Raw genomic sequence first — 133268 nt, forward strand, 5'->3', positions numbered from 1 at the left:
CAAATATCATCTGGACGCAGTCCATGTTGGGAACGCAGCTGAAAAGGAGGTGCACTTGGTCTGAAGCTAAAATTTGGGTGAGAGCTCTGATTGGACGTTGGGGCCCCAGGATAAAAGTCTTTGTGAGGTTGGGCGTATGGGCGAGGATCAGTACGCCGTTTTTGTTCTAAATTTTGAATTTTCAAAGCCATTAGGTTAGTCTTAAGTTCTTTTCTTTTTTCCTTTTCCGCCTGCTGTTGTTCCCATAAATCGATACATGCCTGAACAATTTCAGTCATTTGTTTTCCTTTCCAGCCTAGAACCAACTGCTGTAATTTTTCTTGTAACTTCGGCTGTAAATTCTTTACATAGGTGGTAACAATCAACCCTCGCATGTTGTCTGCAGCAGGATCAATGCTGGTATGTCTTTGGATTGCTGCACAAAGTCGAGTTTGAAAATCTGCTGGATGCTCGTCAGGATTTTGTTTGCCAATTTCTACTTTTGTCCAATCTACATGAGTCTGAGCTACTCTGGTAATGGCGTTTAGCAAAGTAGCTCTAGCATTTTTCAAATTTTGCAGTCCTTGATTTTCTTCATAATTGTAATCATTTTGTGGCCAAAGGGTGCCATCCGGAATATTCCTAGTTTCTGCAATTCGGAGTCATTTTTGTTCTGGATTTAACAGACTATTTAAGAGCCAGTTTACATCAGACACAGTGGGACTGTAAATACTAAAGACCTGCTGCAATTTATCTCTAAAATCAGTAGGGCTTTCTCTGAGTTTTGGAAAGGTATTACAAAAGGTAGTGATATCACTAGCAGTCCAAGGGACATGAACTACAGTCCATTGGCCTCCTGGTATTTGAGGCGGGTATTGTCGCAATGGGCAGAGAACAGTTGACTTAAAATACTGCGGGTCTCCGAAGGTGGTCACAATCAATCTTCCTCCCTCTTGGGCATATAGGGTTATTACAGTCTGCCCATTTGAACCTCTTTGGATATTCTTCACCTTGTATAAGGGTCTTAATTCAGCCTTTAAATTTTTCTTAACTTCTCGCATACTAGGTAGGCCATCATCATCGGAGTCTAAATTAATTGAAGCTGGGGGAGAAAGCAGGCTTGCTGGTGGCTCTGTGGGTGAACAGCTAGCTGCAGCAGCAGGAGGAGCAGGGTTGACTATTTGGGCAGGAGGAGGAGGAACAGGACTAGGTACCTAGGAATCTAGTAGGTCTTCTGTATCTTCTTGGGTGCGGGTAAAGTTGGGCGCCGGCATAATAGGGTAAAGGTTTTTATATGTTGGAGGGCCATTTGGAGCTGGTGGAACACTAGGGTTTTTCTCTTTTATAGGAGGCTGAGCCAATTTTTCCTCCTTTAATGTAGCCAATTGCCTTTTTAATTTATCATTAGAGTCTCTGAGACTAGTCTCAATAGATTTTTGTTTTCTTTTTGAAGCTTCATTATCCCATAGGTACCAATATTTCATCTGCTTTGGCTTAGGTATCTCTAAGAATCCCCTCAGGTAATTTAATTTATCGGGATCAAAGGTTCCTTTATCAGGAAACTGTAACCCAGGGTTTTCATAGGTATAACCATTCCAAGCATGTGCCAATTTAACTAAGCGCTTTTGCTTCTTTGGACCCAATTTAGTTCCATACTCCTTACACATATACCCCAAAGGTGTTTTTGGGTCTGGGCAAGAGGATCTTTGATCCATTGCCAGGATAATATAACAGAACCAGGAGAGATTTACCTGAGACACAAGAGGAAGGGGAAACGGGTTCATCAGAGCGATGCCCGGTGCCAGAGACACAAAAGGATGCACAAACTGGAACACGAGCCCTTGCTTTCAAGATTGGCTCGCAAGCGGCCAACTTGGGGTGGCTGCCCATGAACCAGACACAAGGGAAGGACACAAGACAATCTCTCAAATATAAATCAGAGTTATCAGGACAGACCGTTAGAGGCCAGTAGCAAAGGGATAAACAGAGAAAAGTCTAGGCGTCCCCAGACAAAATCAGAACAGTCTACCTGTCAGGATCCCAAGTCAGTCAGATTCAAATCTTTAAGTCAGTTTCAAATAAAGTATCTTTCAGTCAGTCAGATAAAATAAACTAAGTCTTATACTTATAAAAGTAACGTAGGGAGCGCTTACCGCCGAGAAGACATTACTTGTCCAGACTAGGGAAAACTGAGACCCGTTAAGTGAGATTTTTTTAATTAGGATCTCTTATCTCTGAGTTTTGGTGCCACGGGTGTCAGTTGTATCACCAGACTGTTCAAGCTGCCAACCCGGTGTTCCGCCGCAATCGCACTGCTGACACCAGAAAACTGTAGGGGAAAACTTCGTCCCCGGGTTCGTTGAGCGGAGGCTCAGATGAACAGGCCAACTGAAGTTTTAAGACTTAGTTTAATAAAGAAAGCATTCCTGGTCAGCGTCATACACAAATTCAGAATTTTGCCATGAGGTCTGACTCTGAACATAGGCAGTGAGGGGGTAATATAGAAAATGTGACATCATAAGCATAGCAATAGTATAAACCAATCAACATTAGCCATGACGCAGACAAGTCTGCACATGTCTTCAACTTGTTACTGGAGAAAAAAAAAAAACTAGTTTAAACCAGTCTGTAACAGCAAGGTCATGACCTGGCTACATGACTCGCTCACAAACAAAATGGCAGACTGGAACCATTTTGTTTTTCCCCTTCACTTTCTTGCACAAGTAGGTGTATCACAAGTAGGTCCCGGGAGGTGATACTTCCGCTCTATGTTACATTGGTCAGGCCCCAGCTGGAGTACTGCATCCAGTTTTGGGCACTGCACTTCAGGAGGGATGTGGATGGCCTGGAGAGGGTTCAGATGAGGGCCACTTGTCTGGTTAAAGGTCTACAGAAAAAACCCTATGTGGACCGATTGGGAGACCTGAATCTCTTCAGCCTTTGCCAGATGAAGCTGAGAGGTGATCTTGTGGCTGCCTACAAACTCATCGGTGAGCGGGGCTGTGGCGGCCCAGTAAGGAGTGCTCCTGCATTGAGCCACCCACCTCCCTTCACCCCACCACCTTCCAGGCTCCGAGTGCCTCCCTGGGAGTGCGTCACGTCTGGCCAACCCCCTTCCTGGAGCACACCCGCTAGCCTGGGGTTTCTGCTGCCACCACCCAGAGCTCTGGACTTAATTCGGGCTCTGCGCACTCTGGGAAACACAGGCCTAGTAGCCCTCAAGGGGACCTGATTCACTTCAAGAAGTTGGGATGCTTCCCTCAGTCAGAAGCACAAGTAGTGGTCTCCCTTAGTCAGCCGAACCAAGGGGACCCAAGGCATAATCTAGACCCACTCCCAATAAGTCTCCCACCCTAGGAATAAAGGAGAACTTTATTGGTTACAGGGGTAGGGTTAGATTAGGGTACAGGGTAGAGCATTGACAGAGAAATCCCATTGAGCAAACTCCTGTGGCTGGGGTAGCCTTTGATCTCGCATCTGAGTTACAGCAAACTATATATCTTGGTGGAGCTCAGGTAGCTTACTCACGAGTGTGCAGGCCGGGAGCAGTCTGAGGCCCTCGGGGGCGCGCGGCGGGCTGTGGCCAGCAGCCCTGGCATGCGGGTTGGGGAATGCAGGCCGGCGGACTAGAATTAGGCACGGATGCATAGCGGTTGATTAAAGATTATTTTACTTACACCGTAGATGGTCACGGTGCAGGCAGGAAAACTTGCTTGAGTTGCAGTTACAAATAGGAAAGAAGAGTGGACAAGAGTTCTAACCTCGTGAACTCTAGCCCAATCCGGCTGAAGGCTCTAAAATCACGAACCCATTGACTCAACCGGAGAAAACAACTCGGAGAAGAGCTCTGGATACACACACACACGAAGTTTGCTAGGCTCCGTGGAATAAGTGCGCAGGGAAGGGGTTCATCGAGGGATCGCGCTCAGCGACGGGGAGAGACCAGAGGTTGATCAGACCCCTATAGCCTTCTTAAGGCACACGCTGGGTCCTGTGGAATCAGAAAAAATATATGCCTTAAACTTTGATTATTTTAGTTATAAGATGACATAACCGTTTTGTGGAGAATTGCTGGCTCTGTAGAGTAGAACAGATAAGGGCAAGTGTTTGTTCTTTGTAACTCTTCTGCAAATGCTTCGCTCACCGCGGCCTTGAAGGTAGAAAAAAAAAGTATGTACAAAGTAGATTTCCAGGTGCAAGAAGGAGGTTTGTGAACTAACCCTATCTCCCCCATAATTCCCATCCTGATAACAGCAAAGAAATAATGAAGTAATATTATAGCCGCTTTTCATGCTAATTTCACTATATGATCACGTGAGTTGTAAGCGACTGTTAAAAAGTATATAAGCCTCCTGATTTTGCTCTTGGGGGGGGACCCCTTCCAAGTGCTTGGGAAATCCATGTCACTTTGGAACTCCCCCTACAGCTGTAGTTTCTTTTGAATAAAAGCTTCTGCTGACCTGACCCAAAAGTACTCTGTGTGTGTTTCCACGACAATTCCTGGTGCCGTGACTCGGATCCAGAACACAGGCTGAGGAAGGAGGACCGCAGGCTACCCCCCCCCGAACCCTGAGGCGCCAAACTTGAGAGGTAAGAGACCTAATTCAAAATCTCTATTGGGGTTTCGGAGGAGGACTGCCTGTAGGCTCCCAACTTGGCCGTGGTAACTGGATCTGAACCTTGTTAAAACAGGTCAGTCTGAACCTTACTGCCGGCTAAAATTTTCTGTCTGGTAAAGGATCCCATTTTGTGTCTGGTAACGTACGTTTTAGGGAGAAACTGTTTGAGGCACCTTCATCCAACAGCACATCGGGCTTGTAGTTAATTAACTAAGGCGGTGTGGGGTAGGAGGTCTGGCTGACTGAATAAATGTGCATGTGTGTGTGTATTTAGAAATATGAGCCACTGACCAGGACTGAGACTACGGTTGGGCTCAGCCGCCCCAATTCTGCCTGACAGGGCAGTTTTGAAAGCAAGGGGGCCCAACTGGAACCTCGTGACCCAGTGGACAGGGCTTATTGAATGAATGTGTGTGTGTATTTAGAAATATGAGCCACTGACCAGGACTGAGACTACGGTTGGGTTCAGCCGCCCCAATTCTGCCTGACAGGGCAGTTTTGAAAGCAAGGGGACCCAACTGGAACCTCGTGACCCAGTGGACAGGGCGTCTGAGTGATTTTGTCTTTTCCAAACCCCTCGTCCCAGTAGCTTCTGCCGAAAGCAGGAGTGAAAGGATCCCTCTAGTGTTTCCCTCCCCATTTCCATTTTATGAGCCGGTGTCGGGTCAGAAGCCTTTTGTCTGGGCAGTGAAAAACTGCAAGGCAAGGCACTGAGCGGCCCGGACATCCTAAATAAGCCTCTCCTACATCTCCCTGTGTGACTGAATATGGGAACAAGTCAGTCTAAACAGGTTCCTGTCCCCCCTAAGGGGACTCCGGCGTACTTTATGTACACACACTATTCTCCCGAGACTTGCAAGTACCTGGATAAGTGGAACTGGTATACTAGGGATGATCCTGTGAAACATTTTCCACAGGAAGGAACATTTGATCAGGATAAAATAGTGCACTTGAGAGGGGCGTTAGAGTCCCGTGGATCCAAAACACCACAAAACCAGTGGGACGCGTTCTTTTATTGGTATGATGAAATGTCCAAAAGGCGGACAGAATCTCAAACTAGGAGCCTAAAAGACTCTCAAGAAAAATTAAAACAGCAGTTAAAAGCTGTTCGGGAGAAATTGGCTGCTCCCCCAAATTACACACTGGCCACCGCTCCAATGTATCCAGCATTGCCCGGGGCGCCCCCACCACCGGAGCCAGCAGAGGATATCCTTGACCTTTGTTCGAACCCGGCTCTCCTGGGACTCCCACATCAGCAACAACCGGTTCAACATCAGGCTGCAGCCCAGGCTAGTGACCCATTAGCTGAAGCTCCTTCAGTAAATCCATCCACGGAGCTTAATAGTCCGGACTCATCCACCATATCTGCCACTCAATCATCACCAGTGTGGCAATTTACTCCTGGGTCACAACCCACCACAGGTGTATTTAGAAGAATGGGAATAGGCATGGAAAGATCTCCCATCAATCTGAGATCCCGAACTGCACAAGTTTACCCCCTAAGACAAATGCCAGGCATTGGCAACGATGGACAAAATATAGTAACTGTGCATGCACCCTGGACTCCAGGTGATCTCTACAATTTAACTCAAAAGTTCCCAAAAATCAGGGAAGACCCAGAAAAATTTCAGGAAGAATTGCAGACTGTTATAAATTGTTATAATCCAACATGGGCTGACATTAATCAGCTCATGCGATCCATTTTGCCCAAGGAGACTATGCTACGTCTGTACGCTGCCTGTACTTGGCCAGATCAAAACCCAGGGATTGGCCAAGACTTTATTGACAAGAGAAATGCTTTGGTTCAGGCAGTTCTCACAATTTGCCCAAAAAAGGCAGACTGGACCAAAATAAATACCTGTAAACAAAACAAAAATGAACACCCCAGTGACTATTTAGAACGCCTCAAACAGGCATTTGAACGATACTCAGGAATGGATAACCCAGTCGGAAATGCTAAACAAGCAATAGTGGCAGCATTCGTCCAGGGACTTAACCCTAAAATTGCTGAGAAAATTCAAACAGTAATTATTGGCTGGGAAACTAAAGATTTGACCGAAGTCCTTGCTGCGGCTAACCATTTTCATAACAAATTGGAACGGTCTAAAGACAGTGCCGAGTTTAAGTTAATGGCCTTACAGATTTCTCAGTTGCAGGGTCCAGGTAGAGGAAGGGGACGAGGACGGGGAAGGGGAGGCCCGGGTAGATTCAGGGGAAGAGATAGATCCTTGAGCCCACAAAACCCAGGCTATGGGAACCAATGTCATTATTGCAAGCAAGAAGGACATTGGAAATCAGAATGCCCCAACCGCCCCGGCCAAGGACCCAGACCCCAGCCCCCACCTCCACTTCCTGTCAATTTTCCCAGTGTTGAATAGGACAGCCTGAGGGACAGTGACATCATTGCTCCTTTGCTTGCTACTGACCAATCTGGTCCGTTTGTTGAATGCCTTATTTCTGGTAAACCTGTCTCCTGTCTGGTCGACACCGGAGCGTCCCGCTCCACACTAAAGGCTGCTGAGTTTCCTTTTCTACCTTATTCTCCTGAAACTGTAAATGCTGTCGGTATAGGCGGACAACCTATCCCACATCCCGTCTCTGAACCTGTCTCCATCTCTATTGGCCCTTTGTCTGAAAATCATGCCTTTCTTCTTAGCCCCTGTGCACCTGTCAACCTTCTTGGTAAGGACTTGCTGTGTAAACTGGGATGCGTGATTTATTGTAGCCCAGATGGTGTTTACCTTGAGGTACCGGAACATAGGGAAACCGAGCTTGTGGCTTTGCTAACCCAGGAGTACTCTGATTCTGACACTTCCTTCTTGCAAGAGGAACTGTTGGCACGAGTACCTCCACAGCTGTGGTCCACCCATGCGAATGAAGTGGGGCACATGCTGAGTGCTGAACCAGTGCGTATCATCCTGAACCCTGCCAAGCCACTTCCTCGTGTCCCGCAGTACCCCATCTCAAAGGAAGCTGAGGAAGGGATCAAGCCTGTCGTTTCCTCACTCCTTGAGCAAGGGATTATTGTCCCAATACGCTCCCCTTGCAACACACCTATCCTACCTGTCAAAAAACCTGGTAAAGATACGTATCGCTTTGTGCAAGATCTTCGAGCTGTAAATGCCGCTGTGTTACCCGCTTTCCCCGTGGTCCCTAACCCTGCCACTATTCTTTCCTGTATCCCTTCAGATGCTACATATTTCACAGTAGTGGATCTTTGTTCTGCTTTTTTCTCTATCCCCGTTCATAAGGATAGCCAGTATCTGTTTGCATTTACTTATCAGGGATTTCAATATACCTGGACAAGACTCCCTCAGGGATATACAGAGTCCCCAACCCTGTTTTCCCAGATCCTAAAAAAAGATTTGGATCCTATCACGTTCAAAGGGGGGTCCACCCTTGTTCAGTACGTTGATGATCTATTGTTAGCCTCGCCCACTTTAGAGGCCTGTGAGCAAGATACTTTGACACTCCTCACAGCTTTAGCTCAGAAAGGCCACAAGGCCTCAAAATCTAAATTGCAGCTCTGCAAGTCTAAGGTACATTATTTAGGGCATGATATCTCAGCAGGAGAACGACACCTTTCCCCTAGTAGAGTTGAAGCTATCCTCAACATTCCCAAACCTATGACTAGAAAACAGATGAGGGGATTCTTAGGTGCAACGGGTTATTGTAGACAGTGGATCCTGGGTTATGCTGCTTTCGCAAAACCCTTGCAAGCATTCACTCATGATACCACCCCGGAACCCCTCCCTTGGACTCCTGAAGCCGAACAAGCATTTGTGGTCCTTAAGCAAGCCCTTACTCTTGCTCCTGCTCTTGGACTTCCTAATTATAAGAAACCCTTTACCTTGTTTTGTCATGAACGGGAAGGAATCGCTTTAGGAGTACTCACTCAGCTGCATGGTGAAAAGCATCGCCCAATTGCATATTACAGCTCTGCCCTTGATCCCGTAGCTGCGGGACTTCCTCCTTGCCTCTGTTCAGTTGCAGCTGCTGCCTTGTTGGTTGAAAAGGCAGATTCTCTAGTTTTGGGACACTCTTTAACCGTTGCAGTTCCACATGCTGTGATGGCCCTTCTGCTCAAGGGCAAAACTCAGCACATTTCCAATTCCCGTCTTACTAAATATGAGAAACTTCTACTGTCAGCTGCAAATGTAACCTTAAATCGCTGTTCAATTCTGAATCCTGCGTCACTTCTGCCTATTGCCTCTGATGGTGAGCCTCATGATTGCCTGTCTATCACAACTCAATTGTTAACCCCTCGAACTGACCTCAAGGACATTCCTATCCCGAACTCTGACCTTGTTTTGTTTGTTGATGGTTCCTGTCTTAGAAATGATGCAGGCAAATTAGTTGCGGGATATGCAGTATGCACTCAGTATGCTGTTTTGGAAGCCTATTCTTTACCCCAAGCTCGTTCTGCTCAAGTTGCTGAACTCATTGCTTTAACACGTGCTTGCATTCTTGCAAAAAATCAAACCACAACCATTTATACTGACTCTAAGTATGCTTTTGGTGTTGTTCATGATTTTGGACAAATCTGGAAACAAAGAGGGTTCCTCACTTCATCAGGGACCCAAATCAGTCATGGTTGTTATGTAAAAGCGCTCTTAGAAGCTGTTCAATTGCCTCTTGCTATTGCTATTGTTAAATGTAAAGCTCATGAGAAACCGTTTGATGATGTCACACGAGGAAATGATCTGGCAGACCGTTCTGCCAGAAATGCGGCCCTTTCTGGCCCACAGGCTCCTAACTCTGTTTTTGTTTGTTTTTCAGCAGACCAGTCTCCTTTGGCTAGCCTTTCAAGTCTGGCCCTTCTTCAAAATCAGGCCCCAAAAAAGGAAATAAATGACTGGCTGCGTGCAGGATGTTCACTGCACCCCGACTCTCTCTGGCGCTCCCCGGACGGCCGCCTGGTGGCGCCTAGAGAGCTTTTGCCACATCTTGCTCGTTTAACCCACTCTGTGGCCCATACGAGCAAAGGAGGAATGATTGCTACAGTACAAAGAAATTGGTTTGCCCCAAATTTTCCTTCCATGGCACAACAGTACTGTAGCTCCTGTCCCATCTGCTTAGCTCACAACATTGGGCAACGGGTAAAAACGACACCCGCAGCCCATCCCCCTCCATGGGGACCGTTTGTAAATCTGCAAATTGATTTTGTGCAGCTACCTAAGTGCTGTTCATATGAATACATTCTTGTTATTATTGATGTGTTCTCTGGATGGGTGGAAGCCTACCCATGCGTACGTGCTGATTCCATCACTGTAGCAAAGAAATTGCTCAAAGAATTCATCCCTAGATTTGGATTGCCTCTCACAATAGATAGTGACCGTGGCACCCATTTCACAGGACAGATAGTAAAAAACATCTGCCAAGCACTCAACATACAGCAACACCTACACTGTAGTTATCATCCACAGTCAAGTGGTGCTGTAGAACGTAAAAACTCTGATTTAAAAACGCGCATTTCGAAGATTTGTGCTGAAACAGGCCTCAAATGGCCTGATGCACTGCCCATTGCTCTTATGCACATTAGAAACACTGTTAACAGAAAACATGGCCTAACCCCTTATGAAATACTCATGGCACGACCCATGAGGATGCCAGCTACACCACCTGTTGCCCCTCACCAAACAGACCTACAATTAACTGATGAAACTGTACTAAATTATTGCAAGGCATTAATGAAGTATGCCAGGTCTGTTCATTCACAGGTCCAAGAAGCCTTACCTCAACCACCGGATGTTCCCTGTCACAACCTCGAACCAGGGGATTGGATCTACGTAAAGGTCTATCAACGGAAAAACGCACTTCAACCCAGATGGAAAGGACCTTTCCAGGTACTTCTGACCACTAATTCTGCTGTTCGTTGCCAAGGTCACCAAACGTGGACTCACGCCTCGCACTGCAAGAAGGTATCACCTCCATTGGACCCCGAAGCAGCTGTATTCCAACCAAGGTTGGGATCTTTCCCTGAGGCCAAGGACAAAGACCCTCAGGACCTCACTCAGGCAAGTGAGGAGCATCAGGGTGCAAGTGCTAGTAACCTCTCCCCTGCACCCAACACCTCAGCCCAGCCGGATTCATCAGTTGAAGAACGAAGATATCATCTTCGGCCTCGAAGAAAGTGAATGCTCCCATTCGGAAGATCACCACCTCGATCAAGACCAAGAGCCGACATTATCAGTCCTTTAGGTAACTTGAGCCCAGAGGACGAAGAAAGACTTTGGCTGCCATCCTGGGTTTGGCTGGTAGTGTTCTTTTTCTTACTGGTGCTGGTTATGTTTGTTGTTAAGATTCTTTGTCCCTCCTGTATCTAAAAATGGCACTGATATCCTTATATATCACACTTGGGTATCTCAGTATCACCCAAGGGGGGTGGGAGAAAAATTTGTATTTGCAGATCTCCCATGCGGTGGCTCAAGCTGGAAATAAAAGTGACTGCTGGATATGCTCTCACAGCCCAGCACACCTACACCAAGGAATCCCAATGATCGGAGTACCAATATCCCTCCAGCAATGGGGAACAATAAACGGCGGCTTCGTTAGACACTACTCGTTAGCTGCCCATCGATCCGCTCCTAAAGAATGGAGGGCCGCCCCTGCTAACTGGATAATCTCCCCAAGAGTAGAGGCGCCTTTCTGTTACAGATCCAACAACACCGGAGCTTATAATAAAGCCACACCTGTAGGACACTACCCTCATTGCCTAACTACTCTAGATTATAGCCCTAGTAGCACCAGTGGAATCCTGTTGGGTAACGTACCCTCTCTCAATTGTACAGGATTCATGGTCTACAACTTTTCTAAGGAACCTCATGTTGCTCTCATTGCAAACAGATCAGAATTTTACATTCACTCCAATTTTACTTCTTGTAATATATCTCGGTCCAGCAGAATAACAGCTGAACGTGGACCGTCCTATACGATGCATATCAATCGAAAGTGCCGGATAGGGCACAACAACTGCCGAGATTTGAGTACCCTTTCTGCCCCAGGCCTTTACTGGCTCTGCGGAAACAGGGCTCATAAAATCTTGCCCTGGAATTGGGTGGGGGCATGCACTCTTGGACGTGTTATCCCTGGTTTCGAAATGCATAGTGCAATATATCTGGAACAAGTAAAAAATTTCAACCATCACATGAAAAGGGCGGTTAACCCCTTAGCTACCAGAAACACAGGGTTCCATCGATTTGTGAGAACCTTCATACCGTGGCTTGGAGTAAGAGAATTGGAACTAGCCATAATTAACATTTCAGCCACAATGGAAGCTATGGGAAATGCCACTGCGGATGCAATTCAGGCTCTGCAAAAAGAGATCTCCCAGATCTCACAAGTAACTATACAACACCGCATAGCCCTAGATTACCTATTGGTATCCCAGGGAGGAGTATGTGCCTTAGTAAACTCCACCTGTTGTGTCTATGTCAATCAGGACATGCGAATCGAAACTGACATTCGCAAAATCCGAAATCAGTTAAGGGTCCTACATCAAGTGGCCTCAGAAAATACTGACTGGGGTCTAGAAGAAATGTGGTCTTGGCTAACCTCCTGGCTCCCAGATTTCGGGGCCCTTGGCAAGAAAATCCTGTATGGAATATTGTTTGTCTTGATAGTTCTGATAATGTTCTATGTCTTAATGCAACTGATCCTCTGCTGCGTGAAAGCCAGCAGGGGAAGCTTTAGCAAGGCAAGAAAACCCACAGCAGAGTCTAGAATAATGGTGTTACAAAAGTGTGAGCAGATTGAAAGAAAACATGAAAGGCTGCATGATGAAATAGAGGGGCTCATGAGAATGGAAATTTAAGGCTAAAGTGAGACTAAATAGTCTCAAAGGGGGGGGCTGTGGAATCAGAAAAAATATATGCCTTAAACTTTGATTATTTTAGTTATAAGATGACATAACCGCTTTGTGTAGAATTGCTGGCTCGGTACAGTAGAACAGATAAGGGCAAGTGTTTGTTCTTTGTAACTCTTCTGCAAATGCTTCGCTCACCGCGGCCTTGAAGGTAGAAAAAAAAAGTATGTACAAAGTAGATTTCCAGGTGCAAGAAGGAGGTTTGTGAACTAACCCTATCTCCCCCATAATTCCCATCCTGATAACAGCAAAGAAATAATGAAGTAATATTATAGCCGCTTTTCATGCTAATTTCACTATATGATCACGTGAGTTGTAAGCGACTGTTAAAAAGTATATAAGCCTCCTGATTTTGCTCTTGGGGGGGGACCCCTTCCAAGTGCTTGGGAAATCCATGTCACTTTGGAACTCCCCCTACAGCTGTAGTTTCTTTTGAATAAAAGCTTCTGCTGACCTGACCCAAAAGTACTCTGTGTGTGTTTCCACGACAGTCCGTTAGGCTCTGCAGCGCTTAGAGTTCTTCACGAGACGTGAAGTCCTCCTCCTCCACGAGATGGTTGTGGAGTCCTCCAACTTGGGTGGAAACCGCTCAAGCCTCTTATACGGCTAGCAAGCCAATCGCTAGCCACCACGTGGGAATAATTTAGAACTGGCCAATAGTGGGACACAAATTTGCATGCGGGTGGCGGGAACTCCTTTGCACCGTGCACTTCTCTTTGCAACCGAGAAATGCACCCTGCAAAGAAAGCTCCTCATGGTGGGAAATAATTTACCAGTGCCGAAGAGCACACACACAAAATCACACCCTTGGGTTGTGACAACGAGTATCATCCAGGGGCAGTTGGAGAATCCCTCTGGAGGCAGGCGGTTCCTTCATCATGACTATTGAGAGAGAGAGCAAGTTTCAGGTGGTACAGCTCTTCTTTGTTCCTGAGTATCCCTCAGGGCTGCTGCTCTCTTCCTCCCAGGCAGTCCTTAACTTGTGACCTCATTTACCTGGTCCAATGGAGGTCAGCACCTGTTGGCCATCAGCCAACCAATTTGAAATACATCACTAGTTGCCGGGCAGACTCTAGCACACCAGGAGGGAAGCCCCTTACCCAGGTATGTGATACTAGTCACACAGGCAGAGAGAGGTTCCCCCCTCCCTCAGGAATGTATCCAGCTTGGGTTACCTAAAGAGATAAGGTAAGGATGTGTCTCTCTGCTGGGTCCATCTTAATTAAAATTGTCACAGAGCTGAGTTTCTGGGAGGGAAACAAAGGTGGCTTTCTGCCATAGAGGCCAGCAAGAAATAGTGGATCCAATATTTTCCATGGCACCTATTGGGTTTACTACAAATAATGGCCACAAACTGGAAGACACAAAATTCAGATTGGACATCAGGAAAAAAGTCTTCACCGAGAGGGTTGTCAAAATATGGAATACGCTTCCAAGGGAGGTGGTGCTGTCCCCTTCCTTGGAGGTGTTTAAAAGCAGATTGGACACACACCTGGCTGGGGTCACCTGACCCAGCACTCATTCCTCCCCGGGGAAGGGGGTCGGACTCGATGATCTAATAGGTCCCTTCTGACCCTAACATCAACGAAACATCTATGAAACTATGAGAATCATGAGAAAATGACCTTCTGCCAATTGTCTTTTCCATGACAAAGCTCCACCAATATGTGTGTGGCACCCAGGTACAGGTCCAGGCAGACCACAAATCCCTGGCAGCGATTTCTGCCAAGCCCGTAGGACAGGCTCCGGCACGGCTCCACAGGATGCTGGTGCAGCTCCAAAAATATGACCTCTAGATTCACTGTACCAAAGGCAAAGACATGTTAGTGGCTGACATGCTTTCTAGAGCCACAACACACACTCCTCCTCCTGAACCTGATCTTTTCCACTCAGGAAAGGTGATTCACGGTCTGATGGAAATGGAGCCACTCAGTGAGCAGTGACTCCAGCTCTTACAGGAGCACGCGCAGCCTTGCAAGGACCTCCAAGCCCTTACAGAGCAGCATCTTAATGGATGGCCGAGCAGGCAAAAACGAGTCAAACCTGAACTAAAGCCCTACTGGCCTCTCAGAGACCAAATCCGAGTCAGAATGATTTGCTTAAGATTGGTCCAAATATAATAATTCTAAGTGGTGTGAGGACTCATATGTTAACATTGCTTCACCGGCCCCATCAAGGCATAGAAAGGTCAAAAGCGCGAGCTGAGCAAATCATGTATTGGGCTAAAATGAATGCCCGCATCGAGCAATGGATTGTGAGCTGTGCACCTTGTCACGAGCTCCAACCCAGGAATCAGAAAGAGCCTGGGATCTCACAGCAGACATTTTTGACCTATGGGGAGAGTTTTATTTGATCCTAGTCGACTATTACTCCAACTATCCTGAAGTTTTGCACCTGCCAGACAAACCAGCTGGCATAGTGGTAGGCAAAATAAAGTCTGTTTGCTCGTCATGGCTTAACTAAAGGAATTGTCTGTGATCACCTGCCATTTGCCAGTCACACGATGAAACAATTCGCCTCCGACTGGGGCAGAACCATCGTGCAACAGTCAGAGTCAGGCCAAACGCACAGTTCAGAACATCAAATCAAAGTTTCCAAAGACTTTGTAGGACGGCTCTGATCCATGTGGGGGGCTCCTGTAAGAGTGTAAGGAATGGGAGCTTTTTCTCTCTGACAGAAGCAGGGGTGGAGGGTTCAGAGGCCTTTGTAACTCTGCATTTGCAGATGGGGCAGGGCGCATGTGTTTGTGTGTGCACCTGGGTGTTACTGCTCTGTGTGTGTGCACGCAAGTGTGACTGGAGGGGTGTAGTGGGGCGGTGTGCATGTATGTAAGCTCTATATGTGTCACTGCTATGTACAGCACGGGGTATTGTCCACATTCTCCACTGGGACCAGGCCCAGCAGCGCTGGGCAGGGGAGGCCGCATCAGAGGTAGGTGCATGCTGACCCTTGCTCCGGCCGGCCTGTTCTTCCCGGGATCCTGTCATCCTGCTGTGCATAGAAAGGGGCTCGAGCCAAGCTGGGCCCTGTGTTCCCAGCCCCAGGCACTGCCCTGGTGTGCCCTGACCCCACAGGGCAGTGATCAGAGAGGGGCTGAGATCTGGCACCAGGGGCTACTGTTTAACCACGACCCCCTTGTCCAGGCTGCATTCACCCGCCAGCCAGGGCGGTCACTGCTTGGGCCACACGCACAAGGACGGACAATGCGCCCAAAGAGTTTAGGGGCTCAGGTCATCACGGGCTGGGAGCACCCCCAGGCCAGGCCAGGCCAAAGGCGCCCACAGCCCTCGCACTCAGCACCTTGCCCAGGGGCCCTCTGGTTGCCATGGCAAAAGAGCTGTTATGCCTGGTGACATCACAATGCCCAGCCTCGCTCTCAGGTACCGGCTCCTCCCAGTGCTCTCCTGCCCTTCGCCCACGCCACTCGCCCGTCCTCGTGCCCTTAGTTCCTGCGTTGTTTAGAGATAGGTCGTTAGTGCAGTGGTAGGTTTATTAGGTAGTTTGTGTTTTCATTAGGTAGTTTGTTAGCTTCTTAGGTGATTAGTTGGTTAGTTTCTTAGGTGATTAGTTTGTTATTTCATTAGGTAGTTAGTTTCTTAGTTTGATAGGTATTTAGTTTCATTAGTTAGTGTGTTATTTCTTTAGTTAGTTCTTAGTTGGTTCAATAGTTCCGTAGTTAGCTAGTAATTTCCTTTATTCATTAGTTAGATTCTTTGTTGTTTAGTTAGTTGATTAGGTTTTTAGATAGTTAGTTATTTAGGTAGCTGTTGTCCAGTTACATCTCCGGGTGTCAGATGCCAGCGCCGGTTGGGGCTGTGAGTGCCCTTTCTCACTCAGCCATGGGGGCAGCACTGGGGACATGGCGCGGGCCCGGTATGGGGACTTTTGGGAGATGTGGCAAGCTGTGAGCAGGGGCTCAGGCTGCGCCAGGGCCCAGCACTCGGCCCCGGGTGTCGTCCCTGCTCTCGGCAGTCCGGCTCCTCTTTCCCTCCAGCTCAGGGCTGTGTTTCTTTGCAAATGCTCCAGCGGGAGAACCTGCCCCTGATACAACAGCGCTCTAGCAACATGTTTGAGACCTGGGGACCGTGCACCCATGGGAGCGACGAGGGCTGGGCAGCGCGAGAGGCTACAGGGCTGTGTGGCCTCCCGTCCCGGCAGGGTTTGGCTTGCAGGCCAAGCCCACGCTGTCCCACCTCCAATCTGGACACCCCTGACCCGTGCCTCCTGCTCCATCTGTCACCCCCTGCTCTTCACCAGCAAGTTCCCTGGGGATGGGCAACAGGACCGTGCCCCATGGGCTCCTCATGCTGGGCCAGGTCCTGGCCCTGCAGCCCCTGCCCATGCCCCAGCCCTGGGAGTCTTCCCCCTGCCAATGGCCCTGCTGCCCTCTGCTCCCTTGCAAGGTGGGGCCCACAGGGGCTCTGGGATCCCCATCCTAAAAGTGGTGCTCAGTCCCACCCAGCCTGATGCTCAGCCCTCATGTCTCCTCAGCACCAGATGCCAGCTTGGGTGCAAAATAGGTTCTGCCCCCCATTAAAGGATCCCCACCTTCCCCTCCATTGGGGAGACCCTGCACCCGGTGAGTTTGGGTCCGGCATAAGCTGTGGAGGGACTTGGGCGCTTGCATGGGGAGTGGGTAAGGTCTCTGCATGAAGGCACCTCGCGCTCCCTCCTCACCTCCTTTCCCAGGGCACCGAGCTGATCCAGCCAGCAGACCCCTCCCCAGCCTTACTGCTTTGCATCCCCTTGCCCCCAGCACCCACCCCCTGCCAGGGGCATTTGCATCCCAGGGGACCTGCCACGTCCATGGGGTCTGTCCCCACCCTGCTCCCTGGAGGGACTCCCACCCGACCCCAATGGAGAAAGGCCCTGCCCTTGCAGCGCGCAGGACTCCTGGCAGGTGCCCCCACATGTTACATCGCAGAGGGGCTGGTTGCCCTGCTCCGTGGCTGATGTGTGGCCCCTTGTCTCCCCACAGGGCTGGGAGCTGTGCTGGGGGCAAGCGACGTGAGGGGCCAGACGTGGCCACCGCACCTCCCCGCTGCCGTGAGTCTTTCCCCTGCCTGGGGAGTGGGACGGGTGGGTCTGTGGGTGGGGGTCTCGCCACAGGTGCCCTGTGCCCCTCCCAGCCCCACGCAGCACACAGGACCCTGGGGACAGTCTCCGTCTCCTGCCAACTCCAGGGGCCCTCCAAGGAGAAGGGAGGGTGTTGGGGTCATCCCTCAATCACAGGGACAGTCCTTCTCCAGTCCAAGTGTCTGGGGGGACCTGGGACCTGGAGGTGGGAGGTGGGGACTCCCCTGGGACAGGGGGGAACAACCAAGCCCTGGGATCCCCAGGGCCCAGCTCTAGGAGCCCTTCCCGGCCCCGGGGCTCGGGAGGCCACCAGCCCTGCATCATGGGGAGATGGGACCTCACTGCCCAAGGGAGCCCATCGCCCCAGACGCGGTACAAGCGGTAGTTGAAATATTGGCCCTAGAAACTGAAACTGCCATAACCAGTCTGGGAAACGCTATAAAGATCATAGCCCGAAATCAAGATAATTTACGACTAATGGTTATGCAGAACCGATTAGCCCTTGACTATGTTTTAGCATCTGAAGGGGGTGCCTGTGCTGTAATAGGCCAAGAGTGTTGCACTTATGTAAATAGTACCTTTGACTTAGTAGAAAACCAAGTTAATAATGCGATGGTTCATGCTGCAAAAGCCGCTGAAGCAGCCTTCGTTCCCAAAGTTTCTTCAGTAGATTGGTTTGCTTGGTTAGATCCTAGGGGATTATTCAAAGGTCTGCTTGGGAAAATAATGTCTGCTTTGTGTATGGTTTTAATTTTAGGGTTAAGTTTGTATGTGATTGTGCAGCTAGTTTTATGTTGCACAAAGTTGTGTGTTAAAAAGGCTGAACAAACTATCTAAAGAAATGGTTAAAAACATGGTGTTAGAACTAAGAAATAATCAAATAAAGCAAGAGAAACTATGGACAGACCTGTGCCAAATAGAAATAGAGTGATCCTCCTTCGGAAGGATCAAATGGGTGAAATGAAGGGGAAAAACAAAATGGTTCCAGTCTGCCATTTTGTTTGTGAGCAAGTCATGTAGCCAGGTCATGACCTTGCTGTTACAGACTGGTTTAAACTAGTTTTTTTTTTTCTCCAGTAACAAGTTGAAGACATGTGCAGACTTGTCTGAGTGATGGCTAATGTTGATTGGTTTATACTGTTGCTATGCTTATGACGTCACGTTTTCTATATTACCGCCTCACTGCCTATGCTCAGAGTCAGACCTCATGGCAAAATTCTGAATTCGTGTATGACACTGACCAGGAATGCTTTCTTTATTAAACTAAGTCTTTAAATTTCAATCGGCTGGTTCATTTGAGCCTCCACCCAACGAACCAGGGGACGAAGTTTTCCCCTACACTGCCCAAGGGAGCCCATCGCCCCAGACGCACTTTCTTTCCCCAGGAGCTGAAAGGCCCCTGCGGGTACCGGCACCAGCAGGTGAGTGGGTTCCAGTGGGGCGGGGGGCTGTGAGGAGACCATGTGGGCTAGGTGATGGCTGCATGGCGGGGTGGACCAGAGGGACAATCCTGGGGTTGGGGGATGGAGGACAAAGGCAGGGACAGAGGGACAGATGGGGCAAGAGGTGGCTCCATCGCAGACAGATGGGCAGTGGCGTGAGGCCTCTCTAACCTGCACGGTCTCCTTTGCTGCAGCTGGAGCTGAAGGTGCTGCGGGCCCACCTGGCAGCCCAGGAACAGGACACAGAGGTACTCCTGTCCCGGTAGGTGTGGGGCTGGGAGGGACCGGGCTGTTCCCGGGGTGTGGCGCAGGGCTTGGGGCTGAACCCAGGGCCCGTCCCTGCTTCTGCGCGACTCTCTCTTTGGGGAAGGGCTGTTTTGTGGGACGGCGTCGTCAGTCTCCCTGAGCCCAAAAATGTGTTTTGTCACCACAGTGCTTGGCAAAGGGAAGAGGAGCTCCTGGTGAGTTTGGTGGGGCTGAGGCCGGCAGGGCCGTGGGGCAAGGGAGGGAGCAGGCTGAGGCTGAGCTTGGCCAGCTGGGTAAATCCAAGAGGATGTGAAAGCAGGGAACAGAGTCCTGGCACCTTGCATGTGGGGACAGGTGGGGCCTGGCTGGTGCCTCAGGCTGTGTCGCTGTTGGGTGCTGAGGCCTGATATGCTCGGTGCAGCCATGGGCATGATGTGATGGGCTGGGGCGATTCTGGTGCAGACTCAAGTGGAGGAGCTCAGGAGGGAGAATTGCGCCCTGGTGCTGGCCCTCCAGGGGCAGAGGAAGTAGGGCCATGACATGGAGGACCGCCCCATGGAGGTGAGCCTGCCCTGTATGCCCCTGCCCAGGGAGAGGGGGAGTGTGTGTGTGCCTGTGTGTGCCCAGGGAAGGCTGTGCCCCACTGTACCAGGCCTGCACTCGAGGGGCCGGGTGCTGCCCTGGCTCTGTGGGTGGAGGTCTTGTGTGTGCAGTGCTGGGCACCATGTGAGCCTTGCGGGTGTCACACTGTAGGACTGGTGGGGTGATAGGTCTGTGCTGCACCGACCTCCCCTGCTTCATGGATGGCTGTCCCCTGCCATAGCCACCCCCCATCCTCTGCCAGGGGCCAGCTCTGGGCCAGGGGCTTGCATTTTGTCCTCACTGCCGTATGCTTTCTCCTTTGCAACAGCCTCCCGTGGAGGGGACAGCGGAGGTGTGCTGCCCAGCCTGGGAGGCATAAGTGGGGCACAGAGAGGGGAGTGTGAGGTGCGGGGCCCTCATGGGTAACTCATGGGCGGTGGGGCAGGCTCTGCAGTGCTGCAAGTGGTGCTTCTCACATCTTGGGGGCTTGTTCCTTCCCGGGTGCTGGCGGGGATGAATTCAGTCTGGGATCCATTTCTGACCAGTTCCTTTCTGTGCAATCAGGAGCATTAGCACCCACCAGGACAAGGGGGCAGGGTCCCAAGTGCATGCTGGGACCCAGACCATCCTTCCCCCAAGACCAGAAGCCAGCACCCAGGCAGAGGGCCCCCACCTGGTGCACACCAGCACCCAAACCAGGGCCCTCTGCCTGGGTGATGTGGGTGCACAGAGGCTCGCTGTCCAAATCCAGGAGGACACAGGGAGAGGTATGGTGCTTTTCATGTTGTCAGGGTATGGGGGCACTGGGGGTGTCACACACAGTGTTTCCACTGCAGGGCAGGCTGGCGGGGCTGGGATCCAGGGTGTTTGCAGGTCGGGGAGGGCCTGTTGGTCTTGAATTCAGTCCATGACCCATCTCTGAGCAGTTGCTTCTTGTGCAATCAGGTGGAAACGCCCCTCCAAGATCATGGAGCAGGGGACACAGACCGCTCCTCTTCCCCCTACAATGGAGGCCAGCACCCAGGCAGAGGGCCCTAGACACGGGGACACCTCCACCCAGTGTAGGGCCCTCTGCCTGGTAGATGTGGGCTGTGACCCCCCGCCACACTTGTCAGTGAAGACAATTGAATTTCAAGGTCCAAAAAAACCGGGACAGCGTGAAAGGTACGATGCTTTCCCTAGTTTGTTTTGCCTTTTTTAAAAAATGTTTTCTGTTCCAAGACATATGAGCCAGATCCAAGAGTTAGTCCAGTTGTGTCTATGCAGATGGCAGGCAGGAACCAGGGCTAGGCGCAGGCAGCATAGGGAGGAAGGGAGATGGATGTGATAGGACGCCCAGGGCTGGTCCCTGGTGCGGAGGCAGTGATGGAGAGAGGGGAGGCCTGGGCATGGGGTGGCGGCAGTGGCCGGAGCCTGGTGGTTTGGGGTGAATGCGAGGTGACCAGTGTCTCTGCCTCCCACCCCCAGGCCTGACACTGTGGCGGAGGGGAGGAGGGGAAGGTCGGGGGCAGCCAGAAGCTGAGTGTCCCCCCTGCACCCCAGCCAGCCCCAGGCCTGAGGGGCTGCCCCTCCACCAGCCCACATGATGACCGGGTGCCCCCTGCCTCCAGGCCGCTCAGGATGACCTGTCCTGCCTCCGCCAGGGCCCTAGTGCCCCGGACAGACCGGCTATCTCCTGAGTTGGCCCCTCATTGCCCACCTCTGGGCCCTAAGGTTTGAGCTCAGCGCTATGGTCCAGGCCAGGCCTGCTGGGACAGAAACCCCGCTGAGCCACGTTCAGAGCCACATCCTGCTCCCTGCTGCGGAGATGCTCCTTTACCCCGTGGTTGTTCCCGGGGGTGAGCGGAGGAGCCGCACACTGAACTTTCCCTGACTCTGCCCTTCTCCCGCAGGTTCCAGCTCACCTGGCTGCTCCCCTGCTGCTTCACCCAACGGAGGTGAAGCCCTGCACTCCTCCCCTCCCCGCCCACCCCTGTTGTCCCCTCCCTACGTCCATCGTCCCCTGCCTGATCTGGGATGGGCCCAACTGGACTGGCTGACGTGTGGAAGAGAGACGTATTGGTTCTGTGACATGATTCTCTTCTCCTGCTGCCAAGAGGAACCCCTCTCCAGGAAACCTCTGCATTGCAGGGTCTGACCCAAGACTGGGAGGAGATGGCTGCTCTCCACAGTATGCTCTCCCTGCACAATAAGCAGGGCGAGGGACTGGAGTCTCCAGTAACTTGCATAGGTTGTCTCACTGCACCAGGGCAGCTTTGGCTTTCACAAGCAGCTTTGAAGGTCCAGTCATCAGTTGGGATGCCTCTGTCCCTGCAGATAGCCCTTGACATTCCGAGCGCTTTCGAAGCCAAGCCCCAAGTGTCTTCCATGGGAGAAAGATGCAAAATCGCCCCAAGCCTTCCAACAGATGAATGAGTCTGAAATGTGGTGTTGCACTTCCATGGTACTTGTAAGATCCTAGAAAGACCAGCAATGAACTGCAGCATACCACAAGTACCTGAAGACTGGGGTTGTGAAGGAAGCAAGAAAATGGCAGGTTTTGTGACATGCACAAGGGAGAACCCAGATGTGATTTACTTGCCTAGTGTGCTGGTGTGGGAAATATGCTAAGATGCATGCCAGCTGTGGGGTTCCCTCCTGGGGAGCTGCCTTTCCTTCAGGAACCTGTGCAAAACACCAGCCTGCCAAGAACAAGACTACCCAGCTAATCTGTCATCGTTACGGCGGTGCCAAACTCTGCCTGCAAATGCGTGCGAGTAGTTCCCGTCACTTGTCTCTAATTGTGATCTAGTCATCTTTCCCATTTATAGCTGTTTCCACTGTTTTCAGATGCCTGTTTTCTTGCTGGGCTTGCCAGTTTTTGGAGGATGGCCTGCAGCTTTAGACCATTTGTCTGATGGTGTTGTGACATAACATCAGTACATTAGGCCAAATTTAGTGCTGCTGTGCAAGACCACCATCACGTCCCAGGACAGGTGTGCCTGCGTGACATTCTTTGGCCCTGAAATCATTCTGCAGTTGGTAAAATCCTCAGGGCTGTTCAGAACAGGATGAGCAAGCCTCTGTTTTCATAATCCTTGTATGCTTCTGGCATCCCATGGGTACAGCCTGGAAGTCTGTAGAGCTCCTTAGCTCAAGTGTCTTCTCACAGTTACAATCCACCTCTATTTGTCTCTCACCTGAGATGCTAGTACTGTCCAGTAGAAAGATGATGTCATTATCCATAAGGGTCTGCCATAGTTTAAGTCACAAGTGCTAGCTGTACTATCAATTATTATCTGATCTGTACATGCTAGTTGTAGACATGGATGCGCCACATTACATCAGATATATTCTAACCCTATGTTTCTATTCAGCGATATGCCTTCATCTAATACTGCAATTTCTGTCAGGCCTTGTGAGCTGAGCAGTCACTTTTTGGGTGGGAGCCCAAGGATGCCTATATACTGTAGGAAGCAGTCTTGGTAATTCAGTCGGCGGCAGTCCTAGTAAGCAGGGTTGACCTAGGTTCCCTTCATGGTGCCAGGGGGCATTGAGCTGCTGTTGTGAATTGTGGAGCTGAGCTACCACCTGTGTGGCCATTAAAGAGCTTTTGCCGGTTTACGTGAGAGTAACCCCCATGCCATGGCCAGGCTCTGCTTTGGGTAACTACAGTCTGAAACCTGGGTCCCCCAGGAGTTTCAGTTTGATGCAACATCCTTTTTCCCTTATTGTCCCTTGTCGCTGAGCTTTGTATCATTGCAGTTGGCTGCATCCACAGGGGCAATGGTAGCTCGCCAGTAGGTGATGCGATTCATGTCTGAAGTTGGTGAGCCCATATCATCCTGAAAATGATTTGGGATGAACAACAGCTGTTTAATTGTAAAGCTCTGCCCAGTGCCCCGAGTTTTCAAGATGACTTCCTCTGGGATTCGTGCACAGAACCCACATCTCGCGTCAGAGACAAACTGCAGGCCTACAATGACACTGCCATGGAAGAGGTTTACCCTTTTGTGTTTTTCAGCTCAGTTATAAGTATAAAAAGATCCAGGCAAGCATTGTGTCCTTTTACCACAGATAACTGTCCCCTTAGTCAGGGAATGCGTCACACACTCAGCTGAAAAAAAAGAGTACTGTTTAAAATGATATCCAGTAGATTTGAATTAGAAAAATAGATTTGTACTAGAAAACCCAATAGATTTTTATTAGAAAAATGCACCCCAGAAAGTTAACTTGTTTTCCCTCTATTTTTATGCTTTTATGCCTTTGTTTATGTAAAGGGTCCTTGGCATAGGTGAAGGTTGCTGGCTTGAGAAGTTGGGGGCCAGGAGAGGCGGGCTGGTCAGCTGAGCAGCCACGTTTCACTTTTGGCTTGGAATGGTTTTTATTTGACAAGGCAAAAATATGCTGTCGCAGGGCACCTCGGTGCCTGCTCCTAGAGAGTGGAAACTGCCAGGGAGAGAGAGAGCGAGCCCTGGCAGGACATAACGAGCCCAGCTGTGGGTTGTCAGGGATAGAGCACCGCTGCGGGTTGCCGGGGCATCTAGGGAGGGCCAGCTGTCTGCAGGAGGCAGGGCCTGGTCCTTATAAAGCCCAGGGCTGAGGCCAGGCTGAGCAGCCGGAGGGGCAGGGGCAGGGGCAGGGGCAGGGGCAGGGGCAGGGGCAGGGGCAGGGGCAGGGGCTCGGGCTCGGGCTCGGGCTCGGGCTCCTGGAGCTAGGATGCGAGCATTACAGGAACCGCTCTAGCTGGGTGAAGGATGGCAGCCTGGAGAGGTTTGAGCACCATGGTTCTGCCAGGAGGCTTTGTGTTTGAGTTATAGCCAGGAGGCTCGAGTTTATGTTTGGCTTTGATATTACACCGGTGGTTTGGGTGAGGCTATAGTAGTAGGAGGAGGCTTCATAGGGACGCACAGGGGGTGGGACCCTGGCGCCAGTGAGGGCGCAGTATTCTAAGGGGGAACCCCAGTGGTATGGGAACCCCGGCACCAGTGAGGGCACAACTTGCAGGGTGCGTAGACCCCAGCCCCAGAGAGGGGCGGCTTTGAGAAGCCCCAGCACGGGCACGACAAGCCCCAGAGGGGGGGCAGTGTTATTAGGAAGCCCAATAGGGGCCCAGCGAGCCCTAGAGAGGGGGCAATATTATTAGGAAGCCCAGTGCGGGCGCAGGGAGCCTCTGAAGAAGGACTAGTGCGGCAATAAACCCCGGAGCAGGGTGGTGCGCTGCGGTTGCCCCCAGCGAGAGGGGGTAGTGGCGCGGTGAGCCCTGGGAGAAGGGGGTAGCAGTGCGGTGGGCCCGAGAGTCAGGGGGTGTTGCCGAGAAGTCCCCAGAGTGGGCGCAGAGAGCCCCAGACAGGGGGCTGTATTTTAGAAGTCCGAGTTCGGGCGACATTGCAGGGAAAGCCCCAGGAGGGGGCACTATTGTAAAGGCCCCAGACAGGGGGCAACACTATAGAGAAGGCCCCAGAAAGGGGCAACATTACAGGGAGGCCCCGAGTGGGCTCAGAGAGCCCAAGAGAGGGCAGTACAGCAGAGGAGGCCCCAGAGAGCGGGCGAGAGTACGTAGAGGAGGCCCGAGAGACAGGCAGTATATATAGAGAGAGACATACCAGCGTCTATCCCATCAGCGAGGCTTGGGGCGTGGTATTAGGGGTTGGTAGGAGCCACGCGTAGCCCATAAGGCTAGGGTGCCTGGACAGCACCCAGTATACACGGAGACCCCTGGTGGGTCCAGGAGAACGCAGGGACGGAGGTCCCAGCTAACCGTGCCTAGGAGATGTAAGGCAGCCTCCCAATATATACTGAACATGAAAGACGTGGTGGGCGAGAATAGAGGGTGCCCTTGGGCCAAATAGGCATGGAGAGGGGGCCTTAAGGAGACCACAGCCCTCCTGGAGGACCCCGCCGTGACATATGCGATGAATAAAATAAAGGCACATGTGGTGCTGTCGAGGGGATCTGATGGGGCAGTTGTTTTTATTTCAGTAGGCTGCAGTCCTGCCTCAGACCCTGCCCGTCATTGCCTCTCCAAGCTCCTGGGATAAGGGCAAAGTCAGTGAAGTGTATAGGAGTGCATCTTGGTCCCCCTAACCTCTATGGGAAATTTTCTTTTGACTCTGTAAAAACATGACCTTTGGGTTTGTCCTCAAACAAAATCAGTCCCTTCTCCAGTTCCTGCCCAGGATTGTCTCTGAACCCTCCTGCAGATAACCTGGGCCTTCCTGCGCTGTTGCATGTGAGGGCAGGCTGGGCAGCTTGCTGGGAAAACCTGCAAGGCCAGACACTGGGCACAGCACAGGTAAGTGAAGGAAGACCTGCTGTTCTGGATCAGCACATGAGAGCTCAGGTGGCTCTGCTTGTACGTGCTGGGCCGATATACCGCACATCCGGTCCTTCTCAGCTGGTTGATATGATCACTGCACATCTGCCATAATAAACTCCTGCAAGTGTTTGCAGCCATGTCATTTGCACCCGTGTCGTTTTATTGGCTGGTGGAGGGCCTGGGGGCAGAAACAGGTAATCTGGTGGCCACGCCAGACAAGAAAGCAGATATTTTCAACAGTTTCTTTGCCTCTGTTTTCCTGAACAGGGACCAGGATATCCCACCTACCAGATGTAGGGACAATCTTGGGGATAGCTTTATCAAGCCTTCAGTCAGTGCAGATGTAGTTAGGGATCTTCTGGAAGGGCTTAAATCTGCAGGTCCAGATGCCCTCCACCCAACGGTGTTGAGGGAGTTGTCATCGCGGAGCCTTTGGCCTGGCTGTTTGAGCATTCATGGTCATCTGGCCAGGTGCCGAGGGATTGGGAAATGGCTAATGTTGTCCTATTTTTAAGAAGGGGAGGAAGGAGGACCCAAGTAATTATAGGCCAGTAAGCCTCACCTTGGTGCTCGGGAAGCTCTTGGAGAGAATCATCAAGGAGCACATCTGTGGGGGCCAGCAGGGGAGATCATGCTCAGGGGCAATCAGCATGGCTTCACCAAAGGCAGGTCCTGCCAGACCAACCCTGATTGCCTTTTATGACCAAGTAACTAAATCCTTGGATGATGGTGTCATTGTGGACGTAGTCTTTCTGGACTTGAAGAAGGTCTTTGACACTCTCTCACCCCATTCTCATCTATAAATTAAGTGACTGTGCATTGATGCATGCACAGGTGGATGGGTAAAACATTGGCTGATGGGGCGCACCTAGAGAGTAGTGGTGGACGAGTTGTACTCAAACTGGTAGATGTGAGCAGTGGGGTACCCCAGGGCTTGGTCTTTGGGCCCGCACTGATGGGGTAATAAGTAAAGGGCCTATGTGGTTCTTACTTTCAGGAAGCAGAAGGAGGAACGGGGTAATTATAGGCTGGTTAGTCTCACCTCTCTCCTTGGCAAGACCTTTGAGAATATTGTTAAGAATCCCATTTGTGAGGGACCAGCAGGTAAAATAATGGTAAGGGGCAATCACCATGGGTTTATAGCAGGGAGATCCTGCCTGACTAGCCTGGTTTCATTTTATGACCAGGTCACAAAATGCTTGGCTGAAGGAAGAGAGGTAGATGTTATTTACTTAGATTTTAAAAAGGCCTTTGACACAGTGTCACAGCCAATTCTGATAAATAAACTAAACAGTTGCACTGTAGGTTATTACACAGTTCGGTGGGTAGAAAATTGGCTTATGGGACACCCCCAGAGAGCGGTGGTGGCCGGGTCAGTTTCTACCTGGAGAAATGTGGGCAACGGAGCCCCCAAGGCACTGTCCTGGGACCAGTACTGGGGCCCAGACCATCCTGCCCCCAAGACCAGAAGCCAGCATCCAGGCAGAGGGCCCCCACCTGGTGCACGCCAGCACCCAAACCAGGGCCCTCTGCCTGGGTGACGTGGGCACGCAGACAGAGGCTCGCCGCTGTCCAATTCCGGGAGGACACAGGGAGAGGTATGGTGCTTTTCATACTGTCAGTGTGTGGGGGAACTGGGGGTGTCGCACGCAGCGTTCCTGCTGCAGGACAGGCTGGCAGGGCTGGGAGCAGGGGTGCAGAGAGGCTGCTCCTGGCAGGGGAAACATCATGTATCTGGGTCCATGAAGGCAGTTTTCCTTAAGTGTTTCAGGGGGAAACTGTTCTTCTGGTGTGGTTTAGTACCTGCCAAGGTGTTGGGGCTTAAAGCCCACTTTATAGAAATGGGAGGCTCCTCCCTTGCATGCTTCTGCGGTCATATGGCTGAGGGCAGGCAAAACTTGGGGGCATCCAACCCCCAAGCCTCTGGGCTTGGGCCTGCACGTAGGATAACTGCCAAAAGACTTTGGAAATATCTGAAGCCCTTGGTGAGGGTGGAGGATGTTTGCCGGTGTAGGGCCACTAATGGGTCTGGGCTGACTCGCTGATCTGTACTTCATTTGGCTGATTTGGCTTGGAATATAAAAACATTCTTTAAAAAAGAAAGTGTGCCTCAAAGAATGCTAAAGCGGTTTTGTTGACATGGCCTTTTGCCACAGCTAGCCAGCGCTGCAATGGCTTTTCTCATGCTAAACGCTTCCTGCCATTTTTGTTGGGATCTTTCTGCTTTGTAAAGAAATGGACCATATCTACATCCTAAGTTAGGCCTAGGGCCAGGGAGCCAAGGTGCTGTGGAATTGTCCACATATAGACAGGCCCCCAACCAAAAATATTAAGACAACTGTGTCCTAGAGAAGGCAGGCAGCCTGAGTCTCATTTCCTCCCTTACTGTGTTCCCTGTATCATGGAGCCATGCAGGTGCTTTCCCTAGCCTTGGTGTAAGGCAGAGCAATATCCAAGCTATAGTAAGTGAATGAGCTGCTTCCAAAGGCTCCCCTAGACCCAGGACAGAAGGTCTTGCCTACAGCATAGGAGATTCAGTGGGAGCGTCTACACGTGCCTTTCGGGGGCAAAACTCCTGGGTGCATGTGTGCAAGCACATCCAGATGACAGCACACTGAGCCAAGTCACAGCAGCACTAGCTGGCAGGGCCAACCCGGCTCTGGGGCACCTGGCACTGGGCACCAGGGCCCTGACTCTACCCCTGCTGCCAGCCCCAGCCCTACCCCAAGCACTCATGTGTGAGCAGGGCCAGGAGGAGCAGGGCCCAGACCAGGGCGGTCATGGTGCACTGTTTCTGAGCACCCTAGTGTTGCACAAATGCTAGTTTCGTGCCCCTGGAGGCTTGTCCAATTTACCTCAAGGAGAGAGTCACACACTCAGGCTGGGTCCAACTCGAGTTTATTGTTTGCAAACAAGTTCGACAGAGGAGCTCAGCTGCTCAAAGCAAAGTCGACCCCGAGCCGTGCCCGAGGTTCCATTTTTATAGCTAACATGAACAATAGATTCCAGCGTGGCAATTTGTAATTGGTTACATTTTTCTGCAAAGTTTAGTACATGCGTAGTCCTAACACGGAACTGCGGCAAACAGGCCTGCCGCATGCGCAGTTCAAAGAGGAACTGCAGCAAAATTAATGCCTTTTAGTAACCTTGTATCTTGGTGTAACTCTAGGGCAATGAGCAAGTATGATGGTTGTAACATGAGTTATGTGCAGAGCAAGAGTTAATTTGTGTGTTCCAACAGGAGGCCTTGAGTCTTATCATAAGCGAGCGTTTAGCCAGACTGTTCCTTATTATGACACTGCTTTTCTACTGTAGGAAAAAAAGCAGTTCACAGTTTAACCATTAGACCTTGTGCAGTTTGCACAAAGGATCATGAAACATTTTTACCACACTAGGGCAGGATCGAACTAAGCAGGATCAAACTGGGATTTTCCTAGAGGGAGTGTGCCAGGGCCAGGCCAGGGGAGGCTGGGACAGGTGAGAGGGCACGTGTACCTATCTGTCCCTGGGCTTACCCTCCCTGTACCTGCTGGGGAAGCCTGGGCAAGTTCTTTTGGATTCGCCATCACGCTCCTTTGGATGTGAGCACAGTTTGTGGTATATGGCATGTACCTTCAAGGGGCAGCAATGGGACCACCCAGTCTCTCGCTGTGATGCCCTGCGGGTGCAGTTTGTGGTGGTGGGTAGTTGTAGTTCTCCCTACATGATGTAAGCATGTGAGTTGATGACTCCTGTTGCTAATCAAGACAAAGCTGTTTCCCACCCCACCAGTCTCTGCTGAATGGTTACTTGAGCAGGACCCCAAAGGCATGGAGGTCTGAGTGAGTCCCCCATCCCTGGGAGCCAATGGCATATAACAAACCACTGGGAATGAGTGGTCATTCCTTAAGAAGATGATCCTCCAAGCCCAAAGGGTGACAGCCCCAATGCGAATCAAAGGGGGCAAGAGTGCTCAAAAGCCCCCATGGCTCACCAAAGGCATTCAGGAGCATCTGAAAGCTAAAAAGGAGGGCTACACCCAGTGGAAGGGAGGGGCCATCACCAAGGAGGATTACACCTCCATTGCTCGATACTGTAGCGGGGCTGTTAGGAAGGCCAAGACGGAGACAGAACTAGCAAACCCAGATCAAAGATAAGAATTAGTCCTCTTTTAAATACATACTGGGTAGAAGACGGTACCAGGTAACGTGGGGCCCCTGCAGGACACGCTTGGCAATCTGGTGCTTGCACCAGATGATAAAGCTGACCTCTTTAACAAATTCTTTGCCTCCATTTCTCTGAGCAGGGACTGGGACATCCCCCCACTGGGATCCCGGGTGGACTCAGGAGAGGCACTGCCAGGCCTAGGGTCAGGGAGGACCAAGTTAGGGAATTTCTGGAGGGGCTGCACATGTTCAAAGCAGCAGGTCCAGAAGATCTCTGCCCCAGAGTGCTGAGGGAATTAGCAGGGGTCATTGCGGGAGCCCTGGCACAGCTTTACGAGCACTCGTGGTGCTCTGGCCAGGTGCCAGAGGATTGGAAAAGGGCCAATGTGGTCCCCATTTTCAAAAAAGGAAGGAAGGAGGACCCAGGAAACTAGAGGCCCATTAGTCTTACCTTGGTCCTCAGGACGCTCTTATCCAGGAGCACATCTGTGAGGGACCAGTAGGGGAGATTATGCTTAAGGGCAACCAACATGGGTTCATTACAGGTAGATGCTGTCAGACCAACCTGGTTGCCTTCTATGTCCAAGTCACAAAATCCTTGGACGCAGGTGTCATAGTGGACATAGTCTTTCTGGACTTTAGGAAGGCCTTCGACACTGACTCTCACCCCATTCTCATCCAAAAATTAAGCGACTGTGGCATTGATGCCTGCACAGTCAGGTGGGTCGCAAATTGGCTAGAGGGACCGCACCCAGAGAGTGGTGGAGGACGGGTCATTTTCAACCTGGAGGGACGTGGGCAGTGGGGTCCCCCAGGACTCGGTCCTCAGGCCCGCACTGTTCAACATCTTCATCAGCAACTTGGACAAGGGGGTGAAAAGCACCTTGTTCAAATTTGCAGAGGAGACCTGGGACCTGGAGCTGGGAGGTGGGGACTTACCTGAGACAGGTGGTAACAACCAACCGCTGGGATCCCCAGGGCCCAGCTCTAGGAGCCCTGCCTGGCCCCAGGGCTTGGGGGGCCGCCAGCCCTGCATCATGGGGAGATGGGAACTCACTGCACAGAGGTCTGAGTCAGTCCCCCATCCCGGGGACCCAGTGGCATAGAGCAAACACTATAAGGTGTCACAAGTGACTTGTCTCTTGGAGGAGTCATCAGCAGCCTGATTAAGGGGCTTAAGCTTGTCGTTCAAAGAGAAAAAATGGAGCATTTCAAACCTCCCCCAGATTTTTCCTTTGCTGGAAATCTTGGGGAGAATTGGAGGAGATGGGAACAGAAGCTTAGGTTACACCTTGCAGTCACAAAGGCTGAGGAAGAGGCAGAGGATTATAAAATTGCAGCCAGGCTTCACTGCATTGGGATAAAGTCCTAGGTATTTACGACAGTATACAGGGCGTGTTTGCAGACTCTAATAACAAAACCCTTCCAGAGGTGATGGCAGCATTCGAGAACTACTGCCAACCTGGGAAAAACCCTGTCTTTGAAAGGTAGCAGTTCTGGCAACTTAGGTACAATGGGATGTGGAAGGATAGATGATTTTGTTTCAGAGCTCAGAAGCAGAGCACAGCATTGTGAATTTGCACTTGCTGAGGATGTTACGTTGAGGGACTAAATTATCTTCAGCATAACTTCCTGCAAACTCAAAGAAAAGCTGCTGGAAACCCCTCCATCACCCTACCCCTGGCTGTGGATATCTGCAGAGCAAAGGCTCTCACAAGTGCTCAGGCCCGAGTTATGTCTGCAGAAGCAAGTGTGCACACAGTGGAGCAAAAGCCAAGCTGCCAGAGCACTTTGCAAAAATGAAGCAAGCCATCAGTGAAGTTTGCCGCACAGGTGCTGTTGTGTCTTCTTGTGTTTTTGTTGTACTGTCCCTTGAAGGCCAAAGCCCTGCTGTTCAGCACTGTAGGATTCAGTGACTTTGGGGCAGTTTTGCAGCTCTGGGGACTCCCTGCTCTCTGCCATGAGGAGCCAGAGGCTTTCTTGGTGCCTCTCCCTGCACGGGACTGGGCTGGGTCATGTCAGCGGCAGAGCAAGTATACGTTATGCATATATCTACTGAGGGCAATTGTTGGATCCATCTGGATATGATTCAAGATAGTTATCATAATAAATTACTATTAGTTCAACCCAGAAGTGTCCAGAGCATTGACGCTGAACTCACAACATAGCATCTGGCAATGAGCATGGGATCCTTTGCTGAAAAGGCCCCCCTAGATTGTGGGATGACGTTCTGAGACCAGGCTGTGTTTTGTGATGAGAGGGAAGTTTTCTTCTTCTTCTTCTTTTCTCCCTATTATGGCTGATGTTAATTAAAATGGTCACACTGGGGCCCGTACAATTGATGTGAGCAGCCAGCTCCTTGGGGCTGTCCAGCGGCAAGGCTATCCGATTACCTGGAAGCCAACGTACTGGAAAATCCAGCACAGAAGCGCACGATGCTCCGGAGAGTCTGCGGTGCCAAAATATTTGCCATTGTCCGTTCCCCCCCAGCACCTGCCTTACCAAACACTAAGTCTTATGCTGAACTAACTGCCCCACTAAAGGCCCATTTTTGCCCACGATCATCTGTTACCCTGCAGAGATTTCATTTATTAAATGGGACCAAAGGGCAAGCGAAGGCATAGCAGATCACATGGCTGAGCTCCACCCCCTTGCCGAATTTTGGGAGAGTGGGGGTCTCCTGGATGACTGCTTCATGACTGTCTTGTCTGTGGGGTTCAAGATAAAGCAATCCAACGTTTCCTGCTCAAATTTGACTTTGGCTACTGAACAAGAAAAAACCTTGGCAGCTGAAGCAGCATCCCATAATGTGAGAGAAATTGGCCAGGTGTTCTCCAGTCATGTCCGCTTCCTCCAAAAAGATCAAGAATCAGATCATCACCAGCAAAATCAGTGCATCATACCCTCACCAACTGCATCACGTAAGCAGATTAATCCACAGACATGTTTCAGTTGTGGCGGCCAACATAGACGAAGGGAGCCAGCATCAGGAAGACGGAGTATCGTGCCTGCAAGAAGAAGGGCCACGCAGAGAGGGTTTGCTGCTCGAGGGCCAGTTCCAGGAGACAAAAACACTGCGGCAAAAGTATTCACTGCAAAACCACTCACACATTAGACTTGTCCCCACTAAATGAATGGAAAGGCAAGCAAAATAGAAGTGGACTCGGGTTCAGGAGTATCCCTTATAGGTGAAAACACATTCTTCCAGTTGTTTCGACACCTCTCCCCAAGTTAATGAAACCTGAGCGTCACCTGCGTGACTGTAATGGAGAGAGCGTGGAAACGTTGGGGAGCTGCAGTGTCAATGCCCACTACGGATCTGTTCGACAGCATCTACCCGTCATTGTCAACAAGGGTTTAAAGGGGAAAAAGTAAATGGTTCCAGTCTGCCATTACCTGTAAGTGAGCAAGTCACGTAGCCAGGTCATGACCTTGTGGTCACAGACTAGTTCAAACCAGCCTCATCAGGCAGTCAACAAGTTATAGACATGTGCAAATGTACTTGTATCGTGGCCAGTGCTGATTGGTATATACTGTTGCTCAGCTTATGATGTAACGTTTCTTATACTAACCTGCTTTGTTCAATGTACAGGGTCAGACTCCTGCACAATTTTTGAAACTAGTGCATGACTCTGTCCAGAATGCATTCTTCAATACACTAAGTCTACAAGTTCATATTCGAATGGCCTGTTTCAGCCTCCGCCTAACGAACCAGGAAAAAATGCCCCCAACAGTGAGACAAAACAGCTGGTGCGTCTCCTTTTTCAGACAGGCGTTACTCGAGCTGGGCGGGGCTCTGGCAGGCTGTGGAGGGCAAGCCAGGTGGAAACTGAGGAGGCCTGGTCGGCGGGACAGGTCTTGGCGGTGAGTGGGGCCTCTGGGGAAAGCCAAGAGGGGAGTGTAAGGGCAGAAGCATTACGCCAAGCCGCAGCCCTGGTTTGGGGTGGAGTGGGGTGGGGTAGGGTGCGGTGAGCAGCACAGTGGGGCATGTGACCTGGTGGGCCCTGCACATGGCCTTCCTGGAGCTGGTGGATGTAGCGGGTGGTAGTTGGGGGAGAGAAGCGCAAGGCTGGCAGGTGCGAGTGCCAAAGAGACCAGGGCTCACCGGGAGGCAGGGCAGGGAGCAGAGGGCCGAGCGGGAGGGGACGGTGATGGTGGCAGGAGTGCTGGGTCCTGGGTGGGTGAGCCAGGTACTTTTGGGCGTGTGTTTTCCAAGGTGCGCAGAGCCAGAATTGAGTCCAGAGCCTTGGGTGGGTGGTGGCAGCGGGAAGCCCAGGCTAGCGGGTGTGCTGCAGGGAAGGGGTCGGCCGGACGTGAGGCACCCCAGGGAGGCACTCGGAGCCTGGAAGGTGGTCGGGCGCAGTGAGGAGGGCGGCTCAAGGCAGGAGCGCCCCCTACTGGCCCGCCACACGGCCTGGGGAGCCTGCGGCTGCCAGGCTCCGGGCCGGCTACATGGCAGGGGCTGGGCTTGATGGCCAGCAGCTGTGGCCTCCTTTGGGAGGGCACTGGCTGGCCTTGTGTGGGATGTGCGACCTGGCGGGCCCTGCACCTGGCCTTCCTGGGGCTGGTGCATGTGGCGGGTGGTAGTTGGGCGAGAGCAGCGCGAGGCTGGCAGGTGCGAGTGCCAAAGAGCCCAGGGCTCGCCGGGAGGCAGGGCAGGGAGCAGAGGGCCGAGCGGGAGGGGACGGTGATGGTGGCAGGAGTGCTGGGTCCCTGGTGGGTGAGCCAGGTGCTTTTGGGTGAGTGTTACCTGACGCTACAAAAGAAGGGGGCTGCGTTTCCTTCGGTAGCTCAGCTGGTAGAGCGGAGGACTGTAGAGGGTTGGGCAAGACATCCTTAGGTGGCTGGTTCGAGTCCGGCTCGAAGGAGCGCCTCCCTTTTGGGGCTTGTACAGGAAAGCTCTGCACCTGGGGGTGGCAGGGACAGCTTGTGTGCAAGGTGAGCACTGGAGAGTTGTGCAAGGGCACACCAAAAGGGCCTACTGCCTGCCTGGGAGGCGCTGCCCATGGCAAAAAGAACCTGTCTCTGGGAGCGCAAGTGGGTTAGGCGGCAGGGGTGGCCAGGAAGCAAAGAAGGGGCAGGCTGGAGTAGGCAGCGACAGCCAAAGGAAGACCTGAGAGCTGCCGAAACCCGGGATTGATCCAGGGACCTTTAGATCTTCAGTCTAACGCTCTCCCAACTGAGCTACTCCGGCTGGTAGAGGGGGAGTGGTGGCTCTGGCTGGGCCTATCTCCCCAGGCCCTGAGCCCAAGGTGGAAGGCTGGGCTTGGGGCTCTGGGCGTCTTGCTTGGCTCCCGGACCTGCGGTTGCTTGGCCAGCGCCCGTGCTTGACAAGGGAGGCCCAAGAAGTGGCACGGCGTGGGGAGCCTGCGGCTGCCAGGCTCCGGGCCGGCTACATGGCAGGGGCTGGGCTTGATGGCCAGCAGCTGTGGCCTCCTTTGGGAGGGCACTGGCTGGCCTTGTGTGGCCAGGGCTGGAGGCAATGCAGCCGTGCCAGGCAGGCGAGACCAAGCCTAGACCAAGCCAAACCCTGCCCAGGTCGGCTGCGGGCGAGACCCGTTTGGGGTGGGCAGCGAGCGCGTTCCCTGCGCGCTCAGGCCGTGGGACGCGGCAGCTGGTGCGTCTCCTTCTTCAGACAGGCGTCTCTGGAGCCGGGCTGGTGTCAGGCAGGCTGTCGAAGGCAAGGCATGTGGAACCTGTGGAGGCCTGACCCAGAGGGACAGGCGTGTGGTCTTGGCGGTGAGTGGGGCCTGCGGGGAAAGCCGAATGGGGAATGTAAGGGGAGAGGTAGGCGGCCCAGCCGCAGCCCTGGGTTGGGGTGGGGTGGGGTGGGCCGCCCAGTGGGATGTGCAACCTGGCGGGCCCTCGCCTGGCCTTCCTGGGGCTGGTGCATGTGGCGGGTGTTAGCTGGGCGAGAGCAGCGCCTGGCTGGCAGGTGCGAGTGCCAAAGAGCTCAGGGCTCACCGGGTGGCAGGGCAAGGAGCAGAGGGCCGAGCGGGAGGGGACGGTGATGGTGGCAGGAGTGCTGGGTCCTGGGTGGGTGAGCCAGGTACTTTTGGGCGTGTGTTACCTGATGCTGCAAGAGCGAGGGGGTGTTTTTCTTTCGGTAGCTCAGCTGGTAGAGCAGAGGACTGTAGAGCGTTGGGCAAGACATCCTTAGGTGGCTGATTCGAGTCCGGCTCGAAGGAAAGCTCTGCACCTGAGGGTGGCAGGGGCAGCTTGCGTGGAAGGTGAGCGCTGCTGAGTTGTGCAAGGGCACACCAAAAGGGCCTACTGCCTGCCTGGGAGGCGCTGCCCCTGCGAAAAAGTCTTCCTCTCTGCGAGCGCAAGGGGATTAGGCAGCAGGGGTGAGGCTGGCCCACGGGTGGCCAGGAAGCAAAGGGGGAGCAGGCTTGGGTAGCCAGCAGCAGCCAAAGGAAGACCCGAGGGCTGCCGAAGCCCGGGATCGATCCAGGGACCTTTAGATCTTCAGTCTAACGCTCTCCCAACTGAGCTACTCCGGCTGCCGGGGGGCCTGTGGTGGCTCTGGCTGGGCCTTCCTCCCCAGGCCCTGAGCCCAAGGTGGAAGGCTGGGCTTGGGGCTCTGGGCTGCAGGCGCCTGGGCCTCTTGCCTGGCTCCGGGACCTGCGGCTGCTTGGCCAGTGCCCGTGCTTGACAAGGGGAGCCAAGAAGTGGCAAGGCCTGTGGCACAATTGCCACCGTCTGTGTCCCTCTCCAGAAATCTGTCTCTGCCAGCGTGAGAGGCTGGTGTTGAATTCCTCAGGGCGGGGGATCACAAAAGCCTGGTGCCTCCGAAGAGGATTCTCTGGTCGGTGGGGAGGGGGAGGGAAAAAGCCCCTTCAGGGGCCCAGGTGACCCGTGATGCTTTGTAAGTTGGTTGGCTAGTGGCCAGCACTGGCAGCTTCGATTGGCCCGGGCTGCTGAGGTCAGAAAGGTTATTTAAAGGCCCGGTCCAGGAAGAAGGCAGCCATTAGCCATGCGGTCATCGAGATGCATCTGAAACTGGCAGAGGAGCTTCACCATCTGAAACTGGCTTTCTCCTCAAAGAGTGACCTGCCTCCAGAGCAAAACTGCAACCAGCTCTGGATGATGCGGGTGAGTAAGCTACTCGACATCCAACTAGATCCGTAGCTTACAGTAACTCAGATGCGTGATCAAAAGGCTACCTCAGCCGTGCTGGTTTGCTCTATGGGATTGATCCCTGTGATATTTCCATGACGCTGCTCTACCTTTTACCCTGTTTTCACCCTACCCCCTGTAATCAATAACGTTCTCCTTTGTGACCGGTGTGGGAGACTTATTGAGGGGTGGGTCTAAGTTATGCCGAGGTGGCCCCTTAGGTCTGTGGACTAAGGGACACTTTCCTATTAAGGCCCTGACTTGGGAAAGTGCCCCAAGTGCCTGTATTGGGTGTAGTGCCAAGTGGACGATCAGGCCTGTGTTTTCCAAGGTGCGCAGAGCCAGAATTGAGTCCAGAGCCTTGGGTGGGTGGTGGCAGCGGGAAGCCCAGGCTAGCGGGTGTGCTGCAGGGAAGGGGTCGGCCGGACGTGAGGCACCCCAGGGAGGCACTCGGAGCCTGGAAGGTGGTCGGGCGCAGTGAGGAGGGCGGCTCAAGGCAGGAGCGCCCCCTACTGGCCCGCCACACGGCCTGGGGAGCCTGCGGCTGCCAGGCTCCGGGCCGGCTACATGGCAGGGGCTGGGCTTGATGGCCAGCAGCTGTGGCCTCCTTTGGGAGGGCACTGGCTGGCCTTGTGTGGCCAGGGCTGGAGGCAATGCAGCCGTGCCAGGCAGGCGAGACCAAGCCTAGACGGCTAAGCCGAGCCAAACCCTGCCCAGGTCGGCTGCGGGCGAGACCCGTTTGGGGTGGGCAGCGAGCGCGTTCCCTGCGCGCTCAGGCCGTGGGACGCGGCAGCTGGTGCGTCTCCTTCTTCAGACAGGCGTCTCTGGAGCCGGGCTGGTGTCAGGCAGGCTGTCGAAGGCAAGGCATGTGGAACCTGTGGAGGCCTGACCCAGAGGGACAGGCGTGTGGTCTTGGCGGTGAGTGGGGCCTGCGGGGAAAGCCGAATGGGGAATGTAAGGGGAGAGGTAGGCGGCCCAGCCGCAGCCCTGGGTTGGGGTGGGGTGGGCCGCCCAGTGGGATGTGCAACCTGGCGGGCCCTCGCCTGGCCTTCCTGGGGCTGGTGCATGTGGCGGGTGTTAGCTGGGCGAGAGCAGCGCCTGGCTGGCAGGTGCGAGTGCCAAAGAGCTCAGGGCTCACCGGGTGGCAGGGCAAGGAGCAGAGGGCCGAGCGGGAGGGGACGGTGATGGTGGCAGGAGTGCTGGGTCCTGGGTGGGTGAGCCAGGTACTTTTGGGCGTGTGTTACCTGATGCTGCAAGAGCGAGGGGGTGTTTTTCTTTCGGTAGCTCAGCTGGTAGAGCAGAGGACTGTAGAGCGTTGGGCAAGACATCCTTAGGTGGCTGATTCGAGTCCGGCTCGAAGGAATGCCTCCCTTTTGGGGCTTGCATAGGAAAGCTCTGCACCTGAGGGTGGCAGGGGCAGCTTGCGTGGAAGGTGAGCGCTGCTGAGTTGTGCAAGGGCACACCAAAAGGGCCTACTGCCTGCCTGGGAGGCGCTGCCCCTGCGAAAAAGTCTTCCTCTCTGCGAGCGCAAGGGGATTAGGCAGCAGGGGTGAGGCTGGCCCACGGGTGGCCAGGAAGCAAAGGGGGAGCAGGCTTGGGTAGCCAGCAGCAGCCAAAGGAAGACCCGAGGGCTGCCGAAGCCCGGGATCGATCCAGGGACCTTTAGATCTTCAGTCTAACGCTCTCCCAACTGAGCTACTCCGGCTGCCGGGGGGCCTGTGGTGGCTCTGGCTGGGCCTTCCTCCCCAGGCCCTGAGCCCAAGGTGGAAGGCTGGGCTTGGGGCTCTGGGCTGCAGGCGCCTGGGCCTCTTGCCTGGCTCCGGGACCTGCGGCTGCTTGGCCAGTGCCCGTGCTTGACAAGGGGAGCCAAGAAGTGGCAAGGCCTGTGGCACAATTGCCACCGTCTGTGTCCCTCTCCAGAAATCTGTCTCTGCCAGCGTGAGAGGCTGGTGTTGAATTCCTCAGGGCGGGGGATCACAAAAGCCTGGTGCCTCCGAAGAGGATTCTCTGGTCGGTGGGGAGGGGGAGGGAAAAAGCCCCTTCAGGGGCCCAGGTGACCCGTGATGCTTTGTAAGTTGGTTGGCTAGTGGCCAGCACTGGCAGCTTCGATTGGCCCGGGCTGCTGAGGTCAGAAAGGTTATTTAAAGGCCCGGTCCAGGAAGAAGGCAGCCATTAGCCATGCGGTCATCGAGATGCATCTGAAACTGGCAGAGGAGCTTCACCATCTGAAACTGGCTTTCTCCTCAAAGAGTGACCTGCCTCCAGAGCAAAACTGCAACCAGCTCTGGATGATGCGGGTGAGTAAGCTACTCGACATCCAACTAGATCCGTAGCTTACAGTAACTCAGATGCGTGATCAAAAGGCTACCTCAGCCGTGCTGGTTTGCTCTATGGGATTGATCCCTGTGATATTTCCATGACGCTGCTCTACCTTTTACCCTGTTTTCACCCTACCCCCTGTAATCAATAACGTTCTCCTTTGTGACCGGTGTGGGAGACTTATTGAGGGGTGGGTCTAAGTTATGCCGAGGTGGCCCCTTAGGTCTGTGGACTAAGGGACACTTTCCTATTAAGGCCCTGACTTGGGAAAGTGCCCCAAGTGCCTGTATTGGGTGTAGTGCCAAGTGGACGATCAGGCCTGTGTTTTCCAAGGTGCGCAGAGCCAGAATTGAGTCCAGAGCCTTGGGTGGGTGGTGGCAGCGGGAAGCCCAGGCTAGCGGGTGTGCTGCAGGGAAGGGGTCGGCCGGACGTGAGGCACCCCAGGGAGGCACTCGGAGCCTGGAAGGTGGTCGGGCGCAGTGAGGAGGGCGGCTCAAGGCAGGAGCGCCCCCTACTGGCCCGCCACACGGCCTGGGGAGCCTGCGGCTGCCAGGCTCCGGGCCGGCTACATGGCAGGGGCTGGGCTTGATGGCCAGCAGCTGTGGCCTCCTTTGGGAGGGCACTGGCTGGCCTTGTGTGGGATGTGCGACCTGGCGGGCCCTGCACCTGGCCTTCCTGGGGCTGGTGCATGTGGCGGGTGGTAGTTGGGCGAGAGCAGCGCGAGGCTGGCAGGTGCGAGTGCCAAAGAGCCCAGGGCTCGCCGGGAGGCAGGGCAGGGAGCAGAGGGCCGAGCGGGAGGGGACGGTGATGGTGGCAGGAGTGCTGGGTCCCTGGTGGGTGAGCCAGGTGCTTTTGGGTGAGTGTTACCTGACGCTACAAAAGAAGGGGGCTGCGTTTCCTTCGGTAGCTCAGCTGGTAGAGCGGAGGACTGTAGAGGGTTGGGCAAGACATCCTTAGGTGGCTGGTTCGAGTCCGGCTCGAAGGAGCGCCTCCCTTTTGGGGCTTGTACAGGAAAGCTCTGCACCTGGGGGTGGCAGGGACAGCTTGTGTGCAAGGTGAGCACTGGAGAGTTGTGCAAGGGCACACCAAAAGGGCCTACTGCCTGCCTGGGAGGCGCTGCCCATGGCAAAAAGAACCTGTCTCTGGGAGCGCAAGTGGGTTAGGCGGCAGGGGTGGCCAGGAAGCAAAGAAGGGGCAGGCTGGAGTAGGCAGCGACAGCCAAAGGAAGACCTGAGAGCTGCCGAAACCCGGGATTGATCCAGGGACCTTTAGATCTTCAGTCTAACGCTCTCCCAACTGAGCTACTCCGGCTGGTAGAGGGGGAGTGGTGGCTCTGGCTGGGCCTATCTCCCCAGGCCCTGAGCCCAAGGTGGAAGGCTGGGCTTGGGGCTCTGGGCGTCTTGCTTGGCTCCCGGACCTGCGGTTGCTTGGCCAGCGCCCGTGCTTGACAAGGGAGGCCCAAGAAGTGGCACGGCGTGGGGAGCCTGCGGCTGCCAGGCTCCGGGCCGGCTACATGGCAGGGGCTGGGCTTGATGGCCAGCAGCTGTGGCCTCCTTTGGGAGGGCACTGGCTGGCCTTGTGTGGCCAGGGCTGGAGGCAATGCAGCCGTGCCAGGCAGGCGAGACCAAGCCTAGACGGCTAAGCCGAGCCAAACCCTGCCCAGGTCGGCTGCGGGCGAGACCCGTTTGGGGTGGGCAGCGAGCGCGTTCCCTGCGCGCTCAGGCCGTGGGACGCGGCAGCTGGTGCGTCTCCTTCTTCAGACAGGCGTCTCTGGAGCCGGGCTGGTGTCAGGCAGGCTGTCGAAGGCAAGGCATGTGGAACCTGTGGAGGCCTGACCCAGAGGGACAGGCGTGTGGTCTTGGCGGTGAGTGGGGCCTGCGGGGAAAGCCGAATGGGGAATGTAAGGGGAGAGGTAGGCGGCCCAGCCGCAGCCCTGGGTTGGGGTGGGGTGGGGTGGGCCGCCCAGTGGGATGTGCAACCTGGCGGGCCCTCGCCTGGCCTTCCTGGGGCTGGTGCATGTGGCGGGTGTTAGCTGGGCGAGAGCAGCGCCTGGCTGGCAGGTGCGAGTGCCAAAGAGCTCAGGGCTCACCGGGTGGCAGGGCAAGGAGCAGAGGGCCGAGCGGGAGGGGACGGTGATGGTGGCAGGAGTGCTGGGTCCTGGGTGGGTGAGCCAGGTACTTTTGGGCGTGTGTTACCTGATGCTGCAAGAGCGAGGGGGTGTTTTTCTTTCGGTAGCTCAGCTGGTAGAGCAGAGGACTGTAGAGCGTTGGGCAAGACATCCTTAGGTGGCTGATTCGAGTCCGGCTCGAAGGAATGCCTCCCTTTTGGGGCTTGCATAGGAAAGCTCTGCACCTGAGGGTGGCAGGGGCAGCTTGCGTGGAAGGTGAGCGCTGCTGAGTTGTGCAAGGGCACACCAAAAGGGCCTACTGCCTGCCTGGGAGGCGCTGCCCCTGCGAAAAAGTCTTCCTCTCTGCGAGCGCAAGGGGATTAGGCAGCAGGGGTGAGGCTGGCCCACGGGTGGCCAGGAAGCAAAGGGGGAGCAGGCTTGGGTAGCCAGCAGCAGCCAAAGGAAGACCCGAGGGCTGCCGAAGCCCGGGATCGATCCAGGGACCTTTAGATCTTCAGTCTAACGCTCTCCCAACTGAGCTACTCCGGCTGCCGGGGGGCCTGTGGTGGCTCTGGCTGGGCCTTCCTCCCCAGGCCCTGAGCCCAAGGTGGAAGGCTGGGCTTGGGGCTCTGGGCTGCAGGCGCCTGGGCCTCTTGCCTGGCTCCGGGACCTGCGGCTGCTTGGCCAGTGCCCGTGCTTGACAAGGGGAGCCAAGAAGTGGCAAGGCCTGTGGCACAATTGCCACCGTCTGTGTCCCTCTCCAGAAATCTGTCTCTGCCAGCGTGAGAGGCTGGTGTTGAATTCCTCAGGGCGGGGGATCACAAAAGCCTGGTGCCTCCGAAGAGGATTCTCTGGTCGGTGGGGAGGGGGAGGGAAAAAGCCCCTTCAGGGGCCCAGGTGACCCGTGATGCTTTGTAAGTTGGTTGGCTAGTGGCCAGCACTGGCAGCTTCGATTGGCCCGGGCTGCTGAGGTCAGAAAGGTTATTTAAAGGCCCGGTCCAGGAAGAAGGCAGCCATTAGCCATGCGGTCATCGAGATGCATCTGAAACTGGCAGAGGAGCTTCACCATCTGAAACTGGCTTTCTCCTCAAAGAGTGACCTGCCTCCAGAGCAAAACTGCAACCAGCTCTGGATGATGCGGGTGAGTAAGCTACTCGACATCCAACTAGATCCGTAGCTTACAGTAACTCAGATGCGTGATCAAAAGGCTACCTCAGCCGTGCTGGTTTGCTCTATGGGATTGATCCCTGTGATATTTCCATGACGCTGCTCTACCTTTTACCCTGTTTTCACCCTACCCCCTGTAATCAATAACGTTCTCCTTTGTGACCGGTGTGGGAGACTTATTGAGGGGTGGGTCTAAGTTATGCCGAGGTGGCCCCTTAGGTCTGTGGACTAAGGGACACTTTCCTATTAAGGCCCTGACTTGGGAAAGTGCCCCAAGTGCCTGTATTGGGTGTAGTGCCAAGTGGACGATCAGGCCTGTGTTTTCCAAGGTGCGCAGAGCCAGAATTGAGTCCAGAGCCTTGGGTGGGTGGTGGCAGCGGGAAGCCCAGGCTAGCGGGTGTGCTGCAGGGAAGGGGTCGGCCGGACGTGAGGCACCCCAGGGAGGCACTCGGAGCCTGGAAGGTGGTCGGGCGCAGTGAGGAGGGCGGCTCAAGGCAGGAGCGCCCCCTACTGGCCCGCCACACGGCCTGGGGAGCCTGCGGCTGCCAGGCTCCGGGCCGGCTACATGGCAGGGGCTGGGCTTGATGGCCAGCAGCTGTGGCCTCCTTTGGGAGGGCACTGGCTGGCCTTGTGTGGGATGTGCGACCTGGCGGGCCCTGCACCTGGCCTTCCTGGGGCTGGTGCATGTGGCGGGTGGTAGTTGGGCGAGAGCAGCGCGAGGCTGGCAGGTGCGAGTGCCAAAGAGCCCAGGGCTCGCCGGGAGGCAGGGCAGGGAGCAGAGGGCCGAGCGGGAGGGGACGGTGATGGTGGCAGGAGTGCTGGGTCCCTGGTGGGTGAGCCAGGTGCTTTTGGGTGAGTGTTACCTGACGCTACAAAAGAAGGGGGCTGCGTTTCCTTCGGTAGCTCAGCTGGTAGAGCGGAGGACTGTAGAGGGTTGGGCAAGACATCCTTAGGTGGCTGGTTCGAGTCCGGCTCGAAGGAGCGCCTCCCTTTTGGGGCTTGTACAGGAAAGCTCTGCACCTGGGGGTGGCAGGGACAGCTTGTGTGCAAGGTGAGCACTGGAGAGTTGTGCAAGGGCACACCAAAAGGGCCTACTGCCTGCCTGGGAGGCGCTGCCCATGGCAAAAAGAACCTGTCTCTGGGAGCGCAAGTGGGTTAGGCGGCAGGGGTGGCCAGGAAGCAAAGAAGGGGCAGGCTGGAGTAGGCAGCGACAGCCAAAGGAAGACCTGAGAGCTGCCGAAACCCGGGATTGATCCAGGGACCTTTAGATCTTCAGTCTAACGCTCTCCCAACTGAGCTACTCCGGCTGGTAGAGGGGGAGTGGTGGCTCTGGCTGGGCCTATCTCCCCAGGCCCTGAGCCCAAGGTGGAAGGCTGGGCTTGGGGCTCTGGGCGTCTTGCTTGGCTCCCGGACCTGCGGTTGCTTGGCCAGCGCCCGTGCTTGACAAGGGAGGCCCAAGAAGTGGCACGGCGTGGGGAGCCTGCGGCTGCCAGGCTCCGGGCCGGCTACATGGCAGGGGCTGGGCTTGATGGCCAGCAGCTGTGGCCTCCTTTGGGAGGGCACTGGCTGGCCTTGTGTGGCCAGGGCTGGAGGCAATGCAGCCGTGCCAGGCAGGCGAGACCAAGCCTAGACGGCTAAGCCGAGCCAAACCCTGCCCAGGTCGGCTGCGGGCGAGACCCGTTTGGGGTGGGCAGCGAGCGCGTTCCCTGCGCGCTCAGGCCGTGGGACGCGGCAGCTGGTGCGTCTCCTTCTTCAGACAGGCGTCTCTGGAGCCGGGCTGGTGTCAGGCAGGCTGTCGAAGGCAAGGCATGTGGAACCTGTGGAGGCCTGACCCAGAGGGACAGGCGTGTGGTCTTGGCGGTGAGTGGGGCCTGCGGGGAAAGCCGAATGGGGAATGTAAGGGGAGAGGTAGGCGGCCCAGCCGCAGCCCTGGGTTGGGGTGGGGTGGGGTGGGCCGCCCAGTGGGATGTGCAACCTGGCGGGCCCTCGCCTGGCCTTCCTGGGGCTGGTGCATGTGGCGGGTGTTAGCTGGGCGAGAGCAGCGCCTGGCTGGCAGGTGCGAGTGCCAAAGAGCTCAGGGCTCACCGGGTGGCAGGGCAAGGAGCAGAGGGCCGAGCGGGAGGGGACGGTGATGGTGGCAGGAGTGCTGGGTCCTGGGTGGGTGAGCCAGGTACTTTTGGGCGTGTGTTACCTGATGCTGCAAGAGCGAGGGGGTGTTTTTCTTTCGGTAGCTCAGCTGGTAGAGCAGAGGACTGTAGAGCGTTGGGCAAGACATCCTTAGGTGGCTGATTCGAGTCCGGCTCGAAGGAATGCCTCCCTTTTGGGGCTTGCATAGGAAAGCTCTGCACCTGAGGGTGGCAGGGGCAGCTTGCGTGGAAGGTGAGCGCTGCTGAGTTGTGCAAGGGCACACCAAAAGGGCCTACTGCCTGCCTGGGAGGCGCTGCCCCTGCGAAAAAGTCTTCCTCTCTGCGAGCGCAAGGGGATTAGGCAGCAGGGGTGAGGCTGGCCCACGGGTGGCCAGGAAGCAAAGGGGGAGCAGGCTTGGGTAGCCAGCAGCAGCCAAAGGAAGGCCCGAGGGCTGCCGAAGCCCGGGATCGATCCAGGGACCTTTAGATCTTCAGTCTAACGCTCTCCCAACTGAGCTACTCCGGCTGCCGGGGGGCCTGTGGTGGCTCTGGCTGGGCCTTCCTCCCCAGGCCCTGAGCCCAAGGTGGAAGGCTGGGCTTGGGGCTCTGGGCTGCAGGCGCCTGGGCCTCTTGCCTGGCTCCGGGACCTGCGGCTGCTTGGCCAGTGCCCGTGCTTGACAAGGGGAGCCAAGAAGTGGCAAGGCCTGTGGCACAATTGCCACCGTCTGTGTCCCTCTCCAGAAATCTGTCTCTGCCAGCGTGAGAGGCTGGTGTTGAATTCCTCAGGGCGGGGGATCACAAAAGCCTGGTGCCTCCGAAGAGGATTCTCTGGTCGGTGGGGAGGGGGAGGGAAAAAGCCCCTTCAGGGGCCCAGGTGACCCGTGATGCTTTGTAAGTTGGTTGGCTAGTGGCCAGCACTGGCAGCTTCGATTGGCCCGGGCTGCTGAGGTCAGAAAGGTTATTTAAAGGCCCGGTCCAGGAAGAAGGCAGCCATTAGCCATGCGGTCATCGAGATGCATCTGAAACTGGCAGAGGAGCTTCACCATCTGAAACTGGCTTTCTCCTCAAAGAGTGACCTGCCTCCAGAGCAAAACTGCAACCAGCTCTGGATGATGCGGGTGAGTAAGCTACTCGACATCCAACTAGATCCGTAGCTTACAGTAACTCAGATGCGTGATCAAAAGGCTACCTCAGCCGTGCTGGTTTGCTCTATGGGATTGATCCCTGTGATATTTCCATGACGCTGCTCTACCTTTTACCCTGTTTTCACCCTACCCCCTGTAATCAATAACGTTCTCCTTTGTGACCGGTGTGGGAGACTTATTGAGGGGTGGGTCTAAGTTATGCCGAGGTGGCCCCTTAGGTCTGTGGACTAAGGGACACTTTCCTATTAAGGCCCTGACTTGGGAAAGTGCCCCAAGTGCCTGTATTGGGTGTAGTGCCAAGTGGACGATCAGGCCTGTGTTTTCCAAGGTGCGCAGAGCCAGAATTGAGTCCAGAGCCTTGGGTGGGTGGTGGCAGCGGGAAGCCCAGGCTAGCGGGTGTGCTGCAGGGAAGGGGTCGGCCGGACGTGAGGCACCCCAGGGAGGCACTCGGAGCCTGGAAGGTGGTCGGGCGCAGTGAGGAGGGCGGCTCAAGGCAGGAGCGAACCTACTGGCCCGCCACACGGCCTGGGGAGCCTGCGGCTGCCAGGCTCCGGGCCGGCTACATGGCAGGGGCTGGGCTTGATGGCCAGCAGCTGTGGCCTCCTTTGGGAGGGCACTGGCTGGCCTTGTGTGGGATGTGCGACCTGGCGGGCCCTGCACCTGGCCTTCCTGGGGCTGGTGCATGTGGCGGGTGTTAGCTGGGCTAGAGCAGCGCCTGGCTGGCAGGTGCGAGTGCCAAAGAGCTCAGGGCTCACCGGGTGGCAGGGCAAGGAGCAGAGGGCCGAGCGGGAGGGGACGGTGATGGTGGCAGGAGTGCTGGGTCCTGGGTGGGTGAGCCAGGTACTTTTGGGCGTGTGTTACCTGATGCTGCAAGAGCGAGGGGGTGTTTTTCTTTCGGTAGCTCAGCTGGTAGAGCAGAGGACTGTAGAGCGTTGGGCAAGACATCCTTAGGTGGCTGATTCGAGTCCGGCTCGAAGGAATGCCTCCCTTTTGGGGCTTGCATAGGAAAGCTCTGCACCTGAGGGTGGCAGGGGCAGCTTGCGTGGAAGGTGAGCGCTGCTGAGTTGTGCAAGGGCACACCAAAAGGGCCTACTGCCTGCCTGGGAGGCGCTGCCCCTGCGAAAAAGTCTTCCTCTCTGCGAGCGCAAGGGGATTAGGCAGCAGGGGTGAGGCTGGCCCACGGGTGGCCAGGAAGCAAAGGGGGAGCAGGCTTGGGTAGCCAGCAGCAGCCAAAGGAAGACCCGAGGGCTGCCGAAGCCCGGGATCGATCCAGGGACCTTTAGATCTTCAGTCTAACGCTCTCCCAACTGAGCTACTCCGGCTGCCGGGGGTCCTGTGGTGGCTCTGGCTGGGCCTTCCTCCCCAGGCCCTGAGCCCAAGGTGGAAGGCTGGGCTTGGGGCTCTGGGCTGCAGGCGCCTGGGCCTCTTGCCTGGCTCCGGGACCTGCGGCTGCTTGGCCAGTGCCCGTGCTTGACAAGGGGAGCCAAGAAGTGGCAAGGCCTGTGGCACAATTGCCACCGTCTGTGTCCCTCTCCAGAAATCTGTCTCTGCCAGCGTGAGAGGCTGGTGTTGAATTCCTCAGGGCGGGGGATCACAAAAGCCTGGTGCCTCCGAAGAGGATTCTCTGGTCGGTGGGGAGGGGGAGGGAAAAAGCCCCTTCAGGGGCCCAGGTGACCCGTGATGCTTTGTAAGTTGGTTGGCTAGTGGCCAGCACTGGCAGCTTCGATTGGCCCGGGCTGCTGAGGTCAGAAAGGTTATTTAAAGGCCCGGTCCAGGAAGAAGGCAGCCATTAGCCATGCGGTCATCGAGATGCATCTGAAACTGGCAGAGGAGCTTCACCATCTGAAACTGGCTTTCTCCTCAAAGAGTGACCTGCCTCCAGAGCAAAACTGCAACCAGCTCTGGATGATGCGGGTGAGTAAGCTACTCGACATCCAACTAGATCCGTAGCTTACAGTAACTCAGATGCGTGATCAAAAGGCTACCTCAGCCGTGCTGGTTTGCTCTATGGGATTGATCCCTGTGATATTTCCATGACGCTGCTCTACCTTTTACCCTGTTTTCACCCTACCCCCTGTAATCAATAACGTTCTCCTTTGTGACCGGTGTGGGAGACTTATTGAGGGGTGGGTCTAAGTTATGCCGAGGTGGCCCCTTAGGTCTGTGGACTAAGGGACACTTTCCTATTAAGGCCCTGACTTGGGAAAGTGCCCCAAGTGCCTGTATTGGGTGTAGTGCCAAGTGGACGATCAGGCCTGTGTTTTCCAAGGTGCGCAGAGCCAGAATTGAGTCCAGAGCCTTGGGTGGGTGGTGGCAGCGGGAAGCCCAGGCTAGCGGGTGTGCTGCAGGGAAGGGGTCGGCCGGACGTGAGGCACCCCAGGGAGGCACTCGGAGCCTGGAAGGTGGTCGGGCGCAGTGAGGAGGGCGGCTCAAGGCAGGAGCGCCCCCTACTGGCCCGCCACACGGCCTGGGGAGCCTGCGGCTGCCAGGCTCCGGGCCGGCTACATGGCAGGGGCTGGGCTTGATGGCCAGCAGCTGTGGCCTCCTTTGGGAGGGCACTGGCTGGCCTTGTGTGGGATGTGCGACCTGGCGGGCCCTGCACCTGGCCTTCCTGGGGCTGGTGCATGTGGCGGGTGGTAGTTGGGCGAGAGCAGCGCGAGGCTGGCAGGTGCGAGTGCCAAAGAGCCCAGGGCTCGCCGGGAGGCAGGGCAGGGAGCAGAGGGCCGAGCGGGAGGGGACGGTGATGGTGGCAGGAGTGCTGGGTCCCTGGTGGGTGAGCCAGGTGCTTTTGGGTGAGTGTTACCTGACGCCCCAAAAGAAGGGGGCTGCGTTTCCTTCGGTAGCTCAGCTGGTAGAGCGGAGGACTGTAGAGGGTTGGGCAAGACATCCTTAGGTGGCTGGTTCGAGTCCGGCTCGAAGGAGCGCCTCCCTTTTGGGGCTTGTACAGGAAAGCTCTGCACCTGGGGGTGGCAGGGACAGCTTGTGTGCAAGGTGAGCACTGGAGAGTTGTGCAAGGGCACACCAAAAGGGCCTACTGCCTGCCTGGGAGGCGCTGCCCATGGCAAAAAGAACCTGTCTCTGGGAGCGCAAGTGGGTTAGGCGGCAGGGGTGAGGCTGGCCCACGGGTGGCCAGGAAGCAAAGAAGGGGCAGGCTGGAGTAGGCAGCGACAGCCAAAGGAAGACCTGAGAGCTGCCGAAACCCGGGATTGATCCAGGGACCTTTAGATCTTCAGTCTAACGCTCTCCCAACTGAGCTACTCCGGCTGGTGGAGGGGGAGTGGTGGCTCTGGCTGGGCCTATCTCCCCAGGCCCTGAGCCCAAGGTGGAAGGCTGGGCTTGGGGCTCTGGGCGTCTTGCTTGGCTCCCGGACCTGCGGTTGCTTGGCCAGCGCCCGTGCTTGACAAGGGAGGCCCAAGAAGTGGCACGGCGTGGGGAGCCTGCGGCTGCCAGGCTCCGGGCCGGCTACATGGCAGGGGCTGGGCTTGATGGCCAGCAGCTGTGGCCTCCTTTGGGAGGGCACTGGCTGGCCTTGTGTGGCCAGGGCTGGAGGCAATGCAGCCGTGCCAGGCAGGCGAGACCAAGCCTAGACGGCTAAGCCGAGCCAAACCCTGCCCAGGTCGGCTGCGGGCGAGACCCGTTTGGGGTGGGCAGCGAGCGCGTTCCCTGCGCGCTCAGGCCGTGGGACGCGGCAGCTGGTGCGTCTCCTTCTTCAGACAGGCGTCTCTGGAGCCGGGCTGGTGTCAGGCAGGCTGTCGAAGGCAAGGCATGTGGAACCTGTGGAGGCCTGACCCAGAGGGACAGGCGTGTGGTCTTGGCGGTGAGTGGGGCCTGCGGGGAAAGCCGAATGGGGAATGTAAGGGGAGAGGTAGGCGGCCCAGCCGCAGCCCTGGGTTGGGGTGGGGTGGGCCGCCCAGTGGGATGTGCAACCTGGCGGGCCCTCGCCTGGCCTTCCTGGGGCTGGTGCATGTGGCGGGTGTTAGCTGGGCGAGAGCAGCGCCTGGCTGGCAGGTGCGAGTGCCAAAGAGCTCAGGGCTCACCGGGTGGCAGGGCAAGGAGCAGAGGGCCGAGCGGGAGGGGACGGTGATGGTGGCAGGAGTGCTGGGTCCTGGGTGGGTGAGCCAGGTACTTTTGGGCGTGTGTTACCTGATGCTGCAAGAGCGAGGGGGTGTTTTTCTTTCGGTAGCTCAGCTGGTAGAGCAGAGGACTGTAGAGCGTTGGGCAAGACATCCTTAGGTGGCTGATTCGAGTCCGGCTCGAAGGAATGCCTCCCTTTTGGGGCTTGCATAGGAAAGCTCTGCACCTGAGGGTGGCAGGGGCAGCTTGCGTGGAAGGTGAGCGCTGCTGAGTTGTGCAAGGGCACACCAAAAGGGCCTACTGCCTGCCTGGGAGGCGCTGCCCCTGCGAAAAAGTCTTCCTCTCTGCGAGCGCAAGGGGATTAGGCAGCAGGGGTGAGGCTGGCCCACGGGTGGCCAGGAAGCAAAGGGGGAGCAGGCTTGGGTAGCCAGCAGCAGCCAAAGGAAGACCCGAGGGCTGCCGAAGCCCGGGATCGATCCAGGGACCTTTAGATCTTCAGTCTAACGCTCTCCCAACTGAGCTACTCCGGCTGCCGGGGGTCCTGTGGTGGCTCTGGCTGGGCCTTCCTCCCCAGGCCCTGAGCCCAAGGTGGAAGGCTGGGCTTGGGGCTCTGGGCTGCAGGCGCCTGGGCCTCTTGCCTGGCTCCGGGACCTGCGGCTGCTTGGCCAGTGCCCGTGCTTGACAAGGGGAGCCAAGAAGTGGCAAGGCCTGTGGCACAATTGCCACCGTCTGTGTCCCTCTCCAGAAATCTGTCTCTGCCAGCGTGAGAGGCTGGTGTTGAATTCCTCAGGGCGGGGGATCACAAAAGCCTGGTGCCTCCGAAGAGGATTCTCTGGTCGGTGGGGAGGGGGAGGGAAAAAGCCCCTTCAGGGGCCCAGGTGACCCGTGATGCTTTGTAAGTTGGTTGGCTAGTGGCCAGCACTGGCAGCTTCGATTGGCCCGGGCTGCTGAGGTCAGAAAGGTTATTTAAAGGCCCGGTCCAGGAAGAAGGCAGCCATTAGCCATGCGGTCATCGAGATGCATCTGAAACTGGCAGAGGAGCTTCACCATCTGAAACTGGCTTTCTCCTCAAAGAGTGACCTGCCTCCAGAGCAAAACTGCAACCAGCTCTGGATGATGCGGGTGAGTAAGCTACTCGACATCCAACTAGATCCGTAGCTTACAGTAACTCAGATGCGTGATCAAAAGGCTACCTCAGCCGTGCTGGTTTGCTCTATGGGATTGATCCCTGTGATATTTCCATGACGCTGCTCTACCTTTTACCCTGTTTTCACCCTACCCCCTGTAATCAATAACGTTCTCCTTTGTGACCGGTGTGGGAGACTTATTGAGGGGTGGGTCTAAGTTATGCCGAGGTGGCCCCTTAGGTCTGTGGACTAAGGGACACTTTCCTATTAAGGCCCTGACTTGGGAAAGTGCCCCAAGTGCCTGTATTGGGTGTAGTGCCAAGTGGACGATCAGGCCTGTGTTTTCCAAGGTGCGCAGAGCCAGAATTGAGTCCAGAGCCTTGGGTGGGTGGTGGCAGCGGGAAGCCCAGGCTAGCGGGTGTGCTGCAGGGAAGGGGTCGGCCGGACGTGAGGCACCCCAGGGAGGCACTCGGAGCCTGGAAGGTGGTCGGGCGCAGTGAGGAGGGCGGCTCAAGGCAGGAGCGCCCCCTACTGGCCCGCCACACGGCCTGGGGAGCCTGCGGCTGCCAGGCTCCGGGCCGGCTACATGGCAGGGGCTGGGCTTGATGGCCAGCAGCTGTGGCCTCCTTTGGGAGGGCACTGGCTGGCCTTGTGTGGGATGTGCGACCTGGCGGGCCCTGCACCTGGCCTTCCTGGGGCTGGTGCATGTGGCGGGTGGTAGTTGGGCGAGAGCAGCGCGAGGCTGGCAGGTGCGAGTGCCAAAGAGCCCAGGGCTCGCCGGGAGGCAGGGCAGGGAGCAGAGGGCCGAGCGGGAGGGGACGGTGATGGTGGCAGGAGTGCTGGGTCCCTGGTGGGTGAGCCAGGTGCTTTTGGGTGAGTGTTACCTGACGCCCCAAAAGAAGGGGGCTGCGTTTCCTTCGGTAGCTCAGCTGGTAGAGCGGAGGACTGTAGAGGGTTGGGCAAGACATCCTTAGGTGGCTGGTTCGAGTCCGGCTCGAAGGAGCGCCTCCCTTTTGGGGCTTGTACAGGAAAGCTCTGCACCTGGGGGTGGCAGGGACAGCTTGTGTGCAAGGTGAGCACTGGAGAGTTGTGCAAGGGCACACCAAAAGGGCCTACTGCCTGCCTGGGAGGCGCTGCCCATGGCAAAAAGAACCTGTCTCTGGGAGCGCAAGTGGGTTAGGCGGCAGGGGTGAGGCTGGCCCACGGGTGGCCAGGAAGCAAAGAAGGGGCAGGCTGGAGTAGGCAGCGACAGCCAAAGGAAGACCTGAGAGCTGCCGAAACCCGGGATTGATCCAGGGACCTTTAGATCTTCAGTCTAACGCTCTCCCAACTGAGCTACTCCGGCTGGTGGAGGGGGAGTGGTGGCTCTGGCTGGGCCTATCTCCCCAGGCCCTGAGCCCAAGGTGGAAGGCTGGGCTTGGGGCTCTGGGCGTCTTGCTTGGCTCCCGGACCTGCGGTTGCTTGGCCAGCGCCCGTGCTTGACAAGGGAGGCCCAAGAAGTGGCACGGCGTGGGGAGCCTGCGGCTGCCAGGCTCCGGGCCGGCTACATGGCAGGGGCTGGGCTTGATGGCCAGCAGCTGTGGCCTCCTTTGGGAGGGCACTGGCTGGCCTTGTGTGGCCAGGGCTGGAGGCAATGCAGCCGTGCCAGGCAGGCGAGACCAAGCCTAGACGGCTAAGCCGAGCCAAACCCTGCCCAGGTCGGCTGCGGGCGAGACCCGTTTGGGGTGGGCAGCGAGCGCGTTCCCTGCGCGCTCAGGCCGTGGGACGCGGCAGCTGGTGCGTCTCCTTCTTCAGACAGGCGTCTCTGGAGCCGGGCTGGTGTCAGGCAGGCTGTCGAAGGCAAGGCATGTGGAACCTGTGGAGGCCTGACCCAGAGGGACAGGCGTGTGGTCTTGGCGGTGAGTGGGGCCTGCGGGGAAAGCCGAATGGGGAATGTAAGGGGAGAGGTAGGCGGCCCAGCCGCAGCCCTGGGTTGGGGTGGGGTGGGCCGCCCAGTGGGATGTGCAACCTGGCGGGCCCTCGCCTGGCCTTCCTGGGGCTGGTGCATGTGGCGGGTGTTAGCTGGGCGAGAGCAGCGCCTGGCTGGCAGGTGCGAGTGCCAAAGAGCTCAGGGCTCACCGGGTGGCAGGGCAAGGAGCAGAGGGCCGAGCGGGAGGGGACGGTGATGGTGGCAGGAGTGCTGGGTCCTGGGTGGGTGAGCCAGGTACTTTTGGGCGTGTGTTACCTGATGCTGCAAGAGCGAGGGGGTGTTTTTCTTTCGGTAGCTCAGCTGGTAGAGCAGAGGACTGTAGAGCGTTGGGCAAGACATCCTTAGGTGGCTGATTCGAGTCCGGCTCGAAGGAATGCCTCCCTTTTGGGGCTTGCATAGGAAAGCTCTGCACCTGAGGGTGGCAGGGGCAGCTTGCGTGGAAGGTGAGCGCTGCTGAGTTGTGCAAGGGCACACCAAAAGGGCCTACTGCCTGCCTGGGAGGCGCTGCCCCTGCGAAAAAGTCTTCCTCTCTGCGAGCGCAAGGGGATTAGGCAGCAGGGGTGAGGCTGGCCCACGGGTGGCCAGGAAGCAAAGGGGGAGCAGGCTTGGGTAGCCAGCAGCAGCCAAAGGAAGACCCGAGGGCTGCCGAAGCCCGGGATCGATCCAGGGACCTTTAGATCTTCAGTCTAACGCTCTCCCAACTGAGCTACTCCGGCTGCCGGGGGGCCTGTGGTGGCTCTGGCTGGGCCTTCCTCCCCAGGCCCTGAGCCCAAGGTGGAAGGCTGGGCTTGGGGCTCTGGGCTGCAGGCGCCTGGGCCTCTTGCCTGGCTCCGGGACCTGCGGCTGCTTGGCCAGTGCCCGTGCTTGACAAGGGGAGCCAAGAAGTGGCAAGGCCTGTGGCACAATTGCCACCGTCTGTGTCCCTCTCCAGAAATCTGTCTCTGCCAGCGTGAGAGGCTGGTGTTGAATTCCTCAGGGCGGGGGATCACAAAAGCCTGGTGCCTCCGAAGAGGATTCTCTGGTCGGTGGGGAGGGGGAGGGAAAAAGCCCCTTCAGGGGCCCAGGTGACCCGTGATGCTTTGTAAGTTGGTTGGCTAGTGGCCAGCACTGGCAGCTTCGATTGGCCCGGGCTGCTGAGGTCAGAAAGGTTATTTAAAGGCCCGGTCCAGGAAGAAGGCAGCCATTAGCCATGCGGTCATCGAGATGCATCTGAAACTGGCAGAGGAGCTTCACCATCTGAAACTGGCTTTCTCCTCAAAGAGTGACCTGCCTCCAGAGCAAAACTGCAACCAGCTCTGGATGATGCGGGTGAGTAAGCTACTCGACATCCAACTAGATCCGTAGCTTACAGTAACTCAGATGCGTGATCAAAAGGCTACCTCAGCCGTGCTGGTTTGCTCTATGGGATTGATCCCTGTGATATTTCCATGACGCTGCTCTACCTTTTACCCTGTTTTCACCCTACCCCCTGTAATCAATAACGTTCTCCTTTGTGACCGGTGTGGGAGACTTATTGAGGGGTGGGTCTAAGTTATGCCGAGGTGGCCCCTTAGGTCTGTGGACTAAGGGACACTTTCCTATTAAGGCCCTGACTTGGGAAAGTGCCCCAAGTGCCTGTATTGGGTGTAGTGCCAAGTGGACGATCAGGCCTGTGTTTTCCAAGGTGCGCAGAGCCAGAATTGAGTCCAGAGCCTTGGGTGGGTGGTGGCAGCGGGAAGCCCAGGCTAGCGGGTGTGCTGCAGGGAAGGGGTCGGCCGGACGTGAGGCACCCCAGGGAGGCACTCGGAGCCTGGAAGGTGGTCGGGCGCAGTGAGGAGGGCGGCTCAAGGCAGGAGCGCCCCCTACTGGCCCGCCACACGGCCTGGGGAGCCTGCGGCTGCCAGGCTCCGGGCCGGCTACATGGCAGGGGCTGGGCTTGATGGCCAGCAGCTGTGGCCTCCTTTGGGAGGGCACTGGCTGGCCTTGTGTGGGATGTGCGACCTGGCGGGCCCTGCACCTGGCCTTCCTGGGGCTGGTGCATGTGGCGGGTGGTAGTTGGGCGAGAGCAGCGCGAGGCTGGCAGGTGCGAGTGCCAAAGAGCCCAGGGCTCGCCGGGAGGCAGGGCAGGGAGCAGAGGGCCGAGCGGGAGGGGACGGTGATGGTGGCAGGAGTGCTGGGTCCCTGGTGGGTGAGCCAGGTGCTTTTGGGTGAGTGTTACCTGACGCCCCAAAAGAAGGGGGCTGCGTTTCCTTCGGTAGCTCAGCTGGTAGAGCGGAGGACTGTAGAGGGTTGGGCAAGACATCCTTAGGTGGCTGGTTCGAGTCCGGCTCGAAGGAGCGCCTCCCTTTTGGGGCTTGTACAGGAAAGCTCTGCACCTGGGGGTGGCAGGGACAGCTTGTGTGCAAGGTGAGCACTGGAGAGTTGTGCAAGGGCACACCAAAAGGGCCTACTGCCTGCCTGGGAGGCGCTGCCCATGGCAAAAAGAACCTGTCTCTGGGAGCGCAAGTGGGTTAGGCGGCAGGGGTGAGGCTGGCCCACGGGTGGCCAGGAAGCAAAGAAGGGGCAGGCTGGAGTAGGCAGCGACAGCCAAAGGAAGACCTGAGAGCTGCCGAAACCCGGGATTGATCCAGGGACCTTTAGATCTTCAGTCTAACGCTCTCCCAACTGAGCTACTCCGGCTGGTGGAGGGGGAGTGGTGGCTCTGGCTGGGCCTATCTCCCCAGGCCCTGAGCCCAAGGTGGAAGGCTGGGCTTGGGGCTCTGGGCGTCTTGCTTGGCTCCCGGACCTGCGGTTGCTTGGCCAGCGCCCGTGCTTGACAAGGGAGGCCCAAGAAGTGGCACGGCGTGGGGAGCCTGCGGCTGCCAGGCTCCGGGCCGGCTACATGGCAGGGGCTGGGCTTGATGGCCAGCAGCTGTGGCCTCCTTTGGGAGGGCACTGGCTGGCCTTGTGTGGCCAGGGCTGGAGGCAATGCAGCCGTGCCAGGCAGGCGAGACCAAGCCTAGACGGCTAAGCCGAGCCAAACCCTGCCCAGGTCGGCTGCGGGCGAGACCCGTTTGGGGTGGGCAGCGAGCGCGTTCCCTGCGCGCTCAGGCCGTGGGACGCGGCAGCTGGTGCGTCTCCTTCTTCAGACAGGCGTCTCTGGAGCCGGGCTGGTGTCAGGCAGGCTGTCGAAGGCAAGGCATGTGGAACCTGTGGAGGCCTGACCCAGAGGGACAGGCGTGTGGTCTTGGCGGTGAGTGGGGCCTGCGGGGAAAGCCGAATGGGGAATGTAAGGGGAGAGGTAGGCGGCCCAGCCGCAGCCCTGGGTTGGGGTGGGGTGGGCCGCCCAGTGGGATGTGCAACCTGGCGGGCCCTCGCCTGGCCTTCCTGGGGCTGGTGCATGTGGCGGGTGTTAGCTGGGCGAGAGCAGCGCCTGGCTGGCAGGTGCGAGTGCCAAAGAGCTCAGGGCTCACCGGGTGGCAGGGCAAGGAGCAGAGGGCCGAGCGGGAGGGGACGGTGATGGTGGCAGGAGTGCTGGGTCCTGGGTGGGTGAGCCAGGTACTTTTGGGCGTGTGTTACCTGATGCTGCAAGAGCGAGGGGGTGTTTTTCTTTCGGTAGCTCAGCTGGTAGAGCAGAGGACTGTAGAGCGTTGGGCAAGACATCCTTAGGTGGCTGATTCGAGTCCGGCTCGAAGGAATGCCTCCCTTTTGGGGCTTGCATAGGAAAGCTCTGCACCTGAGGGTGGCAGGGGCAGCTTGCGTGGAAGGTGAGCGCTGCTGAGTTGTGCAAGGGCACACCAAAAGGGCCTACTGCCTGCCTGGGAGGCGCTGCCCCTGCGAAAAAGTCTTCCTCTCTGCGAGCGCAAGGGGATTAGGCAGCAGGGGTGAGGCTGGCCCACGGGTGGCCAGGAAGCAAAGGGGGAGCAGGCTTGGGTAGCCAGCAGCAGCCAAAGGAAGACCCGAGGGCTGCCGAAGCCCGGGATCGATCCAGGGACCTTTAGATCTTCAGTCTAACGCTCTCCCAACTGAGCTACTCCGGCTGCCGGGGGGCCTGTGGTGGCTCTGGCTGGGCCTTCCTCCCCAGGCCCTGAGCCCAAGGTGGAAGGCTGGGCTTGGGGCTCTGGGCTGCAGGCGCCTGGGCCTCTTGCCTGGCTCCGGGACCTGCGGCTGCTTGGCCAGTGCCCGTGCTTGACAAGGGGAGCCAAGAAGTGGCAAGGCCTGTGGCACAATTGCCACCGTCTGTGTCCCTCTCCAGAAATCTGTCTCTGCCAGCGTGAGAGGCTGGTGTTGAATTCCTCAGGGCGGGGGATCACAAAAGCCTGGTGCCTCCGAAGAGGATTCTCTGGTCGGTGGGGAGGGGGAGGGAAAAAGCCCCTTCAGGGGCCCAGGTGACCCGTGATGCTTTGTAAGTTGGTTGGCTAGTGGCCAGCACTGGCAGCTTCGATTGGCCCGGGCTGCTGAGGTCAGAAAGGTTATTTAAAGGCCCGGTCCAGGAAGAAGGCAGCCATTAGCCATGCGGTCATCGAGATGCATCTGAAACTGGCAGAGGAGCTTCACCATCTGAAACTGGCTTTCTCCTCAAAGAGTGACCTGCCTCCAGAGCAAAACTGCAACCAGCTCTGGATGATGCGGGTGAGTAAGCTACTCGACATCCAACTAGATCCGTAGCTTACAGTAACTCAGATGCGTGATCAAAAGGCTACCTCAGCCGTGCTGGTTTGCTCTATGGGATTGATCCCTGTGATATTTCCATGACGCTGCTCTACCTTTTACCCTGTTTTCACCCTACCCCCTGTAATCAATAACGTTCTCCTTTGTGACCGGTGTGGGAGACTTATTGAGGGGTGGGTCTAAGTTATGCCGAGGTGGCCCCTTAGGTCTGTGGACTAAGGGACACTTTCCTATTAAGGCCCTGACTTGGGAAAGTGCCCCAAGTGCCTGTATTGGGTGTAGTGCCAAGTGGACGATCAGGCCTGTGTTTTCCAAGGTGCGCAGAGCCAGAATTGAGTCCAGAGCCTTGGGTGGGTGGTGGCAGCGGGAAGCCCAGGCTAGCGGGTGTGCTGCAGGGAAGGGGTCGGCCGGACGTGAGGCACCCCAGGGAGGCACTCGGAGCCTGGAAGGTGGTCGGGCGCAGTGAGGAGGGCGGCTCAAGGCAGGAGCGCCCCCTACTGGCCCGCCACACGGCCTGGGGAGCCTGCGGCTGCCAGGCTCCGGGCCGGCTACATGGCAGGGGCTGGGCTTGATGGCCAGCAGCTGTGGCCTCCTTTGGGAGGGCACTGGCTGGCCTTGTGTGGGATGTGCGACCTGGCGGGCCCTGCACCTGGCCTTCCTGGGGCTGGTGCATGTGGCGGGTGGTAGTTGGGCGAGAGCAGCGCGAGGCTGGCAGGTGCGAGTGCCAAAGAGCCCAGGGCTCGCCGGGAGGCAGGGCAGGGAGCAGAGGGCCGAGCGGGAGGGGACGGTGATGGTGGCAGGAGTGCTGGGTCCCTGGTGGGTGAGCCAGGTGCTTTTGGGTGAGTGTTACCTGACGCCCCAAAAGAAGGGGGCTGCGTTTCCTTCGGTAGCTCAGCTGGTAGAGCGGAGGACTGTAGAGGGTTGGGCAAGACATCCTTAGGTGGCTGGTTCGAGTCCGGCTCGAAGGAGCGCCTCCCTTTTGGGGCTTGTACAGGAAAGCTCTGCACCTGGGGGTGGCAGGGACAGCTTGTGTGCAAGGTGAGCACTGGAGAGTTGTGCAAGGGCACACCAAAAGGGCCTACTGCCTGCCTGGGAGGCGCTGCCCATGGCAAAAAGAACCTGTCTCTGGGAGCGCAAGTGGGTTAGGCGGCAGGGGTGGCCAGGAAGCAAAGAAGGGGCAGGCTGGAGTAGGCAGCGACAGCCAAAGGAAGACCTGAGAGCTGCCGAAACCCGGGATTGATCCAGGGACCTTTAGATCTTCAGTCTAACGCTCTCCCAACTGAGCTACTCCGGCTGGTAGAGGGGGAGCGGTGGCTCTGGCTGGGCCTATCTCCCCAGGCCCTGAGCCCAAGGTGGAAGGCTGGGCTTGGGGCTCTGGGCGTCTTGCTTGGCTCCCGGACCTGCGGTTGCTTGGCCAGCGCCCGTGCTTGACAAGGGAGGCCCAAGAAGTGGCACGGCGTGGGGAGCCTGCGGCTGCCAGGCTCCGGGCCGGCTACATGGCAGGGGCTGGGCTTGATGGCCAGCAGCTGTGGCCTCCTTTGGGAGGGCACTGGCTGGCCTTGTGTGGCCAGGGCTGGAGGCAATGCAGCCGTGCCAGGCAGGCGAGACCAAGCCTAGACGGCTAAGCCGAGCCAAACCCTGCCCAGGTCGGCTGCGGGCGAGACCCGTTTGGGGTGGGCAGCGAGCGCGTTCCCTGCGCGCTCAGGCCGTGGGACGCGGCAGCTGGTGCGTCTCCTTCTTCAGACAGGCGTCTCTGGAGCCGGGCTGGTGTCAGGCAGGCTGTCGAAGGCAAGGCATGTGGAACCTGTGGAGGCCTGACCCAGAGGGACAGGCGTGTGGTCTTGGCGGTGAGTGGGGCCTGCGGGGAAAGCCGAATGGGGAATGTAAGGGGAGAGGTAGGCGGCCCAGCCGCAGCCCTGGGTTGGGGTGGGGTGGGGTGGGCCGCCCAGTGGGATGTGCAACCTGGCGGGCCCTCGCCTGGCCTTCCTGGGGCTGGTGCATGTGGCGGGTGTTAGCTGGGCGAGAGCAGCGCCTGGCTGGCAGGTGCGAGTGCCAAAGAGCTCAGGGCTCACCGGGTGGCAGGGCAAGGAGCAGAGGGCCGAGCGGGAGGGGACGGTGATGGTGGCAGGAGTGCTGGGTCCTGGGTGGGTGAGCCAGGTACTTTTGGGCGTGTGTTACCTGATGCTGCAAGAGCGAGGGGGTGTTTTTCTTTCGGTAGCTCAGCTGGTAGAGCAGAGGACTGTAGAGCGTTGGGCAAGACATCCTTAGGTGGCTGATTCGAGTCCGGCTCGAAGGAATGCCTCCCTTTTGGGGCTTGCATAGGAAAGCTCTGCACCTGAGGGTGGCAGGGGCAGCTTGCGTGGAAGGTGAGCGCTGCTGAGTTGTGCAAGGGCACACCAAAAGGGCCTACTGCCTGCCTGGGAGGCGCTGCCCCTGCGAAAAAGTCTTCCTCTCTGCGAGCGCAAGGGGATTAGGCAGCAGGGGTGAGGCTGGCCCACGGGTGGCCAGGAAGCAAAGGGGGAGCAGGCTTGGGTAGCCAGCAGCAGCCAAAGGAAGACCCGAGGGCTGCCGAAGCCCGGGATCGATCCAGGGACCTTTAGATCTTCAGTCTAACGCTCTCCCAACTGAGCTACTCCGGCTGCCGGGGGGCCTGTGGTGGCTCTGGCTGGGCCTTCCTCCCCAGGCCCTGAGCCCAAGGTGGAAGGCTGGGCTTGGGGCTCTGGGCTGCAGGCGCCTGGGCCTCTTGCCTGGCTCCGGGACCTGCGGCTGCTTGGCCAGTGCCCGTGCTTGACAAGGGGAGCCAAGAAGTGGCAAGGCCTGTGGCACAATTGCCACCGTCTGTGTCCCTCTCCAGAAATCTGTCTCTGCCAGCGTGAGAGGCTGGTGTTGAATTCCTCAGGGCGGGGGATCACAAAAGCCTGGTGCCTCCGAAGAGGATTCTCTGGTCGGTGGGGAGGGGGAGGGAAAAAGCCCCTTCAGGGGCCCAGGTGACCCGTGATGCTTTGTAAGTTGGTTGGCTAGTGGCCAGCACTGGCAGCTTCGATTGGCCCGGGCTGCTGAGGTCAGAAAGGTTATTTAAAGGCCCGGTCCAGGAAGAAGGCAGCCATTAGCCATGCGGTCATCGAGATGCATCTGAAACTGGCAGAGGAGCTTCACCATCTGAAACTGGCTTTCTCCTCAAAGAGTGACCTGCCTCCAGAGCAAAACTGCAACCAGCTCTGGATGATGCGGGTGAGTAAGCTACTCGACATCCAACTAGATCCGTAGCTTACAGTAACTCAGATGCGTGATCAAAAGGCTACCTCAGCCGTGCTGGTTTGCTCTATGGGATTGATCCCTGTGATATTTCCATGACGCTGCTCTACCTTTTACCCTGTTTTCACCCTACCCCCTGTAATCAATAACGTTCTCCTTTGTGACCGGTGTGGGAGACTTATTGAGGGGTGGGTCTAAGTTATGCCGAGGTGGCCCCTTAGGTCTGTGGACTAAGGGACACTTTCCTATTAAGGCCCTGACTTGGGAAAGTGCCCCAAGTGCCTGTATTGGGTGTAGTGCCAAGTGGACGATCAGGCCTGTGTTTTCCAAGGTGCGCAGAGCCAGAATTGAGTCCAGAGCCTTGGGTGGGTGGTGGCAGCGGGAAGCCCAGGCTAGCGGGTGTGCTGCAGGGAAGGGGTCGGCCGGACGTGAGGCACCCCAGGGAGGCACTCGGAGCCTGGAAGGTGGTCGGGCGCAGTGAGGAGGGCGGCTCAAGGCAGGAGCGCCCCCTACTGGCCCGCCACACGGCCTGGGGAGCCTGCGGCTGCCAGGCTCCGGGCCGGCTACATGGCAGGGGCTGGGCTTGATGGCCAGCAGCTGTGGCCTCCTTTGGGAGGGCACTGGCTGGCCTTGTGTGGGATGTGCGACCTGGCGGGCCCTGCACCTGGCCTTCCTGGGGCTGGTGCATGTGGCGGGTGGTAGTTGGGCGAGAGCAGCGCGAGGCTGGCAGGTGCGAGTGCCAAAGAGCCCAGGGCTCGCCGGGAGGCAGGGCAGGGAGCAGAGGGCCGAGCGGGAGGGGACGGTGATGGTGGCAGGAGTGCTGGGTCCCTGGTGGGTGAGCCAGGTGCTTTTGGGTGAGTGTTACCTGACGCTACAAAAGAAGGGGGCTGCGTTTCCTTCGGTAGCTCAGCTGGTAGAGCGGAGGACTGTAGAGGGTTGGGCAAGACATCCTTAGGTGGCTGGTTCGAGTCCGGCTCGAAGGAGCGCCTCCCTTTTGGGGCTTGTACAGGAAAGCTCTGCACCTGGGGGTGGCAGGGACAGCTTGTGTGCAAGGTGAGCACTGGAGAGTTGTGCAAGGGCACACCAAAAGGGCCTACTGCCTGCCTGGGAGGCGCTGCCCATGGCAAAAAGAACCTGTCTCTGGGAGCGCAAGTGGGTTAGGCGGCAGGGGTGGCCAGGAAGCAAAGAAGGGGCAGGCTGGAGTAGGCAGCGACAGCCAAAGGAAGACCTGAGAGCTGCCGAAACCCGGGATTGATCCAGGGACCTTTAGATCTTCAGTCTAACGCTCTCCCAACTGAGCTACTCCGGCTGGTAGAGGGGGAGTGGTGGCTCTGGCTGGGCCTATCTCCCCAGGCCCTGAGCCCAAGGTGGAAGGCTGGGCTTGGGGCTCTGGGCGTCTTGCTTGGCTCCCGGACCTGCGGTTGCTTGGCCAGCGCCCGTGCTTGACAAGGGAGGCCCAAGAAGTGGCACGGCGTGGGGAGCCTGCGGCTGCCAGGCTCCGGGCCGGCTACATGGCAGGGGCTGGGCTTGATGGCCAGCAGCTGTGGCCTCCTTTGGGAGGGCACTGGCTGGCCTTGTGTGGCCAGGGCTGGAGGCAATGCAGCCGTGCCAGGCAGGCGAGACCAAGCCTAGACGGCTAAGCCGAGCCAAACCCTGCCCAGGTCGGCTGCGGGCGAGACCCGTTTGGGGTGGGCAGCGAGCGCGTTCCCTGCGCGCTCAGGCCGTGGGACGCGGCAGCTGGTGCGTCTCCTTCTTCAGACAGGCGTCTCTGGAGCCGGGCTGGTGTCAGGCAGGCTGTCGAAGGCAAGGCATGTGGAACCTGTGGAGGCCTGACCCAGAGGGACAGGCGTGTGGTCTTGGCGGTGAGTGGGGCCTGCGGGGAAAGCCGAATGGGGAATGTAAGGGGAGAGGTAGGCGGCCCAGCCGCAGCCCTGGGTTGGGGTGGGGTGGGGTGGGCCGCCCAGTGGGATGTGCAACCTGGCGGGCCCTCGCCTGGCCTTCCTGGGGCTGGTGCATGTGGCGGGTGTTAGCTGGGCGAGAGCAGCGCCTGGCTGGCAGGTGCGAGTGCCAAAGAGCTCAGGGCTCACCGGGTGGCAGGGCAAGGAGCAGAGGGCCGAGCGGGAGGGGACGGTGATGGTGGCAGGAGTGCTGGGTCCTGGGTGGGTGAGCCAGGTACTTTTGGGCGTGTGTTACCTGATGCTGCAAGAGCGAGGGGGTGTTTTTCTTTCGGTAGCTCAGCTGGTAGAGCAGAGGACTGTAGAGCGTTGGGCAAGACATCCTTAGGTGGCTGATTCGAGTCCGGCTCGAAGGAATGCCTCCCTTTTGGGGCTTGCATAGGAAAGCTCTGCACCTGAGGGTGGCAGGGGCAGCTTGCGTGGAAGGTGAGCGCTGCTGAGTTGTGCAAGGGCACACCAAAAGGGCCTACTGCCTGCCTGGGAGGCGCTGCCCCTGCGAAAAAGTCTTCCTCTCTGCGAGCGCAAGGGGATTAGGCAGCAGGGGTGAGGCTGGCCCACGGGTGGCCAGGAAGCAAAGGGGGAGCAGGCTTGGGTAGCCAGCAGCAGCCAAAGGAAGACCCGAGGGCTGCCGAAGCCCGGGATCGATCCAGGGACCTTTAGATCTTCAGTCTAACGCTCTCCCAACTGAGCTACTCCGGCTGCCGGGGGGCCTGTGGTGGCTCTGGCTGGGCCTTCCTCCCCAGGCCCTGAGCCCAAGGTGGAAGGCTGGGCTTGGGGCTCTGGGCTGCAGGCGCCTGGGCCTCTTGCCTGGCTCCGGGACCTGCGGCTGCTTGGCCAGTGCCCGTGCTTGACAAGGGGAGCCAAGAAGTGGCAAGGCCTGTGGCACAATTGCCACCGTCTGTGTCCCTCTCCAGAAATCTGTCTCTGCCAGCGTGAGAGGCTGGTGTTGAATTCCTCAGGGCGGGGGATCACAAAAGCCTGGTGCCTCCGAAGAGGATTCTCTGGTCGGTGGGGAGGGGGAGGGAAAAAGCCCCTTCAGGGGCCCAGGTGACCCGTGATGCTTTGTAAGTTGGTTGGCTAGTGGCCAGCACTGGCAGCTTCGATTGGCCCGGGCTGCTGAGGTCAGAAAGGTTATTTAAAGGCCCGGTCCAGGAAGAAGGCAGCCATTAGCCATGCGGTCATCGAGATGCATCTGAAACTGGCAGAGGAGCTTCACCATCTGAAACTGGCTTTCTCCTCAAAGAGTGACCTGCCTCCAGAGCAAAACTGCAACCAGCTCTGGATGATGCGGGTGAGTAAGCTACTCGACATCCAACTAGATCCGTAGCTTACAGTAACTCAGATGCGTGATCAAAAGGCTACCTCAGCCGTGCTGGTTTGCTCTATGGGATTGATCCCTGTGATATTTCCATGACGCTGCTCTACCTTTTACCCTGTTTTCACCCTACCCCCTGTAATCAATAACGTTCTCCTTTGTGACCGGTGTGGGAGACTTATTGAGGGGTGGGTCTAAGTTATGCCGAGGTGGCCCCTTAGGTCTGTGGACTAAGGGACACTTTCCTATTAAGGCCCTGACTTGGGAAAGTGCCCCAAGTGCCTGTATTGGGTGTAGTGCCAAGTGGACGATCAGGCCTGTGTTTTCCAAGGTGCGCAGAGCCAGAATTGAGTCCAGAGCCTTGGGTGGGTGGTGGCAGCGGGAAGCCCAGGCTAGCGGGTGTGCTGCAGGGAAGGGGTCGGCCGGACGTGAGGCACCCCAGGGAGGCACTCGGAGCCTGGAAGGTGGTCGGGCGCAGTGAGGAGGGCGGCTCAAGGCAGGAGCGCCCCCTACTGGCCCGCCACACGGCCTGGGGAGCCTGCGGCTGCCAGGCTCCGGGCCGGCTACATGGCAGGGGCTGGGCTTGATGGCCAGCAGCTGTGGCCTCCTTTGGGAGGGCACTGGCTGGCCTTGTGTGGGATGTGCGACCTGGCGGGCCCTGCACCTGGCCTTCCTGGGGCTGGTGCATGTGGCGGGTGGTAGTTGGGCGAGAGCAGCGCGAGGCTGGCAGGTGCGAGTGCCAAAGAGCCCAGGGCTCGCCGGGAGGCAGGGCAGGGAGCAGAGGGCCGAGCGGGAGGGGACGGTGATGGTGGCAGGAGTGCTGGGTCCCTGGTGGGTGAGCCAGGTGCTTTTGGGTGAGTGTTACCTGACGCTACAAAAGAAGGGGGCTGCGTTTCCTTCGGTAGCTCAGCTGGTAGAGCGGAGGACTGTAGAGGGTTGGGCAAGACATCCTTAGGTGGCTGGTTCGAGTCCGGCTCGAAGGAGCGCCTCCCTTTTGGGGCTTGTACAGGAAAGCTCTGCACCTGGGGGTGGCAGGGACAGCTTGTGTGCAAGGTGAGCACTGGAGAGTTGTGCAAGGGCACACCAAAAGGGCCTACTGCCTGCCTGGGAGGCGCTGCCCATGGCAAAAAGAACCTGTCTCTGGGAGCGCAAGTGGGTTAGGCGGCAGGGGTGGCCAGGAAGCAAAGAAGGGGCAGGCTGGAGTAGGCAGCGACAGCCAAAGGAAGACCTGAGAGCTGCCGAAACCCGGGATTGATCCAGGGACCTTTAGATCTTCAGTCTAACGCTCTCCCAACTGAGCTACTCCGGCTGGTAGAGGGGGAGTGGTGGCTCTGGCTGGGCCTATCTCCCCAGGCCCTGAGCCCAAGGTGGAAGGCTGGGCTTGGGGCTCTGGGCGTCTTGCTTGGCTCCCGGACCTGCGGTTGCTTGGCCAGCGCCCGTGCTTGACAAGGGAGGCCCAAGAAGTGGCACGGCGTGGGGAGCCTGCGGCTGCCAGGCTCCGGGCCGGCTACATGGCAGGGGCTGGGCTTGATGGCCAGCAGCTGTGGCCTCCTTTGGGAGGGCACTGGCTGGCCTTGTGTGGCCAGGGCTGGAGGCAATGCAGCCGTGCCAGGCAGGCGAGACCAAGCCTAGACGGCTAAGCCGAGCCAAACCCTGCCCAGGTCGGCTGCGGGCGAGACCCGTTTGGGGTGGGCAGCGAGCGCGTTCCCTGCGCGCTCAGGCCGTGGGACGCGGCAGCTGGTGCGTCTCCTTCTTCAGACAGGCGTCTCTGGAGCCGGGCTGGTGTCAGGCAGGCTGTCGAAGGCAAGGCATGTGGAACCTGTGGAGGCCTGACCCAGAGGGACAGGCGTGTGGTCTTGGCGGTGAGTGGGGCCTGCGGGGAAAGCCGAATGGGGAATGTAAGGGGAGAGGTAGGCGGCCCAGCCGCAGCCCTGGGTTGGGGTGGGGTGGGGTGGGCCGCCCAGTGGGATGTGCAACCTGGCGGGCCCTCGCCTGGCCTTCCTGGGGCTGGTGCATGTGGCGGGTGTTAGCTGGGCGAGAGCAGCGCCTGGCTGGCAGGTGCGAGTGCCAAAGAGCTCAGGGCTCACCGGGTGGCAGGGCAAGGAGCAGAGGGCCGAGCGGGAGGGGACGGTGATGGTGGCAGGAGTGCTGGGTCCTGGGTGGGTGAGCCAGGTACTTTTGGGCGTGTGTTACCTGATGCTGCAAGAGCGAGGGGGTGTTTTTCTTTCGGTAGCTCAGCTGGTAGAGCAGAGGACTGTAGAGCGTTGGGCAAGACATCCTTAGGTGGCTGATTCGAGTCCGGCTCGAAGGAATGCCTCCCTTTTGGGGCTTGCATAGGAAAGCTCTGCACCTGAGGGTGGCAGGGGCAGCTTGCGTGGAAGGTGAGCGCTGCTGAGTTGTGCAAGGGCACACCAAAAGGGCCTACTGCCTGCCTGGGAGGCGCTGCCCCTGCGAAAAAGTCTTCCTCTCTGCGAGCGCAAGGGGATTAGGCAGCAGGGGTGAGGCTGGCCCACGGGTGGCCAGGAAGCAAAGGGGGAGCAGGCTTGGGTAGCCAGCAGCAGCCAAAGGAAGACCCGAGGGCTGCCGAAGCCCGGGATCGATCCAGGGACCTTTAGATCTTCAGTCTAACGCTCTCCCAACTGAGCTACTCCGGCTGCCGGGGGGCCTGTGGTGGCTCTGGCTGGGCCTTCCTCCCCAGGCCCTGAGCCCAAGGTGGAAGGCTGGGCTTGGGGCTCTGGGCTGCAGGCGCCTGGGCCTCTTGCCTGGCTCCGGGACCTGCGGCTGCTTGGCCAGTGCCCGTGCTTGACAAGGGGAGCCAAGAAGTGGCAAGGCCTGTGGCACAATTGCCACCGTCTGTGTCCCTCTCCAGAAATCTGTCTCTGCCAGCGTGAGAGGCTGGTGTTGAATTCCTCAGGGCGGGGGATCACAAAAGCCTGGTGCCTCCGAAGAGGATTCTCTGGTCGGTGGGGAGGGGGAGGGAAAAAGCCCCTTCAGGGGCCCAGGTGACCCGTGATGCTTTGTAAGTTGGTTGGCTAGTGGCCAGCACTGGCAGCTTCGATTGGCCCGGGCTGCTGAGGTCAGAAAGGTTATTTAAAGGCCCGGTCCAGGAAGAAGGCAGCCATTAGCCATGCGGTCATCGAGATGCATCTGAAACTGGCAGAGGAGCTTCACCATCTGAAACTGGCTTTCTCCTCAAAGAGTGACCTGCCTCCAGAGCAAAACTGCAACCAGCTCTGGATGATGCGGGTGAGTAAGCTACTCGACATCCAACTAGATCCGTAGCTTACAGTAACTCAGATGCGTGATCAAAAGGCTACCTCAGCCGTGCTGGTTTGCTCTATGGGATTGATCCCTGTGATATTTCCATGACGCTGCTCTACCTTTTACCCTGTTTTCACCCTACCCCCTGTAATCAATAACGTTCTCCTTTGTGACCGGTGTGGGAGACTTATTGAGGGGTGGGTCTAAGTTATGCCGAGGTGGCCCCTTAGGTCTGTGGACTAAGGGACACTTTCCTATTAAGGCCCTGACTTGGGAAAGTGCCCCAAGTGCCTGTATTGGGTGTAGTGCCAAGTGGACGATCAGGCCTGTGTTTTCCAAGGTGCGCAGAGCCAGAATTGAGTCCAGAGCCTTGGGTGGGTGGTGGCAGCGGGAAGCCCAGGCTAGCGGGTGTGCTGCAGGGAAGGGGTCGGCCGGACGTGAGGCACCCCAGGGAGGCACTCGGAGCCTGGAAGGTGGTCGGGCGCAGTGAGGAGGGCGGCTCAAGGCAGGAGCGCCCCCTACTGGCCCGCCACACGGCCTGGGGAGCCTGCGGCTGCCAGGCTCCGGGCCGGCTACATGGCAGGGGCTGGGCTTGATGGCCAGCAGCTGTGGCCTCCTTTGGGAGGGCACTGGCTGGCCTTGTGTGGGATGTGCGACCTGGCGGGCCCTGCACCTGGCCTTCCTGGGGCTGGTGCATGTGGCGGGTGGTAGTTGGGCGAGAGCAGCGCGAGGCTGGCAGGTGCGAGTGCCAAAGAGCCCAGGGCTCGCCGGGAGGCAGGGCAGGGAGCAGAGGGCCGAGCGGGAGGGGACGGTGATGGTGGCAGGAGTGCTGGGTCCCTGGTGGGTGAGCCAGGTGCTTTTGGGTGAGTGTTACCTGACGCTACAAAAGAAGGGGGCTGCGTTTCCTTCGGTAGCTCAGCTGGTAGAGCGGAGGACTGTAGAGGGTTGGGCAAGACATCCTTAGGTGGCTGGTTCGAGTCCGGCTCGAAGGAGCGCCTCCCTTTTGGGGCTTGTACAGGAAAGCTCTGCACCTGGGGGTGGCAGGGACAGCTTGTGTGCAAGGTGAGCACTGGAGAGTTGTGCAAGGGCACACCAAAAGGGCCTACTGCCTGCCTGGGAGGCGCTGCCCATGGCAAAAAGAACCTGTCTCTGGGAGCGCAAGTGGGTTAGGCGGCAGGGGTGGCCAGGAAGCAAAGAAGGGGCAGGCTGGAGTAGGCAGCGACAGCCAAAGGAAGACCTGAGAGCTGCCGAAACCCGGGATTGATCCAGGGACCTTTAGATCTTCAGTCTAACGCTCTCCCAACTGAGCTACTCCGGCTGGTAGAGGGGGAGTGGTGGCTCTGGCTGGGCCTATCTCCCCAGGCCCTGAGCCCAAGGTGGAAGGCTGGGCTTGGGGCTCTGGGCGTCTTGCTTGGCTCCCGGACCTGCGGTTGCTTGGCCAGCGCCCGTGCTTGACAAGGGAGGCCCAAGAAGTGGCACGGCGTGGGGAGCCTGCGGCTGCCAGGCTCCGGGCCGGCTACATGGCAGGGGCTGGGCTTGATGGCCAGCAGCTGTGGCCTCCTTTGGGAGGGCACTGGCTGGCCTTGTGTGGCCAGGGCTGGAGGCAATGCAGCCGTGCCAGGCAGGCGAGACCAAGCCTAGACGGCTAAGCCGAGCCAAACCCTGCCCAGGTCGGCTGCGGGCGAGACCCGTTTGGGGTGGGCAGCGAGCGCGTTCCCTGCGCGCTCAGGCCGTGGGACGCGGCAGCTGGTGCGTCTCCTTCTTCAGACAGGCGTCTCTGGAGCCGGGCTGGTGTCAGGCAGGCTGTCGAAGGCAAGGCATGTGGAACCTGTGGAGGCCTGACCCAGAGGGACAGGCGTGTGGTCTTGGCGGTGAGTGGGGCCTGCGGGGAAAGCCGAATGGGGAATGTAAGGGGAGAGGTAGGCGGCCCAGCCGCAGCCCTGGGTTGGGGTGGGGTGGGCCGCCCAGTGGGATGTGCAACCTGGCGGGCCCTCGCCTGGCCTTCCTGGGGCTGGTGCATGTGGCGGGTGTTAGCTGGGCGAGAGCAGCGCCTGGCTGGCAGGTGCGAGTGCCAAAGAGCTCAGGGCTCACCGGGTGGCAGGGCAAGGAGCAGAGGGCCGAGCGGGAGGGGACGGTGATGGTGGCAGGAGTGCTGGGTCCTGGGTGGGTGAGCCAGGTACTTTTGGGCGTGTGTTACCTGATGCTGCAAGAGCGAGGGGGTGTTTTTCTTTCGGTAGCTCAGCTGGTAGAGCAGAGGACTGTAGAGCGTTGGGCAAGACATCCTTAGGTGGCTGATTCGAGTCCGGCTCGAAGGAACGCCTCCCTTTTGGGGCTTGCATAGGAAAGCTCTGCACCTGAGGGTGGCAGGGGCAGCTTGCGTGGAAGGTGAGCGCTGCTGAGTTGTGCAAGGGCACACCAAAAGGGCCTACTGCCTGCCTGGGAGGCGCTGCCCCTGCGAAAAAGTCTTCCTCTCTGCGAGCGCAAGGGGATTAGGCAGCAGGGGTGAGGCTGGCCCACGGGTGGCCAGGAAGCAAAGGGGGAGCAGGCTTGGGTAGCCAGCAGCAGCCAAAGGAAGGCCCGAGGGCTGCCGAAGCCCGGGATCGATCCAGGGACCTTTAGATCTTCAGTCTAACGCTCTCCCAACTGAGCTACTCCGGCTGCCGGGGGGCCTGTGGTGGCTCTGGCTGGGCCTTCCTCCCCAGGCCCTGAGCCCAAGGTGGAAGGCTGGGCTTGGGGCTCTGGGCTGCAGGCGCCTGGGCCTCTTGCCTGGCTCCGGGACCTGCGGCTGCTTGGCCAGTGCCCGTGCTTGACAAGGGGAGCCAAGAAGTGGCAAGGCCTGTGGCACAATTGCCACCGTCTGTGTCCCTCTCCAGAAATCTGTCTCTGCCAGCGTGAGAGGCTGGTGTTGAATTCCTCAGGGCGGGGGATCACAAAAGCCTGGTGCCTCCGAAGAGGATTCTCTGGTCGGTGGGGAGGGGGAGGGAAAAAGCCCCTTCAGGGGCCCAGGTGACCCGTGATGCTTTGTAAGTTGGTTGGCTAGTGGCCAGCACTGGCAGCTTCGATTGGCCCGGGCTGCTGAGGTCAGAAAGGTTATTTAAAGGCCCGGTCCAGGAAGAAGGCAGCCATTAGCCATGCGGTCATCGAGATGCATCTGAAACTGGCAGAGGAGCTTCACCATCTGAAACTGGCTTTCTCCTCAAAGAGTGACCTGCCTCCAGAGCAAAACTGCAACCAGCTCTGGATGATGCGGGTGAGTAAGCTACTCGACATCCAACTAGATCCGTAGCTTACAGTAACTCAGATGCGTGATCAAAAGGCTACCTCAGCCGTGCTGGTTTGCTCTATGGGATTGATCCCTGTGATATTTCCATGACGCTGCTCTACCTTTTACCCTGTTTTCACCCTACCCCCTGTAATCAATAACGTTCTCCTTTGTGACCGGTGTGGGAGACTTATTGAGGGGTGGGTCTAAGTTATGCCGAGGTGGCCCCTTAGGTCTGTGGACTAAGGGACACTTTCCTATTAAGGCCCTGACTTGGGAAAGTGCCCCAAGTGCCTGTATTGGGTGTAGTGCCAAGTGGACGATCAGGCCTGTGTTTTCCAAGGTGCGCAGAGCCAGAATTGAGTCCAGAGCCTTGGGTGGGTGGTGGCAGCGGGAAGCCCAGGCTAGCGGGTGTGCTGCAGGGAAGGGGTCGGCCGGACGTGAGGCACCCCAGGGAGGCACTCGGAGCCTGGAAGGTGGTCGGGCGCAGTGAGGAGGGCGGCTCAAGGCAGGAGCGCCCCCTACTGGCCCGCCACACGGCCTGGGGAGCCTGCGGCTGCCAGGCTCCGGGCCGGCTACATGGCAGGGGCTGGGCTTGATGGCCAGCAGCTGTGGCCTCCTTTGGGAGGGCACTGGCTGGCCTTGTGTGGGATGTGCGACCTGGCGGGCCCTGCACCTGGCCTTCCTGGGGCTGGTGCATGTGGCGGGTGGTAGTTGGGCGAGAGCAGCGCGAGGCTGGCAGGTGCGAGTGCCAAAGAGCCCAGGGCTCGCCGGGAGGCAGGGCAGGGAGCAGAGGGCCGAGCGGGAGGGGACGGTGATGGTGGCAGGAGTGCTGGGTCCCTGGTGGGTGAGCCAGGTGCTTTTGGGTGAGTGTTACCTGACGCCCCAAAAGAAGGGGGCTGCGTTTCCTTCGGTAGCTCAGCTGGTAGAGCGGAGGACTGTAGAGGGTTGGGCAAGACATCCTTAGGTGGCTGGTTCGAGTCCGGCTCGAAGGAGCGCCTCCCTTTTGGGGCTTGTACAGGAAAGCTCTGCACCTGGGGGTGGCAGGGACAGCTTGTGTGCAAGGTGAGCACTGGAGAGTTGTGCAAGGGCACACCAAAAGGGCCTACTGCCTGCCTGGGAGGCGCTGCCCATGGCAAAAAGAACCTGTCTCTGGGAGCGCAAGTGGGTTAGGCGGCAGGGGTGGCCAGGAAGCAAAGAAGGGGCAGGCTGGAGTAGGCAGCGACAGCCAAAGGAAGACCTGAGAGCTGCCGAAACCCGGGATTGATCCAGGGACCTTTAGATCTTCAGTCTAACGCTCTCCCAACTGAGCTACTCCGGCTGGTAGAGGGGGAGCGGTGGCTCTGGCTGGGCCTATCTCCCCAGGCCCTGAGCCCAAGGTGGAAGGCTGGGCTTGGGGCTCTGGGCGTCTTGCTTGGCTCCCGGACCTGCGGTTGCTTGGCCAGCGCCCGTGCTTGACAAGGGAGGCCCAAGAAGTGGCACGGCGTGGGGAGCCTGCGGCTGCCAGGCTCCGGGCCGGCTACATGGCAGGGGCTGGGCTTGATGGCCAGCAGCTGTGGCCTCCTTTGGGAGGGCACTGGCTGGCCTTGTGTGGCCAGGGCTGGAGGCAATGCAGCCGTGCCAGGCAGGCGAGACCAAGCCTAGACGGCTAAGCCGAGCCAAACCCTGCCCAGGTCGGCTGCGGGCGAGACCCGTTTGGGGTGGGCAGCGAGCGCGTTCCCTGCGCGCTCAGGCCGTGGGACGCGGCAGCTGGTGCGTCTCCTTCTTCAGACAGGCGTCTCTGGAGCCGGGCTGGTGTCAGGCAGGCTGTCGAAGGCAAGGCATGTGGAACCTGTGGAGGCCTGACCCAGAGGGACAGGCGTGTGGTCTTGGCGGTGAGTGGGGCCTGCGGGGAAAGCCGAATGGGGAATGTAAGGGGAGAGGTAGGCGGCCCAGCCGCAGCCCTGGGTTGGGGTGGGGTGGGGTGGGCCGCCCAGTGGGATGTGCAACCTGGCGGGCCCTCGCCTGGCCTTCCTGGGGCTGGTGCATGTGGCGGGTGTTAGCTGGGCGAGAGCAGCGCCTGGCTGGCAGGTGCGAGTGCCAAAGAGCTCAGGGCTCACCGGGTGGCAGGGCAAGGAGCAGAGGGCCGAGCGGGAGGGGACGGTGATGGTGGCAGGAGTGCTGGGTCCTGGGTGGGTGAGCCAGGTACTTTTGGGCGTGTGTTACCTGATGCTGCAAGAGCGAGGGGGTGTTTTTCTTTCGGTAGCTCAGCTGGTAGAGCAGAGGACTGTAGAGCGTTGGGCAAGACATCCTTAGGTGGCTGATTCGAGTCCGGCTCGAAGGAATGCCTCCCTTTTGGGGCTTGCATAGGAAAGCTCTGCACCTGAGGGTGGCAGGGGCAGCTTGCGTGGAAGGTGAGCGCTGCTGAGTTGTGCAAGGGCACACCAAAAGGGCCTACTGCCTGCCTGGGAGGCGCTGCCCCTGCGAAAAAGTCTTCCTCTCTGCGAGCGCAAGGGGATTAGGCAGCAGGGGTGAGGCTGGCCCACGGGTGGCCAGGAAGCAAAGGGGGAGCAGGCTTGGGTAGCCAGCAGCAGCCAAAGGAAGATCCGAGGGCTGCCGAAGCCCGGGATCGATCCAGGGACCTTTAGATCTTCAGTCTAACGCTCTCCCAACTGAGCTACTCCGGCTGCCGGGGGGCCTGTGGTGGCTCTGGCTGGGCCTTCCTCCCCAGGCCCTGAGCCCAAGGTGGAAGGCTGGGCTTGGGGCTCTGGGCTGCAGGCGCCTGGGCCTCTTGCCTGGCTCCGGGACCTGCGGCTGCTTGGCCAGTGCCCGTGCTTGACAAGGGGAGCCAAGAAGTGGCAAGGCCTGTGGCACAATTGCCACCGTCTGTGTCCCTCTCCAGAAATCTGTCTCTGCCAGCGTGAGAGGCTGGTGTTGAATTCCTCAGGGCGGGGGATCACAAAAGCCTGGTGCCTCCGAAGAGGATTCTCTGGTCGGTGGGGAGGGGGAGGGAAAAAGCCCCTTCAGGGGCCCAGGTGACCCGTGATGCTTTGTAAGTTGGTTGGCTAGTGGCCAGCACTGGCAGCTTCGATTGGCCCGGGCTGCTGAGGTCAGAAAGGTTATTTAAAGGCCCGGTCCAGGAAGAAGGCAGCCATTAGCCATGCGGTCATCGAGATGCATCTGAAACTGGCAGAGGAGCTTCACCATCTGAAACTGGCTTTCTCCTCAAAGAGTGACCTGCCTCCAGAGCAAAACTGCAACCAGCTCTGGATGATGCGGGTGAGTAAGCTACTCGACATCCAACTAGATCCGTAGCTTACAGTAACTCAGATGCGTGATCAAAAGGCTACCTCAGCCGTGCTGGTTTGCTCTATGGGATTGATCCCTGTGATATTTCCATGACGCTGCTCTACCTTTTACCCTGTTTTCACCCTACCCCCTGTAATCAATAACGTTCTCCTTTGTGACCGGTGTGGGAGACTTATTGAGGGGTGGGTCTAAGTTATGCCGAGGTGGCCCCTTAGGTCTGTGGACTAAGGGACACTTTCCTATTAAGGCCCTGACTTGGGAAAGTGCCCCAAGTGCCTGTATTGGGTGTAGTGCCAAGTGGACGATCAGGCCTGTGTTTTCCAAGGTGCGCAGAGCCAGAATTGAGTCCAGAGCCTTGGGTGGGTGGTGGCAGCGGGAAGCCCAGGCTAGCGGGTGTGCTGCAGGGAAGGGGTCGGCCGGACGTGAGGCACCCCAGGGAGGCACTCGGAGCCTGGAAGGTGGTCGGGCGCAGTGAGGAGGGCGGCTCAAGGCAGGAGCGCCCCCTACTGGCCCGCCACACGGCCTGGGGAGCCTGCGGCTGCCAGGCTCCGGGCCGGCTACATGGCAGGGGCTGGGCTTGATGGCCAGCAGCTGTGGCCTCCTTTGGGAGGGCACTGGCTGGCCTTGTGTGGGATGTGCGACCTGGCGGGCCCTGCACCTGGCCTTCCTGGGGCTGGTGCATGTGGCGGGTGGTAGTTGGGCGAGAGCAGCGCGAGGCTGGCAGGTGCGAGTGCCAAAGAGCCCAGGGCTCGCCGGGAGGCAGGGCAGGGAGCAGAGGGCCGAGCGGGAGGGGACGGTGATGGTGGCAGGAGTGCTGGGTCCCTGGTGGGTGAGCCAGGTGCTTTTGGGTGAGTGTTACCTGACGCCCCAAAAGAAGGGGGCTGCGTTTCCTTCGGTAGCTCAGCTGGTAGAGCGGAGGACTGTAGAGGGTTGGGCAAGACATCCTTAGGTGGCTGGTTCGAGTCCGGCTCGAAGGAGCGCCTCCCTTTTGGGGCTTGTACAGGAAAGCTCTGCACCTGGGGGTGGCAGGGACAGCTTGTGTGCAAGGTGAGCACTGGAGAGTTGTGCAAGGGCACACCAAAAGGGCCTACTGCCTGCCTGGGAGGCGCTGCCCATGGCAAAAAGAACCTGTCTCTGGGAGCGCAAGTGGGTTAGGCGGCAGGGGTGGCCAGGAAGCAAAGAAGGGGCAGGCTGGAGTAGGCAGCGACAGCCAAAGGAAGACCTGAGAGCTGCCGAAACCCGGGATTGATCCAGGGACCTTTAGATCTTCAGTCTAACGCTCTCCCAACTGAGCTACTCCGGCTGGTAGAGGGGGAGCGGTGGCTCTGGCTGGGCCTATCTCCCCAGGCCCTGAGCCCAAGGTGGAAGGCTGGGCTTGGGGCTCTGGGCGTCTTGCTTGGCTCCCGGACCTGCGGTTGCTTGGCCAGCGCCCGTGCTTGACAAGGGAGGCCCAAGAAGTGGCACGGCGTGGGGAGCCTGCGGCTGCCAGGCTCCGGGCCGGCTACATGGCAGGGGCTGGGCTTGATGGCCAGCAGCTGTGGCCTCCTTTGGGAGGGCACTGGCTGGCCTTGTGTGGCCAGGGCTGGAGGCAATGCAGCCGTGCCAGGCAGGCGAGACCAAGCCTAGACGGCTAAGCCGAGCCAAACCCTGCCCAGGTCGGCTGCGGGCGAGACCCGTTTGGGGTGGGCAGCGAGCGCGTTCCCTGCGCGCTCAGGCCGTGGGACGCGGCAGCTGGTGCGTCTCCTTCTTCAGACAGGCGTCTCTGGAGCCGGGCTGGTGTCAGGCAGGCTGTCGAAGGCAAGGCATGTGGAACCTGTGGAGGCCTGACCCAGAGGGACAGGCGTGTGGTCTTGGCGGTGAGTGGGGCCTGCGGGGAAAGCCGAATGGGGAATGTAAGGGGAGAGGTAGGCGGCCCAGCCGCAGCCCTGGGTTGGGGTGGGGTGGGGTGGGCCGCCCAGTGGGATGTGCAACCTGGCGGGCCCTCGCCTGGCCTTCCTGGGGCTGGTGCATGTGGCGGGTGTTAGCTGGGCGAGAGCAGCGCCTGGCTGGCAGGTGCGAGTGCCAAAGAGCTCAGGGCTCACCGGGTGGCAGGGCAAGGAGCAGAGGGCCGAGCGGGAGGGGACGGTGATGGTGGCAGGAGTGCTGGGTCCTGGGTGGGTGAGCCAGGTACTTTTGGGCGTGTGTTACCTGATGCTGCAAGAGCGAGGGGGTGTTTTTCTTTCGGTAGCTCAGCTGGTAGAGCAGAGGACTGTAGAGCGTTGGGCAAGACATCCTTAGGTGGCTGATTCGAGTCCGGCTCGAAGGAATGCCTCCCTTTTGGGGCTTGCATAGGAAAGCTCTGCACCTGAGGGTGGCAGGGGCAGCTTGCGTGGAAGGTGAGCGCTGCTGAGTTGTGCAAGGGCACACCAAAAGGGCCTACTGCCTGCCTGGGAGGCGCTGCCCCTGCGAAAAAGTCTTCCTCTCTGCGAGCGCAAGGGGATTAGGCAGCAGGGGTGAGGCTGGCCCACGGGTGGCCAGGAAGCAAAGGGGGAGCAGGCTTGGGTAGCCAGCAGCAGCCAAAGGAAGATCCGAGGGCTGCCGAAGCCCGGGATCGATCCAGGGACCTTTAGATCTTCAGTCTAACGCTCTCCCAACTGAGCTACTCCGGCTGCCGGGGGGCCTGTGGTGGCTCTGGCTGGGCCTTCCTCCCCAGGCCCTGAGCCCAAGGTGGAAGGCTGGGCTTGGGGCTCTGGGCTGCAGGCGCCTGGGCCTCTTGCCTGGCTCCGGGACCTGCGGCTGCTTGGCCAGTGCCCGTGCTTGACAAGGGGAGCCAAGAAGTGGCAAGGCCTGTGGCACAATTGCCACCGTCTGTGTCCCTCTCCAGAAATCTGTCTCTGCCAGCGTGAGAGGCTGGTGTTGAATTCCTCAGGGCGGGGGATCACAAAAGCCTGGTGCCTCCGAAGAGGATTCTCTGGTCGGTGGGGAGGGGGAGGGAAAAAGCCCCTTCAGGGGCCCAGGTGACCCGTGATGCTTTGTAAGTTGGTTGGCTAGTGGCCAGCACTGGCAGCTTCGATTGGCCCGGGCTGCTGAGGTCAGAAAGGTTATTTAAAGGCCCGGTCCAGGAAGAAGGCAGCCATTAGCCATGCGGTCATCGAGATGCATCTGAAACTGGCAGAGGAGCTTCACCATCTGAAACTGGCTTTCTCCTCAAAGAGTGACCTGCCTCCAGAGCAAAACTGCAACCAGCTCTGGATGATGCGGGTGAGTAAGCTACTCGACATCCAACTAGATCCGTAGCTTACAGTAACTCAGATGCGTGATCAAAAGGCTACCTCAGCCGTGCTGGTTTGCTCTATGGGATTGATCCCTGTGATATTTCCATGACGCTGCTCTACCTTTTACCCTGTTTTCACCCTACCCCCTGTAATCAATAACGTTCTCCTTTGTGACCGGTGTGGGAGACTTATTGAGGGGTGGGTCTAAGTTATGCCGAGGTGGCCCCTTAGGTCTGTGGACTAAGGGACACTTTCCTATTAAGGCCCTGACTTGGGAAAGTGCCCCAAGTGCCTGTATTGGGTGTAGTGCCAAGTGGACGATCAGGCCTGTGTTTTCCAAGGTGCGCAGAGCCAGAATTGAGTCCAGAGCCTTGGGTGGGTGGTGGCAGCGGGAAGCCCAGGCTAGCGGGTGTGCTGCAGGGAAGGGGTCGGCCGGACGTGAGGCACCCCAGGGAGGCACTCGGAGCCTGGAAGGTGGTCGGGCGCAGTGAGGAGGGCGGCTCAAGGCAGGAGCGCCCCCTACTGGCCCGCCACACGGCCTGGGGAGCCTGCGGCTGCCAGGCTCCGGGCCGGCTACATGGCAGGGGCTGGGCTTGATGGCCAGCAGCTGTGGCCTCCTTTGGGAGGGCACTGGCTGGCCTTGTGTGGGATGTGCGACCTGGCGGGCCCTGCACCTGGCCTTCCTGGGGCTGGTGCATGTGGCGGGTGGTAGTTGGGCGAGAGCAGCGCGAGGCTGGCAGGTGCGAGTGCCAAAGAGCCCAGGGCTCGCCGGGAGGCAGGGCAGGGAGCAGAGGGCCGAGCGGGAGGGGACGGTGATGGTGGCAGGAGTGCTGGGTCCCTGGTGGGTGAGCCAGGTGCTTTTGGGTGAGTGTTACCTGACGCCCCAAAAGAAGGGGGCTGCGTTTCCTTCGGTAGCTCAGCTGGTAGAGCGGAGGACTGTAGAGGGTTGGGCAAGACATCCTTAGGTGGCTGGTTCGAGTCCGGCTCGAAGGAGCGCCTCCCTTTTGGGGCTTGTACAGGAAAGCTCTGCACCTGGGGGTGGCAGGGACAGCTTGTGTGCAAGGTGAGCACTGGAGAGTTGTGCAAGGGCACACCAAAAGGGCCTACTGCCTGCCTGGGAGGCGCTGCCCATGGCAAAAAGAACCTGTCTCTGGGAGCGCAAGTGGGTTAGGCGGCAGGGGTGGCCAGGAAGCAAAGAAGGGGCAGGCTGGAGTAGGCAGCGACAGCCAAAGGAAGACCTGAGAGCTGCCGAAACCCGGGATTGATCCAGGGACCTTTAGATCTTCAGTCTAACGCTCTCCCAACTGAGCTACTCCGGCTGGTAGAGGGGGAGCGGTGGCTCTGGCTGGGCCTATCTCCCCAGGCCCTGAGCCCAAGGTGGAAGGCTGGGCTTGGGGCTCTGGGCGTCTTGCTTGGCTCCCGGACCTGCGGTTGCTTGGCCAGCGCCCGTGCTTGACAAGGGAGGCCCAAGAAGTGGCACGGCGTGGGGAGCCTGCGGCTGCCAGGCTCCGGGCCGGCTACATGGCAGGGGCTGGGCTTGATGGCCAGCAGCTGTGGCCTCCTTTGGGAGGGCACTGGCTGGCCTTGTGTGGCCAGGGCTGGAGGCAATGCAGCCGTGCCAGGCAGGCGAGACCAAGCCTAGACGGCTAAGCCGAGCCAAACCCTGCCCAGGTCGGCTGCGGGCGAGACCCGTTTGGGGTGGGCAGCGAGCGCGTTCCCTGCGCGCTCAGGCCGTGGGACGCGGCAGCTGGTGCGTCTCCTTCTTCAGACAGGCGTCTCTGGAGCCGGGCTGGTGTCAGGCAGGCTGTCGAAGGCAAGGCATGTGGAACCTGTGGAGGCCTGACCCAGAGGGACAGGCGTGTGGTCTTGGCGGTGAGTGGGGCCTGCGGGGAAAGCCGAATGGGGAATGTAAGGGGAGAGGTAGGCGGCCCAGCCGCAGCCCTGGGTTGGGGTGGGGTGGGCCGCCCAGTGGGATGTGCAACCTGGCGGGCCCTCGCCTGGCCTTCCTGGGGCTGGTGCATGTGGCGGGTGTTAGCTGGGCGAGAGCAGCGCCTGGCTGGCAGGTGCGAGTGCCAAAGAGCTCAGGGCTCACCGGGTGGCAGGGCAAGGAGCAGAGGGCCGAGCGGGAGGGGACGGTGATGGTGGCAGGAGTGCTGGGTCCTGGGTGGGTGAGCCAGGTACTTTTGGGCGTGTGTTACCTGATGCTGCAAGAGCGAGGGGGTGTTTTTCTTTCGGTAGCTCAGCTGGTAGAGCAGAGGACTGTAGAGCGTTGGGCAAGACATCCTTAGGTGGCTGATTCGAGTCCGGCTCGAAGGAATGCCTCCCTTTTGGGGCTTGCATAGGAAAGCTCTGCACCTGAGGGTGGCAGGGGCAGCTTGCGTGGAAGGTGAGCGCTGCTGAGTTGTGCAAGGGCACACCAAAAGGGCCTACTGCCTGCCTGGGAGGCGCTGCCCCTGCGAAAAAGTCTTCCTCTCTGCGAGCGCAAGGGGATTAGGCAGCAGGGGTGAGGCTGGCCCACGGGTGGCCAGGAAGCAAAGGGGGAGCAGGCTTGGGTAGCCAGCAGCAGCCAAAGGAAGACCCGAGGGCTGCCGAAGCCCGGGATCGATCCAGGGACCTTTAGATCTTCAGTCTAACGCTCTCCCAACTGAGCTACTCCGGCTGCCGGGGGGCCTGTGGTGGCTCTGGCTGGGCCTTCCTCCCCAGGCCCTGAGCCCAAGGTGGAAGGCTGGGCTTGGGGCTCTGGGCTGCAGGCGCCTGGGCCTCTTGCCTGGCTCCGGGACCTGCGGCTGCTTGGCCAGTGCCCGTGCTTGACAAGGGGAGCCAAGAAGTGGCAAGGCCTGTGGCACAATTGCCACCGTCTGTGTCCCTCTCCAGAAATCTGTCTCTGCCAGCGTGAGAGGCTGGTGTTGAATTCCTCAGGGCGGGGGATCACAAAAGCCTGGTGCCTCCGAAGAGGATTCTCTGGTCGGTGGGGAGGGGGAGGGAAAAAGCCCCTTCAGGGGCCCAGGTGACCCGTGATGCTTTGTAAGTTGGTTGGCTAGTGGCCAGCACTGGCAGCTTCGATTGGCCCGGGCTGCTGAGGTCAGAAAGGTTATTTAAAGGCCCGGTCCAGGAAGAAGGCAGCCATTAGCCATGCGGTCATCGAGATGCATCTGAAACTGGCAGAGGAGCTTCACCATCTGAAACTGGCTTTCTCCTCAAAGAGTGACCTGCCTCCAGAGCAAAACTGCAACCAGCTCTGGATGATGCGGGTGAGTAAGCTACTCGACATCCAACTAGATCCGTAGCTTACAGTAACTCAGATGCGTGATCAAAAGGCTACCTCAGCCGTGCTGGTTTGCTCTATGGGATTGATCCCTGTGATATTTCCATGACGCTGCTCTACCTTTTACCCTGTTTTCACCCTACCCCCTGTAATCAATAACGTTCTCCTTTGTGACCGGTGTGGGAGACTTATTGAGGGGTGGGTCTAAGTTATGCCGAGGTGGCCCCTTAGGTCTGTGGACTAAGGGACACTTTCCTATTAAGGCCCTGACTTGGGAAAGTGCCCCAAGTGCCTGTATTGGGTGTAGTGCCAAGTGGACGATCAGGCCTGTGTTTTCCAAGGTGCGCAGAGCCAGAATTGAGTCCAGAGCCTTGGGTGGGTGGTGGCAGCGGGAAGCCCAGGCTAGCGGGTGTGCTGCAGGGAAGGGGTCGGCCGGACGTGAGGCACCCCAGGGAGGCACTCGGAGCCTGGAAGGTGGTCGGGCGCAGTGAGGAGGGCGGCTCAAGGCAGGAGCGCCCCCTACTGGCCCGCCACACGGCCTGGGGAGCCTGCGGCTGCCAGGCTCCGGGCCGGCTACATGGCAGGGGCTGGGCTTGATGGCCAGCAGCTGTGGCCTCCTTTGGGAGGGCACTGGCTGGCCTTGTGTGGGATGTGCGACCTGGCGGGCCCTGCACCTGGCCTTCCTGGGGCTGGTGCATGTGGCGGGTGGTAGTTGGGCGAGAGCAGCGCGAGGCTGGCAGGTGCGAGTGCCAAAGAGCCCAGGGCTCGCCGGGAGGCAGGGCAGGGAGCAGAGGGCCGAGCGGGAGGGGACGGTGATGGTGGCAGGAGTGCTGGGTCCCTGGTGGGTGAGCCAGGTGCTTTTGGGTGAGTGTTACCTGACGCCCCAAAAGAAGGGGGCTGCGTTTCCTTCGGTAGCTCAGCTGGTAGAGCGGAGGACTGTAGAGGGTTGGGCAAGACATCCTTAGGTGGCTGGTTCGAGTCCGGCTCGAAGGAGCGCCTCCCTTTTGGGGCTTGTACAGGAAAGCTCTGCACCTGGGGGTGGCAGGGACAGCTTGTGTGCAAGGTGAGCACTGGAGAGTTGTGCAAGGGCACACCAAAAGGGCCTACTGCCTGCCTGGGAGGCGCTGCCCATGGCAAAAAGAACCTGTCTCTGGGAGCGCAAGTGGGTTAGGCGGCAGGGGTGAGGCTGGCCCACGGGTGGCCAGGAAGCAAAGAAGGGGCAGGCTGGAGTAGGCAGCGACAGCCAAAGGAAGACCTGAGAGCTGCCGAAACCCGGGATTGATCCAGGGACCTTTAGATCTTCAGTCTAACGCTCTCCCAACTGAGCTACTCCGGCTGGTGGAGGGGGAGTGGTGGCTCTGGCTGGGCCTATCTCCCCAGGCCCTGAGCCCAAGGTGGAAGGCTGGGCTTGGGGCTCTGGGCGTCTTGCTTGGCTCCCGGACCTGCGGTTGCTTGGCCAGCGCCCGTGCTTGACAAGGGAGGCCCAAGAAGTGGCACGGCGTGGGGAGCCTGCGGCTGCCAGGCTCCGGGCCGGCTACATGGCAGGGGCTGGGCTTGATGGCCAGCAGCTGTGGCCTCCTTTGGGAGGGCACTGGCTGGCCTTGTGTGGCCAGGGCTGGAGGCAATGCAGCCGTGCCAGGCAGGCGAGACCAAGCCTAGACGGCTAAGCCGAGCCAAACCCTGCCCAGGTCGGCTGCGGGCGAGACCCGTTTGGGGTGGGCAGCGAGCGCGTTCCCTGCGCGCTCAGGCCGTGGGACGCGGCAGCTGGTGCGTCTCCTTCTTCAGACAGGCGTCTCTGGAGCCGGGCTGGTGTCAGGCAGGCTGTCGAAGGCAAGGCATGTGGAACCTGTGGAGGCCTGACCCAGAGGGACAGGCGTGTGGTCTTGGCGGTGAGTGGGGCCTGCGGGGAAAGCCGAATGGGGAATGTAAGGGGAGAGGTAGGCGGCCCAGCCGCAGCCCTGGGTTGGGGTGGGGTGGGCCGCCCAGTGGGATGTGCAACCTGGCGGGCCCTCGCCTGGCCTTCCTGGGGCTGGTGCATGTGGCGGGTGTTAGCTGGGCGAGAGCAGCGCCTGGCTGGCAGGTGCGAGTGCCAAAGAGCTCAGGGCTCACCGGGTGGCAGGGCAAGGAGCAGAGGGCCGAGCGGGAGGGGACGGTGATGGTGGCAGGAGTGCTGGGTCCTGGGTGGGTGAGCCAGGTACTTTTGGGCGTGTGTTACCTGATGCTGCAAGAGCGAGGGGGTGTTTTTCTTTCGGTAGCTCAGCTGGTAGAGCAGAGGACTGTAGAGCGTTGGGCAAGACATCCTTAGGTGGCTGATTCGAGTCCGGCTCGAAGGAATGCCTCCCTTTTGGGGCTTGCATAGGAAAGCTCTGCACCTGAGGGTGGCAGGGGCAGCTTGCGTGGAAGGTGAGCGCTGCTGAGTTGTGCAAGGGCACACCAAAAGGGCCTACTGCCTGCCTGGGAGGCGCTGCCCCTGCGAAAAAGTCTTCCTCTCTGCGAGCGCAAGGGGATTAGGCAGCAGGGGTGAGGCTGGCCCACGGGTGGCCAGGAAGCAAAGGGGGAGCAGGCTTGGGTAGCCAGCAGCAGCCAAAGGAAGACCCGAGGGCTGCCGAAGCCCGGGATCGATCCAGGGACCTTTAGATCTTCAGTCTAACGCTCTCCCAACTGAGCTACTCCGGCTGCCGGGGGGCCTGTGGTGGCTCTGGCTGGGCCTTCCTCCCCAGGCCCTGAGCCCAAGGTGGAAGGCTGGGCTTGGGGCTCTGGGCTGCAGGCGCCTGGGCCTCTTGCCTGGCTCCGGGACCTGCGGCTGCTTGGCCAGTGCCCGTGCTTGACAAGGGGAGCCAAGAAGTGGCAAGGCCTGTGGCACAATTGCCACCGTCTGTGTCCCTCTCCAGAAATCTGTCTCTGCCAGCGTGAGAGGCTGGTGTTGAATTCCTCAGGGCGGGGGATCACAAAAGCCTGGTGCCTCCGAAGAGGATTCTCTGGTCGGTGGGGAGGGGGAGGGAAAAAGCCCCTTCAGGGGCCCAGGTGACCCGTGATGCTTTGTAAGTTGGTTGGCTAGTGGCCAGCACTGGCAGCTTCGATTGGCCCGGGCTGCTGAGGTCAGAAAGGTTATTTAAAGGCCCGGTCCAGGAAGAAGGCAGCCATTAGCCATGCGGTCATCGAGATGCATCTGAAACTGGCAGAGGAGCTTCACCATCTGAAACTGGCTTTCTCCTCAAAGAGTGACCTGCCTCCAGAGCAAAACTGCAACCAGCTCTGGATGATGCGGGTGAGTAAGCTACTCGACATCCAACTAGATCCGTAGCTTACAGTAACTCAGATGCGTGATCAAAAGGCTACCTCAGCCGTGCTGGTTTGCTCTATGGGATTGATCCCTGTGATATTTCCATGACGCTGCTCTACCTTTTACCCTGTTTTCACCCTACCCCCTGTAATCAATAACGTTCTCCTTTGTGACCGGTGTGGGAGACTTATTGAGGGGTGGGTCTAAGTTATGCCGAGGTGGCCCCTTAGGTCTGTGGACTAAGGGACACTTTCCTATTAAGGCCCTGACTTGGGAAAGTGCCCCAAGTGCCTGTATTGGGTGTAGTGCCAAGTGGACGATCAGGCCTGTGTTTTCCAAGGTGCGCAGAGCCAGAATTGAGTCCAGAGCCTTGGGTGGGTGGTGGCAGCGGGAAGCCCAGGCTAGCGGGTGTGCTGCAGGGAAGGGGTCGGCCGGACGTGAGGCACCCCAGGGAGGCACTCGGAGCCTGGAAGGTGGTCGGGCGCAGTGAGGAGGGCGGCTCAAGGCAGGAGCGCCCCCTACTGGCCCGCCACACGGCCTGGGGAGCCTGCGGCTGCCAGACTCCAGGCCGGCTACATGGCAGGGGCTGGGCTTGATGGCCAGCAGCTGTGGCCTCCTTTGGGAGGGCACTGGCTGGCCTTGTGGCCAGGGCTGGAGGCAATGCAGCCGTGCCAGGCAGGCGAGACCAAGCCTAGACGGCTAAGCCGAGCCAAACCCTGCCGAGGTCGGCTGCGGGCGAGACCCGTTTGGGGTGGGCAGCGAGCGCGTTCCCTGCGCGCTCAGGCCGTGGGACGCGGCAGCTGGTGCGTCTCCTTCTTCAGACAGGCGTCTCTGGAGCCGGGCTGGTGTCAGGCAGGCTGTCGAAGTCAAGGCATGTGGAAACTGTGGAGGCCTGACCCAGAGGGACAGGCGTGTGGTCTTGGCGGTGTGTGGGGCCTGCGGGGAAAGCCAAATGGGGAATGTAAGGGGAGAGGTAGGCGGCCCAGCCGCAGCCCTGGGTTGGGGTGGGGTGGGATGGGCCGCCCAGTGGGATGTGCGACCTGTCGGGCCCTGCACCTGGCCTTCCTTGGGCTGGTGCATGTGGCGGGTGTTAGCTGGGCGAGAGCAGCGCCTGGCTGGCAGGTGCGAGTGCCAAAGAGCTCAGGGCTCACCGGGTGGCAGGGCAAGGAGCAGAGGGCCGAGCGGGAGGGGACGGTGATGGTGGCAGGAGTGCTGGGTCCTGGGTGGGTGAGCCAGGTACTTTTGGGCGTGTGTTAACTGAAGCTGCAAGAGTGGGTGGATGTTTTGCCTTTGGTAGCTCAGCTGGTAGAGCGGAGGTATCTGGTTGCTTTGGCTTTTGCTATGCGGATTGCTGGAGTCTGTGTGTCCTGGACCATGGGATTCCCCAAGGATCCAAATTTGGTGGTTGGGGAGTACTGGCAATAAACTGCATGGGACAAGGGGTATTGATCTCAAAGAACAGGAGGTCACAGTGATCGGGTATCAGACCCTTAAGGAAGCTTTCTCCTTTGGAATAATGGATGTCTGTGTCCCACAAAAAAACCAGTGGTAGAAAAAGAGAAAACTCTCATTGGCTCCTTCCCAGTGGGCAAGCTAGCATACTTGTATCCTCTCCTAAGGAGGAACTGTGGCCTTTGGCTTAATCTTCTCCCAAAAAATTAAGCTGCCGGAGAACTAACAGGGATTATGTGGAGAAGGAAGGGAACAAGCAGAGGCAGGAGATAAAGAAAAAATAGGCTGTCAGTGAGCTTTTGTTGGGTCTGATCAAGCCAGCAGGGCCAGATCAATTTAATCTCAGGACCCTGCAGGAATGGGCAGAGGAGATCTCGGGTTCCTTGGCAATGATCTTTATGAAGTTGGGGAAGTTTGGTCAGGGACCAGAGGAGTGGAAAAGAGGCAGTGTAGGTGAGGAATAAGATATGCTAGTACTTTCTCCTAGGCCATTATGAATTGTGTCTGTATAATTGTCCTGGCATAGCATCCCAGGGCAAGCCAGCCCTGCAGTCCTCCAGGCATCCCACAGTGTCCTGTTCCTGCCCCAGCCTCAGCCGCTCTTGTACTTGGGGTGGCCAGTCTAGCATGGGAGGAAGACATCTAATACCCCAAGCTAACAAGTCACAGGTGGCTTTCCCCACCTATTTATGGCCTACCCTGACAATTTCCCAGTCATGATGTGCTCACCAGCCACACCCTTGAAATCAGTATTGGAACTGAGTTGTGAAAGTGAGCCACTCCCAGGACATCCATCAGGGACATCAGAAACACAAGCCATGGCCCCATTATCCATGTTTACTGTTGTTTCCAAGTGGAGAAACAGCTGGAACCGAAAGGAGGTTTGGGGTGGGGGCGGCGGGGGGGTGCTCTGCAAAGCTGGAAGTGAGTGCTGACTGCTGAGTGACTGTTCATTGTTGATTGCTGTGTGATTGCTGCCTGGGCTTGAGTCAGCCCAGGCCTAGAAGGGTATGAAAGCAGACTCCCCAGGTGACCAGGGAGCTAGTGAACAGGGACTGCCAACAGGGGAGCAGTTTGCAGGCCAGTTCATAGGTAGTAGTACGCACCATGTAGGAGTAAATGGGAGCTTGGCAGAGACTTCAGTTAAGTGAATGAGGAGAGGGGTTACTACGGGGGGGGGGGGGGGGGGTGTGACACAGCCAAGGACCCTGCCCTGCTGCTGCCTCTGGCCCGGAGCTCCTGTGAGGCCTCCACCCAGACAGACCTCTTGGATGGGTTGGCAGTGCCCTAGCCCCCTGTCTGTGGGGGTTGCCTGGTAGGACCTCTGAGGCCTGGGGGGTAACATAGTGGGTGGGGGTCCCCTCACCTGTCCCACATGTGCCTGGATTGAGGCCATGGAGGGGCAGGTGAGGGAACTTAAGGCAGAGGTGAGCAGGCTGCGGGGGATCAAGGCTGCAGAGGATGAGATTGATGAATAATTTCATTCTCTGCAAGCAGGACCAAACACCTAACGCAGAGACATCACGGGAGAGTCGCAGGACAGCGAATTGGCTAGAGGGTCGTACCCAGAGAGTCGTAGTGGATGGGCTGGTATCGACCTGGAAAGGTGTGGGCAGTGGGGTCCTGCATGGCTCGGTCCTTGGACCGATACTCTTCAATGTCTTCATCAGCGACTTGGACGAGGGACTGAAGTGTACTCTGTCCAAGTTTGCGGATGACACAAAACTGTGGGGAGAAGTGGACACACTGGAAGACAGGGAACAACTACAAGCAGACCTGGACAGGTTGGACATATGGGCACAAAACAACAGAATGCAATTCAACAAGGAGAAATGCAAAGTGCTGCACCTAGGGAGGAAAAATGTCCAGCATACCTACTGCCTAGGAAATGACCTGCTTGGTGGCATGGAAGCGGAAAGGATCTTGGAGTCCCAGTGGACTCCAAGATGAACATGAATCGTCAGTGTGACGAAGTTATCAGAAAAGCTAATGGCACTTTATCGTGCATCAGCAGATGCATGACGAACAGAACCAAAGAGGTGATACTTCCCCTCTAGAGGGTGCTGGTCAGACCGCAGTTGGAATACTGCGTACAGTTTTGGGCGCCGCACTTCAAGAGGGATGTGGATAACCTGGAGAGGGTCCAAAGAAGGGCCACACGTATGGTTAAGGGCTTGCAGGCCAAGCCCTATGAGGAGAGACTAGGGCACCTGGACCTCTTCAGCCTCCGCAAGAGAAGGTTGAGAGGCGACCTTGTGGCTGCCTATAAGTTCATTATGGGGGCACAGAAGGGAATTGGTGAGGCTTTACTCACCAAGGCGCCCCTGGGGATTACAAGAAATAATGGCCACAAGCTAGCAGGGAGCAGATTTAGACTAGACATTGGGAAGAACTTCTTTACAGTTAGAGTGGCCAAAGTCTGGAATGGGCTCCCAAGGGAGGTGGTGCTCTCCCCTACCCTGGGGGTCTTCAAGAGGAGGTTAGATAGGCATCTAGCTGGGGTCATCTAGACCCAGCACTCTTTCCTGCCTATGCAGGGGGGTGGACTTGATGATCTATTGAGGTCCCTTCCGACCCTAACATCTATAACAGCTGAATGGAGGACGGTCACCTCCAGAGCTAGGCAGCGTGAGGCTGTGACTGTTTCCCCAGTGCAACTGGGGAACAGAAACAAGGCCCTGGCAGCACTGGAGGATGATGCAGCAGAGGAGCACAGGTGGTCTTCTCATCCATCCTTCCAGGTCAGCAGTCGCCATCAGCAGTAGGATGCCTGCATCAGGGAAGTCAAGTAGTATGAGGATGTCTCTCTCAACTTCCTGGTTCATGTCATAGTGCAGCCCCCCTATATTATGGACATCACCTGCATCATCCACTTTAATGGCACTGGTTCTTGTTTGGCTGTACACAGCTATCCCAACTCACCCCCACACAGACCCAAGAAATGGACCAAGCTGGAGCTCGTCCAAGTTGAAGACTCCTTGCCTCTCCTGGACATGGACAGCAACCATCCCCAGAAAGTAACATCCCAGATGCCACTAGTCAGCATCCCAGTGCTGGGAACTGTGCCCAGCAGTGGGAAGCGCTTCCCCCAGCCGGGCTCGGTTTCCCAGCACTGGGTCCCAAGCAGCAGAAGCAGCCTCCTGTGATCCAGCAGGCAAATTGGGGGCCCACCTGCACCCCCGGGAGGGCTGCGGGGCCTCTGCCAGACTCCTCCCAAGAGTGCAGGCCCCCGATCTGCCTGCTGGATCACAGGATGCTGCTCCTGCTTGTCAGCAGCTTGAGGTGCAGTTCCCTAGAAACCCCTGCACCTATGTCCTTGAAGCTTGGCAAGCTTCATGCCCTCAGAAGGGGCTACCATCCCTGCAAGTTTCATCAGAATCAGGCAAGAAATGACAAAGTTATAGGCCGTTTTGTGCTTCCTCATTATAGCCTATGGCAAAATGTCAAAACAGTGAAACCATTGCAAGGAAACAGAATGGAACAGTCCTTCTGAAATGAAATGAAACTCGAAACAAAACACTGTTCCATAGAAATGGAAGTTGAAGCAGAACGCTGCTGTTCTGCACAGCACTAACATGCATCACTACAGACTAACTAAATAAGAGCGGGGTGAGAGAGATCACATACAAGTCTGTTTTGCAGTCTTGGCAGTAGGAGCAGACTAGTAGTGGTAGGAACAGTAAGTTATGGTAACAATGGAACTGATGGGCATTCACTCCTAGTCACTCCCACCCAGCTGACCACCCAGTCAGTGCTTTCTGCCATGATGGGGAATCCCTGGGAATTCCCAGACACTGGACCATTATAAATAGGGATTCAGTTTTCTATTTGCCATGGAAAAATCTGGAAAAACACCTATTTTCTCATTTTGAGGAGAAACATGTGCATTTTCTTCTTTAAAGGAGCAAAACAGGAAATAGCAGGAGGAATGTGATCAAGCAAGGGGTGCTACATGTATGTGCTCATGCTCACATGCACATGGCAGCCAGCCAGCATGGAGAGCAGTTCCCACAGCTCCCCACAGGTAGGTTTGGGTATGGAAGGATTAATGCCCTTGCCATGAGGGAGGGAGGAATTTGGGCAGTCCTGGAGGCGCTGCCCAACCGGGTTGGTTTACATGGGGCCTGGGCCTTGGGGTGGAAATGCAGAGCCCCAGGACCCTGGGCAGGAAGTGGGACAGAGTTGCAGGTGGCAGCCTGACTCCCTCACCGCTGCACACGCCCCCAAGGGAAGGCATGGGGGGCACATGCTCCCCATATTTTTGCATGGAGTAGATATGAGTTGCCTGCTGTGGGCTCAGGGCTGCCCCACCAGGGGGCCTCCATGGGAGAGAAGGTGGGACCCAGCATGGTGGCAAGGCAGAGTGGGGTAGTGAGGCTCTGCTTCCACTGGGACTTCTGCACTGCCATAGCAAGGTGCCCCAGTCTGCCCAGCAGCAGTGGGGTGGCAGCATGGAGTTGTGCCCGCCGCTGCTGCGGGGCAAGCAGGAGGCGTCGGGCTCCAGACGGTGGCACTAAGCCTCCCTACCCAGCCCACTCTACCCTCCCATGCTGGGTCTTCCCCGCTGTACCACAGAGGCCCCCGGGGGAAGGCAGCAGAGTGGGGCACCAGAATGGCAGGGCTGCTCAGCACCACAAAGTGGGGGGACAGCCACAGCTGGACCCATGTCCGAGTGAGCAAAGGGGACAGGGTGAGCTCTGATTTTTCCATGGTAAAACCCCTCAAACGACCAAAACGCTGCCTTGCATCCATAGATGCTTCTCAAGCAAATCCCGGGACGTCATTCTCCCCTTGTACTCGGCCTTGGTGAGGCAGCAGCTGGAGCACTGTGTCCAGTTTTGGGCTCCACAACTCAAAAAGGATGTGGAAAAGCTTGAGAGAGTCCAGAGAAGAGCCACGCACATGATCAGAGGTCAGGGAAGCAGACCCTACGATGACAGGCTGAGAGCCATGGGGCTCTTTAGCATGGAAAAGCGCAGGCTCAGGGGTGATCTGATGGCCACCTAAAAGTTTATCAGGGGTGACCACCAGTATTTGGGGGAACATTTGTTCACCAGAGCTCCCCAAGCGATGACGACTAGGTCAAACGGTCATAAACTACTACAAGACTGTTTCAGGCTGGACATAAGGAAGAATTTCTTTACTGTCTGAGCCCCCAAAGTCTGGAACAGCCTGCCACCAGAGGTGGTTCAGGCGCCTACATTGAACACCTTGAAGAGCAAACTGGATGCTTATCTTGCTGGGATCCTATGACCCCAGCTGACTTCCTGCCCTTTGGGCAGGGGGCTGGACTTGATGATCTTCCAAGGTCCCTTCCAGCCCTAATGTCTATGAAATCTATGAAATTCAGTGCCAAAATGTAAAGGTACTTAGAATCTATTTCATTATAGTGGTTGAGGCACTGGTAGGCTTCCAAAGTCTGTATTTTATCATTCTGGATACTGATCATCGTGTCTAAAAAGGAGATGCTGGTGTTGGAGTATTCTAGAGAAAGTTGGATGGAGGGATGGTGATTGTTGAATTTCTGATGGAACTCAATCAGAGATTGTAGGTTTTCGGTCCAAATGATGAAGATGTCATCGATATATCTTAAGTATAGCAAGGGTTTGATGGGGCAGTTTTTGAGGAAGTCTTCTTCCAGGTGGCTCATAAAAAGGTTGGCATACTGTGGGGCCATTTTAGTGCCCCTTAGCTGTTCCCATCATCTGGAGGAAGTGTTGATTATTAAAAGTGAAATTGTTGTGTATGAGGATGAAGTGTATAAGGTCAGTAATATCTTTGGGTCTGTATTCTGAGTTGTAATCTTGTTCCTGTAGATATATAAGGCAGGCTTGGATGCCATCCTGGTGTGGGATGTTGGTATATAGGCTGGTAACGTCCATGGTGGCTAGGAGTGTGTTGCTGGGAAGGTAGCCTATGTTTTTAAGCTTCCGTAGAAAGTCTGCTATGGCCTTTTTCTCTGATAGAGAGAGGTTGTTGTGGTGGCGTGTGTTGCTGATTATTTCATTGTTCATTCTTTCCCTGAAGCAGTCAATGCAGCGGTCAAGGTTAGGGTTTCGTCCACTGTGAGGTGTCCAATCTGATGTTTTTTTGGACTTTTTGGCGTTGATCTTTTCCTGAATGTTGTCAGAGGTATATTTAAAATTGTAATTATGTCTATAAAACATTATGTTCAACTGAAACCTACATATATAGTGGTGTTTCATTGAAATCATGGAAAAACACAGATCTGGGGGAGTTTCATCAGAGAATTTGCAAATTTGAAACAGTTTGAGAAAACCAGGATCCCTGAATGAGGCATGCTGGAATTTGTGCTCTCACTGTCTACCTACTAATGGAGAAGCAGCAATGCTGTGGGACGATGCTTGGAAGAGTGATGTGTGTACACAATGGTGCCACAACTTATTTGATCCAGGACAAATACCAGGATAATCTGGACCACGTCAGATGCTACTTTTGTTCATGCCCTAGGTTTTTCCCAGGACAATGCTTTCCCTGCTCAGCCTTGGGTCCTTTCTTAATGACAGAGACCTTATTGACTAGGAGCTGAAGCCTTGTGGAGGTAACAGTTTGAGATTTCTCCATGGCAGGCACTTGATGTTCTGCTTCTTTCATACAACACCATAACCCCAACAGCTTTAAAAAGGAGATGTTTACTGGCAGAGCTGACCCTAGCGGGGTGCAGGGCCTGGGGTAAATCCAGTGCTGTAGCACTGCCCTGCATGCCCTGGACAGCACACAATCTTTAGCATGGGAGGGGGTTGAGTGGCTGGATGCGAAGCTGGCAGTGCGGGGAAATGGTGTGCGGTGGCGGCGCAGAGTGGGGCTAGGAGGGGCTGTGGCCACTCCACCCGGCTCTGTGGGGCCAGTGCAGGGCCTGGGATGGTTGCCCTGATTCCCCCTCCCACCCCCCAACCCCCCCGGGATGGCTCTGTTAACTGGTATAGTAAACTTCAGAGGCAGTACAGCAGGGTTCCCAGGTTCTTATAAACATAGAAAAGTAGAGAACGTGTAGTTCAACCCCTTGCTTGAACCAGGATCATCCCTATCTAAGCCATTTTAGGTAAGTCTTTTCCTAAACTATTCTTGAAGACTTAAGAAACAACCCTCACACACAACTGTCAGGCATAATCATTCTTTCACCTATCCTAGGGAAAGCGGAGGGCAAGGGTATTGTAAGTGTCTTGTTACTACGAGGACAGAAAGTAGTTTCTTAAACCATGTTTAAGTTATCCAAGGAAGAGGATCATTCCCCCGATACAGAAGAAGGCCAAACCCTCATATTCCATTCAATATGACCAAGGGCTAGAAGTCCTTTCTGATCCTAATTGTGATGATTGGTCTGACCCTGAGTACAGTAGCAAGAGTCTCAGAGCATCAACTTCAGCTCCAGAAGAAGCATCAGCACAACCAAGTCAAAACCCACAACCCAGGTTGTAGACAACACCCATTGCTTCTGAGGAAAGTGACATAAAAAATTAAGAAACTGACACCTGTAGCCGGACAAGAAAAAAAATCCTTCTTAACTCCATGTGGCAGCCAGAAACATGAGAAAACCAAACAAGTTCATTCTGCATTGCAACCTGCAGACTGCAACTACCCCCCCTGCCCCCCCAATATATCACACATCCAAACTCAGGAGTGGGCAAAATATGGCCCATGGACCAGATCCAACCTCCCAAGAGATGGTATCTGTTGCAGACACGTGCAGAGAATGGATCATGGGTCTTTCCCGGGACCTGGACCCCGGGCCCAGGCTGTCACCATCCTATGGCCCTGGCCCTGGCTCTGAATGCCCGACCTGCTCCCTAAGAAGGAGATTCCACAACATCACTAGGCAGTCTATTCCACTAGGAAGTATTTTCCTGATACACACTCTAAACCTAATTTGCTGCACTTTAAAGTCATGGCTACCTTCCCTACTCTCTGCACTGTGGGAGAAAGTTCTTCTCCCTCCTCTTTAGGGTAGCACTTCAAATATTTGAAGACTGTTATCATACCCCCACCTTACTCATCTTTTTCTGCAAGAAAAATATGCCCATTTCTTTCAACTTCTCCTCATCTAAGTTGCCTTCCTTTTATCATTTGTGTTGCTCACCTTTAGCCCATCTCTCATTTCTCCCCATCCCTTGTAAATTGAAGTGGCCAGATCTCAGGGTAATTTTGAACTACTCACAGAGCATTATGGTCAGAAGGCTCCAAATACTTTTAATGAATTACATGCTGGGGATTATTTTCCTGGTCTTAGAAGAAAATAACAAATATCTGAGTCTTCCCCTGGTAACTCAGCACTAACCCCATGCTCAGCTGAGCAGCGTTGAGACTCCCAAGGGATAGAGGTTTACAATTCTTACCCAGCCGTCCAAAGGACGGTGCTTCTCCATGGGAGGGATCGCTTTCAGAATGCCAGCTAAGTCACCGACTATGACCCACACTCAAAGCTGGAGAGCAGGCCCATAGGATCCATGCTGGCATTTGGATTCTGTGTCTCATCTCCTTGTTTTAACACCTATACAATGCATGTCAACACTTTTGGTTGACATGCATTGTATAGGACGGACCACGTTCGGCTGCTATCCAGCCAAACTCAGGATGGCAGCCAAAGTCTTTCTTCGTCCTCTGGGCTCAGGTTACCTAAAGGACTGAGAACGTTGGCTCTGGGTCTTGATCGAGGTGGTGATCTTCCGAATGGGAGCATTTACTTTCTCTGAGGCCGGAGATGATATCTTTGTTTTTTAACTGATGAATCCGGCTGGGCTGAGGTGTTGGGTTCAGGGGAGAGGTTACTAGCACTTGTACCCTGATGCTCCTCACTTGCCTGAGCGAGGTCCTGAGGGTCTTTGTCCCTGGCCTCAGGGAAAGGCCCCAACCTTGGTTGGAATTCAGCTGCTTTGGGGTCCAATGAAGGTGATACCTTCTTGCAGTGCGAGGCGTGAGTCCACGTGTGGTGACCTTGGCAACGAACAGCAGTATTAGTTGTCAGAAGTACCTGGAAAGGTCCCTTCCATCTGGGTTGAAGTGCGTTTTTCCGTTGATGGACCTTTAGATAGACCCAATCTCCTGGTTCGAGCTTCTGACAGGGAACATCTGGTGGTTGAGGTAAGGCTTTTTGGACCTGTGAATGAACTGACCTGGCATACTTCATTAATGCCTTGCAATAATTTAGTACAGTTTCATCAGTTAATTGTAGGTCTGTTTGATGTGGGGCAACAGGTGGTGTGGCTGGCATCCTCATGGGTCGTGCCATGAGTATTTCATAAGGGGTTAGGCCAAGTTTTCTGTTAAAAGTGTTTCTAATGTCCATAAGAGCAATGGGCAGGGCATCAGGCCATTTGAGGCCTGTTTCAGCACAAATTTTCGAAATGCGCATTTTTAAATCAGAGTTTTTATGTTCTATAGCACCACTTGATTGTGGATGATAACTACAGTGTAGGTGTTGCTGTATGTTGAGTGCTTGGCAGATGTTTTTTACTATCTGTCCTGTGAAATGGGTGCCTCGATCGCTATCTATTGTGAGGGGCAATCTAAATCTAGGGATTAATTCTTTGAGCAATTTCTTTGCTACAGTGATGGAATCAGCATGTACGCATGGATAGGCTTCTACCCATCCAGAGAACACATCAATAATAACAAGAATGTACTCATAAGAACAGCACTTAAGTAGCTGCACAAAATCAATTTGCAGATTTACAAATGTTCCCCATGGAGGGGGATGGGCTGCGGGTGTTGTTTTTACCCGTTGCCCAATGTTGGGAGCTAGACAGATGGGACAGGAGCTACAGTACTGTTGTGCCATGGAAGGAAAATTTGGGGCAAACCAATCTCTTTGTACTGTAGCAATCATTCCCCCTTTGCTCGTATGGGCCACAGAGTGGGTTAAACGAGCAAGATGTGGCAAAAGCTCTCTAGGCGCCACCAGGCGGCCGTCCGGGGAGCACCAGAGAGAGTCGGGGTACAGTGAACATCCTGCACGCAGCCAGTCATCCTTTCCTTTTTTTAGGGCCTGTTTTTGAAGAAGGGCCAGACTTGAAAGGCTAGCCAAAGGAGACTGGTCTGAAAAACAAACAAGACCAGAGTTAGGAGCCTGTGGGCCAGAAAGGGCCGCGTTTCTGGCAGAACGGTCTGCCAGATCATTTCCTCGTGTGACATCATCAAAGGGTTTCTCATGAGCTTTACATTTAACAATAGCAATAGCAAGAGGCAGTTGAACAGCTTCTAAGAGCGCTTTTACATAACAACCATGACTGATTTGGGTCCCTGATGAAGTGAGGAACCCTCTTTGTTTCCAGATTTGTCCAAAATCATGAACAACACCAAAAGCATACTTAGAGTCAGTATAAATGGTTGTGGTTTGATTTTTTGCAAGAATGCAAGTACGTGTTAAAGCAATGAGTTCAGCAACTTGAGCAGAACGAGCTTGGGGTAAAGAATAGGCTTCTAAAACAGCATACTCATTGCATACTGCATATCCCGCAACTAATTTGCCTGCATAATTTTTAAGACCAGAACCATCAACAAACAAAACAAGGTCAGAGTTTGGGATAGGCATGTCCTTGAGGTCAGTTCGAGGGGTTAAGAATTGAGTTGTGACAGACAGGCAATCATGAGGCTCACCATCATAGGCGATTGGCAGAAGTGAGGCAGGATTCAGAATTGAACAGCGATTTAAGGTTACATTTGCAGCTGACAGTAGAAGTTTTCATATTTAGTAAGACGGGAATTGGAAATGTGCTGAGTTTTTCCCTAAATAGTGTACTTTAGAATTACAGAGCTGCAGTTTAGATTTTGAGGCCTTGTGGCTTTTTATTTTTTTTTTTTTTGAGCTAAGGCTGTGAGGAGTGTCAAAGTATCTTGCTTACAGGCCTCTAAAGTGGGTGAGGCTAACAACAGATCATCAATATACTGAACAAGGGTGGACCCCACCTTTGAACATGATAGGATCCAAATCCTTCTTCAGGATCTGGGAAAACAGAGTGGGGGACTCTGTATATCCCTGAGGGAGTCTTGTCCAGGTATATTGAAATCCCTGATAAGTAAATGCAAACACATACTGGCTATCCTCATGAACGGGGATAGAGAAAAAGGAGAACAAAGGTCCACTACTGTGAAATATGTAGCATCTGAAGGGATACAGGAAAGAAAAGTGGTGGGGTTAGGGACCACGGGGAAAGCGGGTAAAACAGCAGCATTTACAGCTCGATGGTCTTGCACAAAGCGATTGTCATAACCCAAAGGTATGATTTTGTGTGTGCTTCGGCACTAGAATTATCCCCGTTAAATTACAGCTTCATTGCACGGTGGAGTTTTGCTGCATAGAGAACCCACGTGCAAGAGAAAAGTTCCCGCCAATTTGCAGCTCTATTTGCGGGGTGCATTTCTCAAGTTGCAAGAGAAATGCACGGTGCAAAGGAGTTCCCGCCACCCGTATGCAAGTTTGTTCCCCGCTATTGGCTAGTTCTAAAATTATTCCCACGTGGCGGCTAGCGATTGGCCCGCTAGCCGTATAAGAGGCTTGAGCGGTTTCCGCCTAAGCCGAGGAGGACTCCACACCGATCTCGTGGGGACTCTGGGTACACGGCAGGGCAATAGAAACCTTGTGTGAGATTCAGAGGAGTCTGGCGGCCTGATCCACCGCCCACCTCTTCCCGTCTTCGAACGATAAAATTTTATAAGACGTATCTACGAGTTTCCAATTCGGTGGCGCACTTGTCCAAGGCATCCGGAGCTCTGTTTACATGGAGCCTAGCAAACTCCACGTGATTTTTCGTTTCGTGTTGTCTGTAACCGCAACTCAAGCAAGTTTTCCAGCCTGCACCACGACCATCTCCGGTGTAAGTAAACAATCTTCAAATCTACCATTACGCGTCTGTGCCTAATTCTAGCTCGTCGCCCGTCCTCTCCAACCCGGCGTGCCCGGGCTGGTGGCCACAGCCCGCATGCAGCATGAAAAGGGCCCGGATCACAGCCGGCCCGCACAGCGATAAGTATCTTTACCAGGTTTCTTGACAGGTAGGATAGGTGTGTTACAAGGGGAGCATGTTGGGACAATAATCCCTTGCTCAAGGAGTGAGGAAACGACAGGCTTGATCCCTTCCTCAGCTTCCTTTGAGATGAGGTACTGTGGGACACGAGGAAGTGGCTTGGTAGGGTTCAGGGTGATACGCACTGGTTCAGCACTTAGCATGTGCCCCACTTCATTCGCATGGGTGGACCACAGCTGTGGAGGTACTCGTGCCAACAGTTCCTCTTGCAAGTAGGAAGTGTCAGGATCAGAGTACTCCTGGGTTAGCAAAGCCACAAGCTCGGTTTCCCTCTGTTCTGGTACCTCAAGGTAAACACCATCTGGGCTACAATAAATCACGCATCCCAGTTTACACAGCAAATCCTTTCCAAGAAGGTTGACAGGTGCACAAGGGCTAAGAAGGAAGGCATGATTTTCAGACAAAGGGCCAATAGAGATGGAGACAGGTTCAGAGATGGGATATGGGATAGGCTGTCTGCCTATACCGACAGCATTTACAGTTTCAGGGGAATGAGGTAGGAAAGGAAATTCAGTAGCCTTTAGCGTGGAGCGGGAAGCTTCGGTATCAACAAGACAGGAGACAGGTTTACCAGAAATAAGGCATTCAACAAAGGGACCAGATTGGTCAGTAGCAAGCAAAGGAGCAATGATGTCACTGTCCCTCAGGCTGTCCTATTCAACACTGGGAAAACTGACAGGAAGAGGAGGTGGGGGCTGGGGGCTGGGTCCTTGGCCGAGGTGGTTGGGGCATTCTGATTTCCAATGTGCTTCTTGCTTGCAATAATGACATTGGTTCCCATAGCCTGGGTTTTGTGGGCCCGAGGATCTGTCTCTTCCCCTGAATCTACTGGGGCCTCTCCTTCCCCGTCCTCATCCCCTTCCTCTACCTGGACCCTGCAATTGAGAAATCTGTAAGGCCATTAACTTAAACTCAGCATTGTCTTTGAACCGTTCCAATTTGTTATGAAAATGGTTAGCTGCAGCAAGGACTTCAGTCAAATCTTTAGTTTCCCAGCCAATAATTACTGTTTGAATTTTCTCAGCAATTTTAGGGTTAAGTCCCTGGACGAATGCTGCCACTATTGCTTGTTTAGCATTTTCGACCCGGTCATCCATTCCTGAATATCGTTCAAATGCCTGTTTGAGGAGTTCCAAATAGTCACTGGGGTGTTCATTTTTGTTTTGTTTACAGGTATTTATTTTGGTTCAGTCTGCCTTTTTTGGGCAAATTGTGAGAACTGCCCGAACCAAAGCATTTCTCTTGTCAATAAAGTCTTGGCCAGTCCCTGGGTTTTGATCTGGCCAAGTACTGGCAGCGTACAGACTCAGCATAGTTTCCTTGGGCAAAATGGATCGCATGAGCTGATTAATGTCAGCCCATGTTGGATTATAACAATTTATAACAGTCTGCAATTCTTCCTGAAATTTTTCTGGGTCTTCCCTGATTTGGGGGAATTTTTGAGTTAAATTGTAGAGATCACCTGGAGTCCAGGGTGCATGCACGGTTACTATATTTTGTCCATTGGTGCCAATGCCTGGCATTTGTCTTAGGGGGAGAATTTGTACATCCCGTGATCTAAGATTAATGGCAGATCTTTGCATGCCTATTCCCATTCTTCTAAATACACCTGTGGTGGGTTGTGACCCAGGAGTAAATTGCCACACTGGTGATGATTGAGTAGCAGGTATGGTGGATGAGTTCGGACTATTAAACTCCGTAGATGAGTTTACCAAAGGAGCTTCAGCTAATGGGTTACTAGCCTGGGCTGCAGCCTGATGTTGAACCGGTTGTTGCTGATGTGGGAGTTTCAGGAGAGCAGGGTTCGAACAAAAGTTAAGGATATTCTTTGCTGGCTTTGGCAGTGGGGGCACCCCGGGCAATGCTGGATACATTGGTGCGGTGGCCGGTGTGTAATTTGGGGGAGCAGCCAATTTTTCCCGAACAGCTTTTAACTGCTGTTTTAATTTTTTTTGAGAGTCTTTTAGACTTTCAGTTTGAGATTTTGTTCGCCTTTTGGACATCTCATCATACTAATAAAAGAACACGTCCCACTGGTTTTATGGTGTTTTGGATTCACGCCAGGTTTCAACCTTGGCCAGTTTGCTGCAGGGATTGATGTCCCTCACACAGCTTTATCCCACTCAAAACCCCAGAAAGCAGAGGGAGAGAACAGAGGTCTCAAGCCCTGAGACAGATTTTCTCTCGCTGTCCCTGAGGCTTGTCCTGCACATTGTTTCAGTTTGCTTCATCAGTGAAGAGCAGGGGTGCCCCCCCTGCCACCCCCCACCCATGGGTATTAGGCTTTCCTGGCTCCCAAATCAGCATTCAGACTTCAGCACCCCAGGAACAAGAAGAGAGATCAGGCCAAGTGGCCGCAACTTTAAATAACTTTTCTGACCTCATCCAGGGCCCCAGCCAGAAAGCAGCTTCATTGCACCACCGTTAATGCCGATCCAAGGCGGTCGGCCCTCCAGGACTTGGCCAGAGTCACTGAGCTGGGTTCTAAATAGAGCGGGTCAGAGCAGGTGCATAGGCACCCAGTGGGTGACACTCCCAAACAGCGAGGAGGCTTTTGTCGACAGGGTAAAGCTGTAGAGGTGGCTGGAATTGTTTCTAATGAATCCCCTTGGTTTAATGGCACAATCTCACCTGAGTTGATGGAGCAGAGATGGAGCCATTCCTGTGGGAGCAGGTTTTGGAAACTGCTTGACCAGTTACAACCCCCCTGAGGGAAACAGCCTGGGGAAGGTGTTGTGCCCACAGAGGCGTTCCCTAGGAAGGACTGACATCTGGCTGTGCCCGCTCTTTACTGCTGGCTTACTCCTTCTCTCCTTACAGAGCAAACAGAACCGACTGTCTCTGGCTTTGCTTCAGTTTATTATGTGTGATTTACTTGTGTTCTGTGTTTGACTGATGCTGAGTTTTGCTGGAGCCACAAAACCCTTGGAAGACTGTCTGACTACCTGGGTTTCCTTTTTTCAGACTCTGGCAAAACAAGAGCCTGCTTCCAAAGATGGCCAGGCCACTCCATCAACTCCTTCCCAGGTATCCCGGCCGCCCTTTCAGGCGACAGCTGCCTGCTGCTCTCACTTAGTCGGCAGAATCTCTTTCTGCCCGTGGGGACTCCTTGTCTCCAGGCGTAAGGAGAATCCATAGTGTGGCGAGCTCCCTTTTTAATTATGCCCCTCCTCCTTTCAGGGTGCGATGCACAGTCCCTTATTTGTGGGCATCATCTGATTTTTAGCCCCTACCTGGACTGTTCTCTTCCTTAGCATTTCGACTGGTCTTCTGGGAAAGTTGCCTGGAAAGGAAGCTGAGCAGCAGGTGTCTGGGGATGCGGAGACCTTGAACTAGAGGAGATGCTACTTCCTCTGAGGGAAATAATCCCATTTCTGTTCAGCTGTGAAGTGAAATCTCACCCCTGTGACCATGGCAAGTGTCTGAGGATTTGGTTTTTCAGGCAGTAGCCAAGGCAAGCTAAGAAGGCAACGAATGTTTTGCTTGAATGAGGCAGACAAGGTTCCTTGAGTGAATTTGATATCTTTTATTAGACCAACCCAAATAGTTGGAGAATAGTTATTAAGCAAGCTTTCAAGTTCAAAAACCCTTCGTCAGGCTAAGGAAGTTTCAGCAGTTGGTGTGTACTTGAAGCATTTCATTTGAATTTGGGGAGATGCATTTCAAAACAAATACATTCAGGTAAAGACTGAAGCAGAAATATAGTTTGCAGGTATAGTGTGAACCATCTCACTTCAAAAATACCAAAGGGAGGCTTTACTTCTGTTTTTTCCTTTTCCCCAGTTTCTTAGGCCATGCAAGTGGAGGATTTCGAAATGCCATCGCAAACTGCTTTGCTTAGCCCTAATAGGCACTGTTTGGCAACAAAGCTTAGTGCCAAGAAATCGGTCATGCCATCCTGCCTGTAACAGCCTTGATTTCACATGCACGTGACAATTAGCTCCATCTCCATGTGAAAGCATTGACTTGCAACTCTAGTAGTCTGAAATACAGACCCCTGCGCTGCCTTCTGCCCGAGTCCAGTCTCACACAGCTAACCCCCTCTCTCCACTCAGGGCCTGCCAATGGCACAGGAGACGAGCTCGGAGAGCAATTTGTTTGCTACCTTGTGGGCGTTTTGGATCAGCCCTGAGAGGGAGCCTGGCTGAGTCCCCCAAAACATCTGCTGAGGTAAGAGAAATGTTTAGGGAAAATACCACGTTACATTTTTCCAGAGAGAGCAGTGAGAGAAATGTGGGGCTTTTCCTACCTTCGCTGCCTCTCCTAAGAGGTGGACGGCTGGGACTGTTTTCCATGGGGCCCCAGGCAGCCGTGTCCAGGACCCCTGGGCTTCTGGTCAGTACGATTCACAGAAGAGAGACCACCACTGGCAAAACAGTTGCTTCGCAGAGTGCAGCTGAATTCACGTGGTAGTAGTGGAGACCTCCTCGGCTTGGGTATGGGAATAAGAAGGGCCCATCGCTGGCAGTGCTGGGCCCCAGGGCTGTGTGACCCTCTGCTGAGAGGCGGCCAGCCCTCCTCTCCTCTCCTCTCCTCTCCTCTCCTCTCCTCTCCTCTCCTCTCCTCTCCTCTCCTCTGTGTTCCCAACATTTTGCTCCTCCATTGTCAGACTGGATCTTTCTCCAGCTCATCTTCCTGGTCAGAGAATAAATCATCAGGTCAGAGGGAACGCCCTCGGCACCCGTTTCCTGTGTGGATCAATGGCGTGGCAGGAAGCCAGAGGCTCCTGTCACTTTAATGAGGGTGCAGCGGGCCAAGTGGGCTGTGTGCAGCTGCAGCAGGAGAGCACGTGCTGGCCATGGGGAAAAGGGGAAACCCCTGTGTGTGGCTGGTGAGCCACATGACCGGAAGGGGTGCGGCTTAGAGGTACATAAGCCCAGGGCCTGTGGCAAAAGGGGCAGTCTTGCCCTGCATGCTGGGGGGAAGGAGCTCCTGGGAGAGAGAGAGGCCTCATGGAACAGTGCCATGGACACCCGAGCTACCCAGGGGTGCTAGACAGAGCAGCTAAAGGAAGGGTGACCACCTGGCCTGGTTTGCCGAGACAGTCCCAGATTAAAGAGGTCAGCCTGGCTGGCTGAGAAGAATTATAATGGGTGCCTCGGGAATGCAGGGGTGCAGGGTAGGGAGTCAGAACAGCACTGAGTGGCACAACCCAGCTAGCAGGCAGCAGCCAGGAACGGCTGCCCACCTAAAAGCGACCCAGCCCCCTGCCAGCTTGTGAGAGTGCGGGAGGAGAGGTTTGGGGCAATGTCCCGGATGTCCATGATCTTGTTATGGTCAGCCTAGCTAAAGGGAGGTATGCCTTGTGGTGGGGCATTGACCCAGAGTGAGGGTAAAGTTTAGCTTGGGAAGCTGCTTGCTTATACTTGTGTTACACTGAAGTCTAAGACTGGAGGACTGGGTTGTGGCTATGGGGGTGCTATGGAAGTCACGGGGGCACCTGCGAGACACCCAGCATAGAGCTGTGCAGAGGGGAGAGACCTTAAAGGGCCTGAGCAGCATGAGAGCAGCCCAGCCTGGGTCAGGGACCCTGGGGGTGGGGATGCAAGGCAGCAGCTTTGCCAGGGCTAGGGCCAGGGGACCAAGCAGCTCAAGATGGTTGAGAGCAGGGCCAGGGGCCCAAGTAGCCCAAGATGGGCAAGACCAGGGTCAGGGGCCTAAGGGGGCTGAGAAGGGCAAGACGGGATTGAAGTCCAGAACCTGAAGTCTAAGGCCATGGACCTTGGCTGACGGAGCACAGCCAGAGAAAAGGGACCAAAGCCAGGAAGGCTGAAGCCCCAACAAAGATTTGAGGCCTGAGCGGTCCAAGTGTTGTGATGGAGCCAGGGACCCCCTGAAGTGATATGAAGTACCACCTGCAAGGCATGGGTATGGCTACAGGGACAGATGGAGCCACTTATGCCTCTCAGGAGATATAGTGGCTAAGGACAAGACTGGTAGCAGTTGGGCGCATGGAGCACTAGACAGCTGAGGACTGAGGCTTACTCTGGGTCTCAGGGGCAGCCTTCTGCAATACTATCAATCCACACAAGACATAACTGGTTTGAAATACCCTCTGTCCTACTCCTTTAATCCCATGCATCAGGTTAGTGACAAGGCCCAATCCATGGTTTTTCCTCAGGTGAGTGGGACGCAGCCCTGTGGCAAGGATTGCAGGGTCTAAACAGAAATGCTTTGTTTGTGAAGTTACAAAATGCAGCAATTGAGCACCCTGCAGGCTAAGTACCCCCACTTCAGGCTGGAAAGGTGCCATGAATACATCCCACGGCATCCAGCTAGCAGGTAGGAAAACACTTTGGAGTTAGGAGTTGTCCTTGTCCAAGGGCTCTGCTGAATCTGACTTGTAAGATCCCCTCAGAGCTATTCCCAGTGAAAGGGCACAGGGCTCTTCCTGCCTGGGGTGGCTGTGGCCTGGATCAGGAGCATCAGTAACCTTGAGGTGGTGGGAGACATACTTGAGGTACTGATAGCAGGTGCATGAGGTTTAGGAGGACCAGGAAGTGAAGGACTGGATGGAAATGCTCATTAGCAACAGTCAGCAGCTTTGACTACGTTTTACTTGAGAGCTGTCTCAGTGCTCACCCAGGCACATCCAGGGGCATTGCTAGGGGTGCCTGTCACTGGGAGTGGGGTTGTGGCTTGGGCATTGCATTGGTTTTAATCAAATGCTTCATCTTCTCCGTCACTGACATCATGTCACCATGTCTTTCACTGCAGATACTTAAGATGCTTCTGGGGGCTGTACCATGGCAGTACCCAAGCCCTCCCAGGAAAAGGATTTTGGACAGACGACCTCCTGGTGCCCTCCCGGTAAGACACAATAACAGTAGAACATCAACAGCTGCTTAGTGGCAGAGCCCAGGTTCGAGAGGACCTAGGGGCTTGGTGTGTGCCTCCTTTTTGCATCTTGGGAAATCTTTGCTGTCACGTTGGATACCTTTCTGTCTCAGTACTTTGAGATTGCAATGTCTCAAGGTCCAACTAGTAATATGATGTTCAAGGTGCATCTGGCAGCGTCCAGCAGGGCCAACCTGCTGCAGGGGAGGGTGGCAGGGTGGAACAGGTGCTTTGGCACCCTTCAAAAGTGAGCAGCTGTGGCAGCGGGAGACACCAGCACTGGTTAGTTCTTTTCATCCCCCACCCCAACCTGAAAGGGCTGGTGTGGTCCTAGCGTCTGCCCTCAGACTAGGCCTGTGTTGCTCCCCAGCCAGATCTCTTGGTACTTAGAAGCCGCACTGCTTCCAGCAAATGAGCCCTTTGCACGGATGTGCTGCTGTTCTGCTGCTGGGACAGCTGCTGCCTGAGCACCCAGTTTCCCCCCAGACACCATGTGTGCACGAGCCCTCTCTTGTGCTGAGAGAGGCAGGGCTGGGGCTCCCCTGCCGTGCTGAGGACCAGGGCTGAGCTCAAGTGCAGACCAAGGCAGAACCAGAAGATCACTTGGCCCTGGGCAGAATCTGCAAACTCAAGGGGTTTTCCTCAGGGAAAAGCTGAAGGCCTGGAGGTGGAGGGACCCCTTGTTTGATCAGCAACCACCTTAGCTGGTGGAAAGTACCTTTTGTTTATGGCCTTGATCTTTTCAGAGGGCATGAACCAAGGATGATGCCATGTCTGGGAAGAAGCCAGGGCAGGCAGAGGTGAGTTTTTCTCCCAGCTGTCCACTTGTGCCTTTGAACCCAGGCTAGGATCCCTTCAGGCCACTACCCATGGGGACACTTCACACTGCTTGAAGCTAGATTTCCAACAAGTGTCCCTAGCAGGCAGCACCTATCAGTGCTGTGGGAACGGAAACCCATGGGACCCATCCTGTCTCCCTAACAGGAGTTTCTGATTCTTGGGATGCTTACAGTATCCCAAGTATCAACTTCTAGCCAAATGGACAGGATGGACAGAGAGAGAAGGTGATGGAAATACAATGTGCCCTCCAATTCCCATATGACACCATGCCAGTGCTATCACTCACCCTGGCCCCACTGCCAGGGAAGCCAACCTTGTGATGCAAGATCAGACGTTTGGTACTGCTGGAAGCAGAGGTTTGTGCCCCGGCCTCCTCTAGACTCATGATGCAGGAACCTTTGTCCATGAATGTCCCTTTGCAGCTTTTGCCTTTCTCAGAGGTTCCCACTGAGATAATTCATGTTTTGTACAGACATGTAGAAAACCCCATTCTGCCTAGGAGCTATTGGCCAATGTCTCCAAGCCTGGAACCTGCAAGATCAGGTGGCAGAGCATGGCAGCCTTAATGGGTAGGTGAGACTGCCGAGCAACTGGGAGGCTTTTGTCAGCTGTTTATCATACAATTGGAACAGAAATCCTAAAGCTCCTGTGGAGATGTTCTTCATGCAGTAGCTCCTGTATTTTTCCACCTTTCCCAACTGCATCCCTTGGGAGTGGAAGTGCTGGGTTGGTGCACAGTCTTCTCTTGCCCGAGTCCTAACACAGCGGGCCTCCTGGGCACCTCTTGGACTTCACAGTTCTGCCAGTAACATCATGTTAAACTTTCCAGACAGGAAAAACTTGGAGTCCTGGTCAGCTTCGACCCACTGGGAAGGGGAGGATCCAGCATGTCTTGGAGTCATTGCAAAAGGTATCATGTCTGTTAGTGGTAACAGATTTTCCAGTTCTGCACTCCAGCAATGGCCCGTGTGGTAAGGATGTATCTGAAATTGCCCTTTCATGTGCTGGGCTGGAATATGTTTACATGTCATCTCAGCTTCAAGTGAGAATCCAAGTGAGAATCCAAGCTTCAAGTGAGAAACCCCTTCAAGCAAGGGAATTGAATTAGCTTGAGGCCACTCAGATTGTTCTTCCTCTTTATGAAGTCAGGGGAGACAGGCAGGTGAAGGTGTTATGTTTTGGGACATATGTGCCTTGAGGGTGTTATGGCTGGGGACCTTGACTGTGCTGTGCCAATGCTCCTGCTGGGACCAAAGCCAGAGGCTCCTGGCTAGAGGGTCTTACCCATCTGCCTAGGATCAGACCAACGCCACATTTGGGGTCAGGAAAGAATTTTACCCTGTGGTGAGATAGGTATGGTCTGTCGGGGTGCGGGGTTCTTTCCTCTGTAGTGGGGAGTGTGACTTGTATGCAAGATCTCTCAAGTGTATATTGATAACATTTCATAGAAGCAGGACGTTGGCTGCCATGGTTCTCCTGCTTCACCTGTGGCAGGTGAGGGTGTTACGTCTTGCGTCATGCCAGGGTTGAGGGCAGTCTGATGTAGAGTTTAGATGATGGATTGTATAGGATGGTTTGGATAGGGATGTTCCTCTCTCAGGCAGGGGCTGGACTGGCTGTGACCTCTGCTGGTCCCTTCTTCCAGCCCCACTTCTCTATGATTTTATGTTTTAAGTTGTTCACGTGAAGTTATTAGTGAATGTTTCTTTTTACTTTTGAGAACTGGTAGTCCATCGGAAATAATTTGTATTTTATTTCCAGATTCCAGGCAAGAACTGTGCAGCTTGGTGCAGCATCCGAAATCTGCTTTCTATGGTTGGTCTCCTCTTAAGTTTCCCAGTATCCCCTTACAGCAACTGCTTTGTGCAGCCTCTGGCCTGTACAGAGATTATCTCCAGAAGCGCATGCATTGGGGGCTTCCAAGCCCTGAAATTATTTACAGTGATGGGAACTTTGTGTAAAGCAGAAGTGGCTGCGCTCACACAAGATGGCTGAGTTTTGGAGGCAGCTCCATCACCTCTCCCCTCAGACATGTCTTGTGTTACTCACCAGAGATATCTCTTGACACCTAGGAGCCCCACAGCTGGGACTCCGAGGAAGTCTTCTAGGACACATCTTCTAGGGAAGGGGCCCTGGGCAGGAATTGAAAGCAGCAGTGAGAGGTTTAGGGGGTCTAACCCTGGAATAGGGACCGGGAACGAATAGCTGGATGGAAGTGAGGGTTAGCAACAGACAGCAGCTTTCACTGGCAGCAGTGCACTCACCCAGGCACAGCCATGGGCATTGCCGGGGGTGCCGCCCCGTTGGGATCAGGGTGTGGCCATGGCTTTGTATTGGTTTTAATCCCATGAGTTTTCTTCTCTCTCACTGATGCCATGTCACGATGCCTTTCACCGCAGCCACTAAAGATGATTCTACGGCTGTACTATGGCAGTTCCCACGCCTCTCTGGGAACACGGACTGTGACCCGCGACCCCCAGCTCTCTCCTGGTAAGATGCGAGAACAGTAGAGCCCCAGTGGCTGCTGGGTAGAGCTCAGTGGGGAGAGAGCCTAGGGTTTGGTGCCTGCCTCTTCTTGGCACCTTGGGCAAGCTTCCTCACTGCATGGGGGCATTGTTTGCCCTACCCCTGGGGACAGTTCCCACTGCTAGAGACTGGATTTCCAACATATGTCCCAGGCAGGCAGCAGGTGTCAGTGCTGTGGGAACCCCAGCACACTGTGGGGTCCACCCTGTCTCCTTGGTAGAAGTTTCTACTCTTGTGACTCAGCTGATGTTAGTCAGGACGAACTTCTAGGCAGCTGGGCAGGATGGATGGGTGAAGACAGCTCTGATGGGCTGGTGCCCTGTGGAACAGCAAGGCTGTGCTCAGAGTATTTGCTAAGGGTCTTGACAAGTGATTCTAGCTGTGTGGTGGTCTCTGCACACCCCTATACATCACCCTTTGTTTTTTCTCCCTCCTCTGCCACCTGGGAAGTTGCTGAAAGTTTCTCTGTTGCCTTTTTGTATTTCAGGACCTGGTCTGCAGGACATCAAGCATGAAGGAGTGGATGTGGGGGCTGTATGATGTAGGGCAGAAAATCAGCACCAGAAAGCTACTCCCTCTGTTCTACCCCTTCCCTCTCCAGCCCTCACCACCCTCCCTGCCTCTCCTTTCCCCCTATATATTATGTTAGGTTAGGCTAGGTTAAGTTATATTATATTGTTTTATTTCCTATTATATGGTATTGTGGTGAACTGCCTTGTAGTATATATTAGATGCTGGTTATTTGTGCGCCTCTGTGCTTCTTTAGACAGAAGCAGCTGTTTGTTGTAGCCTGCCCATAACATGCAACTGTGCTGACATCCATCTGGGACAACTGGGTACAAAGCAGCAGTTGTTCCATCCTGCTCCCTCTGTGTTGGGCTGTGCAGTGCATGTAGCTACACTGGACCAGCCTTGATTCCCTGTCCCACCCCAGTGCTGGTGCACAGCTCCTTCAGGCCTGGGCACATTCTGGAAGGCAGGAGGGGAAATACACTGGGAACAAGCAGACCAGAGGCACAGCCTGTGCATGGTCATGCAGTGCTCAGCCCTGCTGCCTGGGGCTGTGCCTGGGCTGCCCAGGGGGACTGCAGCGTGAGGGGAGCAGGAGGTGCTTAGCTTTTGGGGTAGTCAAGGCCGAAGTGAAACCTGGCTTTTCCTTCCAGTGAGTCCCCAGGAGCTGGGAAGCAGAGACGCGGTCTGTTCTGCTCTCAGCATCAAGAAAGGAAGCAGGGCCGAGTGACACAAGAGCTGTGCCTGGCTGGAGAGGCAGGAGGGGTTTAGCACAGTGGTGGATGAGGTGATGTGCTGAGTTTTCACAGAAGGGCTTTTGCTCCCCTGGTCTGTGACTTTCTCAGTCAAATAAGAGCCAGGAGCCGCTGGCAGCTCCGTGTGTGCAGGGGTAGCAGGGAGACACCAGGCTGCTGAGGAGACACGTTCTTTTGGGGGGAGGTTTGCGGCACCTGGCCCCGGTACTGCACAAGCTCCAACAGGAGACACAGTGCGCCTCTTCCCCACAGTCACGTCCCTCCCAGCACACAGATGCAGCCACTGCTGGGTGGGCGGCTGTGTTTACAGACCGGTCAGGCAGGACAGACAAGATATGGGGACACCCCACGCACAGATCCCCTAATGAGATGTACGTGGCCACCTGCAGTTTTAAATATGGATATTTCAAATGTTTGCATTTCTGGACCTGAGAACTGAACTGACTAAATCAGGGGGCTGAGTTCAAGCCAGGAGGTTCCTGCTCCCATTGCAGGTGATGTGGGGCTACCTTGTGCGATGTGTGGTGCATTAGCCCTTCTGTACCATCTCTTCCTTTAACCACTGCGATGCTGTGCGCCTCCTTAGGCACCTTGGGCATTTATCCACATATATTTGTCTGCTGTAATGGGCCAGAGATCCCGTGTGTTGGAGCAGACTCAATTAATCGAGTCTTCTCCGTACACGAGCTGATGTGTCTGGTGCTGCGTCGCCTGCATTCATATAAACAGTGAAATGTGCATCAGTGCTGAGAAAATGGCAGCGGTGTGGTTTTGAATTAAAACGTTTTTGATGTGTTTTACTTCGAAAGTGCACCACCACTGTTTTCTCAGCGCTGACATGCATTTCACTGTTTATACAAATGTATGTAATGCAGCACCGGGTGCTTTTAAAAGTGCCTGGCGCTGCAGCACAAACATATGTAAAAAGTGTCCCATGTCTGCTCGTAGCTCAGAACAAAGTTCCTGCCCCGTGAGCTGTGTGGGGCCCTCTCTCCGGGCTAGTCTGATCTCCTCAGCATTTCAGAGTCACACCATGTAACACCTCAGCCAGGGATTTCCTATTTTGCTGCTCAAGTGCGGCAGGAAACAGTGGAGCTGCCTGTGCACCAAGTGCTGCTCAGCAGCCCCGGTTACGACTCCTCCGTGGGGTTTCAACCTTGGCTCTCAGCAGTACAAGCAGAGGGCTCAGCTGTCCCACCGGTCAGAGCAAGACCGTTTGCTGTGGTCAGAGCAGGCTCCATCCTCCCTGGGATCCAGCCAGTTGAGCCAGCTTGGCCCACTACCCCACGCATGGGACAACACTGGGGAAGCACAGCCTCTTCACCCGGCACCTTGCAGGGTTTAGCCCCTCAGTCTTTCCTCACAGCTATGGTAGCTCTAACACAGCAGAGAAATGTCACCTGCATGTCAGAAGTGCTTTTGACACCTGGCACAGCCCAGGCTGCTCAGCCACACGTCACTGCCGCTGGCCTGTGGCACCAAGTGCAGGGCGGGAGGGAGCTGGTACCGTCTGCGCTGTGAAGCACTGGTCGTGTTGAAGAAGGGCTCAGGAGAGCAAACCAGTGCAGCCCAATGAGTTTGCTGCTGAGATCTCTAGGACCGCCCCCTCGGTAAGGCCTGGGGTCCTGCACAGCTCCCCTCAAAGGATGGCAACGGCCCCCGGGGGGGAAGGAGCGAGCACATCTCACAACCATCGTCCCTCACTTCAGACTCTGCTTGTTTCTCACCTCCGGAACCTGCCTTGAGTTGGCGCATTTCTGATCTAGGTCACATACAGCTGCACCCCGGGGGCAGACAGACTTCACTGGTGCGGGAACACCATCCCCTTGTCTGTGGATACCAGGAACTGGCTTTTGGGCTGGGACTAGATATGGAAATGCTTCTTGGGCCACCCCACGCCTTGCCTCTGTGGCACCAGAGGACTCTCCCGGACACCCCTGATCAGAGTTTAGCTTCGTGCCAGGCTGCTAACTGGCAGCCCCCCCATACCCACTGCACTAAGTATACAGGCTTGAGTAAGGAATTTCTTTTGGACTGCAGGTGGTCCCTGGATGGCAGCCGTGGGTGAGACTCCCTTCCCCAGTGACCTGGCTAGGCGGGAGCTCCCTAGGTTGGTTTTCCACTGACTGTGACTGTGATCCATTTTTAGTTACAATTGAAGGCTAATAGTTAAGGTTTTGCTCTGGGAGTACCACTGTTCCCCTTCTCCTTTGTAATAAACTTGTTCTAATTTAATGTTTGCTAGTGAGTGAGCAGGTTGCTTTAAATTTCAACACCCAGCTTTAAGTTACTTTACCAAGCTTCTGGGTGGCGGCTGGAGGTAAGTGTGAAAAGCTGTTGAAAAATCCCTAGGGGCCTCTATATACATGCTCTGGGGTGGATAGAGGGCCTGCTTTAAACAGAACGGCTCTGAGAGCCACTCTAATTAAGTTGGCTGCAGTGTTACATGTATTCAGCGTCCTGTGCTTCAAAATGGCGGCAGGGGCGCTTTAACAAAGCTTGTTAGAAGAGCTTTAGTTAAAGTGCTGGCGCTGCCATTTTAAAACACGGGGACAGTCAACTGAATACACGATGCAGAGGCTGCTGGAGTGCACTAATTAGCATGCTCCAGCAGACTGGCAGCAAACTCAGTTAATCGGGTCTGCTCTGACTATGCATCGGAGCGAGTTGCATCACATGTACTGGTGCCCTGTATTTGCATGCAGGCAGTCGTCCTACCATCCAGTGCCTGGTGGAACAGCAACATAAAGGTCTTAAGGGTTGGGTGTCAACTGGCAGGCGCACACTCAAAAAGCGAGGCAGGGACATGCCCAGATTTCTTCCGGAGGCTCCCTTGGTAGTGGGGACATGTTTTGGGATGATTTCATGAGGGTTTGGCCCCAGGATCCCAGCATAAGGGCAGCTCCTTATTGGTAGAAATGTAAATAGCACGTGGGGATGGAGAGTAAATTGGTGCCTGGCATGACCAAAGTGCTCTTTCTATCAGGCAAGACCCTGGTCAGCGGTGTCCGGGAGAGTCTTCCAGTGCCACGGAGGCATGGCAGGGGGTGGCCCAAAGAGGATTGCTTGTCATCGCAGCCCAAAACCCAGTTCCTTATTCAGGCCCATATACTTAGTACAATGTCTCGGGGGGCTGTCAGTTGGTAGCCTAGCACAGCCAAACTGGGTCTTGGGCCAGGCAGGACTCTGACCAGAGATGACCAGGAGAGTCCCCTGGTGCCACAAAGGCATGCTGTGAGGTGGCCCAAAATGGATTTCCAACCATTATTCCAGCCCAAGATCCAGTTCCTTACTCAAACACATGTAGTTAGTAGTGTGTGTGGGTTGGGGGGGCAGGGCCAAGCCACGCTTTGAGCCGTGCAAGACTCTGGTCAGAGATGTCCAGGAGTGTGCCCCAGTGCCAGAGACATGGTGTTGGGTGGGCCAAGAACCATTTCCGTCTCTAATCCCTGCCCAGAAACCAGTTCCTAATTCAAACCCATATATTTAGTACAGTGGCTATGGGTGTTGGGGGGTCAGTTGTAAGCCTGGCACAGCCAAACCGTGTTTTGGGCCGGGCAAGTCTCTGGTCAGAGAGGTCCAGGAGAGCTGACCTATGGCACAGAGGTATGCAATGGGGTGGCCCAAGAGGATTTCTAGCTGTAATCCCAGCCCAAATTCCAGTTCCTTATTCTGGTCCATATACTTAGCACAGTGGCTGGGATGCTGTCAGTTATTAGTCTGGCATGGCAAGGGCCTGGCTTCTCTAGTCAGAGATGTCCATCAGATTCTCCTGTGGCACAGAGCCATGGCGTGGGGTGGCCCAAAAAAGATTTCCAACCAGAAACCCAGCCAAAACTGGTTGCTTATTGGAGCCCATGTACTCAGTACAGTGGGCATGGGGGGACTGGTCATTTGGCACCCTGACGTGCATAAACCATGCTTTGGGCCAGGCAATACCCTGGCCAGAGATGTCCAGGAGAGTCCTACAGTGACAGAGAGACATGGCATGGGATGGCCCCAAAAGAATTGCCAATCATAATCTCAGCCCAAAAGCCAGGTCCTTATTGAAGCCATTGCCTTTAGTACAGTGGGCATGGGGACTGGCAGCCTGGCATGGCCAGACCATGCTTTGGGCTGGGTAGGACTGTGATCAGGATTTCTTGGGACAGTCCCCCAGTGGCATGAAGAGAAAATTTCGGGTGGCCCAAGATGCATTTTGCCCCATAATCCCATCCTCACCTGACCTTCATTTAGGGCTCTATGCTAGATGCAGGATACTGTTTTACATATTAATTAGTATATCTGCATAGCCAATAAAACTCTCTTTCTCTAGGATATGTAATTCATTAATAACAAGCTTTTTATTGGGTATAGATTAGGTGTGAAAAAGAAACTGGGAACAAGAAATAAGGAACTGAGAATAAACAACCAACTTCAGCCTCATCCACTACCCCACCATGTGCTCTCTGGGCAGAGCTGAAAAAAACTGAGGGAAGGTGGGGGTGGGAAGGAAAAAGAAGAGAATAATAATAATAGATTGAATCCAGAATAAACAGCCCCCAACATCAGGTGGGAAAGAGGCAGATTTTCTCAAAACAAGGGTTTCTGTTCTCTTGCACTCCCTGACTGCCAGCTGGAAGAAATCAAAGTCATCCACCCAGACGGTGGTGTCTTTTTGTCCCAGATGGAATCAGTGAAACTACAACCCGCTTACAACTGAAGTTAAAAATAAATGAAGATCCATCCTGCCAGCAACGCCAACTCAGGACAGAGGAGTGGGAGCCCACGTGCAACTTCACCCCGCCCTCCCCTCCAAACACCAGCCTTACCTAGATGTATTTTTTTTTAATGGAAAAAAAAGGATTCCCCCTGCAAAAAACTCTCCCCCAAACACAAGGGAGAAATTTATGACGGGCAAATTGTGGCGAGCAACCGAGATTGAGAGTTACCTGAAGAAAAGGGGAGGCGGAAAAAAAAAGGAAGTTGTTCATCTCCACTGAGTGTAGAAAACAAGCTGTCTTATAATAATAATAATAGAATAATAATAATAACAGTAATAATATATAACCAGCCACAATAAAAACGATTAGCTCATGCACAGGGAGGGTTTCTAGCCCTCATTCCCCTTTTTCAAAAGACGTGCGGATAGGCAGAAAAAACCTTTTGCGAGTTCAGATTTTAAAACCCATCTTATTGCAATAATAACCCCGCGCCGCGGGAATGAGAAACCATTAGACCAGCAAACGCTGATTAAAGTCAATCCCCGGCATCTGGGAAACGACAACGCACGAGGGACCGCACCGAGCATCCCGGGCGGGCGCAGGGGTGTCCCCACCTGGGCCAGGGAGGGGCCCGGCCCCGGGGCTGCTCCGTGCCGGCCGGGGGATGCGCAGCGCCAGGGACCGCGACGACACGGCAGGCGCGGAGCTCCGCGCTCTCCGCCTCGGGCGCCCGGGTCCATGGCCGCCCCGCCCCCGCTGGGCCAAGCTCCACCCCGCTCCACGGCCGCTCGCACACTAAGCCTGCGGGACATGAGCATGCGCAGGGTGCCCGGCGCCCAGGCCACGCCCCCCGGCGAGGGCGGGGGGCAAGGCCAGGGAAGAGACGAGCGGGTCCTCCTGCCATGGCAGCACCCATTGGAGGAGCGGCGCTGGACCCGGCGGGGGCCGATTGGCTGTGTTGGATGCCCGTCGCGGCTGAGAGCCTTTAAATAAGACCGTTGGCGTTCAGGCATGATTATGCGCCATGCGGGCACGGCGTGGGCGGGGGTGCTGGGCTGAGAAGCGGGTCCCGGCGTTTTGGGGGCTGAAGCACTGCGTTGCAAGGGCAGATACTGAAAGGAGGGTGCTTTCATAAATCACCTGCTAAAGATAATTAGTAAATTAAACTGCAGCAATGAGACAAAAGCTGCCAGGGGATTGAAATAGGATCAGGAGTCAGGACCTAAAGGTAGCAGGTCCCAAAATGACTGAAGCAAACCTTTGTACTTCAGTTGGATGCTGGGGCAGGGTGCACAGCGCCCTCGGGTGCTGCTTTTCAGGCTGCTGTGAGGTGCCAGACAACATTGCCCGTGTTAGCTGCGCAGCCATGACGTACAAGATGGGATTTCATAGAGGAGTTCAGGGAGTTGAAATCACTCTGAGCTCTTCGGGGTTTACTCGGTGCTTTGCAACAAGAGAGTTGTTTTATTTTTTTTTCCTCTAGTGAAAAGCAATGAATTTAGCATTTTTCTGGGTGGAAAATGGTTCATTGGTTTAGTTCACTGCTGTGGAAATCTCTAGGCTCTGGGGTGCACAAAGGCAACAACTGCTCAAGCTTAAGGCTTGCCAGATTTTAAGAGCTGTTGAAATGCTAGCTCCTGCCAAACATCTGGCGCCTCACCCTCTTCAAACTAAATGTAGAGTTCGTTGCCTAAGTGGGTAGGAAGTGAAGTATTGAGAAGAGCATGATCCAGAGCCAGCCTGGCCTGATGCAAGACGGCTGTGAAGCAACACTTCCAACAGCTGGGTGCTGCCAGTTCTGTTGTCTCGGCCCCAACATGTCAATATAGGCGCTAAAACATGCCTCCACTGGAGCTAACGGGGCGGGGAGCGGATATTGCCATTATACTGCACTTGTTATAGTCAAGATTTGCCCTTTGGTTCTCTGGGTTGAAAAGAGAACTTGATGGCTCTTAACCTTGTCACCCCAGCTTCTGGGTGCCAGTACACCGCAGTGGTATGGGGGGTGTTCTGTGTGCACTGCTCAGGGGAAAGCTGCATTTTAAGGGAATTAAATTACTATCTCTAATACTAGGCCTTGCTGTTAATGAACTTGAAGTCGCCACCATAAGGCGAATCATAGATAATACAGTACACTGAGAAGATTGATTTACATTTAAGCATTTGTTTTCAAAGTACAATTTGGAAGTTTTACCTGAACAAGACAGAGGTCAAAAATTCCCATTTTCCCCACAGGCCCAGCTGTTAAGGAATAAAGAGCAGCCAGGAGAAAAATGACATTGTGGGGCGGGGATGGGCAATGGAGACTGGCATTCTGGATAGTGGTATTCATGACCTAGAGAAGGCATCAGATGTCGAAAAGGGTATAGAACTTGATTCCGAACTGGGGGCTGCAGCAAACCTGAGTCGCAAGAAAAAACTAGAAATTTCAAATGGAAATCAGTAGTACTAAAAGCAGCTCTGTCCTGTCTGTGGTGATTGGTCTTTCTGAGTTCTTGGCAACAGAAGAATTGCTCATAATATTTTTACTTAAGTTAAAAAATGAGTGAAAACTAAAGAGCTGGCACCTTCTGGGGTGGGGGGCCCTTGAGTCTAATGAAGGGTGCTGTGGGTAAAGATTGAAGCCACTGGTTTAGAGAGAGGGGAGAGGCCAGGATGGTTCCTAGCCTTGCATTATCCAATGGAGGTGCTGTGAAACACTGATTGAAACCAGGGTTTGGGAATAATTAAGAACCCTGGCCCTTGCTTGCTCACTCAGATTGTGTTTGGAAATGTCTTTGGCAAGGTGTGAAGCTGCTTGCTTTGTCCGTGCGCTGTTCCAGTCTCATTGTGGCAGAGATTTCTTAGACGTAGAAGAGCTGCAAGCAATGATTTTGACTGGGAGTATAAATCTTGGGCCTTTATGGTAGGAATCATCAACCTTACGAGATCTCAGACTTTAAAGCAAATGATTCATTCTTCAAAGAAATGCACTGCTGCTAATTTTGGCCCTTGTAAATGTTACATCTCTCCTGTTACCACATCACAAAAATCGCCATTAAGCTAGCTATATCGCGTCTGTATAGCCACGTTACCTGCTGATTTTTTTTTTTTATTTAATTTTTTTTTATCATTTTAATTACTTTCTGTGTGGTAATTTTAAAATACCTCCATATTTTATTTTTAGCCCCTAAATTTCTTCCATGAGGGTTATTTTGATCCTTTTAAATGTGTAACCTGAATCTGATATGCCTGAAAACATGACTTTTTTTTTTCACTGCTTTGCAACTATTGCACTGCCAGGTGCCACTTGCGTTCACTTGAAAATCAATGGAAGTTCATTTAATTTGTCCTGCACTGATTTTTGTGGGCACCAGGCGCAAATCTTGGAAATTTTTACTGATTATTGCTTATATTAGATGAATGAAAATGAGATTTCCAAAAAACATGATATGTCTTCTCGTACGTATCTTGCTTCTGACTTCGCTTACCAGCCTCCGCTGCAATCTCCTTCTCACAGCAAGCCAGCTGCCCAGCCTCTTTCCACCTGGACCCCAAACTTTTTTTCCCCCTGTTTGTTTCTGCTAGGACTTGGAGGGGGAAGGAGGGGGGCGGGCACCTAGTTCTTCCTCAGTTCCAGCAAACACATGGAAGGCTGCATTGTATTAAAAAAAAAAAATGTAGTAACCTAAATTCATAGTTTCATAGCTATTAGGGTCAGAAGGGACCTATTAGATTATCGAGTCTGACCCCCTGCCCTGTGCAGGAAAGAGAATTGGGGTCAGATGACCACAGCAAAGTGTCTGTCCAATCTCCTTTTGAATATTTCCAAGGAAGGCGACAACACCACCTCTCTTGGAAGCCTATTCCATATTTTGGCGACCTCGTCCTAAAGGACTTTTTCCTGATGTCCAGCCTGAAATTGCTCTCTTTCAACTTGTGTCCATTGTTTCTAGTTACCCCGACCGTCACCCTGGTAAACATTGTATCCCCCACTTCCTGGTGACTTAAAAATTAACAAATATACCTTCATTTAAAAACATAATTTAATCTGTACCAAAAAAAAAAATTCGTTTTCTTTTTTCTTCTGTTGTCATACTCCACTGCCAGGTTTCACTTCTTCCAAAAAATTTTGAAATTTGTGTTGTACAATGTGTAGCGTCTCTGGTTGCTAAATATGAGAATCCAAGTACTTGGACTTTCTTATGAGAGTGCATAACTGTATTTAACAATTCTTTCTGTTATATACCTAAGGAATTAATCTGTATCCCCATTGATACCAGTCCTCATCCATCTGTGTTGCTGCATGTCTGCTGTCAGGCCTTTAAAGAGCTGTTGGGATCTGATTGAGCAGTTACCCCATTCCAAAAATTCAACTCCAAATTGCTGTACTTTTGCAAGTTACCCCACCATCCGCCAGTTTATCGCTGTCCTGGACTCTCCTTTGTCCCCAAAGCACAGGTGTCCGCAGCATTCCTACTGGTCCCGTGCTGGGAAGGTGGTTGTGCCGCAGCATGTACACAGCAGTGTGCACTACAATTTGGGGGGAGGTAAGGGGATTATCCATATTACCTATGGAGTGGGTAGGGAAGAACCCCAAGTGGCTGCCCATGCCTGACGTGAAGGTCGCTACACTGCGTAGCGCAAAGGCATCTTGCAGCTGCCTGTCTTCCTGCTGTGCCCCATAACAAATTTATGCAACAGTATGTAGCGTATTTCCCCTAATGCCTTTGTAAGGGCCTAATGGCTGGTGACCTACTTGAGACACTAGCCTTGATCATGCTGGTCCCAAGCTGGCTGTCACCAGCTTTGGGATTCATATTATCGGGTGCCTCCCTATATCACCCTGCCCAGCATCAAAAGCTTTTCACCCAGCCTCTTGTATGGAAAATAAAAAGACAGGACAACTTTTAAAGTCCTTTTGTGATACTTTAGTTCTATCAGAAATTTTAAAAAAGTTCTTAAAGTAGGTAGAGAGATTGCACTGTGACACCCAGGTTAGGTTCACAATCTGCTTTGCAAATACTGGTCTGGCAGCACATGAAGAAGGGAAGGAGAAGCACACCAATCCTGGGGAAGGTCATAGAAAACTAGTCAAGAGAACCTACTTCCCCATGAGATGCTCCCCTCCTGCACCCTCCCTGGGTCACATCAGCACCCTCCTCCTCCTCATCCCTGAAGCGCCTTGGGGCTCTCGTGGCTACATGAGGCACGGCTCGCCTTTGCAAGAGATTGGAGAGTCTTTTTGGATGGGCTACTCTGGATGCTTCTACCAGTACATGGGCATTCATGAAACACTGTTACAAACTCCTGTCTCAAGCTTTGATTCCTGCTCAAAATGAGATCAAGCTTCTGATTTTAATTCCTTAAAACTTTGTACCATGTAGTTATTAGTGGATTTCATAATCTCTAAATTGGCTTGGTCACTCTGCTTTAACACATTGAACACATCTTTCAATTTAGATGCAATTTCTGCGCTGGGCTTAGTAGCCATGTTTTCAGTCAGTAGCCGAAGAATTCTTTCTTTAGCTTCTCATTGATTTTTTTTTTTCAAAATCTTTTTATAATTAGGTTGATGTTGAGCATTAGCAACTGCTCTTGAAGATGGAGCGCCTGTTCATAGACAGCAAGAAAAATCTCATTAGTTCTTGACCATTTATAAAGAAAAGTGAGTCATTCTTAAATTACTTTAACAGGACTGCCACTTCAAGAACTACCACTGATAGCCTACTATCTCTCACCCAATCATCATCTTAAGTCTGTACCCCCAAAATATTTGTCCCAGCACCACAGCATGCACCCTGCTTTTCAGGGTGTGTGTTAAAGCAAGATCCACGCTCCCCACCCCACCCCTTGACAGCTGCGTGCCTGTCCCACAGCAAAAATCAGCTACTTCTGCAGGTGGCAGAAGCAGGCAGCCCCATCAGGCATGAGAGCCTGGAGCTCTGTTCCCCCTGGAAGTGGCTACAGTCCCACATGCACGTGCAGAGTGCCCAGGTGCAGCATCTGCCACAGGGAGTGGTACCGTGTTCTCCCTCTGCCCGTTCCCCCCCGCCCCCTGAATTATGAGTGTAAATCTGAAAAACCAAAAATCCCTAACAGTATTAATACCAGTACTGTTATTCACAAGTCACCCTTTGTGAAGATAGCAGGGTCTCTGTCTCGGGACTCTGCCGCTGTCTCCCTGACACAATACTTACTCTCTTTGGAACCTGATGAGTCCTGTGACACAAGGACGGTTGAGTCGGAGTCCCCTTCCTCATCATGAACAGGAGAGCTCTTTTGAGCCTCTGTTGAGCCTCCTGGGTGTCTGGTACCAAAAAGCATGGGTTGGGTTGAGTAGAGTAGAGGGGGAGCTCATTTCTGACTGCGTGCTGAAGAGGTCCCTTGAGCAGTCCCAAGCAAGGTTGTTGGTCTATGGCCGATTCTGTTCTGGAGGAGGAGGCTGATTGCGGTGGAACTTGAAAAGTAGCTGTGTCTTGACAAGTATTTTGGCGCCAGGGAGTTTCTGGTCCCTTGTGATGCATATCTCTTGTCCCAAACTCGGTTACACAAGCTTCTGAAGCATCTCTTTTAAGAATGATAGCTTGTTGTAAAATTGAATTGTTCTACATGAGGCACTGGGCCGAGAATTATTGCCTTTGATGTGATGGAAGGCATGTTTTAATGTCTTCATTTTATTGCAACACTGTTCCCAGTCGCATTTGATGCCAAGTTGCTCTACCTGTTCAGAATCAGAGATGTAAACAGGATTATTGCTGCGGTTCCCTGTTGTCACGACGCTCCCTTCACTCCAAATGTCAATGAGTGCCTCAACTTCTGCATAAGTCCAGCGTGGTCTCCGTCCTTGCGTAGAATCCATCACGTCTTCCAAAATTTGACTTTTGTTGCTCCCCTCCATGGCCAACAAAACGTTAAGCAGAGCAGATCATACACACTACAGCCTGCGCCTGCTAGGACCTGTTCTGGGACGTGGATCTTTTATGAAGAGATGCATAAAAGAAGTGTGACTTGTCCAATCTCTAGACATTTGAGGCAATTCTTCACTTTCGATAGTCTAGCCCAGCAGTTCTGAACCTTTTTCAGTCGACATTCCCCTTGGTCTCAGAGTGAGACTTCACTTCACTTCCCCCTTTTAATGGGAAGTTAATTTTTATGTTAAAATACCTGAAATTGTGTACTATAAAAACAGCAAGATACTCGTACAAAGACTTTTTCATTTTTAACAATTTTTATTTATTCCACGCACAGAAGAAGTTGTGCAAAAAACCACCACTTCATGTCAAATGCCAAAACTTATTAGTGCGAACACTGCTGCTGCTTACTATCAAGCAGCATTTTAATTCTAGGTGACGTTTTTGAGAGAGCCAGACACATGTCATGTTCAGCTTTCAGTTTGTTCCTCGCTTTGGTTTTTATTGTAAAAAGCACTGAAAATCCCGACTCGCAGAGAGAGGCTGTGACAAACGGAACTAGAACTTGCTTGCTTGGTCAGAACGGGATATGCCACCCCAAGTCTGCACCAGAATTGATCCAATTTCATTGATTCAAAATCAGCACGAAGTTTCTGATTATCGCGCAAATCAAGTAGCTCGTCTTTTGCCAGGTTGGCATCACTGATTTGTTCAAGAGAAATGGTAAAGGGGCTCCTTACCCAAATGTTAGCTACCTGAATAGTCGGGATAATTCCTTCAATGGTGACTTCCAGATTTCTGATGGGCATAATAATACTCTCACGATCTGTTGGTTCCACTGGATGCGCCTGATCTAAAGTAATTTCATCAAAGAGAAAAATTGGCCAAGTTACCGGAATTCACTCTTCTTCCCCAGAGAGCTAGCTTCTCTTGAAAGGATTTGACCTTTTCTTCGGCCTCCAAGACGGTCACTTCTCTACCTTGGAGTGAAATGTTCAACGAGTTTAGAATTCCCAACACATCTGCAAGGTATGCCAAAGAAACCATAAAGTTCGGATCTATGAAACACTGAAGCAGAATTGATCCCTTTTCACGCAGAAACATTTCAATTAAACCTCGAAGTTCAAAAACCCTAGTCAGCACTTGTCCTCTGGATAACCAGTGTACTTCTGTGTGAAGCAGAAGTACAGTGTATTCAGACCCAACCTCTTTGCACAGCGCTTTGAACACGCTGTGATTCAATGCCCTTGCTCGGATCAAGTTGACGGCCTGGACGACAACATCCCTCTTATTTGAAAGAAGTGTTGGAAGAGTCTTCGATGCCAAAGCATGTCGATGAAGAATGCAACGACTAGAGATCACATTTGGCTTCACATTTTTTGATGAGCAATGAAGCCTGACTTTTTCTTCAACGTAGCAGGAGCACCATCAGTACAAACAGCTCCTACAAGGTCCCAGGAAAGGCTGTTAGAATGGAAAAATTGATTCATCATAGCTATAATGTCTGCTGCCTTCGTTGTTTCTTTCAGTGGCTCACAAAAGAGAAATTCTTTGACGTAGTTCTCATGCGCATATTGAGCAAAAACAAGAAGTTGTGTGCAATTTGAGACATCAGTTAATTCATCCAACTGCAAACCAATTTTTGCCAGACTTTACTTGATTTGTTCCACTCCTTGTTTGTGTAAGTGTTCTGACATGTCCTTGATTCGGTTGTAAATGGTATTGTTTGACAATGGGATCTGTGCTGTTTTTAGTTTTGCATCTTTACCATACATCAGCTGGGCCATCTCCATGGCACACGGTTTCACCAGGGTCTTTGTGGTGGTATGTGGCGGCTCTTCATTGGCGATCCTTAATGCCATGTGATAACTTGCCTCCAGGGCTGGCTTCGTACTAGCTTGATTTTTAATAAAGCTTCTGGGTCTTCAGCTTTCTCAGGGTGAATAGCCTGAAGGTGCTCTTTAAGTTTAGATGGCTTCGTGTATCCATTACAAAGTGCCTTTTGAGCAATGGAAGCATTGTGGCTTTTGCAAACAATCTGTACCAAGCATAATGTAAAGCCATACTGCACATACAAATCCTGGTAACAATGCTTCTTTGACATGATAAATGGATGGGCAAAGCAAAAATTTGATCCTTGAAAAATAGTACAAAGTAAAAAAATAATTAAAATATACATCTTAGTTTGGTAATAATGTAAAATTGAACATAGGTACTTACCAAAATGAAAGGAAAAAGCAGATGTATACTGTTACTTGTGTGGAACTGCCACGTGTATAAAAAAAACTTGGCGTAAGAAACTCAAATGCAAACGCAACAACTTTGAACGCACAACTGTGTTCAAAGACTGACTACACGACTGAGTGATGGGTGTTTGGAGCGACGTTTCCATGTGAAGTTGAGGCATGGAGCAGGAGTAGGATATCTGGTTTCCACACGCATGTGTGTTTTACTTCAGTAAAACCCTGGCAATTTCAAATTTGTCAAGAGGTTTTTTAAGGCCTTTCAACCTGTGTTAGACAACGTATGAAATATATCTCGTACCCCTTGATGATGCTTCACATACCCCCCAGGGGTACATGTACCCGTTTCAGAACCGCTGAAGCAGGGACAGTTGGAAAGACCTGCTGGGTTCCCTCTGTTTTCCCTGGACCTGCTCACACATCTGTTCACACCAGGATTGCGGTGTGTGGCCATTTGCAGATTGCTGGCGAATGACTAGAAGAGCCCTCCTCCCATGTTCCCCCAGGGGTGAAGCCAATGTCCAAGTATGTTCTCCAGACCGCGCTGAATCCATGCTCTATGCCCATAACCCCCCCGCCCCCCGGACTGAATGGGAGAAGCCCATCTTCAGCCCCCCCACCCCCTTTCCATCCCTCCTGGTCCCACCCCCCCCCCCCATCACCCACTGCAGCCCCCATTGTGATGTCACTGGTGTTCACGGAGACAGAGGAACATAAGTTGCCCTGTGGCTGGCAGGGCTCAGTGTGGATGCAGCAGTGGTCAGAGGTGGCTACATCTGTGCTCGTGCTGTTCAGGGTATAGCGTTTTATCCGCAGCATCGAGATCCCTGCCGTGCCTCTGTGAGTGGAAGTGACCTTCTGGGCTTGGTGGTAAGGGTCACCCCTTCCCCTCCCCACCTCACTCCAGCTGCCAAATGATGGCATCAAGAGGAAATATTTTCTATCGGCTGCAGAAGATAGAAGATGGTGTCAGGAGGGTGGAATTTGAGTTGGCAAAAAGAAATGGGGATGGATAGGCTATGTGACAGCTTGCGGAGAGGAGGGAGTATGGAGATGGCCTGTTGAGAAGGGAAAGATGGCAGAAGAACTCGATGGGGGCAGAGTGGGGAGGAAGGACAGATGAGAAAGGAAAAGGAGGCCTCAGGACAGAGGATGGTGAGAACGAGCGGCCAGAGCTGGGGCTACGTGTGGGGAAGTTTCAGGGTCAGCAGGGACTTAAAGGCATCATCCAGTCCATTCATCCACTTGGAGGCAGGATCAGTGACATCTAGACTACCACAGACAGAGGTATCACCTGATCTTAAACCTCCCCACAGTGCAAGTGATTCAACAATCCTCCCTCTTCCAGTCTACACATATCCTTACACCTAGATAGTTCTTCCCAATTTCCAACTTCCTTTAAGATGGTTTGTTCTCATGCTTCTTGAAGGGCACAAAGAATCACGGTCTTCTTTAGAAATCCTTTTTTCACACCTTTAAAGGCTAGGAACGATTTTCCCCCTCCACCCTAGCCTGCTCTGGGGAGGAAATGTACCCCCGGGTTCAGAACCGCTGGTCTAGCCCAGTGCATTCAGAAGCATGCTCACACTACTATTATGCCGGAAATGCTTGAAAACCTTGGGTGATCATTTTTAGGTGAGAAACCGTGAAGCTGTCTGAGTGGCTCAATGCCACTCATTTCCTCTAGATATGTGGACCAAAACAAATCCTTTCTGTGCATCCTGGACATTGAAACTGAGGACTATATTTCAGTTCAGCGCTGTTGTTATTGCAAATAGAATGTGTGCGTGTGTGTGCGCTTGCGCCGCCCACCACACTGGCAGGCAGCACTTTGTTCAGACCCTCCACGTAGTCTTGGTCCCTTCATTTTTTTAGGGAAAACCCTTTTTTCTTTTATTCTTTTTTACCCAAGAAAACAAGCTAGAATGGGCATTCTTAAAGAAGCTGCACTATAGCAAGAGAGAGTAGCGAAAACCTGGCTGAAAAACCCTTTTTTTAATAATAAAAAAGGGGGGAAGGTGCATGGTGTGTGGAAGGACTATTCTTAGACGTGCAAAGCCTTAAAAAGATATTTTTAGATTTTGCATGAGGATGACCATTAAGTCATATTTTGATTACAGCAGAAAGTGCGCTATGCTAGATGCAAAGAAACATGAAAGCATGAATGTTGTAATGTTAAAGCCTGAAGCCTGTAGCTGTGGGGCCTTCAGGGATGGTGGGGGAACGACTGTTTTGCCCCAGCAGGGTAGAATACCACAGCCAACAAGCTGCCCAGCTTGAAATCCTACGTCAGTGGGACTGGCTGGTTTTATCAAGACTTTTGCAAAAAAACCATGGGTTTTCTCTAAAAAAGCCACCACATCGCAGGAAAGACTACGGGAGAGTGAGAGGGCAGGCTGGAGTATATGTGGATGTAGAGCAGGGATGGGCAAAATGTAGCCTGGGGGCTGGATGCGACCTGCCAGGCCATTCTACCTGGCCCGTGGGGCCCCTAAAAATTTAGAGAATTGGTATTAATCTGCCCTGGGCTGCCTGTCCTGTGGCCCTTGATGGCTTGCTGAAACTCAGTAAGTGGCCCTCTCCCCAAAGTGATTGCCTGCTCTGATGTAGAGTTTACAAGTAAGGTTTTAAAAATTGGGACTAAGTTAAAAAAAAAAAAATTAATGGGGCTACACAGACAAAGACAAAGAAAAAGGGTGGTGTGTGTGTGATGCCCTTGGTAGTGGAAAGCTGGCTGAAAAACTTATTTTTTTTGTGAAAAGAATAAATTATATCATGAAGTTTACTTTCAGCCAACACTTCAGATCTGCAGGTAGTCTTGGTCTTGACTTTTAGAACTTGTTTTTAACCCAAGAAAACAGGCTAGAATGGGTGTTCAAGAAGCAAGAGTGAGAGGAGGCATGCAGGCCACCACCAACCAGGGGTGCTGTGAGCGAGCCACCACTCATGTAGAAAGCATAATTACTTGGGATCATTATCTGCACAACATGAAAAGACAAAGAAAAGGAACATTATATTGCATTTTTACTGGAGACAGAAATGGCGCCAGGCAAGTGTCTGAGGCTTCTTTTCTTTTCTGCCTGCTGTGCACAGCGGGAGCAGCATATGAAACAGCATTTGGGAACTAGAAATAGGAGGAAGGGGGAAGTTAAGAACATAAGACTTTGTATTGTAAAACCACCATGCAGTCATTCCAGCCCTGAAATGGTTGTACTCCTCCTGTACGCAAGTGGGGGGCTGCCGGAAGCGAGAAGGCAGGGAGGATGTATCCCTCACCTCACCTCGAAACCTTGCCCTGCAACTGCAGGACTTCATGCTGTGGGATAGCTTACACCAAAATTCATGGCAATTAAACCCTGTTTACGTGAACATTTAAATAATCCAAGCCATGCTCCCTGAGGGCATAGCCAAGTGTCTTGCCTTTGCCTTGTTTGGGTGTCCTGGTTCAAGTGTTGCAAAAGCCCAGCAGCCAGCACTGCTGTTGAATTGTTCTTGAGGGGACAAAGATCCTGCTGGACTGAGTCCTATCTGCCTCAAAATTGTGCATACGCTGCACTGTGCCAGATATCAGCAGCAAGTGTTGAACTGGTGGAACTGGTTTGTACCACCAGGACAAGTGTCCCACCGGGCTGAGTCCCATTCTCTGTTCGTGGATACAGCTTATGCACCCCCTATCCCTGCTCTATGAATTTAAAGACCCTCAGGGGGCAGCTTCCACCTGCCAGCTGGCCTTTTTGTGGTGTCAAAAACAAAAACCCAGGCAGTCTGGTGCCGGCATGAAAAGCAACATGGGCTGCAAAAAAGCGTGCGAAAAGCACAGGCTCGAAACCCCAATAAAACAGAACTGTTCTCTGTGCTGGAGCTAGCTTTGTACAGTGGGTGTGTGGGAGATGTAATGCTTGTGTACACTGCAGCCCTAAAGTACCCCGCACCTAGCGCCTGGTGCAGAAAGTGTGCAGAAAAAGAGGCTGTTGCAACAAGCACCAAAAAAGTGAGGGGAAGTAGGGCAGAGCAGAAGGCGTTGAAAACAAAAGAGACACTTGCAATGTGGGTGAGTCTAAAAACGTGTCGCTGCTGGGGGAGGGAAGAAGGTAGAGCGTTTGTGCATTGGGGAACAACGAGAAGTTTGCAACCCCTTTTTAAGCTGCTTGCACACCGCCCCGCCCCCGGGGGGTCACAAGCCGCAGTTTGAGAACCCCTGTACTCATGTATTCACACAATACGATGCCTTTGTCTCTGTTCAGAAACTGTCTACAATGTGGCAGAGAGAGGCTTAAATTTTATACATACACTGCTAACAGATTCATAGATGTTAGGGTCAGAAGGGACCTCAATGGATCATCGAGTCCAACCCCCTGCATAGGCAGGAAAGAGTGCTGGGTTCAGATGACCCCAGCTAGATGCCCATCTAACCTCCTCTTGAAGACCCCCGGGGTAGGGGAGAGCACCACCTCCCTTGGGAGCCCGTTCCAGACCTTGGCCACTCGAACTGTGAAGAAGTTCTTCCTAATGTCCAGTCTAAATCTGCTCTCTGCTAGCTTGTGGCCATTATTTCTTGTAACCCCCGGGGGCGCCTTGGTGAATAAATCCTCACCAATTCCCTTCTGTGCCCCCGTGATGAACTTATAGGCAGCCACAAGGTCGCCTCTCAACCTTCTCCTGCGGAGGCTGAAAAGGTCCAGGTTCTCTAGTCTCTTCTCATAGGGCTTGGTCTGCAAGCCCTTAATCATACGAGTGGCCCTTCTCTGGACCCTTTCCAGGTTATCCGCATCCCTCTTGAAGTGTGGCGCCCAGAATTGCTCGCAGTACTCCAACTGCGGTCTGACCAGCGCCCAATATAGGGGAAGTATCACCTTGGTTCTGTTCGTCATGCATCTGCTGATGCACGATAAAGTGCCATTAGCTTTTCTGATGACTTTGTCACACTGCCGACTCATGTTCATCTTGGAGTCCACTAGGACTCCAAGATCCCTTTCCACTTCCTTTCCACCAAGCAGGTCATTTCCTAGGCAGTAGGTATGCTGGACATTTTTCCTCCCTAGGTGCAGCACTTTGCATTTCTCCTTGTTGAATTGCATTCTGTTGTTTTCTGCCCACTTGTCCAACCTGTCCAGGTCTGCTTGTAGTTGTTCCCTGCCCTCCTGTGTGTCCACTTCGCCCCACAGTTTTGTGTCATCCACAAACTTGGACAGAGTACACTTCAGTCCCTCGTCCAAGTCGCTGATGAAGACATTGAAGAGTATCGGTCCAAGGACCGAGCCCTGCGGGACCCCACTGCCCACACCCTTCCAGGTTGATACTGACCTGTCCACAATGACTCCCTGGGTACGATCCTCTAGACAATTCGCCACCCACTGGACTGTGTAGTCATCCAAGTCAGAGCCAGTATGTTCACCAGTATGGGGTGGGATACCGTATCGAAGGCCTTCCTGAAGTCTAAGTAAACGACGTCAACCCCTACTCCTGCGTCCAGGTGTCTTGTAACCTGGTCATAAAAAGAGACTAGATTAGTCAGGCATGATCTACCTGCTACGAACCCGTGCTGGTTTCCCCTCACCATAATTTTTCCTGCCGGGCTCTCGCAAATGGGAGCCTTGATAATTTTTTCAAAGACTTTGCGAAGGATGGAGGTGAGACTGACTGGCCTATAGTTTCTAGGGTCCTCCTTCCACCCCTTCTTGAAAATGGGGACCACACTGGCCCTTTTCCAGTTCTCCGGGACCTGGCCTGTGTGCCACGAGTGTTCAAATATTCCCGCCAGTGGCTGTGCAGTGACGTCAGCCAGTGCCTTCAGCACCCTCGGATGGAGTTCATCCGGGCCTGCTGATTTAAATGCATCCAGTTCCTCCAAGTGTCTCTGCACCATCTCAGGGTCTACGCTTGGTAGTCTGGCGCCCTGCTGCTGCCTCTCTACAACCCCAGTGAGAGCCTTGTCGTGCCCCTCACTTAGGAACACTGAGGCAAAGAACTCGTTGAGGAGTTCAGCCTTGTTCCTCCTGTCGGTCACCAATTGCTTATGCCCATCTAGTAGGGGTCCTATTCCACCCTGGGCCTTCCTTTTACTCCCTAAAAAACAATGTTTTGTTAACCTTAACTTGGGATGCCATCCTCAGCTCCATGGTAGCTTTGGCCCGTTTAACTGCCTCCCTACAATCGTGAGCAGAGAAGGTATACTCCTCTTTAGTAATCTCTCCCTGTTTCCACTTCTTATATGCCCCCCTTTTAGCCCGTAGACTGCTCTGGATTTCTCTGCTCAGCCAAGGAAGCCTCTTGGCCCCTTTCCCCCTTTTTCCCCGCATCAGAATCGTCTCCCTCTGTGCCCAAAGGATCATTTCCTTAAGGCACAACCACCCTTCCTGGGCTCCCATCTCTTCAAAACTCCTACTCTGCAGTGCGTCCTTGACTAAACGCCTGAGTTCATTGAAATCAGCTTTCCTAAAGTCTAGCACTTTCACCCTACTAGTTACCTTACCCACTCGACATCTTATGATGAATTCTATTGTTTGGTGATCACTGTCCCCCAGGTGACCACCGATCTGTAGGTCCCCTACCATGTCATCCCCTGTTGCCAATACCAGGTCCAGTAAGGCATTCCCCCTAGTGGGACCATGTACTTCCTGCGTCAGATGGAGGTCCTGTACACAGGATAGGAACCTGTGTGAACGGTGGGACTTTGCTGTCTGCGTCTCCCAGCAGATGTCTGGGTAGTTTAATCCCCCATGACTACTGCCTCCCTAGTTTTTATGGTCTCTGAGAGCTGCCTCAGGAGCCCCAAATCTAGTTCTTCCCCTTGGTGTGGGGGTCTGTAGCAGACCGCTACCACCAAATCCCTTTCTCCTTGATCTCCATGTAACCTAACCCACAATCCTTCTACTTTTTCCTTCTCCAATTCCATTTTGATAAGGATCGATGTATATCACTCATTGACATAGAGTGCAACCCCTCCCCCTCTCTTCCCCACCCTGTCCTTTCTGTACAGCTTATAACCCTCTGCGTACCGCCCAGTCGTGGGAAGAATCCCACCAGGTTTCTGTTAGCCCTACTAAGTCATAGGTGTTTTCTGCAAGCAGGAGCGCTAGTTCATCCTGCTTGTTCCCCATGCTCCTAGCATTATAGATTCATAGATTCATAGATGTTAGGGTCGGAACGGACCTCAATAGATCATCAAGTCCGACCCCCTGCATAAGCAGGAAAGAGTGCTGGGTCTAGATGACCCCAGCTAGATGCTCATCTAACCTCCTCTTGAAGACCCCCAGGGTAGGGGAGAGCACCACCTCCCTTGGGAGCCCGTTCCAGACCTTGGCCACTCGAACTGTGAAGAAGTTCTTCCTTATGTCCAGTCTAAATCTGCTCTCTACTAGCTTGTGGCCATTGTTTCTTGTAACCCCCGAGGGTGCCTTGGTGAATAAATCCCCACCAATTCCCTTCTGTGCCCCCGTGATGAACTTATAGGCAGCTACAAGGTCGCCTCTCAACCTTCTCTTGCGGAGGCTGAAAAGGTCCAGTTTCTCTAGTCTCTCCTCGTAGGGCTTGGTCTGCAGGCCCTTGACCATGCGAGTTGCCCTTCTCTGGACCCTCTCCAGGTTATCCACATCCTTCTTGAAGTGTGGCGCCCAGAATTGCACGCAATACTCCAACTGCGGTCTGACCAATGCCCTATAGAGGGGAAGTATCACCTCCCTGGACCTATTTGTCATGCATCTGCTGATGCACGATAAAGTGCCATTGGCTTTTCTGATGGCTTCGTCACACTGCCGGCTCATGTTCATCTTGGAGTCCACTAGGACTCCAAGATCCCTTTCCACCTCTGTGCCACCCAGCAGGTTATTCCCTAGGCTGTAGGTATGCTGGACATTTTTCCTCCCTAGGTGCAGCACTTTGCATTTCTCCTTGTTGAACTGCATCCTGTTGTTTTCTGCCCACTTGTCCAACCTATCCAGATCTGCTTGCAGCTGTTCCCTGCCCTCCGGCGTGTCCACTTCTCCCCATAGCTTTGTGTCATCTGCAAACTTGGACAGAGTACATTTGACTCCCACGTCCAAGTCGCTGATGAAGACATTAAAGAGTATCGGTCCAAGGACCGAACCCTGCGGGACCCCACTGCCCACACCCTTCCAGGTCGAGACCGACCCATCTACCACGACTCTTTGGGTGTGACCCTCTAGCCAATTCGCCACCCACCGGACTGTGCAGTCATCCACATCACAGCCTCTTAACTTGTTCACCAGTATGGGGTGGGATACCGTATCGAAGGCCTTCCTGAATTCTAGGTATACGACATCCACCCCTCCTCCTGTGTCCAGGTGTTTCGTAACCTGGTCATAGAAAGAGACTAGGTTGGTCAGGCACGATCTGCCCGCCACAAACCCGTGCTGGTTTCCCCTCAGCATAATTTGTCCTGCTGGGCTCTCACAAATGTGAGCCTTGATAATTTTTTCAAAGACTTTACCAAGGATGGAGGTGAGACTGACCGGCCTATAGTTGCCCGGGTCCTCCTTCCTCCCCTTTTTGAAAATGGGGACCACGTTAGCCCTTTTCCAGTCCTCCGGGACTTGGCCCGTGCGCCACAAGCGTTCGAATATTCCCGCCAGTGGCTCTGCAATGACGTTGGCCAGTGCCTTCAGCACCCTCGGATGGAGCTCATCCGGGCCTGCCGACTTAAAGGCATCCAGTTCTTCCAAGTGACTCTGCACCACCTCAGGATCTACGTATGGAAGTCTGGCGCCTTGCTGCTGCCTCTCTACAACCCCAGTGAGAGACTTGTCGTGCCCCTCACTTAGGAACACTGAGGCAAAGAACTCGTTGAGGAGTTCAGCCTTGTCCCCCCTATCTGTCACCAATTGCTTCTGCCCATTTAGCAGGGGCCCTATTCCTCCCTGGGCCTTCCTTTTACTCCCAATATATCTAAAAAACAATTTCTTGTTGTCCTTTACTTGGGTTGCCATCCTCAACTCCATGGTAGCTTTGGCCTGTCTAACTGCCTCCCTACAAGCACGAGCAGAGGAGGTATATTCATCTTTAGTGATCTCACCCTGTTTCCACTTTTTATGTGCTCCCCTTTTGGCCCTTAGGCTGCCCTGGATTTCTCTGGTCAGCCATGGAAGCCTCCTGGCCCCTTTCCCTCTTTTGCCTCGCTCGGGGATCGTCTTGCTTTGTGCCCGAAGGATCGTTTCCTTTAGGCACAGCCACCCTTCTTGGGCACCCATCCCATCAAAACTCCTACTCTGCAGTGCTTCCTTGACTAATCGCCTGAGTGCAATGAGATCAGCTTTCCTAAAGTCTAGCACTTTCACCCTACTAGTTACCTTACCCACTCGCCGTCTTATGTTGAATTCTATTATAAGGTGATCACTGTCTCCCAGATAGCTACCGATCTGGAGGTCCCCTATCATGTCATCCCCCGTTGCCAATACCAGATCCAGTATGGCATTCCCCCTAGTGGGACCATGTACTTCCTGTGTCAGGTGGAGGTCCTGTACACAAGTTAGAAACCTGCGTGAGCGATGGGACCTTGCTGTCTGCGTCTCCCAGCAGATGTCCGGGTAGTTTAGGTCCCCCATGACTACCGCCTCTTTAGCTTTTATGGTCTCCGAGAGTTGCCTCAGGAGCCCCGCATCTATTTCTTCCCCTTGGTGTGGGGGTCTGTAACAGACCCCTACCACCAAAAAATCCCTTTCTCCTTGCCCCCCATGTAGCCTAACCCACAATCCTTCTACTTCCTCAACCTCGGATTTTGTCTTGATGAGGGTTGATGTATATTGCTCACTGACATAAAGTGCAACCCCCCCCCTTTCTTCCCCGACCTGTCCTTTCTATACAATCTATAGCCCTCAATATGTACCGCCCAGTCATGGGATGAATCCTACCAGGTCTCTGTTAGCCCCACTAAGTCATAGGTGTTTAGTGCAAGCAGGAGCGCTAGTTCATCCTGCTTGTTCCCCATGCTCCTAGCATTAGTATATAGGCACTTGAGCCCTGCGACTGGTGCCTTTGCTGCCCCCCCCGCTCCCACTCCTATGGGGCCCATTGTTTCTTACCTTCTTGTTCCTTACCTGTTCTGTAGTGCTGGCCTCCCCATGGCTTTCAGGTTCCCAATGTTCTCCTTCTTCAGGCTGGGCTGTCCTTGTGGGTGCCACATGGTTTGGTGGTCCACAGCTTCCCCTGCCCTCGTACTCCCCTCCGCCAACCTAGAAGAAAACACACGCTTACCTTTGGGGGACAGGTGAAGCCCATCCCAGCTGAGCATGTCCCTCGTCGTGATGTGCGGGTCATTGTCCAGGAAGCCGAAGCCTGCCTC

General features: G+C 55.0%; 2 long non-coding RNA genes and 44 other non-coding genes across 51 annotated transcripts; 16 read left to right on the top strand and 30 right to left on the bottom strand.

Moving 5' to 3' along the window:
- Positions 1-15860: 15860 nt before the first annotated feature.
- Positions 15861-24418, top strand: LOC132244770 (uncharacterized). Of its 5 annotated transcripts, XR_009456523.1 has the most exons (8): positions 15861-17041; positions 17441-18959; positions 19175-19242; positions 19414-19441; positions 19689-20213; positions 20373-20575; positions 20754-20972; positions 21701-24418. It is a non-coding gene; the product is annotated as an uncharacterized LOC132244770 (long non-coding RNA). The 5 variants fall into 5 exon arrangements; XR_009456522.1 differs by having other exon boundaries at positions 19175-19787; positions 20137-20213; XR_009456521.1 differs by having other exon boundaries at positions 19414-20213.
- Positions 24419-35031: 10613 nt separating this feature from the next.
- On the top strand, positions 35032-35119 carry TRNAY-GUA (transfer RNA tyrosine (anticodon GUA)). Its single transcript is given in 2 exon segments — positions 35032-35068; positions 35084-35119. It is a non-coding gene; the product is annotated as a tRNA-Tyr (tRNA).
- Positions 35120-35372: 253 nt separating this feature from the next.
- Positions 35373-35445, bottom strand: TRNAF-GAA (transfer RNA phenylalanine (anticodon GAA)). Its single transcript has one exon. It is a non-coding gene; the product is annotated as a tRNA-Phe (tRNA).
- A 1236-nt stretch (positions 35446-36681) lies between these two features.
- On the bottom strand, positions 36682-36754 carry TRNAF-GAA (transfer RNA phenylalanine (anticodon GAA)). Its single transcript has one exon. It is a non-coding gene; the product is annotated as a tRNA-Phe (tRNA).
- A 2248-nt stretch (positions 36755-39002) lies between these two features.
- TRNAF-GAA (transfer RNA phenylalanine (anticodon GAA)) lies at positions 39003-39075 on the bottom strand. Its single transcript has one exon. It is a non-coding gene; the product is annotated as a tRNA-Phe (tRNA).
- A 1511-nt stretch (positions 39076-40586) lies between these two features.
- Positions 40587-40674, top strand: TRNAY-GUA (transfer RNA tyrosine (anticodon GUA)). Its single transcript is given in 2 exon segments — positions 40587-40623; positions 40639-40674. It is a non-coding gene; the product is annotated as a tRNA-Tyr (tRNA).
- A 253-nt stretch (positions 40675-40927) lies between these two features.
- TRNAF-GAA (transfer RNA phenylalanine (anticodon GAA)) lies at positions 40928-41000 on the bottom strand. The gene has a single exon. It is a non-coding gene; the product is annotated as a tRNA-Phe (tRNA).
- A 1272-nt stretch (positions 41001-42272) lies between these two features.
- TRNAF-GAA (transfer RNA phenylalanine (anticodon GAA)) lies at positions 42273-42345 on the bottom strand. The gene has a single exon. It is a non-coding gene; the product is annotated as a tRNA-Phe (tRNA).
- A 1511-nt stretch (positions 42346-43856) lies between these two features.
- On the top strand, positions 43857-43944 carry TRNAY-GUA (transfer RNA tyrosine (anticodon GUA)). The gene is given in 2 exon segments: positions 43857-43893; positions 43909-43944. It is a non-coding gene; the product is annotated as a tRNA-Tyr (tRNA).
- A 253-nt stretch (positions 43945-44197) lies between these two features.
- TRNAF-GAA (transfer RNA phenylalanine (anticodon GAA)) lies at positions 44198-44270 on the bottom strand. Its single transcript has one exon. It is a non-coding gene; the product is annotated as a tRNA-Phe (tRNA).
- Positions 44271-45542: 1272 nt separating this feature from the next.
- Positions 45543-45615, bottom strand: TRNAF-GAA (transfer RNA phenylalanine (anticodon GAA)). The gene has a single exon. It is a non-coding gene; the product is annotated as a tRNA-Phe (tRNA).
- A 1868-nt stretch (positions 45616-47483) lies between these two features.
- TRNAF-GAA (transfer RNA phenylalanine (anticodon GAA)) lies at positions 47484-47556 on the bottom strand. The gene has a single exon. It is a non-coding gene; the product is annotated as a tRNA-Phe (tRNA).
- Positions 47557-49067: 1511 nt separating this feature from the next.
- TRNAY-GUA (transfer RNA tyrosine (anticodon GUA)) lies at positions 49068-49155 on the top strand. Its single transcript is given in 2 exon segments — positions 49068-49104; positions 49120-49155. It is a non-coding gene; the product is annotated as a tRNA-Tyr (tRNA).
- A 270-nt stretch (positions 49156-49425) lies between these two features.
- Positions 49426-49498, bottom strand: TRNAF-GAA (transfer RNA phenylalanine (anticodon GAA)). Its single transcript has one exon. It is a non-coding gene; the product is annotated as a tRNA-Phe (tRNA).
- Positions 49499-50765: 1267 nt separating this feature from the next.
- TRNAF-GAA (transfer RNA phenylalanine (anticodon GAA)) lies at positions 50766-50838 on the bottom strand. The gene has a single exon. It is a non-coding gene; the product is annotated as a tRNA-Phe (tRNA).
- Positions 50839-52349: 1511 nt separating this feature from the next.
- TRNAY-GUA (transfer RNA tyrosine (anticodon GUA)) lies at positions 52350-52437 on the top strand. Its single transcript is given in 2 exon segments — positions 52350-52386; positions 52402-52437. It is a non-coding gene; the product is annotated as a tRNA-Tyr (tRNA).
- A 270-nt stretch (positions 52438-52707) lies between these two features.
- TRNAF-GAA (transfer RNA phenylalanine (anticodon GAA)) lies at positions 52708-52780 on the bottom strand. The gene has a single exon. It is a non-coding gene; the product is annotated as a tRNA-Phe (tRNA).
- Positions 52781-54047: 1267 nt separating this feature from the next.
- Positions 54048-54120, bottom strand: TRNAF-GAA (transfer RNA phenylalanine (anticodon GAA)). The gene has a single exon. It is a non-coding gene; the product is annotated as a tRNA-Phe (tRNA).
- A 1511-nt stretch (positions 54121-55631) lies between these two features.
- On the top strand, positions 55632-55719 carry TRNAY-GUA (transfer RNA tyrosine (anticodon GUA)). The gene is given in 2 exon segments: positions 55632-55668; positions 55684-55719. It is a non-coding gene; the product is annotated as a tRNA-Tyr (tRNA).
- Positions 55720-55989: 270 nt separating this feature from the next.
- Positions 55990-56062, bottom strand: TRNAF-GAA (transfer RNA phenylalanine (anticodon GAA)). Its single transcript has one exon. It is a non-coding gene; the product is annotated as a tRNA-Phe (tRNA).
- Positions 56063-57329: 1267 nt separating this feature from the next.
- Positions 57330-57402, bottom strand: TRNAF-GAA (transfer RNA phenylalanine (anticodon GAA)). Its single transcript has one exon. It is a non-coding gene; the product is annotated as a tRNA-Phe (tRNA).
- A 1511-nt stretch (positions 57403-58913) lies between these two features.
- On the top strand, positions 58914-59001 carry TRNAY-GUA (transfer RNA tyrosine (anticodon GUA)). The gene is given in 2 exon segments: positions 58914-58950; positions 58966-59001. It is a non-coding gene; the product is annotated as a tRNA-Tyr (tRNA).
- Positions 59002-59254: 253 nt separating this feature from the next.
- TRNAF-GAA (transfer RNA phenylalanine (anticodon GAA)) lies at positions 59255-59327 on the bottom strand. Its single transcript has one exon. It is a non-coding gene; the product is annotated as a tRNA-Phe (tRNA).
- A 1272-nt stretch (positions 59328-60599) lies between these two features.
- On the bottom strand, positions 60600-60672 carry TRNAF-GAA (transfer RNA phenylalanine (anticodon GAA)). Its single transcript has one exon. It is a non-coding gene; the product is annotated as a tRNA-Phe (tRNA).
- A 1511-nt stretch (positions 60673-62183) lies between these two features.
- Positions 62184-62271, top strand: TRNAY-GUA (transfer RNA tyrosine (anticodon GUA)). Its single transcript is given in 2 exon segments — positions 62184-62220; positions 62236-62271. It is a non-coding gene; the product is annotated as a tRNA-Tyr (tRNA).
- A 253-nt stretch (positions 62272-62524) lies between these two features.
- Positions 62525-62597, bottom strand: TRNAF-GAA (transfer RNA phenylalanine (anticodon GAA)). The gene has a single exon. It is a non-coding gene; the product is annotated as a tRNA-Phe (tRNA).
- A 1272-nt stretch (positions 62598-63869) lies between these two features.
- On the bottom strand, positions 63870-63942 carry TRNAF-GAA (transfer RNA phenylalanine (anticodon GAA)). Its single transcript has one exon. It is a non-coding gene; the product is annotated as a tRNA-Phe (tRNA).
- A 1511-nt stretch (positions 63943-65453) lies between these two features.
- TRNAY-GUA (transfer RNA tyrosine (anticodon GUA)) lies at positions 65454-65541 on the top strand. Its single transcript is given in 2 exon segments — positions 65454-65490; positions 65506-65541. It is a non-coding gene; the product is annotated as a tRNA-Tyr (tRNA).
- Positions 65542-65794: 253 nt separating this feature from the next.
- Positions 65795-65867, bottom strand: TRNAF-GAA (transfer RNA phenylalanine (anticodon GAA)). The gene has a single exon. It is a non-coding gene; the product is annotated as a tRNA-Phe (tRNA).
- Positions 65868-67139: 1272 nt separating this feature from the next.
- Positions 67140-67212, bottom strand: TRNAF-GAA (transfer RNA phenylalanine (anticodon GAA)). Its single transcript has one exon. It is a non-coding gene; the product is annotated as a tRNA-Phe (tRNA).
- Positions 67213-68723: 1511 nt separating this feature from the next.
- TRNAY-GUA (transfer RNA tyrosine (anticodon GUA)) lies at positions 68724-68811 on the top strand. The gene is given in 2 exon segments: positions 68724-68760; positions 68776-68811. It is a non-coding gene; the product is annotated as a tRNA-Tyr (tRNA).
- Positions 68812-69064: 253 nt separating this feature from the next.
- On the bottom strand, positions 69065-69137 carry TRNAF-GAA (transfer RNA phenylalanine (anticodon GAA)). The gene has a single exon. It is a non-coding gene; the product is annotated as a tRNA-Phe (tRNA).
- Positions 69138-70404: 1267 nt separating this feature from the next.
- Positions 70405-70477, bottom strand: TRNAF-GAA (transfer RNA phenylalanine (anticodon GAA)). The gene has a single exon. It is a non-coding gene; the product is annotated as a tRNA-Phe (tRNA).
- Positions 70478-71988: 1511 nt separating this feature from the next.
- TRNAY-GUA (transfer RNA tyrosine (anticodon GUA)) lies at positions 71989-72076 on the top strand. Its single transcript is given in 2 exon segments — positions 71989-72025; positions 72041-72076. It is a non-coding gene; the product is annotated as a tRNA-Tyr (tRNA).
- A 253-nt stretch (positions 72077-72329) lies between these two features.
- Positions 72330-72402, bottom strand: TRNAF-GAA (transfer RNA phenylalanine (anticodon GAA)). The gene has a single exon. It is a non-coding gene; the product is annotated as a tRNA-Phe (tRNA).
- A 1272-nt stretch (positions 72403-73674) lies between these two features.
- TRNAF-GAA (transfer RNA phenylalanine (anticodon GAA)) lies at positions 73675-73747 on the bottom strand. Its single transcript has one exon. It is a non-coding gene; the product is annotated as a tRNA-Phe (tRNA).
- Positions 73748-75258: 1511 nt separating this feature from the next.
- Positions 75259-75346, top strand: TRNAY-GUA (transfer RNA tyrosine (anticodon GUA)). The gene is given in 2 exon segments: positions 75259-75295; positions 75311-75346. It is a non-coding gene; the product is annotated as a tRNA-Tyr (tRNA).
- Positions 75347-75599: 253 nt separating this feature from the next.
- Positions 75600-75672, bottom strand: TRNAF-GAA (transfer RNA phenylalanine (anticodon GAA)). The gene has a single exon. It is a non-coding gene; the product is annotated as a tRNA-Phe (tRNA).
- A 1272-nt stretch (positions 75673-76944) lies between these two features.
- Positions 76945-77017, bottom strand: TRNAF-GAA (transfer RNA phenylalanine (anticodon GAA)). Its single transcript has one exon. It is a non-coding gene; the product is annotated as a tRNA-Phe (tRNA).
- A 1511-nt stretch (positions 77018-78528) lies between these two features.
- Positions 78529-78616, top strand: TRNAY-GUA (transfer RNA tyrosine (anticodon GUA)). The gene is given in 2 exon segments: positions 78529-78565; positions 78581-78616. It is a non-coding gene; the product is annotated as a tRNA-Tyr (tRNA).
- Positions 78617-78869: 253 nt separating this feature from the next.
- TRNAF-GAA (transfer RNA phenylalanine (anticodon GAA)) lies at positions 78870-78942 on the bottom strand. Its single transcript has one exon. It is a non-coding gene; the product is annotated as a tRNA-Phe (tRNA).
- Positions 78943-80209: 1267 nt separating this feature from the next.
- On the bottom strand, positions 80210-80282 carry TRNAF-GAA (transfer RNA phenylalanine (anticodon GAA)). Its single transcript has one exon. It is a non-coding gene; the product is annotated as a tRNA-Phe (tRNA).
- Positions 80283-81793: 1511 nt separating this feature from the next.
- Positions 81794-81881, top strand: TRNAY-GUA (transfer RNA tyrosine (anticodon GUA)). The gene is given in 2 exon segments: positions 81794-81830; positions 81846-81881. It is a non-coding gene; the product is annotated as a tRNA-Tyr (tRNA).
- Positions 81882-82151: 270 nt separating this feature from the next.
- TRNAF-GAA (transfer RNA phenylalanine (anticodon GAA)) lies at positions 82152-82224 on the bottom strand. Its single transcript has one exon. It is a non-coding gene; the product is annotated as a tRNA-Phe (tRNA).
- Positions 82225-82592: 368 nt separating this feature from the next.
- On the top strand, positions 82593-108560 carry LOC132244776 (uncharacterized). Of its 2 annotated transcripts, XR_009456534.1 has the most exons (9): positions 82593-84156; positions 101720-101834; positions 103786-103946; positions 104382-104474; positions 105248-105301; positions 106171-106251; positions 107103-107156; positions 107741-107831; positions 108355-108560. It is a non-coding gene; the product is annotated as an uncharacterized LOC132244776 (long non-coding RNA). The 2 variants fall into 2 exon arrangements; XR_009456533.1 differs by lacking the exon at positions 103786-103946.
- TRNAF-GAA (transfer RNA phenylalanine (anticodon GAA)) lies at positions 83492-83564 on the bottom strand. The gene has a single exon. It is a non-coding gene; the product is annotated as a tRNA-Phe (tRNA).
- Positions 108561-133268: the final 24708 nt, after the last annotated feature.

Source organism: Alligator mississippiensis, chromosome 14, assembly GCF_030867095.1.
Source record: "Alligator mississippiensis isolate rAllMis1 chromosome 14, rAllMis1, whole genome shotgun sequence".
In the NCBI taxonomy this organism is placed as follows: domain Eukaryota; kingdom Metazoa; phylum Chordata; order Crocodylia; family Alligatoridae; genus Alligator; species Alligator mississippiensis.